The sequence below is a fragment of the Triticum aestivum genome, chromosome 6B (genome assembly GCF_018294505.1).
Source record: "Triticum aestivum cultivar Chinese Spring chromosome 6B, IWGSC CS RefSeq v2.1, whole genome shotgun sequence".
Lineage (NCBI taxonomy): Eukaryota > Viridiplantae > Streptophyta > Magnoliopsida > Poales > Poaceae > Triticum > Triticum aestivum.
The window spans coordinates 165,365,654-165,509,832 of NC_057810.1; the positions used below are offsets into that span (position 1 = coordinate 165,365,654).

At 45.7% G+C, this 144,179-nt stretch overlaps 3 protein-coding genes, 3 long non-coding RNA genes, 1 other non-coding gene and 3 pseudogenes across 10 annotated transcripts; 7 read left to right on the plus strand and 3 right to left on the minus strand.

Moving 5' to 3' along the window:
* The first annotated feature begins 37,360 nt into the window (after nucleotides 1-37,360).
* Nucleotides 37,361-43,164, plus strand: LOC123136371 (uncharacterized). 2 transcript variants are annotated; one of them, XM_044555736.1, is made up of 3 exons: nucleotides 37,361-37,680; nucleotides 38,815-38,946; nucleotides 41,524-43,164. In XM_044555736.1, the coding sequence occupies exon 3, from the start codon at nucleotides 41,658-41,660 to the stop codon at nucleotides 42,837-42,839; it is 1,182 nt and encodes a 393-aa protein (XP_044411671.1). In that variant the 5' UTR covers nucleotides 37,361-37,680; nucleotides 38,815-38,946; nucleotides 41,524-41,657; the 3' UTR covers nucleotides 42,840-43,164. The 2 variants fall into 2 exon arrangements, with proteins under 2 accessions (XP_044411671.1, XP_044411670.1); XM_044555735.1 differs by lacking the exon at nucleotides 38,815-38,946 and having other exon boundaries at nucleotides 37,370-37,680.
* On the plus strand, nucleotides 38,970-39,190 carry LOC123140477 (small nucleolar RNA U3). Its single transcript, XR_006470031.1, has one exon. It is a non-coding gene; the product is annotated as a small nucleolar RNA U3 (small nucleolar RNA).
* Nucleotides 43,165-47,250: 4,086 nt separating the features above from the next.
* On the plus strand, nucleotides 47,251-49,456 carry LOC123133853 (tyrosine-sulfated glycopeptide receptor 1-like; annotated as a pseudogene).
* Nucleotides 49,457-59,302: 9,846 nt separating this feature from the next.
* LOC123139033 (receptor-like protein 2) lies at nucleotides 59,303-61,487 on the plus strand (annotated as a pseudogene).
* A 3,306-nt stretch (nucleotides 61,488-64,793) lies between these two features.
* Nucleotides 64,794-66,929, plus strand: LOC123139034 (receptor-like protein 2; annotated as a pseudogene).
* Nucleotides 66,930-70,687: 3,758 nt separating this feature from the next.
* LOC123136372 (receptor-like protein 2) lies at nucleotides 70,688-73,034 on the plus strand. The gene has a single exon (XM_044555737.1). The coding sequence runs from the start codon at nucleotides 70,804-70,806 to the stop codon at nucleotides 73,021-73,023; it is 2,220 nt and encodes a 739-aa protein (XP_044411672.1). The 5' UTR covers nucleotides 70,688-70,803; the 3' UTR covers nucleotides 73,024-73,034.
* A 2,531-nt stretch (nucleotides 73,035-75,565) lies between these two features.
* On the minus strand, nucleotides 75,566-77,103 carry LOC123136373 (uncharacterized). The gene has a single exon (XM_044555738.1). It carries the CDS (start codon nucleotides 76,544-76,546, stop codon nucleotides 75,644-75,646), a length of 903 nt encoding a protein of 300 aa, XP_044411673.1. The 5' UTR covers nucleotides 76,547-77,103; the 3' UTR covers nucleotides 75,566-75,643.
* A 12,930-nt stretch (nucleotides 77,104-90,033) lies between these two features.
* LOC123136375 (uncharacterized) lies at nucleotides 90,034-93,565 on the plus strand. The gene is made up of 4 exons (XR_006466859.1): nucleotides 90,034-90,256; nucleotides 90,359-90,550; nucleotides 90,637-90,765; nucleotides 91,038-93,565. It is a non-coding gene; the product is annotated as an uncharacterized lncRNA (long non-coding RNA).
* Nucleotides 90,532-94,479, minus strand: LOC123136376 (uncharacterized). Of its 3 annotated transcripts, none has more exons than XR_006466863.1 (5): nucleotides 94,441-94,479; nucleotides 93,617-93,728; nucleotides 92,451-93,243; nucleotides 91,245-92,379; nucleotides 90,532-90,598 (listed from the first exon to the last, which is right to left on the minus strand). It is a non-coding gene; the product is annotated as an uncharacterized lncRNA (long non-coding RNA). The 3 variants fall into 3 exon arrangements; XR_006466862.1 differs by having other exon boundaries at nucleotides 90,533-90,598; nucleotides 92,451-93,207; XR_006466860.1 differs by lacking the exon at nucleotides 94,441-94,479 and having other exon boundaries at nucleotides 90,534-90,598; nucleotides 92,451-93,207; nucleotides 93,617-94,179.
* A 611-nt stretch (nucleotides 94,480-95,090) lies between these two features.
* Nucleotides 95,091-97,023, minus strand: LOC123136374 (uncharacterized). The gene is made up of 6 exons (XR_006466858.1): nucleotides 96,789-97,023; nucleotides 96,631-96,704; nucleotides 96,506-96,550; nucleotides 96,116-96,415; nucleotides 95,728-95,958; nucleotides 95,091-95,151 (listed from the first exon to the last, which is right to left on the minus strand). It is a non-coding gene; the product is annotated as an uncharacterized lncRNA (long non-coding RNA).
* Between the last annotated feature and the right edge of the window lie 47,156 nt (nucleotides 97,024-144,179).

The following is a 144,179-nucleotide window of genomic DNA, read 5'->3' on the forward strand; positions in this document are numbered from 1 at the left end:
TTCTCGATCTATGCCAACCCAACAAACACCTTCGGATACACCCGTAGAGCATCTTTATTATCACCCAGTTACGTTGTGATGTTCGATAGCACACAAGGTGTTGCTCCGGTATTCAGGAGTTGCATAATCTCATAGTGAGAGGAACATGTATAAGTCACGAAGAGAGTAGTAGCAATAAAACTTAACGATCATTATGCTAAGCTAACAGATGGGTCTTGTCCATCACATCATTCTCTAATGATGTGATCCCATTTATCAAATGACAACTGATGTCTACTACACAACCTTCTTCTTGTAGACGTTGGACCTGCAAGTGCACATGTTTGTAGGACAGTAGCAAATTTCCCTCAAGTGGATGACCTAAGGTTTATCAATCCGCAGGAGGCGTAGGATGAAGATGGTCTCTCTCAAGCAACCCTGCAACCAAATAACAAAGAGTCTCTTGTGTCCCCAATAGAGCCAATACAATGGTAAATTGTATAGGTGCACTAGTTCGGCGAAGAGATGGTGATACAAGTGCAATATGGATGGTAGATAAAGGTATTTGTAATATGAAATTATAAAAACAGCAAGGTAACTAATGATAAACGTGAGCATAAACGATATTGCAATGCTAGGAAACAAGGCCTAAGGTTCATACTTTCACTAGTGCAAGTTCTCTCAACAATAATAACATAGATAGATCATATAACAATCCCTCAACATGAAACAAATAGTCACTCCAAAGCCACTAATAGCGGAGAACAAACGAAGAGATTATGGTAGGGTACGAAACCACCTCAAAGTTATTCTTTCGGATCAATCTATTCAAGAGTTCGTACTAGAATGACACCTTAAGACAGAAATCAACCAAAACCCTAATGTCACCTAGATACTCCATTGTCACCTCAAGTATCCGTGGGCATGATTATACGATATGCATCACACAATCTCAGATTCATCTATTCAACCAACACAAAGTACTTCAAAGAGTGCCCCAAAGTTTCTACCGAAGAGTCAAGAACGTGTGCCAACCCCTATGCATAGGTTCATGGGCGGAACCCGCAAGTTGGTCACCGAAACATACATCAAGTGGCACATGATATCCCATTGTCACCACAGATAAGCACGGCAAGACATACATCAAGTGTTCTCATAAAAGACTCAATCTGATAAGATAACTTCAAAGGTAAAACTCAATTCATCACAAGAGAGTAGAGGGGGAGAAACATCATAAGATCCAACTACAATAGTAAAGCTTGGGATACATCAAGATCGTGCCATAGAGGGAACACAAGAGAGAGAGATCAAACACATAGCTACTGGTACATACCCTCAGCCTCGAGGGTGAACTACTCCCTCCTTGTCATGGATAGCGCCGGGATGATGAAGATGGCCATCGGTGAAGGATCCCCCCTCCGGCAGGGTGCCGGGAAGGGCTCCCGAGTGGTTTTTGGTGGCTATAGAGGCTTGCGGCGGCGGAACTCCCGATCTATCTTGATATTCGATGTTTTTAGGGTACGTAGGCTTATATAGGCGAAAGAAGTTGGTCGGGAGGTGCTCGAGGGGCCCACGAGACAGGGGGCGTGCCCAGTAGGGGGGCACCCTCCTATCTCGTGGCCTCCTCGAGGCTCTTCTGACGTGAACTCCAAGTCTCCTGGATCATAATCTTCCCAAAAATCACGCTGCCGAAGCTTTCGTTCCGTTTGGACTCCGTTTGATATTCCTTTTCTTCGAAATACTGAAACAGGCAATAAAACAGCAATATGGGTTGGGCCTTCGGTTAATAGGTTAGTCCCAAAAGTAATATAAAAGTGTATAATAAAGCCCATAATCATTCAAAACATGTAATATAATAGCATGGAACAATCAAAAATTATAGATACGTTGGAGACGTATCAAGCATCCCCAAGCTTAATTCCTGCTCGTCCTCGAGTAGGTAAATGATAAAAACAGAATTTTTGATGTGGAATGCTACCTAGCATAATTCTCAATGTAATTTTATTTTATTGTGGCATGAATGTTCAGATCCAAATGATTCAAAATAAAGTTCATATTGATAAAAGAAATAGTAATACTTCAAGCATACTAATCAAAGTAATCATGTCTTCTCAAAATAACATGGCAAAAGAAAGTTCATTCCTACAAAATCATATAGTTAGGCTATGCTTCATTTTCATCACACAAAGATGTTCCCAGTTTCTATACCCCCGATGACAAGCCAAGCAATTGTTTCATACTTAAATAATCTCAAACTTTTTCAACCTTCACGCAATACATGAGCGTGAGCCATGGATATAGCACTATGGGTGGAATAGAATATAATGATGGGGGTTGTGTGGAGAAGACAAAAAAAGGAGAAAGTCTCACATTGACGAGGATAATCAATGGGCTATGGAGATGCCCATCAATTGATGTCAACATGAGGAGTAGGGATTTCCATGCAACGGATGCACTAGAGCTATGAATGAATGCTCAACAAAAGGAAACTAGTGGGTGTGCATCCAACTTGCTTGCTCACGAAGACCTAGGGCAGTTGAGGAAGCCCATTGTAGGAATATACAAGCCAAGTTCTATAATGAAAAATTCCCACTAGTATGAAAAAGACAACCTATGAGACTCACTATATGGAAAACATGGTGCTACTTTGAAGCACAATATATGAGACTCACTACATGAAGAGCAAGGTGCTACTTTGAAGCACAAGTGTGGAAAAAGAGATAGTAACATTGCCCTTTTTATTTATTTTTATTTTTCTTTCTTTTTCTTTTTTTTTCTTTGGCCTTTTTTTTGCCTTCCTTTTTTTCTTCTTTTTTTGGGCAATGCTCTAATAATGATGATCATCACACTTTCATTGATTACAACATATGAATTACAACTCGAAACTAGAACAAGATATGACTCTATATGAATGCCTCCAGTGGTGTACCGGGATGGTGCAATGAATCAAGAGTGACATGTATGAAAAATTATGCATGGTGGCTTTTCCACAAATACGATGTCAACTACATGATCATGCAAGGCAATATGACAAAAGTAAAGTATGTCATGATGATGATAAACGGAACGGTGGAAAGTTGCATGGCAATATATCTTGGAATGACTATGGAAATGCCATAAATAGGTAGGTATGGTGGCTATTTTCAGGAAGATATAGGGAGGTTTATGTGTGATAGAGCGTATCATATCACGGGGTTTGGTTGCACTGGCGAAGTTTGCACCAACTCTCAAGGTGAGAAAGGGCAATGCACGGTACCGAAGAGGCTAGCAATAATGGAAAGGTAAAAGTGCGTATAATTCATGGACTCAACATTAGTCATAAGAACTCATATACTTATTGCAAAAATTTAGAAGTCATCAAAAACCAAGCACTACGCGCATGCTCCTAGGGGGATAGATTGGTAGGAAAAGACCATCGCTCGTCCCCGACCGCCACTCATAAGGATGCACAAGCCAGGTACACTTCATGTTTCAAATTTGTTACACAACTTTAACCATACGTGCATGCTACGAGACTTGATAACTTCAACACAAGCATTCTTTAAATTCATAATCACCCAACTAGCATGACTTTAATATCACTACCTCCATTTCTCAAAACAATTATCAAGTATCAAATCGATCATAGCATCCAATTGACTTCCTATGATAGTTTTCATTCAAATTACCATGTTGTTTAAGACTCTCAAAATAATATAAGTGAAGCATGAGAGTTCATTAATTTCTACAAAATAAAACACCGTCGTGCTCTAAAAGATATAGGTGAAGCACTAGAGCAAACGACAAACTACTCCAAAAAGATATAAGTGAAGATCAATGAGTAGCTAAATAATTATGCAACTATGTGAAGACTCTCTCTCATTTAAGAATTTCAGATCTTGGTATTGTATTCAAGCAGCAAGCAAAACAAAATAAAATGACATTGCAAGTATAGCACAACTCATGTGAAGAAGCAAAAACTTAGGCTCAACCGATACTAACCGATAGTTGTTGAAGAAGAAAGGTGGGATGCCTACTTCGGCATCCCCAAGCTTAGATGCTTGATACTTCTTGAAATGTTATCTTGGGGTGCCTTGGGCATCCCCAAGCTTGAGCTTTTGTGTCTCCTTAATTCCTTTTATATCACGGTTTCTCTTTTTATCAAAAGCTTCATTCACAACAAACTCAACAAGAATTCGTGAGATAGGTTAGTATAAACCAATGCAAAACCTTATCATTTTATACTGTAGCAAATCACAAAAATTATTATTCAACATTGCATACTAAATGTCTCTGCATATTTAATACTCCTATCCTCAAATAGAATCATTAAACAAGCAAACATATGCAAACATAACAGCAATCTGCCAAAACAGTACAGTGTGTAAAGAATGCAAGAGTATCAATACTTCCCTAACTCGAAAAATTATAAGAAAAATACTATGTTGTAGAATATTTATCGGAGATCAATATGCAAAATGATTCAACATTATACCATTTTCTGACTTTTCTAGGGAATTTTTGCAACAACGGTAAACTTTCTGTTTTCAAACAGCAACATGTATACTAGCAAAATAAGCATGGCAAAGGCTATCCTTGACATTTTTATTGAAACTAAAGATTCAAAACATTAATATAAAAAACAGCAAGAAAATACTAACAAAAGAAAATGATGCTCCAAGCAAAACACATATCATTTGGCGAATAAAAATATAGTTCCAAGTAAAGTTACCGATGAACGAAGACGAAAGAGGGGATGCCTTCCGGGGCATCCCCAAGCTTAGTTGCTTGGTTGTCCTTGAATATTACCTTGGGTTGCCTTGGACATCCCCAAGCTTAGGCTCTTACCAGTCCTTATTCCATAGTCCATCGAATCTTTACCCAAAACTTGAAAACTTCAACCACACAAAACTCAAAACAAAACTCGTAAGCTCCATTAGTATATGAAAATAAATCACCACTTAGGTACTGTAATGAACTCATTCTAAATTCATATTGGTGTAAAACCTACTGTATTCCAACTTCTCTATGGTTCATACCCTCCGATACTACTCGTAGATTCATCAAAATAAGCAAACAACACAATGAAAACAGAATCTGTCAAAAACAGAACAGTCTGTAGTAATCTGTATCAAACGTATACTTCTGGAAGCCCAAAAATTATTAAATAAATTGGTGGACCTGAGGAATTTGTCTATTAATCATATGAAAAAATAATCAACCTAAAATCACTCTCCAGTAAAAAAATGGCAGCTATTCTCGTGAGCGCAAAAGTTTCTGTTTTTACAGCAAGATCAAAAAGACTTCACCCAAGTCTTCCCAAAGGCTCTACTTGGCACTTTATTGAAACAAAAGCTATAAAACATGATTACTACAGTAGAATAATCATGTGAACACACAAAAACAGTAAGGATAAATATTGGGTTGTCTCCCAACAAGCGTTTTTCTTTAATGCCTTTCTAGCTAGGCATGATGATGACAATGATGCTCACATAAAAGATAAGAATTGAAACATAAAGAGAGCATCATGAAGAATATGACTAGCACATTTAAGTCTAACCCACTTCCTATGCATAGGGATTTTGTGACCAAACAACTTATGGGAACAATAATCAACTAGCATAGGAAGGTAAAACAAGCATAACTTTAAGATTTTGAGCACATAGAGAGGAAACTTGGTATTATTGCAATTCCTACAAGCATATGTTCCTCCCTCATAATAATTTTCAATAGCCTCATGAATGAATTAAACAATATAACCAGCACATAAAGCATTCTTTTCATGATCTACAAGCATATAAATTTTATTACTCTCCACATAAGCAAATTTCTTCTCATGAATAGTAGTGGGAGCAAACTCAACAAAATAATTATCATGTGAGGCATAATCCAATTGAAAACTAAAATCATGATGACAAGTTTCATGGTTATAATTATTCCTAATAGAAAACAAGTCATCACAATAATCATTATATATAGCAACTTTGTTCTCATAATCAATTGGAACCTCTTCCAAAATAGTGGAATCATCACTAAATAAAGTTGACACTCTTCCAAATCCACTTTCATGTTCATCACAATAAGATTCAACATCCTCCAAAATAGTGGGATCACTACTTCCTAAAGTTGACACTCTTCCAAACCCACTTTCATCAATATAATCATCATAAATAGGAGGCATGCTTTCATCATAATAAATTTTCTCATCAAAACTTGGGGGACAAAAAATATCATATTCATCAAACATAGCTTCCCCAAGCTTGTGGCTTTGCATATCATTAGCATCATGGATATTCAAGGAATTCATACTAACAACATTGCAATCATGCTCATCATTCCAAGATTTCATGTAAAACATTTTATAGACTTCTTCTTCTAGCACTTGAGCACAATTTTCCTTACCATCATTCTCACGAAAGATATTAAAAAGATGAAGCGTATGAGACAAACTCAATTCCATTTTTTGGGTAGTTTTCTTTTATAAACTAAACTAGTGATAAAATAAGAAACAAAAAGATTCGATTGCAAGATCTAAAGATATACCTTCAAGCACTCACCTCCCCGGCAACGGCGCCAGAAAAGAGCTTAGTTGATGGGGTGTGAGTGTCGTTTACCTTGCCTCCCCGGCAACGGCGCCAGAAAAGAGCTTGATGTCTACTACACAACCTTCTTCTTGTAGACGTTGTTGGGCCTACAAGTGCACAGGTTTGTAGGACAGTAGCAAATTTCCCTCAAGTGGATGACCTAAGGTTTATCAATCCGTAGGAGGCGTAGGATGAAGATGGTCTCTCTCAAGCAACCCTGCAACCAAATAACAAAGAGTCTCTTGTGTCCCCAACACACCCAATACAATGGTAAATTGTATAGGTGCACTAGTTTGGCGAAGAGATGGTGATACAAGTGCAATATGGATGGTAGATAAACGTATTCGTAATCTGAAATTATAAAAACAGCAAGGTAACTAATGATAAAAGTGAGCGTAAACGATATTGCAATGCTAGGAAACAAGGCCTAAGGTTCATACTTTCACTAGTGCAAGTTCTCTCAACAATAATAACATAGATAGATCATATAACAATCCCTCAACATGCAACAAAGAGTCACTCCAAAGACACTAATAGCGTAGAACAAACGAAGAGATTATGGTAGGGTACAAAACCACCTCAAAGTTATTCTTTCGGATCAATCTATTCAAGAGTTCATACTAGAACAACACCTTAAGACACAAATCAACCAAAACCCTAATGTCACCTAGATACTCCATTGTCACCTCAAGTATCCGTGGGCATGATTATACGATATGCATCACACAATCTCAGATTCATCTATTCAACCAACACAAAGTACTTCAAAGAGTGCCCCAAAGTTTCTACCGGAGAGTCAAGAACGTGTGCCAACCCATATGCATAGGTTCATGGGCGGAACCCGCAAGTTGGTCACCAAAACATACATCAAGTGGCACATGATATCCCATTGTCACCACAGATAAGCACGGCAAGACATACATCAAGTGTTCTCATAAAAGTCTCAATCCGATAAGATAACTTCAAAGGGAAAACTCAATTCATCACAAGAGAGTAGAGGGGGAGAAACATCATAAGATCCAACTACAATAGCAAAGCTTGGGATACATCAAGATCGTGCCATAGAGGGAATACGAGAGAGAACACGAGAGAGAGAGAGAGAGAGAGAGAGAGAGAGAGAGAGATCAAACACATAGCTACTGGTACATACCCTCAGCCTCGAGGGTGAACTACTCCCTCCTTGTCATGGATAGCACCGGGATGATGAAGATGGCCACTAGTGAAGGATCCCCCCTCCGGCAGGGTGCCGGGAAGGGCTCCCGAGAGGTTTTTGGTGGCTACAGAGGCTTGCGGCAGCGGAACTCCCGATCTATCTTGATATTCGATGTTTTTAGGGTACGTAGGCTTATATAGGCGAAAGAAGTCGGTCAGGAGGTGCTCGAGGGGCCCACGGGATAGGGGGGCGCACCTAGTAGGGGGGCGCGCCCTCCTATCTCGTGGCCTCCTCGAGGCTCTTCTGACGTGAACTCGAAGTCTCCTGGATCATAATCTTCCCAAAAATCACGTTGCCAAAGGTTTCGTTCCGTTTGGTCTCCGTTTGATATTCCTTTTCTTCGAAATACTGAAACTGGCAATAAAACAGCAATATGGGCTGGGCCTCCGGTTAATAGGTTAGTCCCAAAAGTAATATAAAAGTGTATAATAAAGCCCATAATCATTCAAAACAGGTAATATAATAGCATGGAACAATCAAAAATTATAGATACATTGGAGACGTATCAACAACACATGTCTATGGTCAGGAAACATAACCATCTTTGATTAACGAGCTAGTCAAGTAGAGGCATATTAGGGACACTATGTTTTGTCTATGTATTCACACGTGTACTAAGTTTTGAGTTAATACAATTCTAGCATGAATAATAAACATTTATCATGATATAAGGAAATATAAATAACAACTTTATTATTGCCTCTACGGCATATTTCCTTAATTGTATTGCTTTATCTCGATGGCGTTTCGAAGATTTGCTACTTGAGCGTCACCTCCTTGAAGATGACGAAGGGGAAGAAGACTTGTAGTTGGCCACCATATCTCGTACTTGATCCATGTGTTCGTCCAACTTGGTGTCGAAGTAGTCCCTTTTGCTTGCTTTGTTTTGGCGAATGTCGATGGTGAGTCGCTCAATGCCTTGCATTGCTCGTTGTAGTTCGAAGATGGACGTTTTGGTGATATAGTTGTTCGCGTCGTCATTGTCGTGGAAGACCGGAAATGAAATGCCTTGCCTGTCCATCACAAGACTCAAGCAAATGTGAGTGGAAGAAAGGAAGGAACTAGACCAATGTACTTTATCCAATGTTGAAGATGGATCAATGATCACTCAATAATGTAACAAGGAAATAGCACAATTGGTACCGTATCTTGTCAATTCTCACACCTACACAAGTAAAGCTTTTGGTGGAGCTCGGTGAGGATAGTGGCACAAAAATTTGATGTAAAATGTTAGCAAGAGTCAATAATGTTCGAAAAGATTCACAAATTCGCAAGTGAAACAAGTAGACCAATAGCAATGGGTGGCACACAGATAGATAAATGGGGTCGTGCAACCAAGGAATGAGCACAAAATGTGTGGAATCCACGGAAAATGCTCATGTTGCACAACTCTAGAGAGACGCTAGCATGATTGCTCAATAGGCGAATACGGCACTTGTGCACAACCTATAAGATGCAAAATGTATCGACTTTCTATCCCAAGTATGCTATATATGTATGATGTTCTAGTTTTTGCATACGATGATCCAAGATGATCAATATGGTAGTATGGTATGCAATGTGGCGATGCTATGGTTGTTGCTTACAAGCTTCTTTGCTCTCTTTTTTCGTAAAAGCTTATTCTCTTTTTCTTTCTTTTGTGTGGCCACTTATGCGAAATGCACAAACCAATATAGCTATTGTGTATATGCGGGAACAATCTTGTGACACAAGGGATGGTACTATGATACCAATATGATATGGTATGTATGCAATGGAAGGTGTAGATCGATGATCACTAATGTGCACAAGTAACGTTGTCGGCAATACTCAATGGCTAGTCTCGATAGGCAAGTGACGCAAAATGGGCTAAGGGGTTAACAATGTAATGCCAAGGGGAATATACAAGCACTACAAAAAAAGACACATCCATGACATTTTGGGTCGAACGAATTTTTTTCCTGTCATACATATGACACTTCTATGACGATAATTGTGACAAAACCCGGTATCATCATAGATGTGGTGGGCTCCTACTTCTATGACAAAAAATCATGACAGAAAATGGGCTTTTCGTCCTGGGCGGGCCAGAGGTGTAGCTGCATGACATTCTTTGGGCCGTCCATGACGGAAAAAACCGTGGTAGAAGCGAGGGCGAGGAAAATTTCGGGGAGTTGCCGGTTACGGTGGGAGGTCGGGGGCCGAGCGATGCGCGTTTCTCTCGTACACATACGCGCGTGTGTGCGAGGGGTTGGCTCTAACTGAACCCAAGCGAGGCGTTGAGCTCTAACTGAACCCGAGCGATTGCACTGTAGGCTACGCGTTACTGAACCCGAGCGATCGATCGAGGGCTGTTAACTGAACCCGATCGAGCAATTTCTTTGCTACTGCTGCTAACTGAAGCCGATTGATTGGATGAACAGTGAGCGTTGCGGGGGGTTTGGATGAACAGTGAGCGGTGGTGTTGCCTCTGGATGAACAGGACCCCGTGGTGTGGTGGGGGGCTGGATGAACAGTAGATGATGGAGGGGTGCCCGTGGAGGGGTGGTTGAACAGGACCCCGTGGTGTGGAGGGCTGGATTAATAGTAGACGGTGGAGGGGTGCCCGTGGAGGGGTGGTTGAACAGTAGCCGGTGGAGTAGCGCGCGGTGGAGGCTGGATGAACAGGAGCCCATGGATGAGCAGTCGCAGGTGGAGGCTGGAGGAGGTCGACGGTGGATGAACAGTAGCCCGTGGAGGCTGGAGGAGGTCGATGGTGGAGATGAACAGTATCCCATGGAGTCCTGTTTTGCGGTACGCCACACCCTTCCCGATGAACAGGACCCCCATTTCGACCGTAGGAGGTCCGTTTCCTCTGTTTTGCGGTACACCACACCCCTCCCGATCAACAGGACCCTCGTTTCGACCGTAGGAGGTCCGTTTCCTCCGTTTTGCGGTACGCCACACCCCTCCCGGTCAACAGGACCCCCATTTCGACCGTAGGAGGTCCGTTTCCTCCATTTTGCGGCACACCACACCCCTCCCGATCAACAGGACCCCGTTCTGAACGTGGCCGATCGAACACAAGGTCATTTCCTCCGTTCTGCGGTATGCCAGGCCTCATTTCCATCGCCTGTTCCGTCCAAGACGGTTGGCTCCCACGCGTTCCGTTGCCTCCCGATGAACACGACGCATTCCGTTGCCTCCCCATGAACATGACGCATTCCGTTGCCTCCCCATGAACACGACGCATTCCTTTGCCTCCCCATGAACACAACGCATTCCGTTGCCTCCCCATGAACACGAGCCCTCGCCGTACGTATGCGCGACTAAGCATTCGAGACCCCGCCCGTATGTACACATACGTGGCCATATTTTCTTTCTTGCACCCTGGCCGCTGTACGTACGTGTACATGCTACATGCGCACCTCTACTACGACACGTGCGCGCCTCTACTACGACACGATGATAACGCTATGTACGCGACCAGGATGATAACGCTATGTACGCTTCGACCAGGTGGGTCCCGACTATCAGGCACTTCCTTGCCTGCGAAGATGTAGCTAGTGGGTCCCAGCAGTCAGGGGGGCGAATCGTTTTTTTCTTGCCCGGATGCACTTCCTTGCGTGCGAAGGTGTAGCTGCTGGGTCCCAGCAGTCAGGGGGGCGAATCGTTTTTTTTGCCCGGACACACTTCCTTGCGTCCGAAGGTGTAGCTGCTGGGTCCCAGCAGTCAGGGGGCGAATCCGTTTTTTTTTGCCCGGACGCACTTCCTTGCGTGCAAAGGTGTAGCTGGTGGGTCCCAGCAGTCGGGGGGCGAATTATTTTTTTTTCGGACGCACTTCCTTGTGTGCGAAGATGTAGCTCGTGGGTCCCAGCAGTCAGGGGACGAATCATTTTTTTCACGAAATACGGTGGCCCATCCGGTGGGTCCACGCTATCAGGTGGAGGAATAATTATTTTGCGCGTAATAAGGAGGCACTTCCTTGCGGTTGCCGTGGACCCAGCTGTCAGCCTCTCCACTTACAGTCCACGTCCGATGGAAGTCGTTCCTTGACCACGTTGACCACGCCGTGCCGAGAGCACCACGGTGGTGGACGACGGCGAGGCCTAGGAAGGGGACGACGCGGAGCCAGGGAAGACGCGGCAGTGGATGCACACGCGGAGAGGAGTATGAGGGTTCACTGGTTTGGCTGCGCTGCCGTCGCCGCAGAATAACAGGGGGTGTGGGTGAGTGGAGGGATGTCCTGGCCAGCGGTGGGAGTAGTAGGGGGCGGTGAGGCCTCCGCCGCAGCACAGCCGGCCACGGGAGGCAGGAGCAGGCGGCACGACCGGTGCTGCTTTGGGCGGCTAGAGCAAGAAGACCAGAGGTTGAAGAAGCACGACGGCCGTTGGATGGACATCGTATGGTCACTGCAGCTAGAATCATTTATATTGACTAAGTTGACAAAGCCCTTGGTACGTCAACTTAGTAGGCCCACAGGTCAGCTTCCGAAACGGCGTGCCCTAGATGTCAGGGGAGGAATCATTTTTTGGGCGGGTGAAGCTAGTATATCCGAGATTGAAGAAGAAGCACGGCATCCATTGGATGGACATCCAACGGCCACTGCTGCTAGAACCGTGTGTTGACTATAAGTTGACAAAGCCTTGCATACGCGTCAACTCTGTTTTTTTAGGGGACGCGTCAACTTAGTAAGGCCAGAAGTGTGTGGCAGAGAACTTATAGCCCATTTGAGATTAAAAAGAATGTGTAGCCCATTTTTGAATTCTAATGGAATTTACTACAGCCCATTTATAGTTTGTTAAAAGTACAGCCCATTTCAACCAACCGTTCAAAACAAAATTCAATAAAATTTCCCACATTTTGATGGGATCCGAATATTTTTATCCCGAAATTTCTAGTCAGATTAAATACAATTTCAATATAAATTTATATTACGTAAAAATCCAAAGAAACATTGCGCTCTCAACAATTAATGAAATTAAAATTTTCAATATTCCAAAAATAATATTTTATAAAGTAATCACTGTTTGGTGCATTTTTTATAGTAACTGGCCAGTTTTTATAATTACATCCCATTTATTATTTCTTAAAGCCCATTTTCTTCTTAAGCCTAATGCATCCCTCCTAGGAAAGATTTGCAGCCCAGCGGGGCGGAGAATAACAGCTTGACCTTGCGTGGGTATTCCTCAAAAAAAAAGTATAGCTGGGCTAGCCATTTTCAGCTTGAAAAAAATTAATATCTGGGATGGATATCTGGCCTGGGCTAGACGGGCCACAGCCCGCCCAGTTAATACCTGCAGCGATGTTTTCGTTGTTGTTCAGAGGAGAAAAAATAATATCTGGGATAAACATCTAAAAACTCTGTAGTGCTCACACCTCAAAAACATAAATACTGCTCGAGCTGCTTGGTCCCAGCTGTCGGCCGCTTCTTGTGCAATTCTCTCGTTTATTAACTACTCCCTCCTTTCCGGTTTATAATGTTCAATTCAAAAATCTCACTAATCAAGGTAGATGGGAAGTGGTGGAATATTTTTTGTAGTTTTGCAAAAGCACCTAATTAATGCTCTTGTTATCCTCGAAAAATTATGTTTATCAATGCATTAATTGCAATGCATGCATGCATAAAGTACATGCATTGGTCAATTTTCTCTTAATACTTGCATGCAATGATTTAATGCACCTTCGAATCTGAACATGTGATGGAAAACAACCAAATTGAGCCTTATAAAATGGAAAAACTAAAATTTTGAGATAAGCCCTGTAAACCGGAAAGGAGGGAGTACATAGGTTGACAATGGTGTGGGACCGTGATGTTAGGAAACCAGGAGGAAGCAAAATAAATTATAGTCATATATATATATATATATATATATATATATATATATATATAATAAGGAGGCACTTGCGTACGTGAGGCTATGGACCTGGTGGGTTCCCATTGTCATCCTATCCAAGTAAAGTCATCTCCTCGCCCACGCGTGCTTTCTGCCTGAAACAGTCAGCGCCGGCCGCCCCGCTTCCCGGTGCAGGCGATTGCTCCGCCTTCAAACGACACAAGTGCCGTCCGTCCGTCCATCTGCCGCACACATTAATGATACACGGTTGCCGAGGCGGCTACTCCGGCGCCACACGTCCGTCCCTCCGCCCGCCCACCATTGCTATATAAACTGCTGCGCCGGCCATAGCCGCAATCATCCGCATTCGTTCCCTTTCTCCTATCCACACCACTACTGCCCACCATGGCTTCCTCGCGCTCCAGCACTCTTTGGGACGGGCGGACGACGAACCACAAGGAGATGGCAGCCATTGCTTCCGACCGGCTGGCCGACAGGCAGCCAGAGGACGACGACGTCCCAATGGAGAACATGGTAGTCGACGATCCGGCGCCAACCCCTTCCTCCGGGCCATCCTCGCTGGTGCATTGCACCATGACCATCGGCGAGGTCCGTTCCCAATATATGGACAGGGTGAGGCAGATGCGTGAGGAGCAGTTCCGGGAGGCGCAGGCCGACACCGCCTACAACCACCATCTCCTCCAGGAGCACCTCCAGGGGGGAGCAGATCGCCGCGGAGCGGGAGGCGCTGCTCGACTCGTACCGCTCCTCCTGCAAGGGCCGCCTCGAGCGCTGGCGGTACCGCATGCGGGTGGCAGAGGCTGTGGCCGCCTACAAAGAGGCTAGCAAAGAGGGCGATGAAGCGGGCGAGGCGCTGTTTGGCAAGACCGAGGACGAGCCAGAGGACAATGCCGGCTCTGATGAGTCCCGGCTCCGCTGGCATCGACGAGCCCTGCTCCGCCGAGGCCCCTCGGCGCCAATAACGAGGCAGAGGACACTGTTGGCTCTGCCGAGGCCCCGCCCCGCCAACAATGAGGCAGAGGACATCACCAACTCAGCCGAGGCCCCACCCTGCCGGCAACGTGGGGGAGGATTTCCACCGCTCCGCTGAGGCGCTGCCCTCCGGCAATGAGACAGAGGACATCGCCGGCTCCGCCGAGGCCCCACCCCGCTGCCAACGAGGCCGCGCCACACAGAAAACGATGAAGAGAAGAACACGGTAGGTCGCCGCCGCTCGGGTCCAAGTAAGGCCACCGCCGCTACCCTCCGGTTGAAGCCAAGCTAGGCGGGTAGACCATTGACGGCCGGTTAGCTTCTTGGCGGCGACGTGGAGTCGGAGAGCTGCGCTGGAGAAGAATGTTGCTTCTACTTAACTGCTGGTGCAGTTGGCTGACTAACACGTGGACCCAACAGGCCACATGTCAGTTACGCAACTGCACTTGTAGTTAAGTCACTGAAGCTTCTGTTACAGGTGGGTAGCTTCGGTTAATTAATTATACCTCCAGCACACCCCTTTTTAGTTTTTTTTAGAAAAGGAGGATGACCCCCGGCCTCTGCATCTGGGGATGCATGCGGCCACAAACACCCCTTTTTAGTTGAAGAATGTATGAAATGTAATTAAATCCAGCATGTTTATATGAAATCTGACCGTGTATGAATGAATTTATTTCGATTAGTTCGAATTCCTGTATCACTGGCATTGGATGAACATGCAAAACAATACGTACTAGCATTATTCCCAGGGTGATCACCTCGTTTGCAGCAGTTTCACATGTATTCCCTCTGGTCCTTTCTATACAAGTTTTGTCTACAGTCAAAGTATCTCTACTTTGACCAATCTTATACAAAAAAGTATGCACTTTCACAATGTGCGAAGTAAAAAGTAACAAAAGGAGTACAAAGAGTTTGAGCAGCTTTTTAGCGTTTCTGTACATTGCAATCAAACACACAGGGCTGGTAATTCATAGAGAACATTCAAAACAATCGATGATTATGCATCTCAGCGACTCACATGTTAGAGGCAATATTTACTTCACAACTAAAGAATAAAGAAAAAATTGATCGACGCTGCTGACAGCAAGGGCGTTCCATTCGAAAATATCGAACACATGTCTTTAAATCAATGAGAAAATTTTGACAAGGTTGTCCCATTCCAAAATATCAAATGCCTACGATTGTGGAATGGGCAGGGTTTGCCATCAGTTTGGACATTGACATGGCACCTCGTGCTAAATAAACCAACTGTTCTTTTTGTGCAGTTCCACCAAAATCAACCAAATTCACGTGTAGCTTGTATGATTTCGCCCTTATATGTTGCAACGCCTTGAACTTATCGGCACCTCCTTTCTTGTGGTGGAAATGAATGATTCGATGTATTCATGAACATTTTGTGCAGTTCCCATTGAAATCAAGATGATCACCCCTGTTTGCACAAATACAAAAAAGTGATTAGTATAAAGCAAAATGTACTATGAATTGACAGTTTAAATAGGCACCTACATGGTCCATGTAGAGCACACTTTTAGAAAAATGGAACTCACCAGAAAGAATCCTAGAACAACATTGTACTCGTGCATCACAGCAAAAAAATGGAGATTTGTCAGTCCTTCTGAGCTGAAGTTAGTTTGGTCTTGTGGGGAGTAATGTAACCATCCTTCAACTGCTCCTTCTGATGAGAATCCTAGAACAACATTGTACTCGCGCATCACAGCAAAAAATGGAGATTTGTCAGTCCTTCTAAGCTGAAGTTAGTTTGGTCTTGTGGGGAGTAATGTAACCATCCTTCAACTGCTCCTTCTGATGAGAAGATAGACAGGGCTTCTTCATCCTGGCATAATCGGAACTAGTCACTTCATGTACTCCATATTCTTCTTCAGAGGAAGATGATCCTATTGTGCAAAGACAAGAGGACAACTAAATGCTAGCATCCCTATTTGCTCGAAAAAAAGGAAAGGAAATATTTAAAACAGCACAGATGAAGCACTTCTCAAGGACAATACCACTTTTTCATGACAGTATCTAAACAGTAGCACAACACCAATAGAGATGACAAAGCTCAATCATATGGATGAATTAGTGGGCGAGTACCAACCTTTGTCAGGAGGCTTATTGTGTAGAGCATACAGATCAAGCACTTCTCCGGAACCATCTGTTGCTATCTACTATGGTGGCCATGCTTACTATATACTCCTCGATTAGTTTAATGTTTCCAACATCTTTTTCTGCAGTTCCACTAAAATATATGGTATCTTCAAAGAAGATCCATGTTTGCACAAGTAGAGATAATTACATATGGCAACAAATCAGTGGCAAAACAACTGCTCGTTCCAGCCATAGCAATAAATTAAGATGCAAAACTATATCATTACTTGTGTCATCATAGTTCCAGTGCTTCATTACAGCACCGGGAGTTGATTTTTGTTTTTCTTCCGCTTATTCTTCCCCTTCATCACTTGGTTCAATACAGACAAGCTTCGCCTTCAATGTAAGATTTCGCATGTCAATTAGGGAGCACAAGTATAGTACTAAACTTAATTTTCTGATGAAAGTGGCAAAATACAGGCCAGCAGTTGTGAAATATCCTTATCTTACCTCAATGGGATATTACGGTGCACATACAGATTGGAAGTCTTGTCTCCATTTGTGTAGTTCACTAAAATCAAGCAACATTATCGTACAAGTAGCACAACATATGAAAGCACACTGCAGAATCATGTGAAAGAAGGCTAGTATTGACCTCTCATGATGCGGAATTCAAACAACTCGCAAGAAGAAGATCTGAACCAAATTCGCCTTAACAGATAGGAAGTAAGATCTCCTCTTGTGCAATTCCATTAAGATCAAGCAATCAAGCAACGTTGTCAGTGTGACATTTTGGTTGAACTGCACAAAACACTCTTAAAACAAAAGTGTTTTGTGCAGTGCAACAAAAGGTCATAATGGCAACGAGGTGAAGTAGATAACCCTGTTTACACAGAGGTGCAAAGGAAACAATTAATGGTCAATAACGGTGGATGACACAGAAGCCAACAAAAAGAAGCATCTACCTTGTCTAAATGGGAAAGAAAGCAAGACAGTAGCATTTATCAAACGGTGGCATTGATTAATATTAACATAGAGATTATATTAACAATAAAATCCGTTAAACATGTAATTTACTTTTAACTGTAGCATTGCATCAATTTTCCAACGGCATTATTAGAGGGTGTTTGTTTACAGGGACATTTTGGTGTAGGGACTAAAAAAACTCCGTGTCAGTCACATCTAAACCAAACAGGAGGGACTTTTCGGGACTAAAAGTGGGCATTTGGTACTAAAGAAAGAAGACCCCGAGGGAGTCTTTTTGGGACTTTTTCCAACAGTTGCCCCTACCACGCATCGCACCTTGTTTCTATTAGTTCATTACTAGGGGTAACATGGTCTTTTATCATGTCATTTAATAACCTCTAGTCCATGTTTAGTCCCTGGAACCAAGCAGGTAGGGACTAGGGAGTTTTTAACCAAATAGGGCCTTAGATTAACAACAGCTAATGAGTTGCACGGGACAGTGGACACACTAGCACCATGTGCATCTACCGATGTACTGTGGTCATGCACAGTCTGTTGCAACAAAGAACAAACAACCAAGGAGCATATTTGTGTTGGTCCCAGTTTTGTTATCTTTAGACACCTTTCCCTATGTGAGCGCATCAAATCTAGTCCTGCTCAAACTCTACAGCCTTGTCCCTTCCTTTCCTTTTTGAACTAGTACTTTCGCCCCTTCCTTTCCTCTTTGAACCACGTCCTAGATTTATGCGATAAAACTTTCCCCACTACTTTCCCCCATTCCTTTCCTCTTTGAACCACGTCCTAGATTCATGCTATACAACTTTCCCCCTTCATTTCCTCTTTGAACCACGTCCTAGATTCATGCTATATACAACTTTTCGCACTACTTTCCCCCACTCCTTTCCTCTTTGAACCACGTCCTAGATTCATGGTATACATGCAGCTAGAGCAATGCATGTGGAGTAAGTAAAATATACCTTAAGGTTCTTGGGGCGTGGTTCGGTGGGCGACGGGGCGGCGGCGAAGAAGAAGGGGTCGGAGGCCCTCCCGCACCGCCGCTGGGTGGAAAGTGAACAGCAGCGCCGGTAGTGGATTCCCTCCCTCGCCGACGGTGACAGCGTTAAGCCTCCTTCCCTTCCCGGTGGATGGATCCTGCCGGCTCTTTGAGCAGCAGTGAGGGGAGAGAGAGGCCAACGGCTCTTTGAGCAGCAGTGAGGGGAGAGAGAGGCCAACGGCTCTTTGAGCAGCAGTGAGGGGAAAGAGAGGCCAACGATGTCTTGTTTAGATCTGGAGAGGGTGAGAGAGTGTGAAGAGAGCAACTACAAGCGCTGAGGCTCCAGCGTGTATATATATACTGGAGAGAGAGTGTGAAGCGTGCATATTTTGACCAGTCAAAGAATCCTCCTGGCAAAAATTATGTTCAAGTGTAGTTATCAAACCCGAGACCTCAAGTTTGATGAGCGAATAGGCTAACCAGCTACACAACCCTCCCGTTATGTTCAACGAGAGGAAAATAACCTTTTATACATTCCTGCATTCGTGTGACAGGCATGCCATGTTTTATTTTTGTGTGTGGGGGGGAGTCATTAGGATTTCAATCATAATCGTGTCATGTGGCTTTGGTGGTAAGACTATCCACAGTGGTGCAGAAATAATGCAGCCTTAGTCACCTTACCTCTCTCCATGTAGTACGTTGGGTCCCACCAGTCAGAGGGTGAAACAAACAAATTAATAAGAAAAATTAAAAGCGCCAACGGTGTATCTTACTACCTCACACATCTCGCTACTGCTCGGGAACACTGTCCAATTGATCCCTCTGTTCGCTCACGTACTATTTTAAGTGAATCCTTATTATAACATGCACACAAAATTTGGGCACTTGTATTCGACTTAAGTCAGTGTGCCACCGTATCTTGTATACTCACTACTCCCTTTGTCTAGGTGTAATAAGTCACGTTAGAAGGTGCAACGGGACCAAGGTGCGTGCGTGTGCGTGTGTGTGTTTAACAGTATGTGTGTGTTAGAGAGTGCGACAGATCGACCTACTCCTACAAAGATATGGTGTGTAGTGTATGATTTTAGCCGTGAGACTCGGTGCATCCTCTCGTTTCCGGGCGTGTTCGGTAGGGACATGCGGACAGCTGCCACGCCCGCTCCTGACCAGCCTGGCCCACCCAAAGCCCCTCCATCACCCGTGCGCGCTTCCTGCTCGAAATGGTCAGCACCACACCACAGAATCGGTGTCGCATTCATGCCCGGGCAGAGCGGACGCGACCTCTCACTGGCGCAAGAGTGATGGTTGCTTCGTCCGTCCAACTTACTGTTGGGTCTATGTGATTTGACGGCTCATTGGTCTTTATTACTGAGGTGGTAGGACTGCTGGATGTCCCACGCTTTCGGCGAAAGGAGGTAGTAGATTACAATTTTCTCCATTCTTACAGCGGAGGAGTGCAAGAACAGTGAAAACATGCAGGCTCAGTGATTACATGGCCCACCTCACACTATCACCGTGCGACACCTAACTCTTTGCATAGTACTCCCTCCATTCCTAAATATTACTAGATGAGTCCCCGCGCGTTGCCGCGGAACATCGGTATATCTCTCTGCGCAAAATTATCGATTTCATAGAACTAAAAAATATCTATAACCGCATGACAAATGTGGTAGCCAAACTAAATAAACTCCCATCATCATTTAGATCATCCCACGTAAGGAAAAAAGATCAGCCACCTCCTACTGCATAATGGGATTATATTTTTCTTTTTGACATGCTACTGGGACTTAAAAGCTCACTTACATGCATGCTACCGATGCATGCTTGCGTGCAGACATGTTGATGTGATTTAAAACCCACTCACATGCATGTGCCACGGTATTTCTGCATGCTTGCATGTGGATTAGTGCAGAGCCTCTCAACGTCTAGATCAGATGGCTATTATGACTGATTTACTTCATCTAATGGCAACGTCAATTTTGATGATGTGGCTCAAGGAGAGGATAGAGAATTCCTAGTAGTGGGGGCTAGCTATTACTAGTAGATAAGTCTTTGTAGATATTCCACTAGGTGAACTACATACGGAATAAAATGAATGAATCTACACTTAAAATGCATCTATATACATCTGCATGTGGTTAATGGTGAAATCTCTACAAAGACTTATATTTAGGAACGGGGGAAGTACTAGTATAGTACTAGTATGTACTGTAATTTATCATCGAGATAAATTTGTACAATGCTATGAAGCTTCCAGCTCCTGTTACATGTATCTTGCGTCCAAGGTTGCCCGTTGCAACATTTCATCAAATACAAAGGAGACTAACATGCATGCTATTGCATCTCAATGATTGACAGATCATAGCAAATATGTACTCCCTCCGTTCCAAAATAAGTGTCTCAACTTTGTGCAAACTTTACTACAAAGTTGTACTACTACTAAAGTTGACACTTATTTTGGAACAGAGGCAGCTAAAGAAAAAAACGATCCATGCAGTCCCTAGCCCTTGAACCGTGAACCCTGACCAGGCTTCAATTTGCTAGCAATGTTCGAGCTTCCTAATAAATGAAGTTTGCAACCTTTTGACCATCGGTTCATTTTGTGCAATTTCACCAAAATTGAGATGAGCATCCCTGTGGCAAAGAAATTGAAGAAGCGTGATTAGAATAAGATTACTAGGACTAGTTGATGAGACATAAACTCATCAAAAATACAGTACGTAAAAGCCAGTAGAGGTATCAGGTATGTGCGGGGCAAAGAAGTAGAGAAATATCCACAGGGAGTGATGTGGGCAGCTGGAGCAGTGGTGCAAGCCGGCTGTAAAGGGAGTTGTACCTGAGGGACGTAGCTCAACCTTGAGGAGGGCGGCGGGAGGCGGCAACTGCCCACGTCGCGGCAGTGAGAAAGGGACAAAGGCAACCTCACCGGCTTTGTGAGAGAGAACGGCGGGGACCCCTGATCGGGACGTGTCGACAATGGGTTTTCGTTGTCGGCGACGGCCACCGCATCTACACTAAGCATCCACCCCTTCCCCAAGCGGACGTGATCCGCCGGGATGTTAGAGATGTGGCCACAGTTGCTTTGTGCGAGAGAGTGTGAAGAGAGCAACCCCAACAAGCAACCGTGTAGGCTGGCCCGTCCTGACTATGTATATAGTGGAGCGGTTTCCTTTTCTCTCCATATGAACCTATCATATTGCGTACGTGCCACTAAAGAAAAAAAATTATTTATAAATAACGCGGCACCTACTACTCGTTCTCCTATAACCTTGCGCTTGGCATCTCCAAAATATTAACCTTGTGATTGGCTCTCCGCCTCTTCGGGAAGTCAAGCAATAATGGTAGTGCAGTATATATCATTCTGGCTATATGAGACCGAATGAATTGCTGCACGTCCACCACGTGGGCGAGGGTCGAGGGGTGAGGAAGAGTGCTACTACATACGGAGCAAAATGAGTGAATGTACACTCTAAAATATGTCTATATACATCAGTGTTTGGAGTATGTACTAGTAGTTCATATTGAAATCTACTAAAGGACATATATATTCCAAACAATATGATATAATCTCTATAACCAAGGTAGTACTACCTCTGTCCTGGTTTATTAGTCCCTTATGTAGTTTGTGCTAAATTTTGACCAAAGATTTAACTGACAAAATGTTAGTGCATGTTAACAAAAATTGTAACGCTGGGTTCATGTTCGAACATAGTTTTCAAATATATAATTTTTTGTGACATGCATGAGCATTTTGTTAGTTAAATTTATGGTCAAAATTTGGCATAGATTACAATGAGGACAATAAACCAGGACGAAGGTAGTAGGGACGAGGAGTAAATGGAGGGAGTAGTAAATTTTTCTCCTCGTCCTGCGAGCCACCGCGCGCATGGGCGAGGGAGGAGCAAGCTTCACCTCATCCTGCGAGCCACCGCACCCGTGGGCGGGGGAGACAGCGTACTAAGCTTCTCCTCGTTCTGCGAGTTGACGGGACACATCAAAAGTACTCCAGTGTACAGAGCCTTGCCACTAAGGTAGGCCCCACATGGTTTGCCTCTTTTTTTAATTTCACATAACGCGTCAAGTCGCAATTTGTTTATTCATCCGTGGTAGACGATCCTCCCTCCACCAAGTGGACAACCAGTACACGTGCCAAATTACCACGTGGGCGGCCTTTTCGTACAAAAATGAGCTCCACCGTGTACCCGTGCGGGTGTGGTTGGGAAAGAGACGGGATTACGTGCGTCGTGCATGCACTTCTTCTCTTCGTGCACGTCCCCCACCTACATGGGTGTGTGTGAGAGATACAAACCGTGTTGGTGAGTGTTTTTTGTTTTGTGGTGGGGGTGGTGGTGGGGTGGGGGTTGATTTCGTGAATTATTTGTGGGAATATGTGTCGATGACATCTCAAACAAAATTTTGCATGCAATGTGTGTGAAATGGAGGCCTATCCATATCATACATAGAGGGTCGGGCAATCTACGAGAAGAGAGGGAGGGGTCATAGCTATCGATAGAGTCGAAGAGAGGAACAAGTGGGTGGGTGCGAGATCGATGAAGAGAGCCATCGAAATTGTGTGTGTGTGTGTGTGTGCAAGTCAAAGATATAGGGCGACTGGCCTACCGGAACGTTAGAGGGCACATGTCAAGTTTGTGTGTGGCAGGGAGACATGACTAGAGCGCTTGATGTATCGGTGTGTGGGGGGGGGGGGTGGGGGGAGGGGTAGGCAGAGGCCTAACTATAGAGGTAGAACGACTCGTATATGTGTTGAGAAGGAGAGACCCAGCTATGTCTTGAGGGAGATCGGTCGACATCCATACATAACTGAAGGACGGGAAATATGATGGGACAGAGAGAGAGAGGAGAGAGAGAGGGAGGGAGAGGGAGGGAGAGGGGTAGAGTGCTGGATGGGTGATGGATTTGCTTCTCGGAGATGTTGGGAGAGGCCTACTAGACAAACTGAGGGTGGAACTGCAATGTTATCAATAAGAGTGGGGATGTGTTTCTGTGTGTGCCTGTGCGTGATAGATCTGTCGGGATGCATCCATGGATGATGAAGGGGAACCATGTGTTTGGTAAGCAAACCTAACTAGATCGGTAGATCAATTGTTGTTTGTCAGAGGAAGGGAGAGACACAACTAATGAGGTAGATCGATCGATGTGTGGGTAAAAACGCATTATAAGGACCTAGCTGGCTATATGTATAGTGAGAGATCGGTCGGTGTACGTCCATTTGTTAGAGGCAAATAACGCCCAGCGAGACGGATAGACAGAGAGAATGAAGCTACTAGCTAGATAGGGGGAGGAGTGTGCGGTTGTGAGATTGATGAAAAGAGGGGCGAGAGTTTACACGTGTGTCTGACCATATGAGAGACACGAGGCAAGGACACATAAAAGAGGAGATTGGAGTTGTGTGTGTATGTTGTAGGCAGGCATCGCTGGAGAGGTTTATCAATCGGTGTGTGTCGGAAAGGAGTTGTGGAGACTCTGGGAGAACGACCAAAAGAAAAAATGAATGTGCCCGGTGGATAGAATGCCGAGGGAGGGGGGGCGAGGAGGGCTTGTGCATGCACGAGAGAAGTTAGTGGTAGCTACAAAGGTTAGAGGATTGTGTGGGTGTAAGAGACTAACAAAGATCATAATTTGATATGAAAGCAGATTCATATATTTGAATAGGAGATCATAGTGTTTTAAACATTGCATGCATGAATATAGCGGTGATACACGTGTTGTGCACATGTTATACCATAATGTGATAATGCATGGCGTTTGCAACTCACAGCTAAATGCCGAACAATCTAAACCATACTATACATCAAACAATCTCACATTTTATTTGAATTTGTGATAATGTGCGGCGTTTGCAGCTTACAACTAAATATCGAGCAATCTAAACAATACTATATATCGAACATTCTCACATTTTATTTGAATTTGTGGTAATGTGTGGTGTTTGCAACTCACATCTAAGTACTTGTGGCGTAGGGGGCGGGGCACCATACATAATGTGATAAACACATTATACATATGAGACATGGTTTAGATTATGAAGATCTACCTAGAGCTAGAAATGTAATGTGATTTGAAATCAAAATAAAGTGGATTCAAAAAATCTAGTTCGAGTTCATATAGTACACATAGTTCATATGTAACTCGAGACTAATCATGTGGTGTGCTGTGAAGATAATACACAAACGATGGTTTAACTTGACAATAATGATGATTGTAGATCTTATTAAAACAGACAAACGAATTCAAATGCTTTGACTTCACAACAATCATTACTGTAGATCTTATTCAAATTTAGTTCATATTGAAGCGGTAGTATATACGTTTGGAATGCACTAAAATGTTCATTTGAGTAGTAGGTTGCATGCATTATACACGTAGCGAAATATTTTAATTGAACATAACATGAATTCAAAGTTTTGAATGACATTTGTAGTGCGCATTGATTTGGTACAGTACACGTTAGGCTTGTCCAGAAATTTCAACCCGCGCCTTGTTAGCCCGAAATATTTAAGATATATCTTTGTCTTGTTGTGCTCCGACAACTCCCTCCATCTCAACCCGCGCCTTGCTATTTCGAAATTACAACGCGCGCGAGAACTCCCACCTCCTATGAAATCCCGACACGCGAAATGCCCGTGGTACCCCTGAACCGAAAGAACCGCCTCAAATCGGTGGGGGGTACTTTCGTAACTTACCCCACATTTCGGACAAGCGCGTCTCTAAGCCATGGTTCCCCACTGTCATCCCATCCGCCCACCCATTCGTACACCAAGGCCGTGAAAACCCGTGACGAAACCCCACACCCTGCTCCGTCCGCCACCTAGCCGGAGCCTCTTCCCCGACGACGTCGTCCACAGCAACACCTCGACGTCCCTCATCCACCGTACTGGATGAGGATCCGTCGTCGATCTCATCGTCCCGCCGGTTCAGCCACCCCATCCTCCAGCTCCAAGGAGCTGCCCTGACGTTCCCCTCATCTTTCGCGCCACCTCCATTCCCACACCGCTGTCTTCACCTGCACGACCGGAAGGGCATCATCATCACCGTTTCCTCGGATGAAGCTGGGGCCTAATCGGCGCCACCAAAGAGGTTGTACACTAATCGCCGCATTTTCTTCTTGATTTGATCTCACGGTGCTGCCGGCACTCGGTCTCGGGCCGACACGACACGGCTCCATCCACGACGGCGTCGCCGGTCACTTCCTCCACGGCGTCGCTCCCTCGGTGGCGACGTCCACATCAGTAGGAGTTGTTGCTGCTTTAGCTCTCGCTCTGCTCTTGCTCTCGATCCCCTGCCTGGTCTGCTCTTGCTATTGCTCTTGCTCACGCTGCTGCTCTCGCTCTTGCTCTTGCTTGCGATGCTGCTCCAATTTGGCTACACTTCAGTCGACTGAATCGACTTTTGGGTCAGTCGATTTTCAAGGGGTGGGCTCGCCGGGGTGAAGGAAGAACCAGCCGCAGTGGGGAGGGGGCTCGCCGGAGAGGTACCCCACTATCTATCTTAGGGTTCAGGATGGGGGCGGTGGTCGCCGGCGGTGGCGGGGTGTTGGCGGGGTGGTGGCGTGGGGATTGCCGGAGAAAAAGCTCAGCACGGGGGGCCTAGAGGGATGGCCGCAGCGGGGGCGGACTGGCGGTGGGGAGTGTTTTTGCGGCGGGCGGGGCGGCGCACTGCCGGCCGCGGGCGGTGGGGGGCTGCTGTTTGGCCGGTGGTGGCTGGCGGCTCAGGGGGGTGGAGGTTGAAGATGAACCGCAGGCCCTTGATTTCGTATCCAACGGCTGCAAAATTGACTGACCAGAGATGAAAAAGTCAGTCGACCGACATGTAGCCTCACCTTGCTAGTGCGTTCAGTTTCGACAACAAAATTCAGTTTCGACAGCAAAATTCAGTTTCGATAGTTAAGTTCAATTTTGACAGTTAACTTCAGTTTTGACAGTTAAGCTCAGAGATGAGCGGCTGATGCATTTTACATCTAGCACTTTGTGGTTTGTATTTTACGTCATGTATTGGAGATGCTATTAGAATTCCACTCAGGTTAACGTTGTTCATTGTCTCTCTTGTCCTGCTTCAGCCTCGGCGTCGTACAACTCACCGGAACTGCTCCAACAACAAAACCCTCCATCACAGTGGAGCAGTACCTCGGGCCCCATCTCCAGACGCCTAAGATCTTCTTCCCCTCCTCCGACAGCAAAGTCAGCCGGAGCATCCTCACCGGTCAACCCAATCACACTGAGATCGACATGGCTTCGCCAAAGAGGTTGTACACTTGTTGCATCTTTTTTACTCTACATGTTAATATATTGTCCACTGAGCACACGGATTTGTTCCTTTAGTGTCTCCTTGAAAGAAAAAACATAGGAATTTTAATTTTCACTTGTCCTCCTTTTCAAATTCCTATTCATGAAGCACAAGACTAAGAGATAGTAGCATAATAGCATTATAACCGTACATTTTCTTGTGGTTTGACTTATCTCACCATGCTTCTTTGCATCATGTGATCTTCTAATTGTTGTGAATCAAACACCCAGATTGGCAGAAATCCTGTGTTTTTAAATTCTCTGTTTTGCATGTGCATTCCTATCCTATTCCTATCTATTTCCTATCCCTGCATTGTTGGAATCCTCCAATTCAAACGAGCCCTTACAGAATTACTTCTCTTACAGATAGTTGTCAAAGAAAACCTTGCGTGGTTTGTCCCGCTCCTGCTGCGCCGTCGTCCACCCCAGCTCAGCTGCTCCAACGACAGAAGGGTCCAGCACAGCAGGGATCCGGCCTCCAGACTGTCTTTCGCCACCTCAGATCTTCTTCCCTGCCGCTGGCAGCCATGAAAACTGCATTACCATCGTCACTGAGCAGATGACCTCGAGGACTACACGGGTCCGCAAGAGAGGTCGCACTCTTTCGTGTCTGCTTATGTTATGCATCGCTTAATATTACATGCTACTTTATCGTCCTGTTCACCGATTAGACTCTGAGTTAGCTCCAAACTAATGGTCAAATTTGAGTTTTTAAATGGTTGTGGGGTACATATCGGGGCCGCTATCAATAGTATCTATCTACTATCTGGTTAATCTCCGGTGTCTACTATGAGTTTCATGTTGGGTGGGAAACAAACAGTAAAGAAGCCATTATCTGTATTTATTAACTGAAGCCATTATCTGCCTGCTATTATTGGTTTTGGGTCTATCCACAGGTTGCTACCATCACTCTGGATTTTTGCATGCACTCCTTACATAATCTCACTATGTTTTATTCCTATGCATGACAGTTATTGTAAACAATGGAGCTGAACATGTAGAGCAAAAGAGACGAGCCTTGCGTGGCAATATAATTTCATGCAGACGTCGCTCCATGGTAAGCGCGAAGGCAGCCCCCCTCCACGCATTTCGGATTGTAATCAAGAGGAAGATATCTGTTCTAAGGGGGATTCAGAAGGAGAAGATAACTCCTATTTACCCCCTGAGGTCTTCGCTCTAACTTGGCATGCTGGTGTTGGTTATATCATGCATATGGTGTCTTGCATTGCTTACTTTATACATCAAATATGTCATCTGCTTAGTTTAGACATCCTTTGTGCGAATGCCATCTGTTTAGTTTATTCATCGTTTATGTGAATTATGCAACGCCACCTTGTTTAGCCAGGCATCATATATGTGAATTTTGCAATGCCATCCTGCTTAGCCAGTCATCTTATATGTAAATTATATCAGGCCATCCTTTTTTTCATTACATATTACATTTGTCAACAATGTTAGTACATTCAGCTGCTCTTCGTGTGCATGAGCCATTTGACACGGTGATGGCAAATTCTGGAGTGAAAACAAGGTCTTCTGAGCAGACTATGCTATCTGACAAAGCGCATATCTTGCTGGTTACGGATAGCTCATCAGAGGAGGATTCAGATACAGATGACCAGTCCTATTCCCCCCCCCCCAAGGTGTATGCTCTAACTTGGCAGGATTATGTTGCTCATATCGTGCGTATGGTGTCTCGCATTGCTATGCCATTTGATTAGTTTAGACATGCTTTATGTGAATGCCGCCTGTTCAATGCCTAATTACCATATATGTGAATTATGCATTGCCATCTTGTTGCAAGACATTATATATGTGAATTATACAATGCTATCTTGTTGCAAAGGCATTATATATGTGAATTATGCAATGCCATGCTGTTTAGCCAATCATCATGTATGTGAATTATATCATGCTATCATTTTTTTGTATTACATGTTCCATTTGTCGACAACGTCTGTATATTCAACTACTCTTCCTGTCCATCAGCCATTTGAAGCGGTGATGGAAGTATCTGGAGTGAAAACAAGGTATTCAGAGCAGACAATGCTACCTACTGAAGTAGATATCTTGCTGGCTATAGAGAGCTCCTCAGAGGAGGATTCAGAGACTGATGACGAGTCCTATTTCCCCCCTGAGGTCTATGCTCAAACTTGGCAGGGTTATATTACCCATGTCATGCATGTTGTCTTGCATTGCTTAGTTTTTACATCATATATAGATTGCCATCTGCTTACTTGCTTACTATATAAATCATATATTTGAATTATATCATGTCATCATGTTTACATAGTACATACACATCATCTATCTGAATTATGGCATGGCAACCCATTTAATAAAGACATCATATAGTTATATCATCTCATCCTGTTTAGTGTTTAGAGTCATCATATTTAGAATTATGGCATTCTATCCATGAATGTATGTGAATTATGGCATGCCAACCTATTCTATCCATCTTTTTTAGTTAGCCATCATAATGTGAAATTGTGTCATGCTATCCTGTTTAGTTAGCCATCATATATGTGAAATTGTGTCATGCTATCCTGTTTGGTTAGACAACATAAATATGAATTATTTCATGCCCTCTTTTATTCCCCACTATCCGTTGCACCTGTCTATCATACAATGTATATACTTTCAATTACTTTTCTTGTTTATCAGCCATTTGAATTGGAGAGCGTGATGGCAGTATCTAAGGGAGTAACAACACAGTCTTCAGAAAGATAGTGCTACCAGTTGATGCAGATAGAACCACGATTGTACTTGCCCAAGGACCAGATCCACCACACATAACCCAGACTCTCGCAGATTGTACCCCTACCCAGTTGGACAGAGAACTAGCTACACCCCTTCTAACCCCAACCCCGGCAGATAGTAACCCAGTTCCAGTTGACACAGCACCATCTCCACCACAGCGCGCCCAAACACGAGCGGTTAGTAAGGGAACTGCAGTGCCCAAAGCACGAGGACCACCACTCCGAATCCCAACTCAACGCTTAAAGGAGAAGAAGATTTGTTCTCAGGTCAGGTTCTGTAGCTATGGTTCATACTCCTTTGCTCTTGCATTACTGTATTTACTCATACCAACTATTTTCAAATTTGAAGGATGGAATTGAAACTCCAATGGCGCAACAGGTATGTTTTAAACCTGTTTCTTTAACTGGTTTGCTGTTGTAACCTGCTCTATGTTGATTTCAGTTTCAATTGAATAAACAGTTATGTTCTCATGTCATGCATATTACAAGTGTTGTTATTGCTCTATAGTTACCCACACTTATATTCTATCTATTCTGCTTTGTCTTGAACAAATATTATTTGAACTGTGTCTCTATCTTGATTTGGCAACAAAAACTAGAATGATATAGACCATAAAGTGACCATGGTACATAGATATATGTTTGTTTCATGCTGTTATCCTGTCCACTTTACTACTGAACTCATTTACCAAAATGAGTTTCATATACAACATGGTAAACATGTGATGTGTCTGCTTGTTTCTCTTTTAGAAGGCGGACAAAATATTGGAGAACAGTACCGCGTTATCCAATGGTAAAGGAAGTAATGCAGATAAGGTTCAAGATAGTGAGACATCCATGTTGGTCTCCAAGAAAGCTGATAAAAACTATCTTGACGATAGTGAGGGAACCCAAAAGTCCGGTCTTGATGTAGTGTTCGAGTTACTAGCCACTACTACTGGCACAAGCTCTTTGAACTCGCTGTCTAAATCAGTTCGTCTTCTTGAAACTCAACTTCAAGTTGAAAGACATTATCAGATGTGCTGCGACAAGAAGCTGAAGGACTGAGGAAGTCCCTGCAGAATTCAGATGCATATTTTCTGGTGCAACAGCAAGCGCTGGAGGATTTAAGCACCAAACAAGAGAAAGTTAATAAGCTTGCTAAGCATCTTGCCAGCATTATGGGTACCCAGGATATTGTTTCTTGAGATCTTCTGAAGTGGTTTCAGTTCTAGATTTGTTTTGCTGCGGCGTTTATTTGCGCTGGTCGCCAACTTTGACAACTAGTGTATATGATATGCTGCTCTGTTCCCTATATTTGCACTGGTGGCGAACTTTGATGCCCAGTAGATGTAATATGTGTAACAGCCGTGATAGCCTAGCATAAGTTGCTTGCTTATTTATTTCCTTGTTGTCTTGTTTATTTGTTTGCTTGTAGTCAGTGCAGTTCTTTTTAAAACTAGGCCACAATAACCATGGGCTAATATTTACTGTAGTGACACTAGGTCTCCTACGGGCCGTAGAAACAGTGGGCCTTCTACGGGCCGCAGAAACAGTAGGCCTTCTACGGGGCGTAGAAACAATGGGCCTTCTACGGGCCGTAGAAACAATGGGCCTTCTACGGGCCATATCATCAATGGGCCTTATACGGGCCGTATGACCATAACGGGCCATCGTTAATAGGCCGTATTTGATGACGCTATGAAAACGGCCCAATGTATTAACGGACCACAAACGGGGCGATGTAACCACAGGCTGAATTTGGCCCACAAGCAGAAAATGACAGTAACGGGCCGTAAGTAAACGAATGCTGGAAATGAGCCCAAGAATAAATGAGCTCCGAGAAGGCCGAAAGATAACATTTGCTGGAAACAGCCCAACTGAATAACGGGCCCTTAATGGGTATAAAGTGATATACTGTTCATTACGGGCCAGTTTCACCACGGGCCGTTAATGGGTGTAAAGTGATACACTGTTCATTGCGGGCCAGTTTCACCACGGGCCGTTAATAGGCCAAGAGTTACATAGGGCCTCATATGGGCCGAAAGACGTCATGGGCCATACATAGGCCAGAAGTAAAAACGGGCTGGAATCATATTGGATGGCCCAGATGACGCTACTGGGCCTAATTCGGATAGGGCGTAACGGGCCTTAGGTTAGCGGGCTGTAAATGGGCTATATGCGAACAGGCTGTTAACAGGCTTTCCATGGGCCGGCCCGCCACCTTTTGACCAAGTCAAACGGGCCGGCCTTTTCATAGGAATGGGCCTCTGTTGGGTCGTGCCACGTGTCGACGTATCATAGGCGCCTTCTGTCCAATGAGTGGATGACATCTGTCCCAACGGTGAGCCGACACGTGTTTCCTCCAGCCAATGATGATTTTACACGTGGAAAATCCCCATTGGTTGGGGCTGTTAACGGGTTATCGGATCCAAAACCTGACCCGATAGCTTAACGACGTTCCGTTACGGTGGATGCCACGTGTCGGTCACCCTTGACGAAAGCACTTCTGTGACGCGCGATTTATCGTCATGGAAGTGGACACTTCCGTGATGATAATTTTGGTAATGTCATGGAACACTTCTACACAAACACATGTATGACTATCTTGATTCTGTCATAAATTTGTCATGGATGTACATGCATGAAAAAAAACGCGACCTACTGTGACAAACGCGTATCATCACGGAAGTGTATTTTTTTGTAGTGAAGGATGGGATACCACGGTACCAAGATGATATAGAGATTACCTTTCTTGCTTACGGTTAGGGTGTCAAATTGGTGAAGGTGGTCGATGTCGAATCCTTGTCGAAGTTGAGTGGCGGTGTTGTCGATGTCGAACTTTCCTAGTTAGCCGAAACACCCTAGGAAACGGAAAGACCGCAAACTCAAAATCTCAAAGGAAAATGTCAAATGGTGGTAGCGGAATGCATTGGTGGTTGATGGTTGATGACGAAGCAACCGTCCCTAAGTAGCCAAAACACCTTAGGAGACTCAAGTCACAACTCAAGAAACCACAAATTCTAAATGGATCAAAATGGGTTAGGTTGCGGAAAGCTATGATGATTTTGCGGATGATATGGTGGATGGCCTAGGCCAAGATGCCAAAATGCCAACATTTTTATGGAGTTAAATGATGTTGTAACCTATCTAGATGGATGGGGGATGTCAATAGCTACTCAACAAGCTAAAGAACATCAAAATCGGACTTTGGGAGTGAAAGTTATGGCCGAAATGGTTTTTGTTGGTGGGCTGATTCTGGGTGGTGCGGGTGCCCGGGGGTCGGAGATGCGGGCACCCTGGGTGGTCAACAGGGTTGGGCGGAACTTGCCCGGGGGTCCGGGTGATCGGGGGTCACAGATTTGGGCGGAAATTTGTGGGAAAATGGAGGAAATTGGTGGATTGTGTGGTGGAAAAGGTGGAGATGGATGAGGGGAAGGCTAGATCCACTTGAAACCAAGCAAATCCATGGATCGGACCCAACAAAACATCATCAAACCAACAAAATCACAAAAAAATTGGGGCTATTTTTGGTGGGGAATTTTCAAAATTGGGGAAGAACACAACAAAATTAGGCTAGAGAACAGGAAAAGGTTCCCCAATTTCATGAGAAACCATGGTTCATGATACCAAGATGTTGTAGGGTGGAACCCTAGATGAAGATCTTTCACGAATTGGAGGGAAATCCCCAAGAACAAGAAGAACACAAAGGGGGAAAACAAGAGGAACACTCAAATTTACTTGATCCAATCACATATGTGCTAGATCCAATCACACAAAGAGATATAGAAAGGTCCAAATCCAACACAAGAAGATACAAGAGGTAACTAGTTCATCCCAATCCTATAAGGAAAGAGGTCTTGATGATCCTATGATAGGGATCCTTCTCCAAGAGGAGGGCTTGATCTCCAAGAGGAGCTTCTCCAAGAGGAGGTCTAGATCTCCAAAAGGAGGAAGATGAGCAAAGCTCTCTCTTTGTCTATCAAATACTTTGCTATCCTCTAGAACAAGCTAGGTGAGGGGTACCTATAGTCTAGGGACGAGGTGGGGGAAAACGGGGGTACAAGGGACATTTGACCGTAAGTGCACGCAGGCACATTTCGGGATATCCGGGCACCCGGGGATGCCTGGGAGGAGGAGGCCGGGCACCTGGGGCTAAGGGGCCAGGCACCTGGGGTGCACCCAAGGGGGTCCGGGAACCCCGGGGTGTGAACGCCTGGGCACCCAGGGAGGTCAGAGGTGTCGTGCTCCACTTGGCCGACCGGTTCAGGCATCGGGAGTGGATGGTGCGGGCACCCGGGGTGTCTAGAGAGCCTCCGGTTTCTCTCGTCTTAGGGTCCCTTCTTCTCCTTGGGGATCCATGTGTACTTGGAGATCCCTTGTTGCTTCTTCATGGTCTTCTCCTCGATACCTAGTCACGCACAAAGTCTCCGCTTGAGGTAGAAGCCATTTCTCATATGAAATCAAAGGGAGCTCGAAGAGGAAAGAGGTAACCTCGGCTTCAATAGTACGTGCATGGATTGTTGTCATCAGTCCACCTAGCGTTCGTGGTGGTGATGGAATGCCCATGGGGATGACCGTAGGATGGTCCGCATCACATACCTAGTTCAATCTCGTTACCGGCAAGTCTCTTTACTCGTTCCGTAATACAAGATCCCGTGACTAACTCATTAGGCAGATTGCTTCCAAGCTCTTTACGATATTATATTACCGAGAGGGCCCAGAGATATCTCTCCATCACACGGAGCGACAAATCCCAGTCTCGATCTGCGCAAACCCAACAAACACCTTCAGAGATACGTGTAGAGCAACTTTATGATCACCCAGTTACAAAGTGACATTTGGACACACACTAAGAATTCCTCCGGTGTTAGAAAGTTACACGATCTCATGATCTAAGGAACAAATACTTGACATGATGAAAGTTGTAGCAAATAACTAAACGGTCTGATGCTAAGCTTACAGTTAGCTCTTGTCCATCACATCATTCTCCTGATTATGTGATCCCGTTATCAAATGACAACTCATGTCTATGGTTAGGAAACCTTAACCATCTTTGATCAACGTGCTAGTCTAGTAGAGGCATACTAGGGACACGGTGTAGTTTATGTATTCACACATGTATTCAAGTTTCTGATCAATACAATTCTAGCATGAACAATAAACATTAATCATGAACGAGAAATATGATAATAACTATTTTATTATTGCCTCCAGGGCATATTTCCAACAGGTTCATCATTGTCGTGGAGCATCATCAAGGTAGAAGACAGGGTGGTGAGGCAGGTGGCGCGGTAGGAGCAACGCAATGCGGGGCGCCGCTTGACCTTCTCCAAGTCTCGCGCGGCACCGGCCTCGATCCGCGTTGTCCCCGACCTCGTGGAGGTCTGGGCACTCGATGGATCGCTCACCACCATGAAGACGGCTGTGGTGCCACCGCCGCCGCCTGGCGATCGGCTAGGAGTGGTCGCTCAGCGAAATCTCCGCCGGCGCCGGCAAGGGCAAGGCTGCCAGGGCAGCCCGACCTGGGCCAGCATTGGCCGAGGCGGCCCTCCGCATGGCGAGTGGCACCCAGGGACCAGACATGGCTACCATACCCCCACGCCATTCCGCCGCTGGAGGGACCACTCCGAGACGACGACATGGGGACCGATGGAGGTGCGGCCAACCAAGAAGGCCACGCGAGGTCACTGTCTGTTACATGCTAGTGTGCATTTTTAGTTGAACAACTGTTTTATGCAAATTATGTTCGAACTTAAGTGAACTCCATCTTATTTGCATGAATATCATTCAATTTTTTCAGATCCGCTTTAAGATGTATGCGGGCATGGTTGGATGACCGGCTCCGATATCACTATCCGCGGACGCATCCGAAGCTTTTCATAAAGGCCAGTGATACGCGCCGGTGCGCCGGCCTAAATTTCGGCCGGTCGCACCGCTCCCGTACGATTCGTTTAAGTTACAGCTGCTGGATTTGCACGTAGGCTTTCTCTATGCTAACTGCTTTGTTAGAGTTATAAAAAAACTGCTTCATTACGGAAACAAAGGAAAAGCCATGACGCCAATCGCGTGTAGCTAGTAGCCTTAAGGCAGCAAGCTTGCCGGGCGTCCTGTGCGCTTGCCTTAACGCCTGTCGCTGCCCTCGTCGCGCCCACGTAGCACCCGTCCTCAGCGGTTCCAATAGTATGACATCGCCCCTCGTAGTAAAATTGTGCCGCCTGACGTCTCTGCTGTTGCAGCACCTAGCCGTCGCCGCCGTAACACGTCCATCGAAGCACCACCGTACCGCCGGTCACAGCTCTCAGCGTCACCGCTCACACCTCGGTTTGAAGCTTTTTCTCCCGCCGTTGAAGCTTTTATGCACCCCGCCGTTGAAGCTTTTCCCTACACCGGTGAAGCTTTTATCCATGCCCGTTGAAGCGTTTTTTCATCGACGCTCGCTGCACGGGGTTGCACGAACGACGGCCACTAGTCAACGCCATGTAGCAAAAAACCTCATCGGTCGTAGCCAACAACAACGACGGTTGCAGCAATAACCGTCGCCACCGCCCAAGGTCGCATCTTTGTCATGAATGGATGTAGCAAATTTCCTCGTCTGTTGCAGCAAAAAACGATGCCGGTTGTAGCAAAAAAGTTTATCGCTTCCACCAAAAAAAGCTTACCGCTGCCGTCCGCCGTCACCATTGTAGCGTTGATCGGACGCTTCCGTAGTTGCCGGTTGCAGCAAAAACAATTACGTGGTTGTAGCAAAAACAAAATAAACGTCACGCCGGGCGCCGTGTACGGTGGTAACGAACCTTGTAGCCGGTGGTACCAAAAAAACATCATGATTTGCAGCAAAAGAACGGTTTTCGCCTGTCATCAAGGTTGCATCATCTTCATGAATTATGTCGCAAAAAAAGATTGTCGCCGGTAGTAGCAAATCAAAACGCTGGAAGTAGCAAAACAAAACACTGGTTGCAGCAAATAAAAAATCAGCGACAAAATCATGTGGTTGGTTCCAATAAAAAAATTATCGGTTGTAACATCCCTCGCCGCCGGATGTAACATCGCCTCGGCTTTCAAAATGAATGGTTCCAACAATGTCTCCATTGTCACACGCCATGGTTGGTCGCTCGCCATGGCTGGTCGCGCGTCACCGATGGTCACCAACGTTGCACACGGCCTCTTGCAGCTCTCCCAGCCGTGACTTCTCCGTCATGTCGTCTTCTTCGCCCCCGCCGTGGCTCGCCCTACCAGCAAGGGCACGTCATCGCGGTGCGCTGCGTATGGCGGTGAAGATGGGAGAAAAGGAGCAGTTGCAGAGTTGTAGGGAAGAAGAGAAAGCGTATGTGGAAAACCCGATTTGAGGAGTACTCCCGTGATGCACCTGAAAAAACGATTTAAAGAGCGCTTCTGTTTCTTCAAAAAAAAGAAGAACGCTCCCGTAACGCATGATTGAAAACGATCGTAAGGCTCGGGTGCGACCGGCCGAGCGTTCGGCCGGCGCCCCGGCCCCAAGCGTTTCCCTTTTATAAAACATACACTACATTGTATTTATCCGTGGACGGCTTAGAGATGCCCTAAACAAGGTGTGATATCCAGTTGCTTGCTCTTTTTTCTTCCAGGGAAAAGCAGTGTGTTAATTACCTATTGCAAAACTTTATTTGAAAAGGAGAAAAGTTAAAATACATGATACTCCTATACTCCTATTTAAGTCAGCTCTCCTTCTCGTTCACCTTTTTGTTTAGGGATCCTCCTCGTTTACCCCTCCCCGATTCTATCACTCCCGGTTCAATTCCGTCCCCCGAAATCCCTAGGCCCCCTCGGCCCCTACCTCCGCCCCATCACCTTAGCGCCGCGAGCGCGCCAGGCGGACACGGCGAACAAGGCGGCGCCGCAGCGGGGTGCTCGCAGCCAGCGTGCGACCTTTCTGTAGCGAGTACAGGCGGCCGGTGTACAAGCGGCGGCCAGAAGGCGGGAGCGAAGTCGCGGCTCCACAGCATCTACCCTTGCAGCCAACGCGATCTCGGCCGCGCGACCGACGAACACTTCCGCGGGAGGACTAGGTACTCTCGATGCACATCATGCTTCCTGTAGCGACTGAATGCGTTAGCAAAATTTGATAGGTTATGGATGGGTAATATTTTTTTTTCTGTGGTAGCAAAATCTGATGGATTCTAGATTTTTTTTTGTCCCCTGCGTTCTGCTCATGGGCAAAATCAGATTGATTGTTCACGGGTGTTTGTGTTGTCGAGAGATGTTGGCTAATTCTGTTGTCAGAATCTGATTGTGATTGTGCTTGAAAGAAGTCCACATACCCCCCCTGAACTCTCAGATTTCGAGCACATCACCCCCCAACTGTGAAACCGGGTTCTTAATCCCCTGGACTGTCCAATACCACACAAATCACCCCCTGATGGCGTTTTGGGTGGTTTGAGACGCTGGTTTTGCACATGTGGCAGATGCTTTGCCAGGTATGATTGACCAAGGCGTCTGTTTCGCGTGGGAATCGGCAGTGAGGGTTACTAAGTCTGAATATTTTTCTGAAATGAGTACTAATGTATTTGTTTGTCTGAATTTTGTCCAGAAGTGAACATATGCAGAGCAACAGTTTTGTTTATGAGGGAACACGTGCAAAGCTAAAATTTTGTCTAAAAGGGAACACTTGCAAAGCAACAGGTGTACATGGATTTTGTCTGAATTGCATAAACCTGAATATATGTCTGAAACTGGCAGCAATCTCACTGTAAAAATACAAAAACACATAAACCTGAATATATATCTGAAACCTAAATATATGTCTGAATTGCATAAATTTGACCATATCATTTGGCACTTTCATTCATCATCCATCAGAATAAAGTTCTTTTTTTTTGCGGGGGCCATCAGAATAAAGTTCAACATGACCAAAAGCACAAAATGCAGTAGTTTTGCACTGTCATTCATCATCCACTAGAGGTGGGTTTAACATGACCAAAACACATAATTTAAGATGATGTTTTACATCAACAAAAGCTCAAGCTTGTCACTGATGCTACACATCACCACTGCTCATAAGTAAGCATAAGCACACTATCCCATCCTTCCTGTTAGAAGCCACTCGAACCTCCCATCACCATAAGCTGGAACTTGTGATGAAGATGTGCTTGGCTGAGAATTTGAAGTCCTTGGTGCCCTAAATGGCCTTGGTGCCCTTGTAGCTGCAGGAGCCCTTGTTGGTGCTGGTACCCTTGTAGCTGCTGGAGCCCTTGTTGGTGCCCTTGGAGCTGCTTGTGGCCTTGGAGCTGCTTGTGAACTTGTTGTTGGCTGAGAGCATGGACCTGCTTGCTGAGGTGTGTTCTTGCCTTTTTTCCTGGTTGTTTTACTTGAACAGGATCTGTTCTATAGGCTCGTACCGCTGCATCCTTTACCAATAAGGAGGCAAGCACTTCAGTCTGGTTGATGACCTCTGACCTCTGGGCCAGAGCGTGATTAACGGCCAGGATTCCTCTGATGGAGGCAATCCGACGGCTGTAGAGGATCGTTCCTGCCTGGCTCACACCTATGCAGGGTGGCCCAGAGGTTGTCTGACAGACTACCAAATCTTTAAGAGGGCAGGCCTGGCGCAGTGGTGAAGTCCTCCCCACTTGTGCCAAGAGGTCCTGGGTTCGAACCAGCCTCTCTGCATTGCACTTTGCAGGGGTAAGACTAGGTTCCTATAATCCCTCCCCAGACCCCACCTTGTGTGGGAGCTTCTATGCACTGGGTCTGTCCTTTGTTTTTGCTGGTTGATCCTACAAAACATCAACAGTGCAATGACAAGACCGTCGAGGCCATCCGACAATGTCTCCGACACATTTATCATTATAAAAAATGGAATGTGCCCTAGCTTTATGACAAGACCGTCGAGGCCATCCGACAACGTCTCCGACACATTTATCATTATAAAAAATGGAATGGGTCCTAGCTTTTTGACAAAACCGTCGAGGCCATCCGACAATGTGTCCGACACATTTATCATTATAAAAAACGGAGTGGGTCCTAGATAGAAAATTACCTGAGCCATGCCTGCGGCTTGTGTTTTTTTCCTGCTTCTCTTTGCTGCCTTTACATAGCTGCTGTCCTGAGGGTTTTCTGAATGCTTCCTCTTGTTGTGTTGTGTACTACCACATACTGAACATCTCATCTTGACTCCTTTCCTAGCATCTTCCTCCCCTAGCATCTTCTTTCTCCTTCCTCCCCTAGCATCTTCTTTCTCCTTTTCTCCTTGAATTCTTTGGCATATTTTCTATACTCAATGATTTCTTCATCTTCAGCTGAACTGTTGCTCTCTGCAGGAGGCACAACATAGTCACTGTCACTGTCAGATTCACCTGAAAACTGCATCTCCTCAGTTGCAACCCCTTTTCCTTTGTCAGAAACTGAACTTGCTGCCCTGAACACTGGCATTTTGGCCCTACATTGTACATGCTCTGTATTTCTTTGCTCTGCCTGCACCTCCTCTGCATGCCCTTCATCTACATGAACTTGCTCTGCATAACAATGCTCTGCCTGAAACTGCTCTGCAAATTCAAACTCCCAATCAATGCCTTCATGACTTTCATCAGCAGGAATGATAGCATATATATCAATAACACCAGCATCAGTTACATGTTTAGCCATCATCTCCACCGATTTTTGATCATCCAGTACAAGCAAAGCATTTGCCAAGTCACCATCTGGATATTTCCAATGCAGTTTAGTATTTTGTAGGGCTAAATCAGAACATGTAACAAAATCTGCAAGGTTCTTCTTCAGCCCAGATACTGACAGCTCTGGAAATTCAATTGTGGACAACCCAGTTTTTCCTCCAACATATACCCAATCATTTCCATCATGCTCAAAGTCATCTCTGTAGTGAAATCTGACAGAAAGGTAGTCAAGGGGATCCATGGCTGTACCCTAAACAAAATAAGAGACAATTAACAAGCCTAAGTCAGTAACAAGCATAGGTCAATTACTAACAAATCTAATGTACTGAACTTTTCTGAACTTCTCTAAAAAAACTGTCTTTTTCTTCAGATCAACAAAACCCTAGATCACCTCATCATATAAAAGCATATGCACAGCGATCTGAACTACAGAAGGCCCTAAAATGAGGCCATCTAATAACTACTTCCACCAAAAAAATTGAACTAAACCCTAGTCCCCAAATCAAATCCCGTGAAAACCCCAAACTGACTGCCCTAATGTGGGCAAAAAAGCAAGATTTTCAGCACAAAGTTTGAGCGCACAGACCTGATCGTCGCCGCCGGTCGAGCTATTCAGAACATGCCGCTGATCATCGCCCGCGTCGCCGTGGTCGCCCCAGTCGCCGCCGTTTCGTCAGAGACAGAGGAGAGGGGAGCGGGAGGTGAAAAGGCAACGCGAGCGCTCGAGGCAAGGCGAGGGGGTGCAGTAGACCGCGTCCAGAAACTATTAACGACGTGGCCGCCACGTGTGCAAAACCGGCATCTCAAACCACCCAAAACGCCATCAGGGGGTGATTTGTGTGGTATTGGACAGTCCAGGGGATTAAGAACCCGGTTTCACAGTTGGGGGGGTGATGTGCTCGAAATCTGAGAGTTCAGGGGGGTATGTGGACTTCTTTCGATTGTGCTTCCGCTCACAAACCTTCAACTTTGCAGTCATAGCTATGAACTTGCCCTTCTGCAACATCGGATAGGGTATGACAAACTTGTCAATTTTCGGATCATCCGAAGTCTGTCAAAGTGCCTTGACTTAATGGTTGCACCGTACATGGCAAAAATAGAAGAAACACAAACCAGGGGCGACATTTTCATAAATAGTTCTAAAGTAATGTTATTGAGCAAGTTTGAGCTGTGACTGGTGGCATCTTTATAATATTTCTACTTATCAGAACTAAGCTGACAAGTCTTGTTCGTTCGCAGGGGGAATCAGGATGACAACTGTTGGAGCAAGCACAGCCACCAACCAAGTTGAGCAAGCTGTCTGTGTGCACAGTAGCAGTGGGCGAGACACTCAACAAACCTGTGTCCTGTCCTAGGAGTCGCTGAATGCTGATATGCTGGAGCTGATCGCTGAACGGGTACTCTCTAGCGACCTGCTGCACTACGTCTGGTTCCGCGCGGTGTGCAAGAAGTGGCGTGCCGCTACTCCTTGCCCGCTCGGCCGTGGCGTGGTAGACCCGCGCTTTCATCCACGGCAATGGATGATGTTTCCAGAGGGCAATGGGCTTCACCCCGGCCACACTGCATTGGGCGGCTACATCCGCTTCCTCAACATCGACACCGGCATCTTCGTCCGTGTGCAAGTGCCATGCTTCGAGGACCACTCCGTGCTCGACTACCCTGACGGCCTCCTTCTCCTGCAGCGCAAGAAGGACGCTGCTATCTGCCTCCTCCACCCCTTCACCGGTGATGTTGCCGAGTTTCCTCCTCTTGCCTCCCTCTGCTTGTACATGAGCAAGTTCGGGAGCTTTCTGCATGGCCCTTATGATCTTCGACTACGGATGGTCCATGCGGCTGTCTACGTCAATGTGGTTGGCAGTGTTACCATCATGCTCGCGCTCAGCCACGCCGAGCGCATGGCATACGCATCCACCGGTGACAAGCACTGGACTCACACAAGCTGGACGATGAGTGGCATGAGGACAGCATTGCCATTCCGTGGCAGCCTCTACATGGTGAGGAGCTCGAAAAACAAACCCTCACACATCGTGCGTGTCGACCCACCAGATAGCTCCAGTTCCTCATCGTGGCCGTCTACACCGCCACAAATGATCGTGACATGTTCAGCTATGACTAAGCCTTACCTGGTGGAGTGCAATTCTGAACTTCTTCTGGTTGGCTACACCCAGAGAAAGTCCCGGCTTTTGGTTATCCGTCTCTCTGACCTCCTGCTTGGAGTTGCTGCCATGCCATTGACAAGCATTGGTGACCACACCCTCTTCATTGGCACTTGGAGCATGTCCGTCAACTCCAGGAACCTACCATCCGTTCAGGGGAACTCCATCACCTTCCTCAGCCCACCTAACAATGGCCAACTGCGGCAATATGATCTGGGCAGAGGTACCTGGTCGCCGCTGTGTGATGGAAACTTCCTCAGCGCCAGCGGCCTCATACCAAGGCCATACAGTCTTGTCCACCACATTGTCAGTTGTTGCCAGCCTCTTTACTGGATCAGTGGACACATCTGGACCCGCCACCATCATTCTGATCCTTGTTGCCAGCGTCTTCTGGAGTGATCAGTTGATGGCTATTCATCTTTCCAAGATCTAAGTTAAGTTTGAATGTCTCTGCTTTGCAGGTGATCACACAACTTTATGTGGTTTAGGATGTACTCCCTCTGTAAAATAGTACTCTATTGTATAAGGCTTTTTAGATCACTAAAGTAGTGATCTAAAAAGTCCTATATTAGTTTACAGAGGTAGTGTTTGGCTGTGTGTTTGCCTCTACACTGTGTGTGTGTGTCTGTGTCTACTTTTGTTCAGACATTTGAGTCTAATTCGGATGAATTTGGAAATATGCTGGGTTGTGCTTTTATCATGCTGGGAAACACTGATTGACATACACTGCTGGGTTGTGCCTTTATCGTTTGGAAATATGCACTGTGATGTGACTTCCACTTGTGGTACTTGCTGAATATCAACTCTTGAATCTTGATGACGCTGAACTGCATATTTGTCACGGCAGGTGCTCAAAATTGCCTATGTAGAGTTGTGTTTACTGCTATGATAAACTCAGGTCCAACTTACTGCTATGATAAACTCTAACAGTACGCAAAACCTGATAGATACATCCGACTGAAAAAGAGAGAAAAATCTAGATAATGCTCCAAAGTGAACAGAAGTTCGGATCATCCTTGTCTTCCGCTTCATGATGCACCTTGCAACAAAATAAATTGATTTCAGGCGAGTACAAACAAATTTATAGCAGATTTATATGACAGAGCATCTAGGTTCATTAAGCTATAAAATGGCAATTCTTGCCCTATAATTTTTGACCTGGTGATGAAATCACTGGCAGTTTTGAAAATCTTCGGTTTCCCCCCATCCCAACCCGCACCTCGAACGCTCCGAATCCAGCCACCAAACCAACCACCACCCTGCGCCAACGCGGTCTTGAGCCTCCACGCCGTCTCACCACGGCACCGCGAAGTGAGGACAGCGCGGCGAAGAATCAGACCCGGGACTAGGGCATCAGCACCATTGGCACGCGGGAGGGCCCTACCTCCACCGTCAGCGACGGTAGCCGTCCGGACGCAATAGCAGGAGCACACCAGGCCCACAGGCCCGGCCGAGCCCTCGTGGGCCCGTAAAGCTCCCGCCTTCGCGCTGTTGCCGGCACGCCGTTGGCGCCAACGCCCCATGTCCGAGCCGCTCCTCCTCCTCACCGCACCGCAGACAACGAGACCACGCCGGGGGCCCGACCCGCTAGGGCCCAGATGGGGCCCGTCGGGCCCAGATCTGGGCCGGGGGCGCGTCGACGGCCACCCAGCACCACCACGCCGCCCCGTAGCCAAGGAGCGGCGCCGCCACCACGCCTGCCGCCGGCCGCCGCCGCAGGGCCGCCGGACCGCAGCCAAGCCGGGCTGCACCGCCGCCGCCTCCCTGCCCTGGGAAGGGGGCACGCGCGCGCGGGGACGGGAAGGCCCGCCGCCGCCGACACCACCCGAGCCAGCGCCGGGGGCGCCCGCCGACGGCGGCGGGGGAAACGGGGGAGGAGGGGACCCGCGGGTGAGGAGCGCGAGCTCCGCCCCGGCCACCTCCCGGGGAGGTGGCGCGAGGCGGCCTGGACGGAGGAAGGGGAGGGCGGAAGGGGGGCGGAGGCGGGGCGCGAGGACAACGGCCGGCGGCGGCGGGAGGGGAGTGGGGGAAACCCTAGCGCCCGCTTGAAGTCTGCATCGGCGGATATGCCAACCCAAAAGTCAGCGAAAAATCCGAAAATAGATGCCAATTTGAACCCGAGGGTCTTCATACTGCCTGTTTATCCAGCTCCATCACATCAATATTGCCAACCCCTCACTTTCCCTAAATTGCTGGATCTAAGCAACAATGAGTTCATAGGTGGGTTCCCTTTGGAGATCGGTCAGCTGAAAGCCCTCCTTCCATTCAATTGCAGCTTCAGTGACTTAACAAGACCGATCCCAGAATCAATATGCAATCTCACAAACCTGCAAGTAATGAACAAGATAAAATTTTAGGTTTACGGCAAGTAATGAACAAGATAAAGTTTTAGGTTTACGGCAAGTAATGAACAAGATAAAATGTATGGTTAAGTAGCAGTTGTACCACTAACCATAAGTTTGTCATAGTGTACGAAGTAGCACGTCCAAAAATCCATCACAAAACCTTGTCAGAGTTAGTTAAAACGAGACACTGCAGCTGGTACAACAGTGGAGCACATACTGAGGAGTGCATCACAATCTTTTTTTTTTGAGGGCAAAGCAAATGCTTTATAACTTAACGGTGCTCTGGTAAATCACCCAGAACACAATCAGCCACATGGGCTGGTACATCCGACTCCCATTCTACAAGTCTATTTGGTTCGCATGAGCGACCCAAGGTAGCCAGCTCGTGAGCGACAGAGTTGGCATTGCGCCTACAGACGGAGATTACAAATTTTGAAAACCACATCTTCAGATGAAACTTAGTGTCCTCAATAACTGCGGAATAAGCCGAGGAGTCCACCTTATGCACATCCAGCGCTTCCTGTAATAGCTGAGAGTCAGTCTCGAAAATCACCCGAGTCACGCCCATGTCCGCCGCCATAGCAACAGCTTGTGTCATAGCAAACGCCTCGGCAGCAAACGGATCAGCTATGTGGTCCTGTCGGCCTGCTCGAGCACACACCAGCTCCCCCTGGTGCGTTCTTGCCACCACGCCCCAACCTGCAGATTCTGTTCCAGGCACAAAGGAGCCGTCAAAGTTGAATTTCAGCATCTCCTCATCTGGTGGTCTCCAGCGGGCATCGTTGACATCTTTGGGAGCTTTGTTATAAACCTGCAGATACTCGAGCACATTGGCCCGCGTACGTCTCGCAAGTTCGATGGAGTCAACTGGTTTGTCTCCCTCCCTAAGCTTGTTACGGTTACTCCACCAAAGCCACCAGAAGGTCAGCACCTGCAGCCTCTTGTTTAGCTCCAGCCCCCACAGATAGTCCATCATGGCGTGCACAGATGTTATAGCTTCCAGCTCCCTTCTTTCCTTCTCCATAGCCAGCTCTCTCCATACAACCTTAACTAATTTGCACTCGATGAAGAGGTGGGCACCATCCTCCGCTCCCCTACTACAGAATCTTTTGAGTACCCACAAAACGAACTTGTGACTACGCGCCCTATTCTTTTCCCAGCAAGTTTTTTTGCACGACGTACCTTAGGAGCGCACGTCAACAGCTCAACTACCCTGCTTCCCTAGCACCATTCTGCTGGCGCATGTAGTGCCCTCCGAACCCCAAGCCGCCGCTGCGCCAGGGGTAGTCCTCTTTTTTCTCTCATGGGCCGGTCTACTTGACTAAAACTGGGAGGAAATATTCTCAAATTAATGATAGTGAGATCAATAGCAGGAAAAACACAACATGTATCTTTCATTTGCATAACCCTGTTAGTAAGAATAAATATCACGAAACCGGAACTTATGGATTGACATATCAAGTTGCCACACTTAAAGAAAATCACAGAATCACAACTTTTGGGACAAGGTTTGTTTCACAGCGATCAAAGAATGTCTCGGACAGTTCCCAACAGCAAAATTGACCTCTCCACACTGATCAATGACAGAAACAACGAGGAAGAAATCCCACATGAAAACATAGCTAAGGGCACAAGCATTCAATGACAGGATCCAAGCTGGCATGAAATTGCAGTTTTACTTTTTCCTGTTCCTGCAAGTCTAGAATCCCACGAGGCCACGAATCAAAGAGGTCCTTACTTGTGCTCATTGGCCCTATAAAGGTTCTGTGGACGCAGTACATAACTGTTGGCTATCAATTGTGGCTTGGCTTGTACTTCCAGGAATCGTTTCCCATTGCTAAAGAAGATAAGTATTTCGTAGAAAAAATAAAGTGTACACGGCATGAATAGCTTAATTATGGATTAAAATTAATAAAATGAGACTGATTCTTGTTAAATTACATCTGTAGAAAGAAATAAATCTTGACTACGGGTGAGAATGAGATGAGCTTGCTTTTTATTCAGTCTAAGAAAAAAAAAGAACAAGAGACACCACTTCTTTATTATGCACAATTAGATAACATGGCACATAAGTTCAGTTTCCTGCTGATTCAGTTGCACCTAGTGGGTGTATTTTTATTAAGAAAGGGGAAGTCGTTTTCAATAAGTTGTAAAACAAGTATCAGACCTGCTGAAGTGTAAAAAATGCATGCATTGTTCAGCAACGACCCCTTCACATCAAACTGGTATCAACACGACAATTCCTGCTTGGAAGTCAGGCTTACCAATAAACTACATTAGGTAAGCCAAGCAATCCTTGACCCAATTTTTATTTTTATCACTAACGACCGGAGACTGGATCAAACAAAATGAAGACCAGAGCAGGTTGTTCCTTTCCTATCTTGCTCTTTCCTCATCAGATAATTTAGCACTTCATCCTTGGGAGACCAAAGCTCTGGTTTCCAAGCTAGGTTCTCGAGAAAACTATGAAGTCACTCGATCACTCGCACAGGAGCCAATTTCCCATACCTTTCTTTGGTTTGGCTCTTGTGCTACTGGTCTTCTTGGCTTCTCCCACCAGATCCTGCACAGAGCAGGAGAAGAGCTCCCTTCTCCAGCTTCTTGCTGGGCTCTCGCACGATGGTGATCTCACGGCATCATGGCGGAGCAACACGGACTGCTGCAGGTGGGAAGGGATCAACTGCAGCCCGAATAGGATGGTCACTGATGTTGTGCTAGCTTCTCGAGGTCTCGAGGGGTCCATTTCGCCGTTTCTAGGCAACCTCACCAGCTTGTTGCGACTCGACCTGTCCCACAACTTGCTGTCTGGTGGCTTACCGCTAGAACTGTTGCAGTCTAGCAGCATCCTTGTCCTTGACGTAAGTTTTAACCGCCTGACAGGAGGCCTCAGTGAGCTGCCATCTTCCACCCCTGCGCGGCCTCTGCAGGTACTGAACATCTCGAGCAACTTGTTTACAGGAAGATTTCCATCCACTATATGGGAGGTGATGAAGAGCCTAGTTGCGCTCAATGCCAGCACCAACAGCTTTACCGGGCAGATGCCAACTATGTCTTGTGTTAGTGCACCATCTTTTGCAGTGCTTGAACTCAGTTTTAACAAATTCAGTGGAAACATTCCTCCAGGACTCAGTAATTGCTCCATGCTGAAATTGCTCAGCGTTGGCAACAACCACCTCAGTGGGACACTTCCAGATGAACTCTTCAAGGTTACCACATTAGAGCACCTCTCGTTACCTTTCAATTGGTTAGAAGGAGAGCTCAAAGGCATCATCAAGCTAACAAATCTGGTCACCCTTGATCTTGGGAAGAATGAGTTCAGAGGCAATATACCAGAAACTATAGGTGAGCTGAAGAAGTTGGAGGAGCTCCTCTTGGACCACAACAGCATGTCAGGGGAGCTTCCATCAGCGCTGAGCAACTGCACAAACCTCGTAACGCTTGACCTCAAGGTAAACCATTTTAACGGAGAATTTACCAAGATCAACTTTTTAAGCCTGCCCAATCTAAAAATATTAGATATTTTTTCCAACGACTTCACCGGCACAATTACAGAAAGTATATACTCCTGCAGCAAGCTAACAGCATTACGGCTATCTTTCAATCATTTCCATGGTCAATTGTCAGAAAAGATAGGCAATCTGAAGTCTCTCTCGTTTCTATCACTTGTTAACCTCTCCCTTACGAATATCACAAGAACACTTCAGATCCTTGGGAGTTCCAGGAGCCTCACCACCATTTTTATTGGGTTCAATTTCATTCATGAGACCATGCCAGAGGATGATAATATTGGTGGTTTTGAGAATCTTCAGGCTCTTTCTATGAATTATTGTTCATTGTCTGGAACATTACCTGGTTGGTTATCAAAGCTCACCAGGTTGAAGATGCTATTTTTGCAAAGCAATCAACTTACTGGACCAATACCTGACTGGATCAGCAGCCTAAACTTGCTCTTCTATCTAGATATATCAAACAACAGCTTTACGGGGGAAATTCCAACTGCCTTAATGGAGATGCCAATGCTAAAATCAGACAAGACTGCACCAAAGATCTTCTCTGAGCTGCCTCTTTATTTTTTTCACTCCATTTGTCGAATACCTCAAACCTGGTGCTTTTCCAAAAGTGCTCAATCTAGGCATCAATAATTTCACGGGCGTGATCACAGAGGAGATTGGTCAGTTACAAGGACTCCTTTTACTCAATTTGAGTTCCAACAAATTATCTGGAGAGATCCCACAACAGATCGGCACCTTGACAAACCTGCAGCTGCTCGACTTGTCCAGCAACCATTTCACTAGTACAATTCCGGCCACACTAAACAATCTGCACTTCCTTTCCAAATTCAACATTTCTAATAATGACCTCGAAGGCTCTATTCCAACTGCGGGCCAGCTTAGCACATTTCCAGATTCTAGCTTTGGTGGAAACCCAAAATTGTGTGGTCCGATGATTGTAAACCATTGCGGTTCAGCAGAAGCAGGGCCAGAGTCCATCATCTCCAGAGAACAAATTGGAAGTAAGGTCATCTTTGCGATCGCCTTTGGTGCTTTCTTTGGAGTAGGAGTCCTATATGATCAGATGGTCTTAGCCAGATATTTTGGCTAAAAACCTTGTAATTGTTATCCACCACCCAAACCATGACGTGATCTCCGGTGGTCATCAGTGGCTCCAGCTCCAGCCCTAGCAAGATTGACGTCCCTGCTCAACCTGCTATCTTGAGTTCACTGTGTACTCCATGTAACAGGAAAAATGATTAGTTAGTGAGCAACGTCAACAGTGTGTAAGCATATTAATTTTGTAGAATGTTTTAACTATTTGGTCAGTATTTAATTATACACATATGCATAGGCTGATGAATGTTTCTCTTGGAAGTTGGTCAGAGTACAACACATGACAAGCAAGATTGCCAAGCAGACATAAGCAATCTGCAGTCTAGCACACTCACATGGCACTGAGATTTCAGAGCAACGTGACGGATTTAACCGATTAAGCCAGACCGGCGCGTTAACAGATTGATCAAGGGCAAAACAGTAAGGAACCTAAAGCTCGATGCAGTTGCCATAAAACTCCAGCCCAGGATCGCAATTCTCTGCAGCAAACAACACACGCTAAGAGAAAGAAATGAGAAATGTCAACGAAATTAGTACTACAATGTCACATGAATTAAGCAGCTGCTCCGTGATTTCTACAATACCTCAGGTAACGGACTCACGGGTCATCGGGCCTGCATAGGATCTTCGATCCCCTGCCTGAATAGTTTCCCCCGGCCCACGGAGGGGCCGGGGAGCACCGGTCCGACAAGCCGCCGCACGCCGCGGTGAGGCCTTGAGCTGCTGAATCCCTTTGTGTGGCGTGCTTCGATCTCATCTTCCATTCTTCCTCCACCTGCCAAATCACCCAAGCATAAAGCCATGCACAGGTGATGTAAGTAAATAATGTGGCGGCATTTGGACGTTCTTTTGCAGAAAAACTGGATGCAAAAAGGGCTGTTCCGCATTTCGACAAACACTTTCTGGGCAAAGACCAGCTGCCCTCTCCCACGCCACGGCAGGCGCAGACCCCTGCTACTCCCGCAACCCCTCCACCGCGGCCTGCCGTGCGCGCACAAAAGAACGTGCTCACAGCGATCAAGCAGTTCCCCAAGGTCAAGTCCCCCAGGACCACGACACGACCATGGCGCCCCAGGCACTACCATCGTCACGCTAGTGACCAAGTGCCCCAAGGAGCTTGGCCGCCACTGTCCTGTTTATGCATTGGGGGTGTTTGTCAGAATGCCTCTTCTCTAGATGGAAAAGCAGGATGGACTACTCTGCCGATTAGGTTGGCTGGAGCCTGGAGTTCCGTTACATGGCACGGCTACGAGCCTGAAGTTTGAGAAGCATGCCACCACACCAATTACCTGGAAGCAATGCGCCCCCAAAAGCACTGCAAGCTGATACAGCTTGAGACTTAAGTGTAGCTGGAGGATTCTGCTGCACCCTGCCCTGCACATTGAGGTGGACGTACGAAGACATCCATCTTGTTGCCGTAGGTGATCAAGATGAGAATTGTTGTTACATTGCACGCTTCAGTTATTGAACTGGTAGATTTTTGGATGCGTTTCAAGAAGATTTGACATACTTTAGTTGCATTCTGAAATTGTTACTCATCCATTCCTAGAGTTCCGATATTCCTAGGAGTATTACCCAAAAAAGCTTTCGCCCCGCTTTATATTATAAAGCAACTGCCCAAGCCAACAATCCACAAAGGTTCATACACGCACACACACATCAAGTTCACACAAACACGGGGTCCAGAAGAGTTAATGCTGAGGGCACAGCTCAACAAGCCCTAGAACAGAAATAAACGACATCATCTAGTCGGGCTCGGGGGGGGGGGGGGGGGGGGACGGAAGCGGTGGCGCCAGGCGGAAGGCGAGCGATCGGAGGTCGGCGAGGAGGGTGTTGATGACGTCCCGATCTTGAGGGCGGCTAAGCGGCCGCCAAAGCTGCAAGTACCCACACATTTTAAAAATGGCGTCAGTAGCACGTCTGAGAGTGACCTTTTGGATGACAAGCTTATTGCGGATAGTCCACAGCGTCCAGGCGAGGACCCCCACGCAGAGCCAACGGATATGTCGGTAGCGAGGGGGGAGGCATGGATCTCCGCGAGAAGGTCGGGGAAATTGGAATTGCACCACTGTCCACCAACCGTCTCGCGGAAACTGGACCAAAGAAACTGGGTCGTGGAGCACGCGAAGAAGATGTGGTTAGCGTCCTCCACCGTGCCGCACAGGGGGCAAAGCCCATCTCCGGGTCCGTTACGCTTGAGGACTTCGACTCCGGAGGGGAGGCGGCCACGAATCCATTGCCAAAGAAGATCCTAATCTTCAGTGGCAGGCGGATATCCCAGATCAAACTAAAGGGCTCGGGGGCGGGCGAGGGCGCGATGGCCGCTTACAGGGATTTAGTAGAGAAGCGTCCGGAAGATTCTAGACGCCAAGAGATGGCGTCCGGGGTGTCGTTGACGCTCATCGGCAGAAGGGCGATGTCCTCGAGGAGGGCATCCCAAGCGGCCACTTCGGGCGGGCCAAAAGGGCGGCGAAACGCGAGGCGCCCTAAGTCAATAAGGGCCGTCTCAACAGAGACCCGAGAGTCAACAACAATGGCGAAGAGCGCGGGAAAGAGGGCGGCCAGAGGGGTGTCGCCAATCCACCGATCAAACCAGAACAGGGTCATGGACCCAGTACCAACCGAGATGGAAGTGCCAATGCGGAGCACAGGGAGCAGCTGAATGACGGCCTGCCAAAACTGGGAGCCGCCCGAACGCTGACAGAAAGCCAGAGGCTGTCCACAGAGGTACTTGTTCCGGATGATGGTGAGCCAAAGACCTCCGTCACCATTAGCAATACGCCATAGCCACCGGGTCAGGAGGGCGATGTTCATGCGCCGGGAGGACAAAATCCCTAGACCCCCTGGTCCTTGGGTTTACATATGTCCGGCCAACTGACCATATGGTACTTCTGGTTGTCATCCTCGCCAGCCCAGTAGAACCTGGATTGGTACGTGGCAATTTCCTTGTGCAGCGTTTCATGGAGGCTATAGAAGCTCATGAGGAACCAAAGAAGGCTGGCGAGTGAGGAGTTGATGAGAATCACACGCGCAGCCTTCGATAACCAGCGCCCTTTCCAAGGCTCGACGCGATGTTGCATACGGGTCACCGTGGGGCGGAGGCCCGCCACGGTGAGGCGCGAATCACTAATGGGGATCCCCAGATAGGTCGTGGGGAAAGAACCCAGCCGATAGTTAAGTCGGTCAGCGATAGCCTGAGCTTCCACCGGAGGGTAACCAAGAACCATCACTTCGCTCTTATCGAAGTTGATCGTTAGACCCGACATCTGCTGGAAGCACAGGAGGAGGAACTTCAGGTTAGCCACATCCTGAGTAGAACCTTCAACCATTATAATGGTGTCATACGCGTATTGAAGGAGGGAGACCCCTCCCCCTCCGACTAAGTGGGGGACAATGCTGTGAATATGGCCGGCACCCTTGGCTTTGTCCAGGATGGCGGCCAGAGCATCGACCACCATGTTGAACAGGAACGGCGAGAACGGGTCACCCTGACGAACCCCACAGAGAGTGGGGAAGTATGGCCCAATCTCGCCGTTGATGTTCACCGCGGTCCGCCCACAGGAGACTAATTGCATCACGCGAGTCACCCAGCGGTCGTCAAAGCCCTTATGGAGCAGCACTTCCCGAAGGAAAGGCCAGTGGACAGTATCATAAGCTTTCTAAAAGTCCAGCTTCAGGAAGACAGCGCGATGATGTTTCACCCGAACTTCGTGAAGGACTTCATGGAAGACCAACACGCCATCTAAAATAAACCGGCCTTGGATGAAGGCCGATTGGTTCGGGTGAGTGATCGAGTTAGCAAGCAGGGTCACCCTATTGGCGTACCCTTTGGCCAGGATTCGGAATATCACGTTAATCACGGTGATGGGGCGGAACTGGCGAATATCAGAGGCGCCCGGAACCTTTGGGATGAGGGTAATGATCCCATAATGAGGCGACCAAGGTCCATAGAGCCCGAATAGAACTCCTCGAATAGGGCCATGACCTCAGGTTTGACGGTCTGCCAGAACGTAATGGGCAAGCCATCCGGACCTGGGGCCGAGGAGGGGTTCATTCCTTTAATGGCCGCAAGGACCTCTTCTTCGGCGAAGGGGGCAACTAGGGCCGCGTTGGCCTCGTCGGAAACCAACTGCACCCCCGTCCAAGTGTCGGGGGCGAGACTAGCCCCACCCCGAGGGGTGGGGGTAGGGGTAAATAGGGCTTTGTAGAAGCCGTCTACATGGGCCCGAATGGCCGCGGGGCGGACAAGGGGGGCGGCATCCTCCCACAAGCAGTGGATGGAATTTCTCCGGCGTCGGCCATTCGCAACCGCCTGGAAATAGGCATTGTTCGCATCGCCGCGGAGCACCCATCTTTGGGTACCACGCAACCTCCAGTATGCCTCCTCATCTGTGTAGATGGATGAGAGTTGATCCTCAAGATCATATCTCAGCATCCACTCATTTGGGGAAAGCCCGGAGGAGTCGGCCCGGGCGTCCAGAGCTTGAATAGGCTGCAGGAGAGATCTTTTACGCTCGCGGAGGTCATGGCCAAGATTAACACCCCAGCCCTTCATGAATTGGCGGGCAAGCTTGGCGTAGAAGTGCCACGAGTCAACGGCGGACATGGAGCGATGTGGAGAAGCCCGAGCAAGAATCCAACGAGCAGAGACCGCCTCCCGAAAGTCGGCCTGGTTTAGCCAAAAGGACTCAAACCTAAACTGCGGCGGGTAGGGGGGGCGCTCGTCCGCGGAGGATAGGAGGAGAGGGACGTGGTCAGACCCAATCCGGGTAACCGCCCGAAGCGAGGTCAGGGGGCATCTCAATTCCCACTCCGAGGAAACTAGGACACGATCCAAGACGGATCGCGTCGGGTCGGCCTGGCGGTTAGTCCAGGTGAATCTCGCCCCCGTCCGCTCGATCTCGTGGAGGCCGAGCTCCGCGATCCAGTCATTGAACAACTGCATCCGGGGAAGGTTAATCCTATTATTATTATTCTCCTCCGGAGAACGGATGAGGTTAAAATCTCCGCCCACAACTACTGGGAGGAGGAAGGTGGATATCTTTTGGTGGAGCTCTGCAAGGAAGGTCAGGGAACGGCGGTGATCCGCCAGACCATAGACAATCACGACCTCCCACTTGAAATTCAGGGCCCGCTCAAAGATCTCCATGCTAACGAAGAATTCGCCCCGGTCCATGTCGCCCACCTCGAAGGTGGCATCCTTAACCCCTAAAAGGATGCCACCGGAGTGGCCCGTGGTCCCACTAGAAGGGAGCCAATGCCAGGCAAAAAGGTGAGAGCTGAGGCAGTCAAGCTCATGAAGGGAGAACTCAATACGCATGGTTTCCTGGATAGCAATGATGTCAATGTGTTCGTCACGCATGTATTCGATGAGTTGGCGACGCCGACCATCATGACCGAAGCCGCGGATGTTCCAAAAAAGGGCCCGCATCTAAGCCCCCATCGGGGGGTTGCTTGACCCCAGGACACGAGATGCGCTTTGTGCGCGGAGAGCAGCAGTGCGGGACCGAGTGCGCCCACAGATAGCCCCATCGACCATCGGAGGGGCCTGAACCGCGGTACGGGCAGTCTGCTCCTCAGGGGTCCTACGCAGGCGAGCCCGAGTCTCAGCCAGCTTGCCATCAAGGATCTCGCGAGCCCTAATGGCCGCGATCTGCTCTAAGGGGGGACCCACTTCCCCCTGAAAACGATGGCCGAGTCAGTGGCCACCTTGGCAAGGTGGCCAAGAGGAACAACCTCAAGCGCGGAAAAGGAACAGCAGGAAGAACTAGGGGGGGGTCGGAATCCACACCTGACTCGAGGTTCTAGGCAGCCGCCTGGATCTCAGCACGTTCGGCGATGGACGGAACCGAGGCATCGGCCGGGCGAGCCGCATCAAGGTGGGCGCTGCGGCGAGACGCAATCACCAACGTCAAGGAGGAGCGGGGCCGCCTGGTGTACGCCACCGTCTGGGGAGGGATCGCGGAGATCGGAGTGGTGACGACCACGGCCACCGCCGAAGCCGGGAAGGCCGGGGAAGTGGGGTGGGCGTCGGGGGCCACCAGCGAGGGGAGCGGGGCGACGAGCTCCAGGGTGTCGCCAGACGCAACCCCCGCGGGAGGGAGCACCGGAGAGGTCTCTCCGAGGGGGGTACCACCGTCACCACCCGTGAGGACCGGGGAGGTCGGGGTCGGGGGGACGGTGGTTCCGGGCCCGATGGAGAGGGGCGGCGAGCGGAGTCAGCGGACGGAGAGTGGGGCGACGAGGGGGGCACGACGAGCAGACTAACACTCGAGGTGTCACTGGCCGACACCGAGGGAGGGGGAGAGGGCGGCACTGGGGGTGCGGCCAGCTGAAGGGCCACCGCGAGGTCAGCGGCGGACACACGGGTGCGGCCCTGCCCAGAGCCGCCACGGCCCGAGGGGGGGTTGGCGGGCTCACGAGACGAGGAGCGGGAGCGCTCAGAGATGTCGTCATCCTCCTCGTTGTCGTCGAAGCGGGAGTGGCGGGGGCGCCGGTGGTGGGAGCCATCGGCATCCGCGGGCCCACCCCCCTGGAGGCTATCGGCAAAGAGGCGGGGGCGGCTGATGTGGTTCGGCGGCTCGGGGCAGATGGTGAGGTCGTATCCGTCGTCGTTGAAGAAGACCCGAAGCGTGGTGTGGAGCTTGGAGGCGTCCAGGCATTTCACCTTGACCCGGACCTCCTCCTCCTTGCGCAGAGAGAGCTCGTCGACCACCGCCACCTTGCCCAGGATCTTGGACATACTGCGAATGACCCGCTCAGACCGTGCCACGTCTGGGAGGCCGGCGATGAGGATCCAAGCAGTGTCCAGGACTGCCACGGCCTTGGGATCCCACCTCGGCTCGGAGATGTTCACCACAATCCCGTTGAGGGCCAAGGTGATGTTGTAGCTGCGGGTGCAGAAGCCCATGCTCATGGCGTCGGGGAAGATCACCGAGAAGGCGTTGGGCGTGGTGGAGGTCACCTGCCAATCCCACTTGCATCGGCAGAGGTGGTTGAGCTCGGCCTCGATCAGCTCCGGAGTGGCGACGCCCTCCCCCACGACCGTCACAAGGGCCAGGAGTGAGGGGGAGGGAGGCGGTAGCTCCGGTACCTCAATGTGGAAGAAGCCCATGTCCTCGATGTTGTGGCCGTACATCATGATCTCCTCCATAACCGGGCGCTCCGCACAGAGGACCGCGGGGTTCCCAGCTGCCTTGCAGAGGTAGCAGGTCGGAGGGTTGGGGCAAGCCACCTGGAAGTGACCGGGCAGGCCGCAGTTGAAGCACGACGGACCCTCGGGGGCGGTGACGGCACCCGAGGCCGGGGTCACCACGGCGGCGGAGGAGGCGGCAGGTGGTGGGCGAGGCGGCCCCTTCTTCTTCTTCTTCTTAGCGCCCGGGCGCCCGCGGTTCCCGTTGCCACCGTTAGATGGCGGAAAAGCGGCTAGGGCGCGCGGGGGCTGGTATCGCCGGTTCTCAGGGGCGGTGGACTCGGAGGTGGGAGGTGCCTGACGCGGAGGGGAGGGCCGGCGGTAGCCACGGCCATCACGGGCCGGCGAGCGCCGGGTCGGCGACCGGCCTCGGGCAGGGGAACGCCGGGCAGGCGAGTTGCCCCGGTCCCGAGAGTCCTCCCGAGGCGGATCCCGGCGGGCCGGCGAGTGGGAACGGCGCCCATCCCGCGCCGGGGAGCGGCGGTATTGGCGGAGAGGGGACCGGCGGGGATCGCGGGAGTCGCGAGCCAGGCGGGAGGTGAGCTGGCTCCGGAGGTCAGCCTCCCGCCGGAGACCGTCGGGGGAGGAGCGCGGGGTGTCCCGGCGGTCGTCCGCGTGCCGCTTTGGGCCGGATTCGGCATCGCCCCACTCCCGGGGCATGGCCGGCGGGGGAGGGGGGCGAGGTGGCGCGGTGGCCGGAGGGGACGAGGGAGGCGGCCTGCGAGGCAGCGGGATGGGGAACGAGGGGCGAGGCACGGGAGGCTCGGGGAAACCCTACAGGGGGCCAAATCGAGCACCGGGTTGGGCCAGACCGCTCCAGGTGGCGCTGCTGGGCCACACCATGCGCAGTTGGGCTGGAAGGCCGGCCCACGCTGCGGTCGGCGGCCCGCCTCCCACCCGGGGGCCCAGCGGCCGACAGCCCGGGGGAAGGCCCAACAGGTTGGGCCCCAGGGAGGCCCAGAAGCAGCGCAGCCCGAAACGACCGGCCCGGGGTAACCAACCGGGGCGCGAGGGTTTCCCCAGGCGCCGCCGCGGAGGTCGCCGCCGGGGCAGGACGGGGGCGGCGCGGCCAAGGCACGCCACGCCGGCCGGAGACAGGGAGGGAGCAGCACCGAAGGAGGAAATGAACGGTCGAAAGGGGGCTTTCCGGACAAGGATGCCCGAGAGCGCGAGCGCCGCCGCCGGCGACGGGCGGGCCGGAGCAGAGGCGGGCGCCGCTAGCGCGGGGGACCGCCAGGAGGCGAGCGCAGCGCCGCGGTCAGCGCGGCCGGCAACGCCCCAGCCGCCAGCAAGGCGCCGCCGGGGGGGGGGAGGGGCGAGACCCCAAGGCTCCCCCTTTCGTCCCTGGAGACGGCAGTGCGCCCGACGGCCGCCGGCTGCGCCGATCGGTCCCGCGGGAGGCCGAACTCCCACCCCTGGGAGTCGGGCCGCCGGCCGGGACGGATGGAGGCGACCGGACCGGGGCTCCTGGCGGGATGCGGTCGCGGCAGGCGATGGGGCGGCCCGCAGCAACATCGGCAGCCTCGGCGAGGTCCGCCCAGGACGCGCACGGAGGGTCAGCCGGAGGAGACGGCGGGGGATCGGGCGAGGGGGGCACCGGCGGGCCGGCCGCGGGCGAGGCCAGGGGCGATGGTGGCAGCGGTGGCGCCGCCGAGGCGACCAGGGCGTCGCCAGAGCCAACGCACGCGAGAGCCATCCTGTGCACAAGGTCCCCTCACGAGCTTCCTTTTCAACCGCCCCTAGGAGTATTTAGGTTGCATATGATATTCCATCTATCAATCCGTCCACCCTCATCCATCAGTCTTCCTGTTCGTCGCGCAGTGATCAGTGGAGGCACTTGAGCACGAGCTGGCCATGCCACACACCTTTGACCTTCCTCCATCGCGTCTTGGCCCAGCTCACCAAACCCATCGCGTTCGGGGCGAAGTGAAAACATTTGAAAGATACGCCTACAACAACTGGAAAGCAATTGAAGAGGGAAAGCATCAAAACAATATCAACCAACACAAGAAAGCAATTCAAACCCATATGATTTTTGCTTACGCTCATTATTTGATTCGTAGGATTGTAATACAAAGAAAGAAATTATTAAAGATTCTTGGTGCATCTACTAGATGCTATTGTTTTGTTTAAGAAAATGGACGTAGCTGTCATCAGATAAGTTGTAAAAAGTTCGGACCAACTCTAGTCAAACCCAATCTAACCCCAACTCTATACCTGATGTGTGATAGCTTCAGCACTGCCTTTTCTGTATACACGTGTTGCACTTATTGACCATGCAATGACCACTTACAGCTGAGAGCTATTTTTAACTTAACTGCACCTATTCCATTGACATGATAATCTAAAGTGCGAGAAAATGCATACAATGTTCACCAAGCACCTCTTGACGTTCCTCCACGTGCTCTTCTCCAAATCATGTATGTGCATCGACCCTCACATCAATGACGGAATATGAATTGTAGAATGGTAGAAGAAAAGGTCAGATTAAGCATGAACACACCAATTCATGCTTCGGAGTCAGACTCATGAACAAATTATAGTGGACATGCAATAGTAGCTAATCCTTCACCCGAATTCTTTTTTCACCACGATGACCAAAACGGATCAAACGAAATGGAGACCAGAGCAGGGTATGCTCCTTCATCAGAAACTAGTACTTCATCCTGGCAGATCAAAGCTTAAGTCTTTGGTTTCCAAGCTAATTTCTTAAGAACCATGCAGCTATTCAGTCACTCACACAAGATACCGTTCTTTGGTTTGACTGTTGTGCTACTAGTCTCCTTGGCTTCTCCCACCAGCTCCTGCACGGAGCAGGAGAAGAGCTCCCTTATCAAGTTCCTTTCTGGGCTCTGGAAAGATGGCGGCCTCAAGGTGTCATGGCAGAGCGACACAGACTGCTGCAGCTGGGAGGGGATTACCTGCAGCCTCGATAGATTGGTCACTGATGTTCCGCTGGCTTCTCAAGGTCTTGAGGGGTCCATCTCGCCGTTCCTTGGCAACCCCACCAGCCTATCGTGCAACTCGCTGTCTGGTGGCTCCACTGGAATTGGTGTCATCCAGCAGCATCATTGTCCTTGACGTCAGTTTCAACCGCTTGACAGGAGGCCTGCACGAACTGCCATCTTCAACCCCTGCCCGGCCTCTGCAGGCACTGAATATCTCGAGTAACTTACTTACCGGGCCATTTCCATCCACCATATGGAAGACAATGGATAATCTGATAGCACTCAACGCCGCGATACCAACTTATTTCTGCAATGGTTCGCCATCCTTAGTTGTGCTTGAGCTCAGTTTCAACAAACTCAGTGGCAGCATTCCCCCAGGGCTTGGTGATTACTCCATACTGACAGTGCTCAGAGGTGGCTACAACAATCTCAGTGGAACACTCCCAGATGAACTCTCCAATGCGACCTCATTGGAATGCCTCTCTTTTCCTAACAATTATTTACAGGGTGTTCTTGATAGTGCACACATATTCAGCCTCAGAAATCTCTGAACCCTTGATCTTGGAGGGAACTACTTTAATGGCAGGATTTCAGATTCCATAGGTCAGCTCAAGAGATTGGAGAAGTTCCAACTGGGCCACAACAACCTGTCAGGGGAGCTGCCACCGACACTGAGCAACTGCAAAAATCTCATAAGAATTGACCTTAGGAGCAACTACTTCAGCGGAGAACTTACCAAGGTCAATTTCTCCAACCTATCCAGTCTAAAAACTTCAGATCTTTGGTTAAACAACTTCACTGGTGTAGTTCCAGAAAGCATCTACTCATGCAGCAATTTGACCGCGCTGCGGCTAGCAGCAAACAATTTCCATGGAGAGCTCTCACCGAGAATAAGCAACCTGAAGTATCTCTCCTTCTTGTCACTTGGCAAAAACAATTTCACAAACATCAGAAATGCATTTCAGATCCTTAAGAGCAGCAAGAAACTCAGCACCCTGCTTATTGGGAGCAACTTCAGAGGAGAGCTCATGCTACAGGATGACAGAATTGATGGCTTTGAGAATCTTCAGGTTTTGGACATGGATGGTTGCCAATTATCTGGAAAAATACCTCTATGGATATCAAGGGTCACAAATTTGGAGATGTTAATTTTAAGAAGCAATCAACTCAGCGGACCAATACCAGGCTGGATCAACTCCCTAAACCATCTCTCCTTTATGGATGTGTCGAACAACACCTTATAGGAGAAATCACATTAACCTTGATGGAGATGCCAATGCTAAAATCAACTGAGAACTCAAGTCATTTGGGCCCAAGGGTCTTTGAGCTGCCTCTTTATATTGATCCATCACTTCAATACCTTGCAGATACATCTTTCCCACTAGTGTTGAATCTAAGCAACAACAACTTCACAGGTGTGATTCCCCCACAGATTGGTCAGTTGTTGAAAGTTCTTGTTGCACTTGATTTCAGCTTCAACGAGCTATCAGGACAGATCCCAGAATCAGTACACAATCTCACAAACCTGCAAGTCCTAGACTTGTCCAACAACAATCTCACAGGTGCAATCCCAGCTGCATTGAACAGCTTGCACTTCCTTGCAGCGTTTAATGTTTCTGGCAATGACTTAGAAGGCCCTTCCATCTGGAGGACAGTTCAACACATTTGAGAGCTCTAGCTTTTATGGGAATACAAAGCTATGCGGGTCTATGCTCATTCAGAAATGTGGTTCAGCAGAAGCACCTCCAGCCATTATTCTGTCAACAAAACAAACTGATTACAAGGTGGCTTTCGTGACCGCCTTTAGTGCGTTCTTTGGTGTAGGGGTGTTGTATGATCAGAAGTCGTATCGAGGTATTTTGGCTAGTACTACTCCAATTTACGCATCTGTTTATGTCAACTTTGATCAGATTAGGCTGCTATCTAGGCTTAGCAGCATGTCCAGTGATGAATAAGCTTATGCTCTATGTATGAGTCATGAACTCATAATTAGGTCTACGAGATATTCTAGGATCAAGGGTTATTATTTCTTGGAGATGTAAAAGTATGTAATATTGTGGGACGGTTTAAACTGAAGAAATATTATTAATACAATGAGAAGTTGACATTCTTGACTCTGCTGTAACTCTTTTCAGAGCATAAAAATCATTGTAACTTTAATTCATTATTTCCTTTGCTTGCTGAGCATTGAGCAATACATAACACTGGCGTCATGCTACTTTTTTAGGTATAAGACAAGTACTAGTGCACCATAATCTGTGAAAACGTGCGAAGCAGAGAACGTCCAACTTTGTAGCTGAGCACATTTTGTGAGGAGTGTGCATCCCAAGGTTTTGTGTGCCAACGACGCTAATCTGTAGCCAAAACTACTTCACGCACGACAGTTTACAATCCGATTGTCATACTGCAAGTGATCCAACGACATCTGTAGCTACGCGGCACGCGCCCCATTCTCAATTCGGACGATTCTTTTCACAGAAAGTTAATTTGCGCCACGTACCTTGGGAGCGCGTGTCCTCGTACCTGCTTCCCTAGCCTCCGTCCGCCAGCGCTTCCAATCCGATTGAGTTCTGGTCAAGTGCGTCCTACTCAGAAGGAACAGTGAGTGCCAGCCACTTCGAGTTCTCTCCAGATCATAACAGATATATTATAACCCACATGTAAAGTAATATTCTCATGTTCTTTGTCTTACAGACTGAACCACTCTACTCTGATCAACGGCAGATGAACAAGTAGGAAAAAAGAGAGCCCCTATAATGTAACGGCGCAAAGGGCACAGGGCATCAGTATCAGCCGCCCACCAGGTCCATTAATCTATCTGGAGGAGGACAAACTCGAACTTTGGTTCACCAGCGCAAAGTGATGTAACCTCTATCATGATCGATGATGGACACTCCAACAACAGGAAATCAAATGAACTGCAGCTACACATACTCAAGAGCATAAAACAGCATCAACCTAAAAGAAATGGAAAGCAGTCCTTGCTCACACAAACAACTTTCAACCAATTAATCCAAGGCGAAGGTCAGACAAGAGCACAGATGAAGCGAAGGGAATGATTGGTTCAACAGATTGGGACAATCTCAGTTTGTTTATCCACAGCAATAAATCTGTAAAAGAAGAACATCGATCGAACATACAGGAATTTTTCTACGTACATTATTTTAATTCAAAGGATTGTAAATGCAGAATACAATTTCATACAAAATTCTGTCACGATATGTGTTATAGAGAAATGTCCATTTTGAACGTTTTGAAAAGATTGCTATAGTTTTACTATGGTGCAAAAAGAAAACAACCTTTTGCGAAAACACCTTTTGGCTACCAGTTGCGTGACATGTATTGCAGGAGTCGTTTTCACATTGCTGTATAGGAGCAGAATATCAAGAAAAAAAATATAGTGCACATGATGGATACCTTAACTACTGATTACAACTAATAAAATGGACACTGATTCTTGTTAAGTCGACAAAGGATGAAACAATTATTATGGACTAGAATGAAATGCGGCTGCTTCTCACTTAATCATTGAAAAAGAAAAGAACAACATATCACTTGTTTATTGTACACAATAAATATTAGATGCCACAGAATTTCAACCTCCTGCTGATTCAGTTACACTGGGTGGGTGTTATTATTTTGTGTAAGAAAAGAATGTAGCTATCATCAGATAAGTTGTAAAAATGTTCAGCCTTGCTTTAAGTCAAACCCAACTAACCCCTGTTATATACATGATGTCGCTGTTGTGGGTAGGTGTGCATAGCTTCAACATTATCATTTTTATGTATGTATTGCAGATAATACTTACTTACGAAGCCTTTTATCCCAAACAAGTTGGGGTAGGCTAGATATGAAACCCTTTCACGAGGACTTCCCAGGAGGTCACCCATCCTAGTACTACTCTCGCCCAAATGGGTTTCATACCCAAAAGACTGGCTAGTTTTTACGTTGGCTCGCCAAGCCTATCACAACCCTTAGATATGAAACCCTTTCACGAGGACTTCCTAGGAGGTCACCCATCCTAGTACTATTCTCGCTCAAATGGGTTTCATACCTATGGGACTGGCTAGTTTTTACGTTGGCTCGCCAAGCCTATCACAACCCTCCTCCTTTACCCGGGCTTGGGACCGGCTATGCCTAGAAGACATAGGCGGAGTTTATGTATTGCAGATAATACTAGGCAATAATGACACAGCACTGACTACACAGAATTAGGAAAGCTAGGGCAAGATTCTGGGGAAATCATGCAACCAAGCTAGCTTGCATGGCATGCATCCTGCCAATACGAGCCAAGGGTGCCAGATGCCAAGAAGAACAACTAGGTTTGAGCAGCATTAACAACCTAAGCAAGGCCATATGACGATAGCTACAACACACCATTCCATCAATCAACAGCACTTAGGTAATGGCAGTGGATCTAGGAGACCAGGGTAGTGGCAATGCTCTCCCTTGACTCTTTGGCAAACAGCACACTTCATGTAGAAAAGTTTCAATCTCCTGGCCTGGCGCCAATAAAATAGCTTTTTTACCCTTTGGTAAGTAGCCACAATGCCTGAATGGCCTCCTATGGGAGAGTTGTGATCCACATCTTCTCTAAATCATGTACGTGTGTCAACCCTGACATCAATGATGGAGTTTAATTGCAAAGCTGATAGGATAAGAGGTCAGACTAAGATTAACAAACCAGTTTATGCTTGGAAGTCAGACTCGTGAATAAATTAGTGGATATGCAATAGCAGCTAATCCAGATTTTCTTGTCATCACGATGACCAGAAGGGATGAAATGAGACAGGGACCAGAGCAGGTTGTTCCTTTCCTCTCTTGCTCTTTCTTCAAGAGAAACTAGTACTTCAGCCTGGCAGACCAAAGCTTATGCTTGTGGTTTACAGGCTAATTTCTAGTCGCTCACGTAGGTAGTGATTTCACATACCTTTCTTTGGGCTGACTATTGTGCTACTAGTCTCCTTGGCAATAGCAGTCAATCCTTGACCCATTTCTTTTCCTTTTTTTGAGCGCTTGTGGTTTACAGGCTAATTTCTAGTCGCTCACGTAGGTAGTGATTTCACATACCTTTCTTTGGGCTGACTATTGTGCTACTAGTCTCCTTGGCAATAGCAGTCAATCCTTGACCCATTTCTTTTCCTTTTTTTGAGTGCGACCTGAAAGAGGATCAAACAAAACGGAGACATGAGCTGGCTGTTCCATTCCTCTCGTGATCTTCACCAGCCCATTGGTTGCTTTGCTAGCTTCTTCAGAAAGCCATGCGGTCACACGATTGCCCAAACAAGGGCAGATTTCCCTTGCCTTGTCTTGGATTGGCTCTCGTGCTGCTGATATCCTTGGCCCCTCTGACCAGCTCCTGCACGGAGCAGGAGAAGAGCTCCCTTCTCCAGCTCCTTGAAGGGTTCTCGCAGGACGGTGGCCTCGCGGAATCGTGGGGGAGCGATACCAATTGCTGCACTTGGGAAGGGATCACCTGCAGCCTGAATAGGACGGTCACTGATGTTTCGCTGGCTTCCCAAGGCTTCGAGGGGTCTATCTCGCCGTTCCTTGGAAATCTCACAGGCTTGTTGCACCTCAACCTGTCGTGCAACTCACTGTCAGGTGGCTTGCCGCTGGAATTGGTGTCATCCAGCAGCAGCATTGTCCTTGACGTCAGTTTCAACCGCCTGACAGGAGCCCCGAGCGAGCTGCCATCTTCAACCCCTGCACGGCCTCTGCAGGTACTGAACATCTCAAGCAACTTGTTTACAGGGAGGTTTCCATCCACAACATGGGGGGTGATGAAGAGCCTGGTTGTACTCAATGCCAGCACCAATAGTTTTACTGGGCAGCTACCAACTACACTCTGTCTCAGCGCACCATCCTTTTCTGTGCTTGAACTCAGTATTAACGAATTCAGTGGAAATATTCCTCCTGGACTTGGTAATTGCTCCATGCTGAAATTGCTCAGCGCTGGCTATAACAACCTCAGTGGGACTCTTCCAGATGAGGTCTTCAAAGTTACCTCGTTAGAGCACCTCTCTTTACCTAATAATCGGTTAGAAGGAGCACTCAATGGCATCACCAAGCTCACAAATCTGGTCACCCCTTGATCTTGGGGGCAACGAGATAAGCGGCAATATTCCAGATTCCATAGGCAAGCTGAAGAGTTTGGAGGAGCTGCATTTGGAACAAAACTACATGTCAGGGGAGCTTCCATCAGCTCTGAGCAACTGCACACATCTCATAACAATTATCTTAAAAGGCAACCAATTTCACGGAGAACTTACCAAGGTCAACTTCTCAAACTTTCCGATCTAAAAAAGTTAGATCTCCTGCACAATAACTTCATCGGCAACATTCCAGAAAGCTTATACTCGTGCAGCAAGCTGACTGCACTACGGCTCTCCAGAAACCATTTCCATGGCCAACTGTCAGAAAAATTAGGCAATCTGAAGTCTCTCTCGTTTCTATCACTTACTAACCTCTCCCTTACGAATATCACAAGAACACTTCAGATCCTTGGGAGTTCCAGGAGCCTGACCACCCTTCTTATTGGGTCCAACTTCCTGCATGAGACCATGCCAGAGGATGACGGCATTGATGGTTTTGAGAATCTTCAGGTTCTTTCTATGAGTGATTGTTCATTGTCTGGAACAATACCTGATTGGTTATCCAAGCTGACAAATTTGAGGGTGCTATTTTTGCAAAGCAATCAACTAACTGGACCAATACCTGAATGGATCAGCAGTCTGAACTTGCTCTTGTATCTAGACATATCAAACAACAGCTTTACAGGTGAAATTTCAACTGCCTTGATGGAGATGCCAATCCTAAAATCAGACAAGACTGCACCAAAGGTCTTCTTTGAACTGCCTGTGTATCTTTTCAGTCCATTTATCCAATACCTCAAACCTGGTGCTTTTCCAAAAGTGCTTAATCTAGCCATCAATAATTTCACTGGTGCGATCCCGGAGGAGATCGGTCAGTTAAGAGCACTCGTCGCACTCAATTTAAGCTCCAACAAATTATCAGGAGAGATCCCTCAAGCGATCTGCAACCTCAGGAACCTGCAGGTGCTCGACTTGTCTGTTAATCATCTTACTGGTGTAATTCCAGCTGCACTGAACAATCTGAACTTCCTTTCTGAGTTCGACATTGCTAACAATGACCTAGAAGGCCCTATTCCAACCGGAGGGCAGCTTAGCACGTTTCCAGATTCTAGCTTTGATGGAAACCCAAAATTGTGTGGTCTTGTGATTGTAAACCCTTGCGGTTCAGCGGTAGCAGATCCAGAGTTCACCAACTCCAGAGAACAGATCAGCACTAAGGCCATGTTTGCGATTGCCTTTGGTGCTTTCTTTGGAGTAGGAGTCCTATATGATCAGATGGTCTTAGCCAGATATTTTGGCTAGAACCTTGTAAATTATATCAGCGTCGAAACCATGATGTTAAGTGGTTCTCAGTTCGGCAAGACCATGTCAGTGGCTCTAGACCCAGCAAGATCAACATCTGTGATAAACCTGCTATCTTGAGTTAGTGACGTTCACTTTGTACTCCATGTAACAGGAAAAATGATTACTGAGTGATCACAGTGTGTAAGCATTCGCAAAAGAAAAAGACAGTGTGTACACATATTATTTTTTGTATAATGTGTAACTATTTGGTTAGCATTTACTTTGATAGTTGTTTCTCTTGGTAGTTGACCAGAGGAGGACACAGAGTAAGCAAAATCGCCAAAGCACACATAAGCAATCTGCAGTCTAGCACACTCAAATCTGTAACTATTTGCAGTCTAGCAATCTGCAGGGGAGGAACCTAAAGCTCGATGCGATTGCCACCTACTCCCTCCGTCCCATAATATAAGAGCATTTTTGACACTACACTTATGAGACAGAGGGAGTAGCTCCAACCCAGGATCGCAATTATCCACAGAAAACAACACGGGCGCCGAGAGAAAATTCAGAAATGTAACAAAGCTAGCACTACAATGTGGCAGGAATTAAGCAGCTGCTCCGTGGTTTCTACAATATACCTCGGCAAAGGGCTCACGGCGCGTTCGGCCTTCGTCGAATCTCCGGTCCCCTGCCTGCCTGGCCTCCTCCGACCAACGGGGGCGGGAGATGAGCCGCCGCACGCCGCCGTAAAGGGTCGCCGCGTGCGCGGATTCGAACTTAAAACGAGACTGGCTGCTACAACAACAATTGAACATCAATCAGGCGCCCCAATATTTTCTTTCTCGGAACCATTTTTCCAGATACATACCTCGTGAGCGCGCGACACTGGACTTGTTTCCCTAGTCCCTACCCTCCTGTGTCCGTCCTCCAGCGCGCTTACCGAACTCGGAGCAGCCGGCCCGCCGGGGAGCTCCGGGAAAAGGGAGGGCAGGCTTAGTTCGATTTCTGCGGCCACCAGAAGTGGGACTGTGGGAGCACCGGTGCGGCGGTCCTCGGGACGCCGGCGCACTGAGTTGGGCGAAGGACTCGACGTTGGGCCGTATGGGGGGCAGTATTTGGGTTGGCTTACAGATAACAGTTTGGGCTGGCTTCATCTTGGGCTTCGAATTGGGTGGGCTTAGGGATGTTACACTTCCTAAAAAATGATAAAATTGTACATGCTCCTTTTTTTTGTGGTAAAGGAACTTTCATTGCTCAAATAGGATGGTTACAATCCGCAGCTACAATGCTAGCAATATCCTCTAGGGTATTGCCAAGCCAGCATAAAGTACGATGTTGTAGGAGTGTGACTAACAACATGTGTATGGCAACTAATCTAGTTATCTTAGCTAAGCTTATTAAAGGACGCGGAGTTTCTGCTCCCAGGCTCATCTGCACCCCCTCTCAGAAAAAAATTCAAAACAAATGCTAAAACAATTCAAAAAATTCTAATTTTTTTTGGCTGGTAGATAATTTGATGCGTGAGGTTCGCACCAAATTTTAACTCATTTAAACATCTGAGCAGCTCTCGGCAAAAAAGACAAAATGGGGGTATGTAAAAATGTTTACTATTCACGCACTGTTCTGACCCGATTTGTCTTTTTTGCCGAGAGCTGCCAAAATGTCCAAATGTGTTGAAATTTAGAGCGGACCTCACGCATCAAATTATCTACCACCAAAAAATTTGGATTTTTTTGAATTTTTCTAGTATTTATTTTGATTTTTTTTAGCGGGAGCAGATGAGCCTGGGCACCGAGTTGGATTTCCGTTGTACATATTCCTTTTGTTGTCCACAAATGATCAATTCTGGTTTCTAAAAAAATGATCAGTTTCTGAGAAGTTTTTTTCCTACCCAGAAAAAAAAATGCTTACAAGCTTTGCGGATAGTGCTAGTGTTTTGAGTATACACATATTAATTATTTTATTTTAATTTTAAACTAATGAAGTGGGTTCCAAGATATGACACAAGTGGGCATTTACACGCAATGATATACACCCCTATAAATATTAAGTGTAGAATGATATACACCCCAAGTGTATATAGCCTTGTAGTTAGCCGAGCCGAGCTAGAGAGAAGTTGGTATGAACTTTTGCTCGTCAAACTAAGCAAGGTGCACTGTTGTATGAACTTCTGCAAGTTGACCTAGACTAATTCAATTGTACATATCTTAACCTAGAGACCACATATGTGCATGTAGAAGTAAAAATAATAATTTAGAATTTTAGTTGATGTCTTGTGTTTCCAGCCAGTTGTTTAGCTGACAGATTGACGACTCTACTAACAAAAAATGGCAACTCTCGCAATAGATATTGGCAAAGCATGACATTCTCAAGTGAGCTACTCAACTGAGCTCAATCCAAATCCAAATGTTAACAATAAACAGTACTGGAGCACGTAAACACTATGATTATCAGAAAACTTGATTCTGAAATACAACACTGTAGGTAATGTGTTTCCCTTTTAACTTACGTACTACCTAGAAAAAGAACACATGTCCACCAAAATTACACTTTTTTCCAATAACCTTTTAGAAGTTATACTGATAGGTGTTCCGGTCGGTAAGTAATATTAAATACAATAAATTCAGCAGCGGTCAATTGAAGTTGAGAGAATAAGCTAAATATTTTTAACTTTACTTTTTTATACTAAAATCGCCTTTAACCACTCTTATTCCACGTGCAAAGGGTTCATCTCTCTAGTCGAAATCTGCTTCCCCCATCTGAAGTTCATCTTCACCCATTTGGTCATTTTCGGTTATGTCTGATGATATCATAATCTTCAAAGAAAACAACATGCCATGTCACCGGAGATTTGGAACTAGATGTCTGACACATAGATTAACTATTATATTTGTCTAAATGGGTTGGCCCACAGGTTAAAGGTCACACATGTATTTAACCATGCATTAACCTTTTTGGGTCCATAAACCAAGAACAGGTACACCTCTTTGTCTAACCCACAAGATTTGCTTTTCTTTAGGTGATGTATGAGGGAGACCATGTTTCCGGAAAATGCTTTGCCTTTGTTTTGCGGGGACCCTACCTCTTTTTTTTATAGGGAGCGGGAACCCTGCCTCTTTGTCTAACCCACAATATTTAAACCTCAGTCTTTGCTGCTTAATTGCTAAAGGCTTACTCTTATTTGTTGGAACCACTATACTTTGCAACCGTGTCAAAGACAATATGATGTGTTCACAGACACATGCCCGTCAGTTGACGGTTTGAGAGGTTTGGTTGTAGATGCTCTAAGCGTTCACAGACACATGTCCATCAACTTACGATCTTCTCCTTCCAAGTGGGGAACTGTGACTCTGTGAGGTGGACATTTTGTACAAAGCAATAAGAATTTGAGGTGGGTTTTTTGTACAAAGCAATAAGAATTCGAGACCTCCGCAAAGTCGTAAAGTGGTACGCATGCAGTTGCAATCTTCAAAGTCTGTTGTCATGCTTCTGTACGTCATAATAATCAGAATAATTTGTAAGAGAAGATTGCATCTGAGTAGCAGCAAACCATAATAGCATCGACGCTCGATTTAATACGAAATGTTATTAGCCACCTGTACAATGAGCGTTGACATATATGCACTCCAATTGAAATACAATGACACTCTACTTGACACGAAATATTATAGCCACTCAACTGCCAGTGAGACACCCGTAGTCAACACTCGACTTAACACGGCATCAGAAATTAATATTCAACAAAAAATAATATTATTAGCAACTCAGAAAAAAAATTAGGTGGCATCAAGATGACATCACCAAAAATTTTCAAACAGAAAATATTCAACAAAACTGACAGAATCCGAATGGACAGCTCTTGTTTTTTTAATTTAGGAAATGGTAGTTTAGCATGCTTTCAGAATGGACAGTTTCAGGAAACTGTCAAACAAAAATATTCAGAATGGGCAGTTCCACCACAACACCATGCAGCCACTGTTTTTCATACAGCAGGTACACCAAGAAATTTCACATGCCTTCACTTGGCTTGGCTCTAGTGCTGCTGGTCTCTTTGGTCCCTCCGACCAGCTCCTGCACCGAGCAGGAGAAGAGCTCCCTTCTCCAGCTCCTCGCCGGGCTCTCACAGGATGGCGGCCTCACGAAGTCGTGGCGGCACGACACCGACTGCTGCACATGGGAAGGGATCACCTGCAACGAAGATAGGAAGGTCACTGATGTTTCGTTGGCCTCTCGAGGCCTCGAGGGGCCCATCTCGCCGTTCCTTGGCAACCTCACCGGACTTTTGCGCCTCAACCTTTCCCAGAATTTGCTGTCTGGTGGCTTGCCACTGGAACTAATGTCATCCAGCAGCATCCTTGTTCTTGACATCAGCTTCAACCGCCTCACAGGAGGCCTGAGCGAGCTGCCATCTTCAACCCCTGCACGGCCTCTGCAGGTACTCAACATCTCAAGCAACTTGCTTACAGGCATATTACCATCGACAACATGGGAGGTGATGAAGAGCCTGGTCGTTCTTAATGCCAGTTCCAACAGATTTACTGGTCAGATACCAACTACACCATGTGTTGGCGCGCCATCTTTTGCTGTGCTTGAGCTCAGCTTCAACCAACTCAGTGGGAACATCCCTCCAGGACTCAGTAATTGCTCGGTGCTGAAATTGCTAGGTGCTGGCTACAACAAACTCAGTGGTACACTTCCAGATGAACTCTTCAAGGTCACCTCGTTAGAGCACCTCTCTTTACCTAACAATTGGTTACAAGGAGCTCTCGATGGCATCAGCAAACTCACAAATCTGGTCACCGTTGATCTTGGCGGGAATGAGCTCAGCGGTAATATTCCAGAGTCTATAGGTGGTCTGAAGAGATTGGAGGAGCTGCATTTGGAACACAACAGCATGTCAGGGGAGCTGCCAGCAGCTCTAAGCAACTGCACAAATCTTGTAACAATTAACCTCAAGGCAAACCAATTTAGCGGAGAACTTACCAAGGTCAACTTCGTAAGCCTGTCCAATCTAAAAAAACTAGATATCCTTTCCAATAACTTCACCGGCACAGTTCCAGAAAGCATATACTCCTGCAGCAAGCTGACTGCACTACGGCTATCTTACAATCCTTTCCATGGTCAATTGTCAGAAAAAATAGGCAATCTGAAGTCCCTCTTATTCCTATCACTTGCTAATAACTCTCTTACAAATATCACAAGAACACTTCAGATGCTTAGCAGTTCCAGGAGCCTCACCACCCTTTATATTGGATGCAACTTCCTCCATGAGACCATGCCAGAGGATGTCAGCATTGATGGTTTCCAGAATCTCCAGGTTCTTTATATAAATCATTGTTCATTGTCTGGAAAAATACCTGATTGGTTATCAAAGCTACCGAATTTGGAGATGCTATTTTTGCAAGGCAATCAACTAACTGGACCGATACCTGAATGGATCAGCAGCCTAAATTTTCTCTTCTCTCTAGATATATCAAACAACAGCCTTACAGGGGAAATTCCAAGTGCTTTAATGGAGATGCCAATGCTAGAATCAGATAATACTGCACCAAAGGTCTTCTTTGAGCTGCCTGTTTGGAACAAGAACCAGTTTCTGCAATACCTCACGCCCAGTGCTTTTCCTAAAGAGCTTAATCTAGCCATGAATAATTTCTCTGGTATGATTCCGGAGGAGATCGGTCAGTTACAAGGACTATTTTCACTTAACTTGAGCTCCAACAGATTATCTGGAGAGATACCAGAACAGATCTGCAATGTCACGAACCTGCAGATGCTCGACTTGTCTGGTAATCATCTCACTGGTAAGATTCCAGCTGCATTGAACAATCTGCACTTCCTTTCCAGATTCAACATTTCTAATAATGACCTAGAAGGCCCTATTCCAAACATGGGCCAGTTCAGCACGTTTCCGGATTCTAGCTTTAGTGGAAACCCAAAACTGTGTGGCCCTATGGTTGCAAACCATTGTGGTTCGGCAGAAGCAAGTCCAGTTTCCATTGACCCCATAAAACAGATTGGTAGTGAGGCCATCATCTTTATGACCGCCTTCGGTGTTTTCTTTGGAGTAGGAGTCCTATATGATCAGAAAGTCTTAGCTAGATATTTTGGCTGAAACCATGTAACCATTATCACCATTCACAAATGGTTAATATTTGTAAACATTGAGTATATAATATAAGGACATTTGACTCTGCAGTCCAGAAAAGAAAATCTACAGGGAAAGCACACAAGAGGCACTCCAATGATAACTTATCACAAAATGCCATTTTTCGTCTCCTTTGTAGCCTCTCCTGCCTAAAGCTGATTAGGTAAAGGACATTTCTTTCCATTCTCTCCTAGCTAAAGCTGATTTAGTAAGAATACTTTTCTTTAGTGATAACCAGAAATAAATCTTGATTTTCAGAAGTACTCTAGCACTTATATTAGAGTCAGATGTTTAAATTGCCATGTGTAAAGAGCAAACCAGAAGCCTTGCCAATCAGACCAACTTTGTGTCCCTGCTGTTGTCAAGTACACCCCTGGTGCAGGCTGACTTCATTTCTTCCTACATAAGTAGGGTGTCTCGCCCAAAAGCATCCTCTTGCAGTGCTAAAATAAATAAGTTAGATACAGACACCGTGGAACCACTAATTTCAGAACAATCATGTACTGTTTCATGTCAGAAATATTTTTACTGATTCTCCCATGAGCTAACAGCATGGTGCATAAGAAAGCAAAAAAAAAGGGCAACCTGGTGCATGTAGCTCCCGCTTGCGCAGGGTCCAGGGAAGGGTCCGACCACTTTGGGTCTATAGTACGCAGCCTTTCCCTACATTTCTGTAAGAGGCTGTTTCCAGGACTTGAACCCATGACCTCATGGTCACAAGGCATAGTATAGCAGGGGAAGGTATAAAAGGGTGCATCGGGAGATCAGACCATCCTTGAATTACATAGGAAGGCATTTATTTTTTGCGAGAAACATAGGAAGGTGCTTATTCTAGTAGAAAGCCAATGGCGTTAAACTGGTTTGTCATTGTCAATGTTAATCACTTCCTAGTATTATCAGCTAAATATGTCAGCTATCTATGCACTTAATACTATAAGGACATAAAATTATAACCCCAAGCGTGCAAGATCTGTTTTGCACAAACACGATCCACCTAAATAGTAAGTACTAACCACTGCAGTATGTTGTTTTGATGTATGATTGCAGTTATAGAATAGAATCATTTTTTTAGTCAGATTAGTCCAGTATAAAATTGTTGAGCCCCAAGGCCAGAAACAAATATAGGCATCACCATCTCAAAACTACACATGCACAAACCTCACTGTTTTTCGAACAGTGACCATTCTAGACAGCTTGTTGGCCTGAGGTAGAGGCCAAAGCTTTGCTTCGCAACACTGCCTTCCCAACCACAACCAAACTATTTTAGGCATAAAGGTTGTAAGCTTTAAAATGAAATGGTTTGCACTTGCTCTAAGATACACTTCATGTAACTTACTGTAAATGAGTAAAATAAAATAAAATGATTTGGAAAAAAACTGCAACCTGAAATTTTTGCATATGTAAGAACCAAAATGGCATATCAACAATATCAATCAGCTTGGAATACAAAACAAATATCCCAGGCAAGACTAGCAAAGCATGTCACATATGTGTCCATAAGTTGTGGGATTTCAAGCAGGTCAAGCAAGGTACTGTGGTTGGGTAGTAATGCCTGGTTGAAGTTACCCTCTTCCTAAATTTGCTGAGCAGACTGGACAAACTTACATTTGGTATCTCCTCTACCTACGATAAGCTGGAAAAAACAGTATTGTCAAACAATCCATATCCTACTTCCAACATGGCCTGAATCATATATGAGGAGCTGGTGGAAAATTCACCTTCCACTTGCATAATTCCATTTCGCAGTGTTAGTGTGAGAGACATTGATTCAACAGACTTGGTGGCTGGCGGACCGGGCTCCTAGCAGCAGCAGCAGCAGCGCTGCCTCGTCGACCCCAGGTTGAGGTGCTCTGCCACGGGTCAGAGCTTGATGATGGCCGGCGGCGTCAGGGGGATCTGGCCGCTGGGCGACGTGAGACGCACCTGCGGATTAGCCGCGGGGGGGGGGGGGGGGGGGGGGGGGGGGGGCGCTGGGCGACGTTAGACGCATCTGCGGGTGAGCCGGCGGCCGCAGCGACGGGGAGAGACGCCGGTTGTACGGCGACTCGGCGGCGAGGTCGAGCGGGGTCGGGGAACGCGGCTCGCCGCCCTGCGGCGAGATATGCTAGCGCGCCCGATCGGCGCCGCCGGAGATGCAGCCATGCGTTTCGTCGAACACTTTGTGGGCAAAGACCCGTACCACCGCGGCAGACGCCTGCTACTCCAACGCGGCAACCGCTCACGGCGATGAAGCAGTTAGACGCTGAGCTCATCCACGCGGCGCCCTGCAGGAGGCGACTACGCGCTGTCCTGCTCACGCCCTGAAGGTGTTTGCGAGAATGTCTCTGTTTGCACTTTGCAGAGTAGTATGCCGTGTCTGTCGGACACTTATTTGCAGAATGCAGAACATAGCATTTCATTCCATCGCAGATAAGATCAGTGCCAAGCTCGAGAATAATTGGCGGTAATTGTATTAATCATGCCCACCTAGCTAGATTGGCATACATGCATGCATGCGAGCATGGTCCACCTAGCTACATGCTGAAAACAGCTTCAATCTCCTTGCTGATCAGCATACTAATCTTCGTGCTACATACTGAAAACAACTTCAATCTCCTTGCTGATCAATGAGCATCGGAGCGACTAATCTAGCCAACACTTTAGCGACCTTGTGCTTATAGAGGAAGGTTGGCATGGGCAGCTCGCTCGGGTCCGGCGACATGATGAAGATCGGCATGGGCAGCTCGCTCGGGTCTGGCGACACCATGAATGTCGGGCCAGCGAACAATGATGCCTCCGGCTCCCAGTCCACCTCCATCTTAGCCAGAGGCTTCGGCTTCTTCTTGGGCAGGTCGATCAACGGAGCAAGGCCAGCGAAGGGTAATGCCTCCACCACGGTCGGCGGCATCGCCTTCTTCTCGGACCGGTCAACCGACGCCGCAGGACCAGCGAAGAGTGACGCCTCCGAGTCTGTCACCATCTCAGTCGTAGGCTCTGCCTTCTTCTCCGACCGGTCGATCGACGGAGCAGGGCCATCGAAGGATGTCACCACCGAGTATGCCACCATCTCAGTCACAGGCTTTGTCTTCTTCTCGAACCGGTCGACCGACGGCGCGGGGCCAGCGTGGAGTGATGCCTCCGAGGCTGCCACCATCTCAGCCGGAGGCCTCGGCTTCTTGTCGCACCGGTCGACGGATGGCGCACGGCTCGCCGGCCTCTTCCAGTTCTCCCTCGGCATCTCCCCGCGGCCGAGGCGCTCGACGCCGCCGTTCACAGTCTCGGTACGGCGGAGCGTCTTGTCAGTGGCCCAGCTGGAGCTCCGTGAAGCGCGTCCAGGAAGGTCGGCCTTGTCTCTGATCCAGCTTCGGCTCATCGAGGCACGTCCAGGCTGCTGCTTCTTGCTGTCCAGCTCCACACGAGCCGTGTACACCGCCGGAGGAGGCATCAGGAGGTGGCAGCGCGCCGGGGTAGGCAGCAGCGGTGGCAGAGTCGCGGCGACATGGCTAGCCATCTCTGCAAACAACGAACACAACAAAGAACAGAGAGACCAAGTGATTGCACAAGCGAAACAAGTAATAGAACAATTGCGATGCTAAAATTCAAATGTTGATCGGAGAAGAAAGAGGAAACTCGCCGGATTGTTTGCTCGCCGTCGCCGAGAGAAGCTCGCCGGGTTGCTAGGTCGCCAGGAGAACGCCGCGCGTGATCTACCAAGGAGGCGGCTTGCTCGTCGAATCGAAGGAAAAGTGCGATCTATTCCCGCGGCCCGGCTGATATAGATCGACCCCCGATGCCCCGCCGCGTAGAAACCACGCAATCCGAGTTCGACTCGTAACCGCCGCCGCCGCCGCCGCCGCTGCCGCCGCCGCCCGTGGTCCAACCGCCGGAGCCACCAGCGACACGCCGTATCCGATCTCTCCTCCTCTTCGTCGGTGGCCTGGGCATCTCCCGCGGTGGCGCGCCTGCGCCTGCGCCTCCATTCCGCCGCCGCGTGCCATCCTGGCTCGGCATCGCGGCCGTTGTGGCCGCCGAACTCTGTTACCCGCATGAGTCGCAGCTGTAAGAACCACGGTGAGGAGTCGCAGCAGCGACGAGGTGCTGGCCGGGGTTCTTGCTTTCCTCCTGCGCTGATTGCTGCTCTTACAAGGCCGCTGCCACGCTGCTCCATGGATGGTCAGTTGTTGCGCTTGTCAAATGTTTGATGAAATGCTTAAGCAGAAGCAGCAGAGGATGCCCGGTGATTAATAGGTACACTCCTTTCAATCAATTTGAGCAGAAGCAACTTCATTAGTGTGTTACGAATATGATTTTCAGCTAATAGAGCGAAGAGCGGATGCACATTCACGAGTTCACCATGTGTAATCAGTAATTAATTAGTACCATAGCAGGACTACACTGACAAATAAGTTGACACCTTAAGCCACCTACGATTCTCAAAACTGAACAATCCAAATTGCAGTTCTCAGATATTGTTTGGTGTGCATTTTTTAATTCCATGATGGATGCACATGTAAGTTGGTGGGTTCGATGTATTAATCCACTGAAATTGTCCGAAACAAAAAAAAAGTCAATACAATGCTCATACAATTTGCTTATTTTCTGAAAATAAAATCCATTTGAAAAAATAGAAAATTCATGAGTTTATCATGTAAGTAGCTTTGAGATTTCAGTTATACATAATTCTATTTTAATTTGTACCCCATGTATTTACACAATTCATGACTTGTATTATCATGGTTATAATGCTTTAACCTTTGTGGTGCCTTCCTAGGTGCCGCTGTCGACCATGGAGAATTCGAGATCACTACCGATCTCATCAGGGTTGAATAGTGCAACTACATCGGGGATTACTGTGACAACACCTTCTCCTTGAAGGTTCAAGAGGTTTTTGCGGTTTTTGATTCTTCAACTACATCCAATTATCAGAGGTCTCCTGTTGGTTTCGCGACTTCCCTTCCGTGATGACGGAGTCGAATCCGACAGGTCTCGGGTAGGAGGTTCCGAGATGGTAGCCTTAGGACGATGGTAACAAGGCACAAGAAGGACACGATGTTTACCCTGATGCAGGCCCTCTCGAAGATGTAAAACCCTACGACCTACTTTGTTTGTATTGATTGTGGATGGGGTACAGAATACAGGTTGATCCGCCTCGAGATCGTGTATAAATGTGTTAGTTTTTCTCTAGGGGCTACACCCCTTGGTTTATATAGACACCGTTGTACCTAGCATGGGCGGAGTTGGGCCCCAGGCAGCCCAGGCCACTGCCTGGGGTGTGGGAAAATTTCTATGCCCATATATACAAAAAAATTGGCCTGGGGCGCAGCCACTTCAAAGCCCAGGCCAATGGCCCAGCCGCGCAGGCCAGGGCCTTTCTACCCGACTGAGTTAGCACGAACAGAACCGAAGCAGGGGAATTCGTCCGCTGCCCCTCCCCCAACTTCAGGAATCCTAGGCGTCGCCGCCGCGTGGCCACGTCCCTTCCCGCCGCCGCCGCCCGCCACCACTACCCCTGCCGGACGTCGTGCTGCGCGCCTGCGCCCCCCCCAGTCCAGTCCCCGTTTGGCCTTCTCCACCTCTACTGTCTACCGGCGCAGGGGCAGTTAGCACCTATGCAGCCGCTACCCCTGCCGGCCGTCATGGGCTGCTGCCCTGTTCGGCGAGGTGACGACCCCGCGAACTACCAGCGAGGTGGCCCTTCCTCAGCGACCGCAACACATTGCAGACAACAACAAGAGCAAAGGTAGTTCTTCCAAACCCCAATTTCTGTTTGTAGATGCTTCTGTAGTTCTGTTTGATGATGGTTTAGTCAATTTCTAGATGACACCCTTGTTGCTTGATGCCACTATTTGTTACTCCCTCCGTTCCGAATTACTTGTCGCACGTATGGATGTATCTAGATGTATTTTAGTTCTAGATACATCCATTTGAACGACGAGTAATTTGGAACGGAGGGAGTAGATACTTAGATGGCAAAACAAAATTTGACATTTAGGAACAAAATGGGTGATGATTGGATGAATCATAGAATGGTATGTTACATTGAGCGAGATGTATTTGTTAGTATCAAAGAATCAAAGATCATCGAGCGATTTCAAGGTTATCGCACACGCAAAGGCATTTTGCCTCGCCCTATACGTAAGTTTTCAGATTTTGCATCTGTTATTAACTCGTTTTACATGCTCTATTATGCACTAATTAGCATTCAAAATTTATCATTGAAGGTGTAGCTTCTTCTACTATTGAAGATGTAGTCATGGAGGCTTAGATCAACCAATCCTTTGATTTGGTATCAATCTTTTGTATCATCTATATATGCTACATATTGTATTTTGATTTGCCTTGCTTTATTAGTTGGCCCATCATGGAACAAATGTTATCATTGAATATCATGTTTGGTTTCTTGTTAGTTATGCAACATAGATTGATTTTTGTATGCCTTGAAACAACAGTTTTTTGTGTTTAGTTTTTAGCCCTTAGTTTCTCGCATGGGGCGTCAGCCAATCCTGGCTCCGCACTGGTACCTAGGGTTACACATAGGTTGGTTACATCTGAAGATAAAAACGTCGAAGATTGCATTCACGCCTTGGAGTATGCACTACTGCAGGATGATGGTAACGCGACACTACGATCAGAGACCTTTTGATGAAACTGTGTGCCATGCAATAATCGCAAACGGTGGTGTAAAAAAATCATCAAAAAGGTGCAAAACATTTGTGAAGACGGATGCATCAAACACGGTTCAGATTTTTGTTGCGTGTGCAATGCAGGGTATATGGTTCAGTTCAATTAACTGTTTGCGATGAGGAGGAACAAAAGAAACATGCTGCCAGATGAAGGCGTGTGCGACGTAGAGCATACAGTTCACTCGGATGAACTGTTTGCGATGAGGCGGAACAACATAAACGGGCAACCAGATGAAGGTGTGTGCGATATACGGCATACGGTTCACTCAAATGAACTGTTTGGATTAGGAAAGAGAACATCAATGATTCAACTTAACAAGATATGTGTGATACGCGACAAACAACCTGGAGGTTAATTTGAGGACAAGTACATAGAGGTTAATTTGTGTATTCAAAAAACAAAAAATATCAAAAAGTAATGAGTAGACCTTCTTCAAGCCAATCAACATGTGTTCAGAAAACAAAAAAGTCAAAAACTACAAAACAAAGACCTCGATATTAACAAAGGTTTATAATAAATCTTTGCAGTTACCCATCCAACTAGTTAATATCGAGTTCACTTCCCATCCGGTCACCCATCTCATGACTACTCCAGCCTCAACACAGTGAACTTGGGAGTTCTGTTAGATGAGCTATCGGTAGAGAAGATGGTCCTTGCTGCTGTAGATCCCTCTTTGCAGCCTTTATTGCGCAACACAATGGAAATGGTTCAACTGAACAAGATGTGTGTGATATGCAGTAAACAAGTCCGTGATCAAAAATGTGTGTGAAGACCAATAATAACACAGACGATTGTTGCTAATAAGCCGTGTGATTTGCTCTGTCTACAGAAGAATAACGTGTGTGTGTGTGTCTATATATATATATATATATAACTGAAATAAACATCCAATTACATAAGTGACTATACAGATCATTCACACACACCTCAATAAACAATTGCATGCATTCTAAAGTAGGAGAAATTTCGTTTCAAAAAAAGGAGAAACGATCGTCTAGTCATCTATTTCTTGTGACGCTCCCGCCACTGCTCTGTGGCTTGATCCCTCGCCTGGGGCATGAAGAAGAAACTTCCTCATGTCAACGATCCGCCTATACATCTCGTAGCTTGTGTACGCATCCTTGGCCGCGTACTTTACGTGTTGTTCATCCAGTCTCTCATGCCAAACATTGTGCTAGACTTTCTTGTCCTTCTTGCTCTCATCCTTCATCTTCATGTAGTAGGGGTCGATGATGGCCAAGGTGAGGTCAACCAGGGAGTTCTGTTTGTTGTTGTCGCTGCCCCAGACCTTGTAGTGGTCCTGGATGTTGACAAGATTCCGGCGTTTCAAGCCCGAAATCTTGAGCGCTTTTAGATCGTTGGTGGTGTCTACCGTAGCGAAATTGTAGTCGGAGCTATTGATAAACCTGGAGAAACGCTCGCAAGGCCTTGTGGCCAGGTGGTAGTGGTAGACGAGGAGGTCATGTTGCACGCACAACTGGGCGACGACAACCTTATGATCGTGCCCGGCACGACCGATGGTGTACTCGAGGTCGAAGCCGACCACTTGGTACTTGTCATCGGCAAGGAACTGCTCCATAGTTTGGATGAAGCTTGATGACTACTACACAACCTTCTTCTTGTAGACGTTGTTGGGCCTTCAAGTGTAGAGGTTTGTAGGACAGTAGCAAATTTCCCTCAAGTGGATGACCTAAGGTTTATCAATCCGTGGGAGGCGTAGGATGAAGATGGTCTCTCTCAAACAACCCTACAACCAAATAACAAAAAGTCTCTTGTGTCCCCAATACACCCAATACAATGATAAATTGTATAGGTGCACTAGTTCGGCAAAGAGATGGTGATACAAGTGCAATATGGATGCTAGATATAGGTTTTTGTAATCTGAAGTTATAAAAACAGCAAGGTAACTAATGATAAAAGTGAGAACAAACGGTATTGCAATGCTAGGAAACAAGGCCTAGGGTTCATACTTTCACTAGTGCCAATTCTCTCAACAATAATAGCATAATTGGATCATATAACTATCCCTCAACATGCAACAAAGAGTCACTCCAAAGTCACTAATAGCGGAGGACAAAGAAGAGATTATTGTAGGGTACGAAACCACCTCAAAGTTATTCTTTCTGATCGATCTATTCAAGAGTCCGTAGTAAAATAACACGAAGCTATTCTTTCCGTTCAATCTATCATAGAGTTCGTATTAGAATAACACCTTAAGACACAAATCAACCAAAACCCTAATGTCACCTAGATACTCCAATGTCACCTCAAGTATCCGTGGGTATGATTATACGATATGCATCACATAATCTTTGATTCATCTATTCAAACCAACACAAATTACTTCAAAGAGTGCCCCAAAGTTTCTACCAGAGAGTCAAGACGAAAATGTGTGCCAACCCCTATGCATAAGTTCACAAGGTCACTGAACCTGCAAGTTGATCACCAAAACATACATCAAGTAGATCACGTGAATATCCCATTGTCACCACAGATAAGCACATGCAAGAAATACATCAAGTGTTCTCAAATCCTTAAAGACTCAATCCGATAAGATAACTTCAAAGGAAAAACTCAATCCATTACAAGAGAGTAGAAGGGAGAAACATCATAAGATCCAACTATAATAGCAAAGCTCGCGATACATCAAGATCGTGTCGAATCAAGAACATGAGAGAGAGAGAGAGAGATTAAACACATAGCTACTGGTACATACCCTCAGCCCCGAGGGTGAACTACTCCCTCCTCGTCATGGAGAGCGCCGGAATGATGAAGAAGGCCACCGGTGAGGGATCCCCCCTCTGGCAGGGTGCCAGAACATGGTCCCGATTGGTTTTTGGTGGCTACAGAGGCTTGCGGCGGCGGAACTCCCGATCTATTGTGCTCCTCGATGTTTTCAGGGTACGTGAGTATATATAGGTGAAGGAAGTCGGTCAGGGGAGCCACGAGGGTGGGGGCATGCCCAGGGGGTAGGGCATGCCTCCCTGCCTCGTGGCTTCCTTGTTGCTTCCCTGACGTCTACTCCAAGTCTCCTGGATTGCTTCCGTTCCAAAAATAACTCTCCCGAAGGTTTCATTCCGTTTGGACTCTGTTTGATATTCCTTTTCAGCGAATAACTGAAATAGGCAAAAAAACAGCAATATGGGCTGGGCCTTTGGTTAATAGGTTAGTCCCCAAAAAAATATAAAAGTGTATAATAAAGCCCATAAACATCCAAAACAGATAATATAATAGCATGGAACAATCAAAAATTATAGATATGTTGGAGACGTATCAGAGCTCTCCACTGACACCGGATAGTTCATGTACACCATCGAGAGGGCCTTCCCCCTCACGTGGGTGTCCACTTTGTATGCGTGGTGAACTACCCGCCATTGTTGTCGTTGGCCCCTGGGAGCGCCATTGGAGCCACGGGGATCGCCATTGGAACCGCTTATTGTGTCGTGTGATGCGAGAGATGAAGATATATGGCCGCGGGAATAAATGGGGGCCGGGAGGCCTGGATTCTCGGCACGTCCGCATGGCGGTTTTTTGCTGCAGGTAACTGCATTGTCGCGCCGCGCCCGGCGCAACCGCATGCACACGAACATGCGTGATCGTGCGCCGGCCCCAAACACTTGCAGCGCGCGTGAAGGAACGAGGGCAGAGCACCCGGAGGGACGCGAGAGCAGAGCGCGCGCGGCGGGACGCGAGCAAAGCGTGCCACGGCTGCCTCAACCGCAAGCAACCACACACATAGAGTAGTTGAACACGCAGGAAATGGTCGCCTACAAGCCGGCCAACACTTGCGTCGCTCCGTAGAGAGCGGCGTGTGCTACTACCTCCACCTTGGTCTATAGTCCCCTTTATATTCTGTGCCATACTTTGTCCGAAAATTCAACCAACAAAATGTTAATGCATGTTATAAAATTATATAATTGGAAGCAATGTTGAAATACGAATCCAACTATATAATCTTTGGCGACATGCATTCATATTTTATTTGTTAAATCCTACTTATAAACCAGGACGGGGGTTTAGTAGGTAATTTAATCGCAAACGTTTTTTTATTAACTGTATATGTACGTGATACGTCCATTTTGCATCATGTTTTCCTACTGTTATTTATGTTGTTTTATTAACAATGCTTTTTGGAGTAATTCTAATGCCTTTTCTCTCATAATATGCAAGGTATGCACCAAGGGAGAGAATTCCGGCAGCTGGAAAACTGGACCTGAAAAAGCTACGTCAAGCTACCTATTTTGCACAACTCCAAATGAGCTGAAACTCCCCGAAGATTTTTTTTATGGATTATTTAAGGAATATTGGAGCAAATAAGTACCAGAGGAGGGCCACCAGGTGGGCACAACCCACCTGGGCGCGCCAGGAGGCCCAGACGCGCCCTGGTGGGTGCTGCCCTCCTCGACCCACCTCCGGTGCCCATCTTCTGGTATATAAGTCATTTTTACCTAGGAAAAATAAGGGGAGGACATTTGGGACGAAGCGTCACCGCCTCGAGGTGGAACTTGGGCAGGAGCACTTTTGCCCTCCGGCGGAGCGATTCCGCCGGGGGAACTTCCCTCCCGGAGGGGGAAATCATCGTCATCATCATCATCATCACCAACAACTCTCCCATCTTGGGAAGGGCTATCTTCATCAACATCTTCACAGCACCAACTCCTCTCAAACCATAGTTCATCTCTTGTGTTCAATCTTTGTATCAAAACTATAGATTGGTGCTTGTGGGTGACTAGTAGTGTTGATTACATCTTGTAGTTGATTACTATATGGTTTATTTGGTGGAAGATTAATGTTCAGATCCATTATGCTATTCAATACCCCTCTGATGTTGAGCATGTTTATCATTTGTGAGTAGTTACTTTCGTTCTTGAGGTCACGGGAGAAATCATGTTGCAAGTAATCATGTGAACTTGATATGTGTTTGATATTTTGATGGTATGTATGTTGCCATTCTCTTAGTGGTGTCATGTGAATGTCGACTACATGTCACTTCACCATATTTGAGCCTAGGGGAATGCATTGTGGAGTAGTTATTAGATGGTGGGTTGCGAGAGTGACAGAAGCTTAAACCCCAGTTAGGCGCTATTTCGTAAGGGACCGATTGGATCCAAAAGTTTAATGCTATGGTTAGAATTTATTCTTAATACTTTTCTCGTAGTTGCGGATGCTTGCGAGAGGGTTAATCATAAGTAGGAGGTTTGTTCAAGTAAGAACAACACCTAAGCAACGGTCCACCCACATATCAAATTATCAAAGTACCGAACACGAATTAAGCCAACATGATGAAAGTGACTCGATGAATTCCCGTGCACTTTGCTTATCATAAGAAACCATTTTGGCATGTCCTTTGCCTCAAAAGGATTGGGCTACCTTGCTGCACTTGTGTTACTACTATTGTTACTTGCTCGTTACAAATTATCTTGCTACAAAACTGCTCCGCTACTTACAATTTTAGCACTTGCAGACATTACCTTGCTGAAATCCACTTGTCATTTCCTTCTGATCCTCGTTGGGTTCGACACTCTTACTTATCAAAAAGGGCTACAATTGACCCCCATACACTTGTGGGTCATCAAGGCAATTTTCTGGCGCCGTTGCCGGGGAGTGAAGCACTCTTGGTAAGTGGAAATTGATAAGGAAACATTATTACTACGTGCTGAAATTTATTGTCACTTGCTACTATGGGAAACAATCCTTTGAGGGGTTTGTTCGGGGTATCTTCACCTCGAGCGGAACCACAGTTAGTCACCCCTCAACATACTGCACCTACTGAAAATATTGAATATGAAATTCCTTCGAGTATGTTAGAACAACTGCTAGCTAATCCTTATGTAGGAGATGGAACCGAACATCCTGATATGCACTTGATATATGTGGATGAAATTTGTGGATTATAGCTTGCAGGTTTGCCTGGAGATGAAGCTAAGAAGAAGGTTTTCCATTTATCTTTTAATGGAAAAGCATTGACATGGTATATTCTATGTGATGATATTGGATCTTGGAACTGGAACCGTTTGAAATTGGAATTTCATCATAAAATTTATCCTATGCATCTAGTTCATCGTGATCAAAATTAGATATATAATTTTTGTCCTCGTGAAGGAGAAAGTATCGCTCTAGCTTGGGGGAGGCTTAAGTCAATGTTATATTCATGCCCAATCATGATCTCTCGAGAGAAATTATTATTCAGAATTTTTATGCTCGGCTTTCTTGTAATGATCAATCCATGCTCGATACTTCTTGTATTGGTTCTTTTATGAAGACGACTATTGAATTCCAGTGGGATCTTTATAAAGAATTAAACGCAACTCTGAAGATTGGGAACTCGACGAAGGTAAAGAGTCAGGTATTGGACCTAAGTTTGTTTGTGTTAAATCTTTTATGAATACCGGTGCTTTTCTGAAGTTTAGCACTAAATATGGACTTGACTCTGAGATAGTAGCCTCCTTTTGTGAATCTTTTGCTACTCATGTTGATCTCCTAAGGATAAGTGGTTTAAATATCACCCACCAATTAAATAAGAAGTTAAAGAACCGGTAAAAGCTAAAGAAGAAACTTTCATTTACAATGTTGATCCAGTTGTTACCACTGCTTATATTGAAAAACCACCTTTTCCTGTTAGGATGAAGGAACATGCTAAAGTTTCAACTGTGGTTAACAAAAGTTATGTTAGAACACCCAAACCATCTGAACAAATCAAAGTTGAACCTAGTGTTGCTATGATTAAAGATCTCTTAGTTGATAATATTGATGGGCATGTTATTTACTTCTGTGATGAAGCTTCTAGAATTGCTAAACCTGAAGGAAAAGATAAACATAGACCAGTAATTGGCATGCCTGTTATCTCAGTTAAGATAGGAGATCATTATTATCATGGGTTATGTGACCTAGGTGCTAGTGTGAATGCTATTCCTTTCTCATTATATGAAAAAATTAAAGATGAAATAGCACCTGCTGAAATAGAAGATATAGATGTTACTATTAAACTTGCTAATAGAGATAGTATATCACCAATTGGGATTCTTAGAGATGTTGAAGTCTTGTGTGGGAAAATAAAATAACCTACTGATTTTCTTGTTCTTAGCACCCCACAAGATGACTTTTGTCCCATTATTTTTGGTAGACCTTTCTTGAACACCGTCAATGCTAAAATAGATTGTGAGAAACAAACTATCAGTGTTAGCTTTCGTGATGAATCTCATGAGTTTAATTTTTCCAAGTTTAGTAAACAACCTCATAAGAAAGATTTGCCTAGTAAGGATGAAATTATTGGTCTTGCTTCTATTGTTGTGCCTCCTACTGATCCTTTGGAACAATATTTGCTAGACCATGAAAATGATTTGCATATGCGTGAAAGAAATGAAATAGATAGAATCTTTTTTGAACAACAACCTCTCCTTAAACACAATTTTCCTGTTGAAACTCTAGGAGGTCCTCCTCCACCTAAAGGTGATCCTGTGTTTGAACTTAAACAATTGCAAGACACTTTGAAATATGCTTATCTTGATGAAAAGAAGATATATCCTGTTATTATTAGTGCTAACCTTTCAGAACATGAAGAAGAAAGATTATTAAAAGTCCTAAGGAAGAATAGGGCTGCTATTGGATATACTCTTGATGATCTTTAGGGCATTAGTCCGACTCTATGTCTGTACAAGATTAATATGGAACCTGATGCTAAACCCGTTGTTGATCACCAATGTCAGTTAAATCCAAAAATGAAATAAGTGGTAAGAACGGAAGTATTAAAACTTCTGGAAGCAGGTATAATCTATCCTATAGCTGATAGTAGATGGGTAAGTCCTGTTCATTGTGTCCATAAGAATGGAGGTATTACTGTTGTTCCTAATGATAAGAATGAGCTTATTCCACAAAGAATCGTCATAGGGCTACAGAATGATATTTGATTATAGAAAATTAAGTAAAGCTACTAGGAAAGATCATTATCCTCTGCCTTTTATTGATCAAATGTTAGAAAGACTATCTAAGCGCACACATTTTTGTTTCTTTGATGGATACTTTGGCTTTTCACAAATACCTGTTTTACAATCCGATCAAGAAAAGACCACTTTTACTTGTCCTTTTGGAACATTTGCTTATAGACGTATGCCTTTCGGTTTATGTAATGCACCTGCTACCTTTTAAAGATGTATGACTGCTATCTTCTTTGATTTTTGTGAAAAGATTGTTGAGGTTTTCATGGATGACTTTTCTGTTTATGGGAAGTCTTTTGATGATTGTTTAAGCAATCTTGATCGATTTTTGTAGAGATGTGAACAAATAAATATTGTCTTGAATTGGGAGAAGTGCCACTTTATGGCTAATGAAGGTATTGTCTTGTGCCACAAAATTTCTGAAAGAGGCATTGAGGTGGACAAATCCAAGGTTGATGCAATTGAGAAAATGCTATGTCCTAAAGATATCAAAGGTATTCATAGTTTCCTTGGTCATGCTGGTTTCTATAGGAGGTTTATCAAAGACTTTTCTAAAATCTCTAGGTCTCTTACTAATCTTTTGCAAAAGGATATTCTCTTTGTGTTTGATGATGATTGCATGGAAGCCTTTGAAACACTAAAAAAAGCCTTAATCACTGCACCTGTTGTTCAACCACCTGATTGGAACTTGCCTTTTGAGATTACTAGATGACCCGTTGCGCCCATGGCGCAAAGGCCGAGCGCACGCCATGTATTTTAAGAGTGTGCATTAAAATATGTAGATACAAATTGAAACATATATAAGAGACTCTTTTCAGTTGGCATACATCTGAACTTATTTGAGCAAATATTCTTGATAAGGCATCTTTATACTAAGAATTTTTAAAAGTAGATCTTGCATAGTTGCAATGAGTAGAGAACATGCAATAGACAAAGGAGGATTTTTAATAAGTATTGCTGCTGCCAAAGCACAGTTCATGATACTGCATGCAGCAAGCAAGTGATACTGATAAACAATTATGCAGAGGCCCTTGAACGTGCACTTGAAGGCAAAAACATATATTGGTTCAGAAGCGCACCACACAACAGTCTAAGAAGCAAATGAGCAAAAATTAAACGCACAGGATGGTCTTAGGTGATTACATAAGATTCAAAAACATGATAAACATAGAAGTCTTGGTAGGCATGCATACTAATGCTAAGTTATATAATAAGGGGCTCTTGCAACTTGATTATATTGAGTAGACGATTAGGCACAGTCCTTTGGAAGTGCATTTAAAGGTGAAATTATATGCTTGACCTTCCTCCATGTGCGCCTCCCCATCAGCATTAAGAATAGTGAGCGGTTTGGTAAATGATAGATAGAATCGATGTGAACCAATAGTTTTACTTGGATGCAAAATGGAACATTTTGAATTCATGTTCAAATGAGAAACACCCAGAAAATCAGAAAATCCTTATCCACAGCCCTGGGTGCATTACACAGAGCAAATTTGTGTCTAAACAGTAGAGAAATCTCACAAGCTACCATAAAAAATGGTTGCCGCCAATGTTGAAGACTGCTCTGCTGGAGAGAGAGAGAGAGACTATTCGAGGAGCTCATCTTAGAATTGTTTCTGATTCTCGAACATCGACCCAGGCTGGATAGGGCGCTAACCACCAACTCTATGTGTTCGATATATATAGAGAGATATTTTAATAGATAGAGGAGGCTTGATCGATTCTCTGGTCATTACTGAACTCACGTATAAGCAGGCTTGTGGATCAACAATGAAAGCTAGTTAATTTTGTAGGTGAGCAAGATCGTATAATCTGCCAAAAAATGTACGTCGAATACGCACACAAAAAGATACACACGGCGACAAAAGGTCAAGCGGTGTGCCGCAGTTGTGCCAGTGTCATGCTTGCTGCGCACACCAACCAAACTTCCACGCTCCGCTACAGATGTGTGCCGCACCGGCAGTCCGGCACCACCGGGCCCTACTGCACGCCGAGCGATCGTGCGACATCGCCGTGCTACGACCATCACCCACTTGCATGCTCCCGTCGGCCGCCGTGCCGCAACCTCCATCGCATCAAGCATTCAACAAATCGGGTGTAACGAAGGAGGATACACGACGGCCCGGGTCAGGGGGGCATGTAGGGAAGAGCCCACGCGGTTGACGCCTCCTTGGACTACTCTGCATTTTCACGACCACGATCAAAGGAAAATGGTAAGCAAATCTCAGTATTTGTATTCCCACTGTCTCTCAGAAAGAACGGCCATGGATTACAGACACGTGATCACTTAATGTGTCGGCAACAACAAGCAACCAGGAAGGCATGCATCCATGACAAATCAATAAAAAAGGAACCGCCTGCCTTGTGGCCCCCATAGCGCTTCAGCCACGCGTGTACCTCCGCTGTCGGCTGCCGGCCGCATGCCGCATGTGAGGAGTCGCTCCAAGAAACGGCTCGTGAGTGTGGGGCTCGGTTCCCTCTCCTCCAGTTCTCCACCACGCGCGGTCCAGTCACCTGCCGCCGCCCCGACTCCACCGGAGCCCCAACTGCTGCCACCGGATACATCTGGTCGGAGTACCAGTAGGTCCGCCGGAAACACCGAGGTCAGCCAGCCACATCCCCCTCACTTTCTCTCTCCCTCGCGCCGCGAGTTTGCATCCCGAGTTGATTAATGGCTTGCTTCGAATCTGCTCGTCGTCACGCAGTCCCGGTGCCTCTGGCCATGGAGCAAGGGAGTCTGGTAAAGGAGCTATTTTACCAAGGCAACGGGCCTCCGGGGCTCGGAGAGGCCAGGATCCTCCTTCGATCTAAGCAAACACATTCCACCTTCCAGATCAAGGTGATTGTGTTGATTCTGCTTCCTTTTCCAAGCCATGGAGTCATGCCCGAGGAAAGAGGTGGGCAACTTAGGAGAAGCTAGTTGAAGAAATTTTGGCTCTTGCTCCCTGAATAACAGAATCTGTTATCACTTTTTTTCCATTAGTCAGCAGAACAGGAACGTGTACCTGTACTTCTACTGAAACTTAACGACACTGCTCCTCAAAGAAAGACGGTTATTATACTACTGCACAACTCTTACAAATGCAAGGAATGGTTGTGTCCACTGCTTCAGGTACAATTACCTCTCTTTTGAACCATGCCAGATAGTGCCCCTAAGCAGCAGGCATCAATATTTAGCATTAGTTATTGTCTTTGAGTCGCTTAAACATTGGTTGGCATATGCATTCGGGGTTATATTTATCATGGTGAAAGCATCGGCCACAAGACTAACTTACATATATGTAATCTACTTAACTTCTGATTTCATCAAATGTTCAACAATTGTAGTAGTATTCATACATTTCATTTGACCTGACCATCTCTGCATCCATGGTTTAAACACAGGCACTGAACTCATCTTGGAGGAGTGGGAAAACTATACCTTTCATTTTTACACGGTACCATACATTACTTCCACTTGTTAAAATTATTATTTTTATCATCCTTAAATTGTGCTGTTCAATTTGTCCATCAAATATAGTTTTTAATAAATGGATAGTTATGTACTCAAAGAATATGAGACCAAAAATATGTAAGATGTTCCTTTAGTACCTCTCCCCTTCTGCAAGTTCAGCTGATCAATATTGCTAGTGTCGGTTCAGCTGAATGTTTGGACAGGGAAATCATGTCTAAAGGGAGTAAGAAAGTCAGCACTGCTGCATGACGTTTATAATTGAATAGTCAAACATTTTGAGTAGTAGCATAAAAGCCAGAAAAGATGACAAAAGGGAAATAGAGGAGGTAGAGATCTCAATTGTAGTTCTGTAGATCGGTATACAAGAAAACACACACTTACCATTAATCTGGATAAGTGAGTTAGCGTGATAGTACGTTTTCAAACTCTCTGAAAGTAGATGGCTGCCAAGCTTTTGTTTGCTGGAGAAGTGCCATGATACAGATGTATATATCTAGCATTGTCACCTCCATAAACAGTGAAACTTCAAAAGAAACAATTGTCACAGTCAGCTATCTTCAATCATAATGATAGTCTCATTCATTGCTAGGTTTGTAACCTTCTTGAAAATTATGGTCCAACTAATCTGGAGAAAATCAATTGGCATAGGAGGAGACAATGTATACCCATAAAATTCATGTTAATAGGTTTACATTGAATTATTGGTTGAGACAAACCAACAAATTAGTATGGATGTTACAATTTGAATTCCAAGAATTATCAGATACAAATCTGTGACTCCATTATCAAACTGAGTTAACATCTTTATCACCATGGATGAAAGAGCAATATAACAAGGTACAAAGACATAATAGTTGTAGGAAAGAGAAAGGATGGAGGGGAGAGGGCCGTGTGTGTGATATCCACCTCGTGTGGATCTGGCCGCTCGTCAGCGAGCCTCGCTGGTGAGCAGCAGGAGATCGACGTGAGACACCTCACCTCGAACTGACTCTTGCTCGACTGCACCTTGAATCTCACCAGTGCGTGGCGTGGCCATTGTGCATCACATAGCAGTTTGTAAAATTGGGAACATGGCAATATGAGGAAAATAGAGAAACAATACACATCATGGCGATGCTGAACTTCAACAGCCATGCACAACGCAGCAGATCCTAAGCGCCCTTCTCCTTGCCGGCGCCAAACAATAGCTGGCGGTGAGGCGCTGCCGGCCGGCGTCACCTCTCCTACTGTGCCGCGGATCCGTGTCGTTAAAGACGAAGAATTGTCAAGTCGCTGCAGAGATGCAAATTAAAATTCCAATACATATCTGTTAGTATGCAAAATGTTTAAAACTAAGGTTGTACCTTGCAATGCACCACAACAACCAACGTTTTAGCATGCCATTTATTCCAAGAGCAGGATCGTAACATACTTTCAGAAAAGTGAAGTCCAGATCATACACTCATGAATAAATGCTTTGGTTTTCAACTGCCACAATGATATCCCCCCTACTGCAAGCCCCTGCCTATAGCTCTAAACTGAACCAACAAGTTAGCATGTCATTTATTTACAAAGTAATGCTTAGCAACCTAATTCCCCAAAGGCAGGAGTCTAGATAGTTTCAGAATGTGCAGTTTAGATTATTTTTTCTAGTATCAATTCTGAACATGACACAACAGTTTAGCTCCTTTTATTTAAGCTCACACCATGTGATGATTTTTTTTGCAGTTGCAATCGCAGTAGGTTTACTTGCACAATGCTAGTAGCTTATTCTTTCTGTATTCTGAAATAAAACAAAAAAATAGACCTTAGAAACATCCAAGTAGCACCAAAAGAATAAAACAGGGGAGGTTAGAAAATGCTCAAGCATCAGGATGGATGAGTAATTATAAAATAGAAACAAAAGGGCCTTCTTCCATTATTTTTTGTTCCCTGTCACTTATATACATCATAGCAACACACATGCATTTTAACTATAGAAAAACATAATTCCTAACTGAGGAACAAAGTTATATTAGAGCACCACATTTTATAAGCACTATACATCTATACTTACCTTACTTGGGTATGACCTAAGTAGGCTTGACATTCACCATGATTCATACACACAATGTACTACATCTGAGATAGAATGGTACCCACAAATTAAACAATAATCTACATAAATCAAAATTAAAATGTCTATTACTTTGCCTCTTCTACGCAATGGTACATACAGTTGGAGAAACATGAAAATGCAAATGAATAAATTCTCCATATTTTTGGTGATCCATTAATATTTGGAGGTATAAATAAGGAATAGAAAAATTAAGAAACAGTGACTTAATTAGTCTTTGACCAATATTTGAAGGTATAAATAAGTAGTCAAATTGGTATCCAATTGCCGGCTTGAGTTTCACATTTGAAGACCACTTCTTTCCATGGATTATAGGCATTAGATACTGGTTGATTTCAAAGTTTCAATTTACATGAATTGGAAGGAAAACAGATAGAGCAGAAAAGGAATTTATCAGGTAGTGGAGGAGCTCACCCATAGTTTAGACCCGTCGATCTAGCCGTGTGGACGCTGGATGTAGACAGAGAGCATGCATGCTCTTCTTCCTTCTCCCACCACACCACATCAGAGGAGGGGTTGGAGCAGGCTGTGGCATAGGTACAAGTTCAAAAGCGAAAAGGGAATGAAACCGTGACGCAATATAGTCACTACTCCAACACCAATAATCCTAAAGGTGGTTGTACTATACACTATAACCAACAGCTATGCATAAAATTTAATAAAAGCATTTGAGAAAAATAATAAGATTAAAATGACATTACAATTTGCTCAATAGTCCAATGCTTTGATTATAAAATTACTCCAAATAGATGACTGAACAATATGGAAAATTAATAAAGGTATGATGCTGGTGATTTATTTCATATTAAAAGAAGATAAGTAATGGAGATTGTATTATTAGTAAATAAATAACAAAATGATGTACTTTTATGTAGAATTAAAAGATGGAGGGCAAAATAAATACATATGGCTATCCTATTCCACAATGAATAAGAATAAACAATCAGCCAAACTAAATCAGTCTATTTGAAGGTTTGTACTCCCTCCGTCGGTGCATTAGGCAACTAAGGAGCTGCATCGCGACCTAGGCACACACAGATGCCCAATGCACAGGAAGGAGAGAGTAACCTATGTCCTGATTAGTGACAGGCCATCAAAGCAAAAGTATATTCAAGATTTTCAATGATATAAATGTAGTTGAAATAAAGCTCTAGATTCAGTATGTTATGCTTAGTTCTTTCTAGAGCCAGAACATAATAAGAAGAATATTCACTATTTAGATAAAACAAGAAAATCACCTCAAACCACATTTTCTGCTAGTGGGCTTATCAATTGAGCTCACTTGTGATGTCATCTCTTTTAGCCGGATGGATGAAGTGGCGCCAAGCTTCTGGCATTCTCTGTGACAAGAGAGTGCCACAAAAGCTAAAAGGCAAGTTCTACAGGACGGCGGTTCGACCCGCAATGTTGTATGGCGCGGAGTGTTGGCCGACTAAAAGGCGACATGTTCAACAGTTAGGTGTGGCGGAGATGCGTATGTTGAGATGGATGTGTGGCCACACGAGGAAGGATCGAGTCTGGAATGATGTTATACGAGATAGAGTTGGGGTAGCACCAATTGAGGAGAAGCTTGTCCAACATCGTTTGAGATGGTTTGGGCATATTCAGCGCAGGCCTCCAGAAGCTCCAGTGCATAGCGGACGGCTAAAGCGTGCGGAGAATGTCAAGAGAGGGCGGGGTCGACCGATTTTGACATGGGAGGAGTCCGTTAAGAGAGACCTGAAGGATTGGAGTATCGACAAAGAGCTAGCTATGGACCGGGGTGCGTGGAAGCTTGCTATCCATGTGCCAGATCCATGAGTTGGTTGCGAGATCTTATGGGTTTCACCTCTAGCCTACCCCAACTTGTTTGGGACTAAAGGCTTTGTTGTTGTTGTTTTGTTGTTGTTGTGATGTCATCTCTTCCTGAACTGCCATTGACATGTGCTGCATGGCAAAGGCACATAACCCTGTCATCAACACCATCGGTATTCTTAATAGTCAGGAAAGGTGCAACACAAAATATGGCTACAAATTTCTTTTCTCTGTAATCATAACAAGAACTGAACATATTACAAAAAGAACTACATCATCTCCCATCAATAGAAAAAATCTCATTGTCTTTGACAGAAATATATTTAATTTAATAACTATTTCAGGAAAGCTCATGCACACGCGTAGCATAATAACAAAACAACAGTCCCCTTAAAATTAGGTAAGAGGCGGCATCTAAGATAGCCTTGGCGAACAACAGGGGATGGATAGTCTATAATTTGAAGGGAACTATTGTTATAAACTAAAAAAATGATTCTAAACTGCAATAGTAGTGTAGCACAAATATACTGCTTTATGTATTCCGGTTGATCAGTTCATATCAACTTGACTTTCCAATGCTTGAACAATTGAATGAATTTTGCAATTGAAACTAAACACAAACTAACACCATCAAAACAGAGGCAATTGACGTGGTGCCACGCAATGTCTTATTGACCTTGGCCACCACACCAGCCTAAATTGTAAATAGATGCGCAAGCCAATCTCCGTACCTATAAGTATTCGGTGTAGGATAGTGCAAATAAGGGATATTAGCCTACAGAAATATGGGGTCATGGCAAGGTTGATCCCTTTCTTTTTCTATCATGTTCGTCTTCCTGAGTCCAAAGAGCATCCGACCCTTGCTTCAAAGATAAGGAGCCTCGCAAGGGTGACCAAAGCCAATATAGCAATCAAATGAGCCGATATCTCCTTGTAAGCATTGTGTTTATGTTGGTTATATCCTGCATTTGACATGAAACAGATGGTGTCATATTGAGTTGATCCACCAGCAAATAAAATCAAGGCATAAAGAAGTTGACTCCAGCTTGGGCATATGCTCACAACAATCAATAGATAGTACAAGCGGGGGGGGGGGGGGTGTAATTGGATTAGTATGACCTTGGATGCACCAAAATCCTTCATGGCCAGCACCATTGAGCTAGCATCTTCTCTCCTTGTCACCTCTATCGGATAATATCATCAAAAACAAAACACCACTGATTCCAACATTCCCGAAAATCCTCAAGACTCATGGAGTTTCTCCTGGCAATCAAAACCAGAGAATTCACCCTTTGCTAGGGGGGGGGGGAGTATTATACCTGAAACTCGCAGGTAACAGTAAGTAGGCCGATGAGGGAACTAACCAACAAGATAAATGCACTACCCATTTAATTCGATCATATCTTCTTGTGCTTTCCTCTGAAAGGCAACACAATTTTGTCAAAGAGATGGCCTGAAGCAACATCTTGTTTTGTTCATATCAGAAAGTCTGTATAAAGTATTACATACCTTTAGCAAGAGGGCTTCGGCAACAGTTATGTATGTTCTGATGACCTGGGATAGAATCAACCATAACATCAAAATCAAACTGTAGGAACAAACGTGGGGTGGGGGGTGGGGGAGAGAGAATTCACCTTTGTTCCCCATGACCCAACTCTTCGTCAAAATTCTTCCTCTTCTTTTTTGTCTCAGATCTTCACACATCATACTTAGAAAAACGATAAACCAACGATTGAAATCAGATCATCAAAAAACTAAGGTTAAAGAAGAAGGTGAGATGCAGATGGGCAACCTAGATTGAGGACGACAACTAGGGCCGACGAGCAGCGTCCGACACATGACGCGAGCACCGTCTCGGCCTCCGGCTTCGCTTCTCCTTCCCCCAGTGCCGTCCTCCTGTGCTCCTTCTCCCTCCCCGCCGTCCTCCTCTGCTCCTCAGCAGCGACCTGTGACCGGCCCAGAACCACAGCCCACAGCGGTGGCTGATGGAGGATGGGGAGGCATCGGGAAGAACTACACAAGCGGCGATGACGACCATACGCTGGGGCTCCGAGGTCAGGGGAGGATGAGGTGGCGCAGTGGCGACGGAGAGAATTGGGGAACGGGAAGTGGAGCTCGAGAAGGGAGCGATTGGTGGGTCAAAGACGCGAGCGATTGGTGGCTAGGGTTTCATCATGAGAACCCCACGCTCGCTGTAGAGCCTTTCTTTTTTCACGCAGGCCACGTGCGAGACGCACCACCACGCTGGGCCCGTGGGTAAAGAAGGCCTACCCGTCATTCACTGGAGCATGAAACAATAACGTGCGAGAAAACAGATGACTAGATTATTAACAGCGCGGTAAAACGCTACAGTAGTGGTGGATCGAGCGAACGACGTTCACCGCGCGACGCGAATGCTCCAGAATGGCGGGTACTCTAGCAGCTTTTATATGTTAGATGTGTGATGCTAGTGATTATGCTGTTAGTGTTGTTCTAGGACAAAGAGTTGATACGAAACTAAATGTTATTCATTATGCTAGTAAAACTCTAGACAGTGCTCAACGAAACTATGCTACTACTAAAAAAGAATTCTTAGCAGTGGTGTTTGCTTGTGATAAATTCAGATCTTACATTGCTGATTCTAAAGTAATTGTTCACACCGATCATGCTGCTATAAAATATCTTATGAAGAAGAAAGATGCTAAACCTAGACTCATTAGGTGGGTTCTTCCGCTACAAGAATTTGATTTGCATATTACTGATAGGAAAGGAGCAGAGAACCCCGTAGCTGATAACTTGTCTAGACTTGAAAATATTCTTGATGACCCACAACCTATTAATGATAGCTTCCCTGATGAACAACTAGCTGCAATAAATGTTTCTCATAGAACACCTTGGTATGCTGACTATGCTAATTATGTTGTTGCTAAATACATACCACCTAGCTTCACATACCAACAAAAGAAAAAATTCTTCCATGATTTAAGACATTACTTTTGGGATGACCCACACCTTTATAAAGGAGTAGATGGTATTATTAGACATTGTGTACCTGAGCATGAATAGGATCAAATCCTATGAAAATGTCACTCCAAAGCTTATGGAGGACATCACGCGGGAGACAAAACCACTCATAAGGTATTGCAATCTGGTTTTTATTGGCCTATTCTCTTCAAAGATGCCCGTAAGTTTGTCTCATCATGTGACGAATGCCAAAGAATAAGTAATATCAGGAAGCGTCAAAAAATGCCTATGAATTACTCACTTGCTGTCGAACCATTTGATGTTTGGGGATTTGACTTTATGGGACCTTTTCCTTCCTCTAATGGGTATACACATATTTTGGTTGTTGTTGATTATGTTACTAAGTGGGTAGAAGCTATTCCAACCAGTACTGCTGATCACAACACCTCTATTAAAATGCTTAAGGAAGTTATTTTCCCAAGGTTTGGAGTCCCTAGATATTTAATGACTGATGGTAGTTCACACTTCATTCATGGTGCTTTCCGTAAGATGCTTGCTAAGTATGATGTTAATCATAGAATTGTGTCACCTTATCATCCTCAGTCTAGTGGTCAGTTTGAACTTAGCAATAGAGAAATAAAACTAATCTTTCAAAAGACTGTTAATAGGTCCCAGAAGAATTTGTCTAAGAAATTAGATGATGCACTTTGGGCTTATAGAACATCTTACAAAAATCCTATGGGTATGTCTCCATATAAAATAGTTTATGGAAAAGCTTGTCATTTCCCTCTTGAGTTAGAACACAAAGCATTTTGGGCAATAAAAGAACTTAATTATGATTTCAAACTTGCTGGAGAAAAGAGGTTATTTGATATTAGCTCATTAGATGAATGGAGAACCCAGGCTTATGAAAATGCTAAGTTATTCAAAGAAAAATTTAAAAGATGGCATGACAAAAGAATCCAAAAGCATGAGTTCAAAGTAGGTGAATATGTTCTTTTGTACAACTCTCGTTTCAGATTCTTTGCAGGAAAACTCCTCTCCAAATGGGAAGGACCCTATGTCATCGAAGAGGTCTATCGATCCAGAGCTGTCAAAATAAATAATGCCGAAGGGACTAACCCGAAGGTTGTCAATGGGCAATGGATAAAGCACTATATCTCAGGTACACCCATTAATGTTGAAAGCAATGTTATCCAAACTTTGACACCAGAAGAACACATAAAAGAGTCCTTCCGGAACTCTCCAGAATCATGAAAATAAGGAGGTACGTGATATAGTAAGTAAATGACATCCGAAAAATTTGCAAAAGTATTTTTTGTTAGTTTTGGAATATTTAGAAAATTAGGAAAATAAGAAACTTCCAGGAAAGTGACCCTGGTGAGCACGATACACCAGGGCGCGCCAGGCTTGCCTGGCGTGCCTAGGTGGGTTGTGCCCACCTCGGGTACTTTCCGGTCTCTATTTTTCTTCTGTTCTGCTTGTTCCCCAAGATAAAAAATCTATATATACCTCGCGAACCTGTTAACCTCCGTATCGCGGAGAAATATCCAGTTTTCTTTTCTTGTTGTTTTCTATCAGATCCAATCCGCCATGGCCACTTCAAGCTCCTCCAAGGACAAGTCCTTTGACAACGTCATCAACCCATATCCGCGGGAGGTGATGCAGCACCCTCAAGCTATCCAGATGCGCAATGGGGTGCTGCACATCCGCGATGTGCAAGGGCCCAGGGGGACTGTATCCGTGGAGGCCAGGCTTGGAGCCATGGAGCAGGACATCTTCAAGTGCAAGGGAATGGTGGAGCGTGGACTCAATGCTGATCACCTCATGATCGCGGACTATACCCATGATCTCAAGGTGGACGGCAAGCCCATAAAGGACATCATGTTCTCCCTCAACGAGCAAATCAACTTCCTTCATAGCCATATCGACGACCTTCAGAGCCAAATCTTTGAATATGAGGCCAGGTTTAAAGGTATGAGTTTGGCTGCCAGTTGCAGGATCCGGGAGACTCACTCCTTATATATGATGGTGAGCCTCTGCCATGGAAACCCGAGGACAAGAAACCTTCTACTTCATCACCATTGTGTTCTTCATCACCACCAAAATAAAACTAAGTATTGGGTATGGGCACTCCCCTTTGCTTTCGCCAAGCTTACGGGAGGTGCCCCGGTATCGTGTCAATCTCCACTATCTTTTGCCTTTACTTTCTTAGTTCGATCAATGGTTATCTTTTGCTATTAGATGAATAAAAGTTTAGTTCGGTCCTTTCTTTTTATGAGTTTGCTTAGTGATCAATCTTTGTAATCGTGTGCGAGATATAATAAAGTTTAGTTTGAGTTTTGCCTTTTTTACTTTCTTGCTGCAATAAAAAGAAAGGAAATAAAAAGAAAAAGATCATATGCTAATCTTATGGTAAGTGATGACATTACACAAGGAAAGGTATAAGTAGAAAATTTTATTGTAGATTGAAAAACATAGCATTGGTCAATGATGCAACACATGAAATAATTAATAAGCGAAGAGAAGATTCACATATAAATACACTATCATGGAAATATTTTCTGATTGTGAGCACCCATCAAAATATTATATGCCAAAATTGTTGATGTTGGACAAGGAAGACAACTTAATGATTTATGTTTGTTCATATTCACATAGAAGTCATATTGTCATAGATCCTTCAACATGTGGTGCTTGCCCCTATCTTTGCTAGCCAAAAACTCCGCAGTAAGTAGATATACTAGTTGTGCATCCAAAACCCTTAAACCCTGTCTTGCTTGAGAGTCCACTATACCTACCTATGGATTGAGTAAGATCCTTCAAGTAAGTTGTCATCGCTGCAAAAAGGGCAATAAAAATTGATTATAAAAATGTGAGATCATTTAGTGTAAGCGAAAATTGAGCGTTGTACGAACTTGTGATGGTGAAGAATAAAAGCGACAGACTACATAATAAAGGTTGCCATCACAAGGGGCAATATAACGTGACATTATTTTGCACTAAGGGGTTGAGCATACAAACCAAAAGCGCATGGCAACCTCTGCTTCCCTCTGCGAAGGGCCTATCTTTTACTTTCTTGTATTACTTTTATGCAAGGGTCAAAGTTTTTCTCTCTATTCCTTTTATTTTTCTCCTTTGGCAAGCATCATGTGGTGAGGAAAGATCTAGGCACATATGTCCAGTTGAATATGGGTGTCATAAGTTATTATTGTTGACATCACCCTTGAGGTGAGTGTGTTGGGAGGCAAAACTATAAGCCCCTATCTTTCTTTGTGTCCGGTTGAAACATTTTGCTCATGTGTACGCGGTGAGTGTTAGCAATCATAGAAGACTAAATGATAGTTGAGTACGTGGACTTGACTAAAGGCTCCGATATGTGACCCTTCCTAAAAATATGATGAATTGTAGTTGCAAAGTTCATTGAGAACATAGTTTGTTGGTTTCCAATAGAGTTTATGCTTTATACTTCATTGTTGTGATGAGTTGTCACTTGCTCATGAGAAGTCTATGATAAAAGTTCTATAATAAAAGTTTTATATTGAAGTTTGTTTCTGTTATAATAAGTTACATGATGCTTCTATGTCCGTATTTTTGTTTTTATTGACACCTCTCTCTCTCTAAGCATGTGGACATGTTTTTCGATTTTGGTTTTCGCTTGAGGACAGGCGAGGTCTAAGCTTGGGGGAGTTGATACGTCCATTTTGCATCATGGTTTCCTACTGTTATTTATGTTGTTTTATTATATAATAATGCCTTTTTGGAGTAATTCTAATGCCTTTTCTCTCATAATATGCAAGGTATGCACCAAGGGAGAGAGTTCTGGTAGCTGGGAATCTGGACGTGAGAGAGCTACGTCAAGCTACCTATTCTGCACAACTCAAAATGAGCTGAAACTCGCAGAGGATTTTTATGGATTATTTAAGGAATATTGAAGCAATAAAGTACCAGAGGAGGGCCACCAGGTTGGCACAACCCACCTGGGCATGCCAGGAGGCCCAGGCGCGCCCTGGTGGGTGCCGCCCTCCTCGGCCCACCTCCGGCACCCATCTTCTGGTATATAAGTCATTTTGACCTAGAAAGAATAAGGGGAGGACATTAGGGACGAAGCGCCGCCGCCTCGAGGCGGAACTTGGACAGGAGCACTTTTGCCCGCCGGCGGAGCGATTCCGCCGGGAGAACTTCCCTCCCGGAGGGGGAAATCATCGTCATCATCATCACCAACAACTCTCCCATCTTGGGGAGGGCTATCTTCATCCACATCTTCACAGCACCAACTCCTATCAAACCCTAGTTCATCTCTTGTGTTCAATCTTTGTATCAAAACTATAGATTGGTGCTTGTGGGTGACTAGTAGTGTTGATCACATCTTGTAGTTGATTACTATATGGTTTATTTGGTGGAAGATTATATGTTCAGATCCATTATGCTATTCAATACCCATCTGATCTTGAGCATGTTTATCATTTGTGAGTCGTTACTTCCGTTCTTGAGGTCACGGGAGAAATCATGTTGCAAGTAATCATGTGAACTTGATATGTGTTTGATATTTTGATGGTATGTATGTTGCCATTCTCTTAGTGGTGTCATGTGAACATCAACTACATGACACTTCACCATACTTGGGCCTAAGGGAATACATTGTGGATTAGTTATTAGATGGTGGGTTGCGAGAGTGACAGAAGCTTAAACCCCAGTTTATGCACTATTCCGTAAGGGACCGATTGGATCCAAAAGTTTAATGCTATGGTTGGAATTTATTCTTAATACTTTTCTCATAGTTGCGGATGCGTGCGAGAGGGTTAATCATAAGTAGGAGGTTTGTTCAAGTAAGAAAAGCACCTAAGCACCGGTCCACTCACATATCAAATTATCAAAGTACCGAGCACGAATTAAGCCAACATGATGAAAGCGACTCGATGAATTCCTGTGTACCCTCAAGAACACTTTGCTTATCATAAGAAACTGTTTTGGCCTATCCTTTGCCTCAAAAGGATTGGTCTACATTGCTGCATTTTTGTTACTACTACTGTTACTTGCTCATTACAAATTATCTTGCTACAAAACTACTCTACTACTTACAATTTTAGCACTTGCAGACATTACCTTGCCAAAAACCACTTGTCATTTCCTTCTGCTCCTCGTTGGGTTCGACACTCTTACTTTTTGAAATGGGCTACAATTGACCCCATACACTTGTGGGTCATCAGTACGTGGCCTTTTGTCCTCCTCTCGCACGTCTTGTCACGCCGCTGCCGTAGTAGGCTTACAGTGCAAGCTTGCGCAGCGCGCGGGGGCGTTCTTTTGGCTAAACGGTGGTGCCATTGAATTGTGGGTGAGACCATTCCCGTGCAACCTCGCAAGTTCCCATGCAAGCTTCCCACCCGACTCCGTGAAATCCCCCAAAATCCCAATGCTTACCGGCCTGCTATATAAACCCTCACGACCGGCGAGTCCTGCGTCGCATTTTTCCCTCCCTCCATGTAGCTTATCTCGTCTGCTTCTCCCACAATTGCCAATGGCACCGGTCCATCGTGGTCGCTCAGCCACTCCGTCGTCATCAGACAACAGCTCCAACTGGGAGGCTACACCACGGCGGCGGGGGAGTCCCTGACGTAGTGTAGTGCGCGTGGCGTCCCTGTTGGGTGTGCGTGGAACATCCACCACACACTCCGCCGCCGCTGCCCGTCGGCAGCTGTTGCCGGCAGCCATTGCCGCCACACCATTGTCGAAAGCCAGGGCCATCGCCGCTCCGCCGCTGCGGCCCGAAGGCGGGAGGTGGCCATCATGGCCGCCACCCCACTGCCGTCCACCATAGCCATCACCCGCTCCACCAGCGCGACCCGAAGGCGGGAGGTGGTGGTCGTGGCCGCTACCCCATCATCGGCCGCCGTGGCCGTCAGCCCACTGCCGACCGCCGGGATCATCACCCGCTCCGCCACCGCCGCCCAAAGGAGGGAGGCGGAGGTGGAGGCTCACATGTGCGACATTGACCTTGCGTGCTACGTCGAGTTCTTGTGGGAGGAGGAGGAGCGCCTTGTCGAGCATGCAAAGAGACTTACCATCGCCGTGGCCGCGGCACACGCGGATGAAGAGGCAAGGAATCGGGAGATCTACAAGGAGAACCACCGCTTCGAGAGGGGTCTTCTGGAGCGGCATAGGGCATTCAAGGTGGGCGTCACTGAAGGTGCAGTAGTAGCAGGCACCATATTGCACCTGTCTGGCTTGTCGGTAGGCTCCTCCTCCTCTTCCTCTTACTGAGGGTGCTCAGCAGAGGAGAGGCTGCCGGAAGTAGTACAAAGCCCCTCCGTAGTAGTAGTATTTAGGGGCTATTTTGTTCAGTTCATCTGGCTATAGATGTGGTGGAACTGTATAACGTACTTAAAATTAGCTAGTATACATAAAGTAGAAATATCTATTTCTGTACGTGGTTGGCAACAATTGGGGAAAAGTTTGGTCGGTTCAGCTGTCGAGTTGAACTGTTTGTATAAAGAACGAATGCTTAATCTATGAATGAAATCTATGCTTAATTACTGAATTTTAGTTGCAAAAAATGAGATATTGCTAATGATTTTTAGCTGCATATTTTGACAAATCGCAGTGTTACAAGGTTGACAAATGGCAATGTCACTAGATCAACAAATGTCAATCTTTCCAGTTTGACAAATGGCAATATACCTAATATGGTAGATGCAAATCTTACCAAATTGTTTGTAAGTGGTTGCACATGGGTCATCCAAAACAACCGTTTGCGTTGAAGAGATGCACAAATCTTGCTCTCACTTTGCATACGGGTGTTCTAACTAAAACGTTTGTGACCAAGAGCTGCACAAATCCTGCCCGGCCCATTTTCCCTTGACTTCCTGGGGAAGTTGTTGGTTTGCATACGGGTGTTCTAAGTAAAATGTTTGCGATGAGTGTTTTATATTTGAAAACCATTGATGTTTTCTCAAAAGAAAATTGTTTGATAAGTCTGTACATTAAGAGAGAAAAACGCAAGTTCGCTCAAACCATATATTTCATTTAGTCACACTAAAAATTTATATTCATATGATCGAGATACAGTATTAAACCCGAGAAAAAAACTATTTCCGGCGGTGGCGGAGGCGGCGTCTTGCGCCATCCTTGTCGTTGTCGTCCTCTGGGACGCCGCTGTTGAAGTCTTCAAGGCAACACAAAATGTTCTTCACTTGTAAATCAAACAACATGTCGTCACGCGATCGACGGGCAGGGCGCGGGAGGATGGCAGCTGGCGGTGCTGAGAGGTAGCGGTCGACGGCGGTGACCCATGCCACTGAGGGGGGTGCACGCACGGGCACGGGCACGGCGGGTGCAGCCAAATGCACGGGGACCGGCGCAACGGTGGGTGGAGTGGTGCGCACGGGCACGGGTGCGGGCGCTGGCATGTACACGAGCTCGCGCGGGTCCGCGGAGACCTAGCTGATGCCCGCGGCTTCCGGCTCTATGATAGTGCTCGGCGACCAGCTCATCAATGCTACGGGGATGGTCGTTAGCGCGGGTGCGGGGATGGGAGCTGGGATGGGAGCGGCGGCAGCAAACGCCGCGGCCATCTCGTTCTGGGCCATGTCTATGAGGCCCCATTTCTCCTTATTTTCTATCTCCTCTGGCTTAGAGTCGACTTCACCAAACTTGAAGACTAGTGGCAGATGATCTTTCTGCGCCATGGCATTGGTGGAGGTCTGTGGGAGGGAGGGGAATGGGAGGCGAACAGTAAGCACTACAAAAAAGACACATCCGTGACATTTTGGGCCAAACGAATTTTTTTCTATCATGCTTATGACACTTCTATGATGATAATTGTGACAAAACCCGGTATCATCATAGATGTGGTGGGCTCCTACTTCTATGACAAAAAATCATGACAGAAAATGGGCTTTTCGTCCTGGGCGGACCGGAGATGCAGCTGCATGACATTCTTTGGGCCGTGCATGACAGAAAAAACCGTGGTAGAAGTGAGGGCAAGGAAAATATTGGGGAGTTCCCGGTTATGGTGGGTGGTCGGGGGCCAAGCTATGCACGTTTCTCTCGTACACGTACGCATGTGGGTGCGAGGTGTTGGGCTCTAACTAAATCCAAGTGAGGCATCGCCTAACTGAACCCGGGCGATTGCACTGCAGGCGACACATTACTGAACCCGAGCGATCGATCGATGGCTGTTAACTGAACCCAATCGAGCGATTCCTTCGCTACTGCTGCTAACTAAAGTCGATCGATGCTGCCTCTGGATGAACAATGAGCCTTGTTGGGGGGGGGGGGTTTGAAGAACAGTTCCCGGTGGGGGGTTGGACGAACAGGACCCCGTGGTGTTGCCACTAGATGAACAGGACCCCGATCGAGCCGGTTGGGGGTGGATGAACAGGACCTCATGGAGGGCTGGATGAACAGGACCCCGTAGAGGGCTGGTTGAACAGTAGCTGGTGGAGGGCTAGATGAACAAGTAGCCCGCAGAGGGGTGGTTGAATAGGACCCTGTGGAGAGGGCTGGTTGAACAGTATCCGGTGGAGGAGCGCGCGGTGGAGGGTGGATGAACAGAAGCCTGTGGATGAACAGTCGCAGGTGGAGGCTGGAGGAGGTCGACGGTGGATGAACAGTAGCCCGTGGAGGCTAGAGGAGGTCAACGGTGGAGATGAACAGTATCCCATGGAGTCCCGTTTTGCGGTACGTCACACCCCTCTAGATGAATAGGACCCCTGTTTCGACCGTAGTGCTCCAACACAAGTACGTTTCCTCCGTTTTGCGGTATGCCACACCCCTACCGATCAACAGGACCCCATTTCGACCATTGGAGGTCCAACAGAAGTCTATTTCCTCCATTTTGCGGTACGCCAGACCCCTCCCGATGAACAGGATCCCATTTCGACCATGGCTGGTCAAACACAAGGCTGTTTCCTCCGTTCTGCGGTACGCCAGGCCTCGTTTCCATCGGTTGTTCCGTCCAAGCCGGTTGGCTCCCGCTGAACACGATGACACATTCTATTCTGACCCAGCCGGTTTGTTCCCGATGAATAGGATGCTGTTTCCCCGTTCCAACCCAGCCGGTTCGCTGCTCGATGAATAGGACGCTGTTGCTGCCATCCGTTGCTTCTCCATGTACACAAGCCCCGGCCGTCCGTATATATATGCACGAGTACGCACTTGAGACCCCGCCCGTATGTATGTACGTGGCCATACTTGGCCGCTATACGTACGTGTACATGCTACGTGTGTGCCTATATTACGACATGTGCGCGCCTCTACTACGACACGTGCCCTTCCTTACACGGCCACGGTTCATCACTGCAGCCTGTAGATAGACCGTTCGCATGTACGTACACGTTCGCGACCAGAATGACAATGCTACTTACGCTTCGACCACGTGGCTCCTGACTGTCAGGCACTTCCTTGCGTGTGAAGATGTAGCTGGTGGGTCCCAGCAGTCAGGGGTCAATCCATTTTTTTCCTGTAATATGGATGCACTTCCTTGCATGTGAAGATTTAGCTGGTAGGTCCCAGCAGTCACGGGGGAAACATTTTTTTCCTGAAATACGGTGGGTCCCTGCTATTTGGTGGAGGAATCATTATTTTCCGCGTAATAAGGAGGCACTTCCTTGCTACGACCATGGACTCAGCTGTCAGCCTCTCCATGTACAGTACTCTTCCGATGGAAGGTGGTCGTTGACCACATTGAGCACGCCGCACCGAGAGCACCAAGGCGGTGGACGATGGCGAGGCCTAGGAAGGGGACGAAGCGGAGCCGGGGAAGACGCAGCAGTGGATGCTCACGCGGAGAGGAGTACGAGGGTTCACTGGTTCGACTGCGGTGTGAGGCTGCCTCGCCGCAGAATAATAGGGGGTGTGGGTGAGTGGAGGGATGGCCTGGCCAGCGGTGGGAGTAGTAGGGGGTGGTGAGGCCTCCATGGCAGCACAGCCGGCCACGGGAGGCCGGAGCAGGCGGTGTCGGTGTCAAAACAGGCGGATCTCGGGTAGGGGGTCCCAAACTGTGCGTCTAAGGCTAATGGTAACAAGAGGCGGGGGACATGATGTTTACCCAGGTTCGGGCCCTCTCTATGGAGGTAATACCCTACTTCCTGCTTGATTGATCTTGATGAATATGAGTATTACAAGAGTTGATCTACCACGAGATCGTAATGGCTAAACCCTAGAAGTCTAGCCTGTGAAGTTATGATTGTTGTCCTACGGACTAAACCTTCCGGCTTATATAGACACCAAAGGGGTCTAGGATTACACAAAGTCGGTTACAGAGAAAGGAATCTACATATCCGAATCACCAAGCTTGCCTTCCATGCAAAGGAGAGTCCCATCTAGACACGAGATGAAGTCTTCTATCTTGTATCTTCACAGTCCAACAGTCCGACCAAAGTATATAGTCCGACTGTCCGAGGACCCCTTAGTCCAGGACTCCCTCGGTAGCCCCTGAACCAGGCTTCAATGACGACGAGTCCGGTGCATGGATTGTCTTTAGCATTGCAAGGCGGGTTCCTTCTCTTAATACTCCAACATAGTCTTCCGAACACGAGAAACGTGTCCGGCTCTGCAAAACAAGTACCACATGCAACTGTAGAGAGTATAATATTTCACGAGTTAATCCATTGACGACTTTTTGTAGCGTGACATCATGCCACTGTCCGGTCATTATTTGAACCGTTTTTAGCCTACCGCTCTGTATTTCGAGGTGCGGTTTTACTGGCACGTCTTGTCGAAGCAGAGATCATGTCCCCTTATCACGGGATTCTCATCAATACGGGCGTGGGTAACCCAACCGTGTCATCGGCACGATGCTTGGGAAATAGGTAGATTTTGAGGCGAGGGGGGAGGCGCATGACTTTTGCTATCTTTATAAGGGGATAAGGATTCATCCTCATTCACCCACGCCCTCTCCTTCCTCTACCCATTCATTCTTGAGCTCCAGCGCCCAAGCTCTCGCCTTCTCCGCCCAAAAAAGCACTCCAATCATGTCCGGATCTGGAGTTGGAGGCAAGTGGATGGCCTCCTCCGTCAAGAAGGAGGACATCAAGAAGCTCGGGGAGCCGGGTACTTGGCCAAAGATATCGCTCATCGGCTTCCGGCCAAGGGACAGATGAAAGTGCAACTATCCCTAGGTGGTTTTGGTAATTCCTAACAACATATAGCTCATTGAGCTAATACTATTCCAAGATAAATATTTCAGGAAAGCTCAATGAATGGCATGGCATGGTTGAGAAAAGTGGACCCCTCAAAATGCTTAGGATAAAAGGATTGGCTCAAGCTTCAAGCTCAAGACTCTACATTTTATAGTTTAGTGATCCAAGATCACATTGAGTCTATAGGAAAAGCGAATACTATCAAGGAGGGATGAGGTGTTGCTTAATGAGATTCTTGCTTCATAGTGCTTAGTGATATGCTCCAAAACCCTCAACTGCTTTCCCACATCCACATATGACCTAAACCTAAAGTCCAACTCGGCCCCACTGATTCTTTCCATCCGGCGCTACCGAGTTCAGATGTCATAGCCACTGCCACAAACCCTAGGCAAATCGGTCTTACCGATAGGGATCTTGGTCTCACCGAGATGGGATTGTAATCTCTCTTTTTCCCTTCGTAACGTTTTGGTACCACCGAGATGCGCGATCGGTCCCACCAAGATTGCAATGTAAACTCTTTGTTTCCCTTCCGTAACATTTCGGTCCCACCGAAATGAGCGAACCGGTCCCACCGAGTTTACCTGACCAACTCTCTGGTTAGCTTATTACCAAAATCGGTCCCACTGAGTTTGTGTAATCGGTCTCACTGAGATTATGTTATGCCCTAACCCTAACCATATCGGTCCTACCGAGTTACATGTCGGTCCCACCGAAAACCCTAACGTTCACTAGGTTTACTGAATCGGTCAGACCGAATTTCTCAATTCGGTCCCATCGAGATTGGTAAATTGTGTGTAACGGTGAGATTTTGTGTGGAGGCTATATATACCCCTCCACCTCCTCTTCATTCGTGGAGATAGCCATCAGAACAAACCTACACTTCCAACTTACCATTTCTGAGAGAGAACCACCTATTCATGTGTTGAGACCAAGATATTCCATTCCTACCATATGAATCTTGATCTCTAGCCTTCCCCAAGTTGCTTTCCACTCAAATCTTCTTTCCACCAAATCCAAATCCTGCGAGAGAGAGTTGAGTGTTGGGGAGACTATCATTTGAAGCACAAGAGCAAGGAGTTCCTCATCAACACACCATTTGTTACTTCTTGGAGGGTGGTGTCTCCTAGATTGGCTAGGTGTCACTTGGGAGCCTCCGACAAGATTGTGGAGTTAAACCAAGGAGTTTGTAAGGGCAAGGAGATCGCCTACTTCGTGAAGATCTAACGCTAGTGAGGCAAGTCCCTCGTGGGCGACGGCCATGGTGGGATAGACAAGGTTGCTTCTTCGTGGACCCTTCTTGGGTGGAGCCCTCCGTGGACTCGCGCAGCCATTGCCCTTCATGGGTTGAAGTCTCCATCAACGTGGATGTAAGATAGCACCACCTATCGGAACCACGGCTCAAAACTCACCGTGTCTCCAAATTGCGTTTGAATTCTCCAAACCCTTCCCCTTTACATTCTTGCAAGTTGCATGCTTTATTTTCCGCTCCTCATATACTCTTTGCATGCTTGCTTGAATTGTGTTAAGATTGCTTGACTTGTGCTAAGTTTGCTAAAATCTTCCAAAGACTAAAATTGGGAAAAGGTTAAGTTTTTATTTGGTCAAGTAGTCTAATCACCCCCCCTCTAGACATACTTCAAGATCCTACAAGTGATATCAGAGGTTTGGTCTCCATTTGCTTTGATTTCCATAGCTTTTGGTGGTCATAGCCTTGGTTTCACAACCTAGGAGAGTATGGCGTGTAGCGAGGGAAAGTACCACCGTAGAGGTCATTACTTTGATGGTACTAATTTTTCTAGTTGGAAGCATAAGATGAAAATGCATATTCTTGGTCATAACCCCGCCGTTTGGGCTATGGTGTGTATTGGCTTGCAAGGTGAATTCTTTGATGGGAGAGAACCGAACCGTGAAGCTAGCGTGGATGAGTTGAGGATGCTGCAATACAATGCTCAAGCTTGTGATATCCTCTTCAACGATTTGTGCCCCGAAGAATTCAACAAAATCAGCCGTCTTGAGAATGCAAAGGAAATTTGGGACACTTTGATTGATATGCACGAAGGTACCGACTCCGTCAAGGAATCCAAATTGGATGTGCTTCAAAGTCAACTTGACAAGTTCAAGATGAAGGATGGTGAAGGCGTCGCTGAAATGTACTCTAGGCTTGCTCTCATCACAAATGAGATTGCCGTCTTAGGAAGTGAAGAGATGACTGACAAATTCATCATCAAGAAGATCCTAAGAGCCTTGGATGGAAAATATGACACCGTGTGCACATTGATCCAAATGATGCCCAATTACAAGAATCTCAAGCCAACCGAGGTCATTGGAAGAATTGTTGCTCATGAGATGTCACTCAAGGATAAGGATGAGCTGCACAACAAGTCAAGTGGTGCTTACAAAGCCTCATGTGAAGCTCCCACATCATCAAGTGAGAAACAAACCTTCAATGAAGAATTGAGCCTAATGGTGAAGAACTTCAACAAATTCTACAAGAGTAGAAGCAAGGAAAGAAGTTCCAAGTCAAGGTCCTACAATGACAAAATATCTTCCAGTCGAGAGCGAAATTGCTACAACTGTTGAAGACCCGGACACTATTCCAACGAGTGTACGGCTCCCTACAAAAGAAGAGAAGAATCACCTAAGAGGAGAAGTAGAAGAGAAGAATCACCGCCAAGAGAGAGAAGGAGTAGAGATGATCGTTATGAACGAAGAACATCCCGGAGAAGCAAGGATTTGGAAAGGAAGGACAAGTCATCAAGGAGCTACACAAAACGAAGACATCAAGCTCATGTTGGTGAATGGGTATCCGGTTCCGACTCTGAACATCACTCCGAGAGAAGCTATCACTCCGACTCTGAACATACTCAAGATGAAGGTGTTGCTGGTCTAGCACTTGTATCAACCAACTCCCATGACATATTTGATTCACCAAATGAAGGACTTGAAAGATGCTTCATGGCTAAAGGCGCAAAGGCAACACACCCCGAGTATGTTGATTTCAATAGTGATGAAGATGACTTACTTGGTGATGATGATTTACTTATTGACAACTCTAGTGATGAATACTATGATGAAACGTCAATTAATCATGCTAATCAAGATAAAACGAATGACGATGATAAGGAGAAAATTGAGCTCCTAACTAAAGAACTAAACACTCTTAAGTTAGCTCATGAAACTATCTTAGGGGATCATCGAGAACTTTTAAGGACTCATGAGAATTTATGCTTTAAAAAGCTCAACCTTGAGCAAGAGCATGAGTTCTTAAAGGCAATCAATGATGATCTTCGCAAGAAAAGTTCTTCTTACATTGCCAAGTGTTTACTCTTATCTACTTACATGCCTCAAGTCAAGTCTAGTAACAAAAACAAGAAGGATTTTTCCTCTAGTAGTAACAATAATCATGCTAAATCCAATGTTGTTACTTCTAGTAGTTCTCTTGATTCCACTAATGATTCTCTTAGCCAAGTTACACTTGAGCAAGAAAATAGTTTATTGAAGGGAATTATAGAGAAAGGTGTTTACAAGAGCCTTGCCGGGAGTAAGCAATTCGAGGAAATTATACACAAGCAAGGAAGGCACCGGAAGAACCAATGTGTTGGTTTTGAACGAAAGTTCAATGCCAATGGAGTTGACTGGGAAGAAGATCAATACCCCAAGACAAAGTTTGTTCCTCAACAAGAGAAGTATGATCCTACTTCCTTCAAAGGGACACAAGCTCAAGATGATCTTCCACCACAAGACCACAAGCAAAAAGGCAAGGATAAGCTTCAAGAGGAGATTGATGCATTTGAAGAAGCTCCCAAGGCCTTGGTCAAGTGGGTTCCCAAGACTACGTCAAGTTTTACTTCATCAAGTACGACTACAACTCCAAGGATTCCCATCAACATGGTGTGGATCCCGAAGAAGAAGAACTAGAGAGTTCTTGAGGGTGACTCTGCCAACATTCTTCACTCACATCATTTTGGCAAGGACAAGTGCAATCAAATTTCACATCTTGCACTAGTTCAAGGAGTCACAAATCCTCTTGTTGGTAAGACAAGGGACAAGGTAACCTAATGCTTTCATAGACATCATCTTGTGTGTGCATCACTCTATGTCTATGGATATCCTTGTTTGTTCCTTGTGGGACTAACCTGTGTAGGTATTAAAAGTGCAACTCACTCCAAAGGATTGCTCCAAATGATCTACATCAACATTGAGAATCCACATCTTCAACACCTACATGAAGTCATCATCGACAAAACCTAAGGTTAGTTCATCCCTCTAAGGGGGGATCTCACATCTAGGGGGAGCTTTACTCTAAGAATTGAGCTAAAGCAACTCTAATGGTGTGAAAAATCAATGCTTTATGTAAAAGTGGTAACCCCACTTGAGCTTAAACGATGAGTATGACCTATGATCAAATGTTCTCACTTGAATCCTAAGTCAATATACTCATATATAGATGACCTAGTCATCGCCAATTGCTTGATATATGCTAGATTGGTTGTGCATACTTTGCCACATATTTCATTTGTCATTTTATTGTGTGAGCATGTTGATTGCATAATTTACTCATTCGAGGACATCCACTTGTTGTTTTGCTTGTTTGGTTTCCTTTTTTCTTTTGCCAAGTGGATGGACAAGAATGCCTAAGAACCTTATCTAGCTATCTATGTTTTTCTAGTCTCAAACTCTATTCATGCTACATCACAAAATTTGATCAAGTCAGATTCGAACCACTCTGTGCGAGGAGCACTCAGAGTCCCCGATTCGTCATGGACTTAAACTTCCAAAACTTCTTTGTGTGTTTCGGTCTGACCGATTCTTCCACTTCGGTCATACCGAGATCACTAAGTCGATCTAGGTTTTCAATCTCGGTGCAACCGATTTGAACATTTCGGTCTCACTGAGTTGCAGTAATTGCTTGCAGTAATGCATCTCGGTGCCACAGAGTTGTTCCACTCGGTCACACCGACAGGGTCGGGCTATATATACCCATGATACATCTCCAACCTATCTATAATTTATGAAGCATTCATGTTATATTACTATCTGTTTTGAATGATTATGGGCTTTATTATACACTTTTATATTACTTTTGGGACTAACCTATTAACCGGAGGCCCAACCAATATTGCTGTTTTATTGCCTGTTTCAGTATTTCGAAGAAAAGGAATATCAAACGGAGTCCAAACGGAATGAAACCTTCGGCATCGTGATTTTTTGGAAGATTATCATCCTGGAGGCTTGGAGAGGAAGTCAGAAGATCCTCGAGGAGCCCACGAGATAGGAGGGCGACCCCCCCCCCCTGTAGGGTACGCCCCCTGTCTCGTGGACCCCTCGAGCACCCCCGAACGACTTCTTTCGCCTATATAGTCCCACGTACCCTAAAAACATCCACGTAGAATATAGATCGGGAGTTCCGCCGACGCAAGCCTCTATAGCCACCAAAAACCTCTCGGGAGCCCTGCCCAGCACCCTTCCGGAGGGGGGATCCATCACCGGTGGCCATCTTCATCATCCGGACGCTCTCCATGATGAGGAGGGAGTAGTTCACCCTCGGGGCTGAGGGTATGTACCAGTAGCTATGTGTTTGATCTCTCTCTCTCTCTCTCTCTCTCGTGTTCTCTCTCATGTTCCCTCTATGGCACGATCTTGATGTATCCCGAGCTTTGCTATTGTAGTTGGATCTTATGATGTTTCTCCCCCTCTACTCTCTTGTGATGAATTGAGTTTCCCCTTTGAAGTTATCTTATCAGATTGAGTCTTTTATGAGAACACTTGATGTATGTCTTGTCGTGCTTATCTGTGGTGACAATGGGATATCATGTGCCTCTTGATGTATGTTTTGGTGACCAACTTGCGGGTTCTACCCATGAACCTATGCATAGGGGTTGGCACACGTTCTTGACTCTCTGGTAGAAACTTTGGGGCACTCTTTGAAGTACTTTGTGTTGGTTGAATAGATGAATCTGAGATTGTGTGATGCATATCGTATATGCATGCCCACGGATACTTGAGGTGACAATGGAGTATCTAGGTGACATTAGGGTTTTGGTTGATTTGTGTCTTAAGGTGTTATTCTAGCACAAACTCTTGAATAGATTGATCCGAAAGAATAACTTTGAGGTGGTTTCGTATCCTACAATAATCTCTACGTTTGTTCTCCGCTATTAGTGGCTTTGGAGTGACGCTTTGTTGCATGTTGAGGGCTTGTTATATGATCTATCTATGTTATTATTGTTGAGAGAACTTGCACTAGTGAAAGTATGAACCCTAGGCCTTGTTTCCTATCATTGCAATACCGTTTACGCTCACTTTTATCGCTCGTTACCTTGCTGTTTTTATAATTTCAGATTAGAAAAACCTATATCTACTATCTATTTTGCACTTGTATCTTCATCTCTTCGCCGAACTAGTGCACCTATACAATTTACCATTGTATTGGATGTGTTAGGGACACAAGAGACTCTTTGTTATTTGGTTGCAGGGTTGTTTGAGAGAGACCATCTTCATCGTACGCCTCCTACGGATTGATAAACCTTAGGTCATCCACTTCAAGGAAATTTTCTACTGTCCTACAAACCTGTGCACTTGCAGGCCCAACAACGTCTACAAGAAGAAGGTTTTGTAGTAGACATCAAGCTCTTTTCTGGAGCCGTTGCCGGGGAGGTTAGCGCTTGAAGGTATATCTTTAGATCTTGCAATCGAATCATTTTGTTTCTTGTTTTATCACTAGTTTATTTTATAAAAGAAAACTACAAAAAGAGTGGAGTTAAGTTTGCCTCATATGCTTCGTCTTTTTAATATCTTTCGTGAGAATGATGGAAAGGAAAATTGTGCTCAAGTGCTAGAAGAAGAATGCATTAAAATGCTTGGTACTAAATCTTTGAATGATGAGCATGATTGCAATGTTGTTAGTATAAACTCCTTGAATATCCATAGTACTAATGATGATTGCTCTAGTCATGATGAAAATATATCTTATGAGCATGTTAACTTTTGTGGAGTGCATGTTTGCATGAACACACCAAATAGAGAAGATATATATTGCAAGAAGCATAAGTATTTAGAAACTAAGAGGCTGCAAGAAAGGCTAGATAAGAGTGCGGAGAATTTAAGATATCTTTCCCATTGTGAATTTTGCAAAAAGCAAGATCATTTACATCTCCAATGCAAATTGTTTCATGACCGGATCGTGTCCAAAAATTGTGATGATTTGATCTCCCCTTCTCATTACAATGAAGTTAGATAGCTTTTGGGTTGTGAAGAGTTGAAACGTTTAACTAAGCCTATTCTAGAATTTAATCTTAGGCATTTCCTTGTTATTGATCTAGAAAAGATTTATATGTTTTGTGCGGAGAATTGCATTGAAAATCCTTATATTGCCAATTACATAAAGAAAAGAAAGAAAATAGAAGATGATGAGAATACTAATGAAATGGAAGAGACTTCCCAATATCCTCCTATTATTTCTCATGATGAATCAGGTAACGAGGAGGAGCTTTCTATTCAACCAATCTCATCAATAAGGAGCTCAAAGAGGAAGGTTGAACCTACACATAATGTGAAGAAGAAAAAGAAAAGAAGGAGCAACAAAGGTAGAAAGGTATCCCAAATGACGTTGCTCCTACTACTCATTGTGATGATGATAATTGCTTTACTATTGGTGCTATCCATATTTTTAATGATAGTGATTATGCTTATGATATGAAAGAGCCCAAGCTTGGGGAAGCTATGTTTGATGAGGATGAAATATTTGAGAATATATTTGCTGAAATTGATGTTTGTCCCAAGCTTGGGGATGCTATGTTTAATGAAGATGATATTTTTAGCATCCCAAGTTTTGATATGCAAAGTTGTTATGATGATAGCATGCCTCCTACCTATGATGATTATATTGATGAAAGTGGGTTCAGAAGAGTGTCAACTTTAGGAAGTAGTGATCCCACTATTTTGGAGGATGTTGAATCTTATTGTGATGAATATGAAAGTGGATTTGGAAGAGTGTCAACTTTATTTAGTGATTCCACTATCTTGGGAGAGGTTTCAATCGATTATGATGAGAACGAAGTTGCTACTTATGATGATTATTGTGATGAAACTTATGCTATAAAAAGTAGTGATGATTATATTTACAAATCTTGTCATGATTATGATTACCCTTTCTCTGAACATTACTCTTTTAATATGGAAACAATTTTTAGTGTTCAAGTCTGTTATGATACTCCTACTATTCCGAATGAGAATAATTTTGCTTATGTGGAGAGTAATAAAATTTCTATGCTAGTAGATCATGAAAATAATGCTTTAGGTGCTGTTTATATTGTTGAATTCATTCATGATGCTACTGAAAATTATTATGAGGGAGGAACATATGCTTGTAGGAATTGCAATAATATCAAGTTTCCTCTCTATGTGTTAAATGTTTTGAAGCTATGCTTGTTTTATCTTCCTATGCTAGTTGATTATTGTTACCATAAGTTGTTTGCTCACAAAATACCTATGCATAGGAAGTGGGTTAGACTTAAATGTGCTAGTCATATTCTTCATGATGCTCCCTTTATGTTTCAATTCTTATCCTTCATGTGAGCATCATTGCCATCATCATGCCTAGCTAAAAAGGCATTAAAGAAAAGCTCTTGTTGGGAGACAACCCAATATTTATCCTTACTGTTTTTGTGTGTCCACATGATTATGCTACTGTAGTAATCATGTTTTATAGCTTTTGTTTCAATAAAGTGCCAAGTAGAACCTTTGGGAAGACTTGGGTGAAGTTTATGTGATCTTGCTGTAGAAAACAGAAACTTTAGCACTCAAGAGATTAGCTGCCATTTTTTATTGGAGAGTGATTTTAGGTTGATTCTTTTTTAAGATGATTAATAGACAAATTCCTCAGGTCCAGCAATTTATTTCAGAATTTTTTGAGTTCCAGAAGTACACGTTTGATACAGATTACTATAGACTGTTCTGTTTTTGACAGATTCTGTTTTCATTGTGTTGTTTGCTTATTTTGATGAATCTATGGCTAGTATTAAGTGGTATGAACCATATAGAAGTTATAATACAGTATATATTACACCAATATGAATAAAGAATGAGTTCATTATAGTACCTAAGTGGTGGTTTTATTTTCTTATACCAACGGAGCTTACAAGTTTTGTTTTGAGTTTTGTGTGGTTGAAGTTTTCAAGTTTTGGGTAAAGATTCGATGGACTATGGAATAAGGAGTGGAAAGAGCCTAAGCTTGGGGATGACCAAGGCACCCCAAGGTAATATTCAAGGACAACCAAGCAACTAAGCTTGGGGATGACCCGGAAGGCATCCCCTCTTTCGTCTTCGTTCATCGGTAACTTTACTTGGAGCTATATTTTTATTCGCCACATGATATGTGTTTTGCTTGGAGCGTCATTTTATTTTGTTAGTATTTGCTTTATGTTAGTTAGAATAATGTTTTTAATCTTTAGTTTCAATAAAAAAGTCAAGGATAGCCTTTGCCATGCTTATTTTGCTAGTATACATGTTGCTGTTTGAAAACAGAAAGTTTACCGCTGTTGCAAAAATTACCTAGAAAAGTAAGAGAATGGTATAATGTTGAATATTTTTACATATTAAGATATGATAAATTTATTACAGTGGGAAATTTAGTTCATAATTTTTGGAGTCAGGGAAGTATTGTTACTCTTGCATTCTTTACAGACTGTACTGTTTTTACAGATTGCTGTTATGGTTGCATTGTTTGCATATGTTTGCTTGTTTAATGATTCTATTTGAGGATAGGAGTATTAAATATGCAGAGATATTTAGTATTCAATGTTGAATAATAATGTTAGTGATTTGTTACAGTAGAAGATGATATGGTTTTGCATTGGTTTATACTAACCTATCTCACAAGTTCTTGTTGAGTTTGTTGTGAATGAAGCTTTTGATAAAAAGAGAAACCATGATATGAGAGGAATTAAGGAGACATAAACGCTCAAGCTTGGGGATGCCCAAGGCACCCCAAGATAATATTTCAAGAAGTCTCAAGCATCTAAGCTTGGGGATGCCCCGGTAGGCATCCCACCTTTCTTCTTCGACAACTATCGGTTGAGCCTAAGTTTTTGCTTCTTCACATGAGTTGTGCTATCCTTGCAATGTCATTTTGTTTTGTTTTGCTTGCTGCTTGAATACAATACCAAGATATGAAACCCTTTAATGAGAGAGAGTCTTTGCATAGTTGCATAATTATTTAGCTATTCATTGATCTTCACTTATATCTTTTTGGAGTAGCTTTTCATTTACTCGTGTGCTTCACTTATATCCTATGAGTAAATGGTTGAATAAGTTGAATGTCATAAATCTGAAATTATATATGTTTCATTTGCTTATCCCATGGGGAGTAATGACTTTACATCTAAGAAGTAGAGGTTGTAAATTTATTGACGGTTAGCAAGCATTGTATTAGTCATTTGAACAATTCATGAAACAATATTTAAGGGAGAGAGATTTCACATATAAATATATTATCATAGACACCTTTTATAATTGTGAGCACTCATTAAGTATGACATGCTAAAGAGTTGATGTTGGACAAGGAAGACAACGTAATGGGTTATGTTTTCTCACATCTCAGTTAAAGTATATTGTCATGGATCATTCAAACATGTTCAACTTGCCTTTCTCCCCTTGCTAGCCTAAATATCTGTACTAAGCGGGAATACTGCTGATACGTCTCCAATGTATCTATAATTTATGAAGCATTCATGCTATATTATTATCTGTTTTGAATGATTATGGGCTTTATTATACACTTTTATATTATTTTTGGGACTAACCTATTAACCGGAGGCCCAGCCCAGATTTGCTGTTTTATGCCTATTTTAGTGTTTCGAGGAAAAGGAATATCAGACGGAGTCAAAACGGAACGAAATCAACTTGAGAAGTTATTTTTGGAAGGAAAGCCACCCGATGGACTTGGAGTGCACGTCAGGAGATACGGGAGGTGCTCACGAGGGTGGGGCGCGCGCCCACCCCCCTGGGCGCGCCCCCTGCCTCGTGGGGCCCCCATAGCTCCACCGACGTACCTCCTGCACCCATATATACCTACGTATCGTAAAACTTCTAGAAAAGAACCTAGATCGGGAGTTCCACCGCCGCAAGCTCCAGAGCCACGAAAAACCAATCGGGACCCTGTTCCGGCACCCTGCCGGAGGGGGGATCCATCACCGGTGGCCATCTTCATCATCCCGGTGCTATCCATGACGAGGAGGGAGTAGTTCACCCTCGGGGCTAAGGGTATGTACCAGTAGCTATGTGTTTGATCTCTCTCTCTCGTGTTCTCTCTCGTGTTCCCTCTATGGCACGATCTTGATGTATCCCGAGCTTTGCTATTGTAGTTGGATCTTATGATGTTTCTCCCCCTCTACTCTCTTGTGATGAATTGAGTTTCCCCTTTGAAGTTATTTTATCGGATTGAGTCTTTTATGAGAACACTTGATGTATGTCTTGCGATCCACTTGATGTATGTTTTGGTGATCAACTTGCGGGTTTTGTGACATTGGGAACCTATGCATAGGGGTTGGCACACGTTCTTGACTCTCCGGTAGTAGCTTTGGGGCACTCTTTGAAGTACTTTTATGTTGGTTGGATGAATCTGAGATTGTGTGATGCATATCGTATAATCATGCCCACGGATACTTGAGGTGACAATGGAGTATCTAGGTGACATTAGGGTTTTGGTTGATTTGTGTCTTAAGGTGTTATTCTAGTATGAACTCTATGATGGATTGAGCGGAAAGAATAGCTTCATGTTATTTTACTACGAACTCTTGAATAGATAGATCCGAAAGAATAACTTTGAGGTGGTTTCGTACCCTACCATAATCTCTACGTTTGTTCTCCGCTATTAGTGGCTTTGGAGTGACTCTTTGTTGCATGTTGAGGGCTTGTTATATGATCTATCTATGTTATTATTGTTGAGAGAACTTGCACTAGTGAAAGTATGAACCCTAGGCCTTGTTTCCTATCATTGCAATACCGTTTACGCTCACTTTTATCGCTCGCTACCTTGCTGTTTTTAATATTTCAGATTACAAAAACCTTTATCTACTATCTATTTTGCACTTGTATCATCATCTCTTTGCTGAACTAGTGCACCTATACAATTTACCATTGTATTGGGTGTGTTGGGGACACAAGAGACTCTTTGTTATTTGGTTGCAGGGTTGCTTGTGAGAGACCATCTTCATCCTATGCCTCCTACGGATTGATAAACCTTAGGTCATCCACTTGAGGGAAATTTGCTACTGTCCTACAAACCTGTGCACTTGCAGGCCCAACAACGTGTACAAGAAGAAGGTTGTGTAGTAGACATCACTTGTGCATCCAATATCCTTAAACCCAGTTTTGCCATGAGTGTCCACCATACCTACCTATATGCGGTATTTACCTGCCGTTCCAAGTAAATTTGCATGTGCCAAACTCTAAACCTTCAAATTATAATCTGTTTTGTATGCCCGAATTGCTCATGTAGCAACTAGGGGCTGTCAGTGTCTTCCATGCTTGGTGGGTTATTCTCAAGAGGAGTGGACTCCGCTCCTCATTCACAAGAAAGTGGCGGTAACCGGGATGCCCAGTCCCATGATCAAAAAGATCAAAATCAAATCAAAATAATTAAACAAAATTCCCCCAGGATTGTTGTTAGTTGGAGACACTCGTTGTTTCGAGCAAGCCATGGATTGATGCTTGTTGGTGGTTGGGGGAGTATAAACTTTTACCATTCTGCGTTGGAACCGCCTATAATGTATGTAGTATGGAAGATATTGGGAACTCTTGGTTGTTATGTTGACAATGAGATCATACCTCTCAAAATTATTTATCTCTATTTTAAAATCGAGCTTTGGCACCTCTGCAAATTCCTGCTTCCCTCTGCGAAGGGCCTATCTTTTACTTTATGCAAGAGTCAAGGTGATCTTCACCTTACCCTTTTTCATTTTATCCTTTGGCAAGCACTTCGTGGTGGGGTGATCCTGATATATATATATATCCAATTGGATGTATGTTAGCATGAACTATTATTGTTGACATCACCCAAAGGTGAATACGTTTGGAGGCAACATTATAAGCCCCAATCTTTCTCTGTGTCTGATTAAAACTTCATAACCACAAGTATTGCGTGAGTGTTAGCAATTGTAGAAGACTATATGATAGTTGAGTATGTGAAATTTTCTAAATCAAAGCTCTGACATAGACTCTTCCTGAAAGTAAGATGAATTGCAATTGTTTGATGACTAAGAATGAAGTTTGCTAGTTTTCAAGAAAGTTTATGGTCTATGCTTTAACATGTGCATTGCTTGTTACTTGATTATGAAAAGTTTTATGAGATGAACTACTGTTATGACATATTATCATGCTAGAAAAGGTGATTGAAATTATCATTGATCAAACTTGTGCACCTCTAGCATTCACACTTCATAAATTCTTTCTTTTATCATTTACCTACTTGAGGACGAGTAGGAATTAATCTTGGGGATGCTGATACGTCTCCAACGTATCTATAATTTATGAAGCATTCATGCTATATTACTATCTGTTTTGAATGATTATGGGCTTTATTATACACTTTTATATTACTTTTGGGACTAACCTATTAACCGAAGGCCCAGCCCATATTGCTGTTTTATTGCGTGTTTCATTATTTCGAAGAAAAGGAATATCAAACGGAGTCCAAACGGAATGAAACATTCGGCATCGTGATTTTTTGGAAGATTATCATCCTGGAGGCTTGGAGAGGAAGTCAGAAGATCCTCGAGGAGCCCACGAGATAGGAGGGCGCGCCCCCCTGTAGGGCGCCCCCCTGTCTCGTGGACCCCTCAAGCACCCCCCGACCGACTTCTTTCGCCTATATAGTCCCACGTACCCTAAAAACATCCACAGAGAAGATAGATCGGGAGTTGCACCGCCACGAGCCTCTGTAGCCACCAAAAACCTCTCGGGAGTCCTTCCCGGCACCCTGCCGGAGGGGGGATCCATCACCGGTGGCCATCTTCATCATCCGGACGCTCTCCATGACGAGGAGGGAGTAGTTCACCCTCGGGGTTGAGGGTATGTACCAGCAGCTATGTGTTTGATCTCTCTCTCTCTCATGTTCCCTCTATGGCACGATCTTGATGCATCCCGAGCTTTGCTATTGTAGTTGGATCTTATAGTGTTTCTCCCCCTCTACTCTCTTGTGATGAATTGAGTTTCCCCTTTGAAGTTATCTTATCGGATTGAGTCTTTTATGAGAACACTTGATGTATGTCTTGCCGTGCTTATCTATGGTGACAATGGGATATCATGTGCCTCTTGATGTATGTTTTGGTGACCAACTTGCGGGTTCCGCCCATGAACCTATGCATAGGGGTTGGCACCCGTTCTTGACTCTCTGGTAGAAACTTTGGGGCACTCTTTGAAGTACTTTGTGTTGGTTGAATAGATGAATCTGAGATTGTGGTGATGCATATTGTATAATCATGCCCACGGATACTTGAGGTGACAATGGAGTATCTAGGTGAAATTAGGGTTTTGGTTGATTTGTGTCTTAAGGTGTTATTCTAGCACGAACTCTTGAATAGATTGATCTAAAAGAATAACTTTGAGGTGGTTTCGTACCCTACCATAATCTCTACGTTTGTTCTCCGCTATTAGTGGCTTTGGAGTGACTCTTTGTTGCATGTTGAGGGCTTGTTATATGACCTATCTATGTTATTATTGTTGAGAGAACTTGCACTAGTGAAAGTATGAACCCTAGGCCTTGTTTCCTATCATTGTAATACCGTTTACGCTCACTTTTATCGCTCGTTACCTTGCTGTTTTTATAATTTCAGATTAGAAAAACCTATATCTACTATCTATTTTGCACTTGTATCTTCATCTCTTTGCCGAACTAGTGCACCTATAAAATTTACCATTGTATTGGGTGTGTTAGGGACACAAGAGACTCTTTGTTATTTGGTTGCAGGGTTGTTTGAGAGAGACCATCTTCATCCTACGCCTCCTACGGATTGATAAACCATAGGTCATCCACTTGAGGGAAATTTGCTACTGTCCTACAAACCTGTGCACTTGCAGGCCCAACAATGTCTACAAGAAGAAGGTTGTGTACTAGACATCAACCCACGGGCAAAATTTTGGAAATTTTCTCCGAAAACTTTCGCCCGCGCTCAGCCCGCTCTGCCTCTAGGGTCTCCGGATTGTCCTCCTCGTTGCCAGTCGCCTCCCGCCACTGGTCTCCGCCGCCGTCAACGGGAATCAACACCGCTGTTGCCGCCGTAGCGAGTCCATTGCCGAGCTAGCGTATGGACTTGATCACTGTGCTATCCCTATCTGATTCCTAGCACATTGTGTTCACCATGAATCTTGCCACGATTGAGATTATCTCATCTAGTCAAAACAATCCGTAGATTAGGTTTGGATTGAAAATTTAGGGTTAGGTTTCCGCCGAAACCATCTCGGACCCACCGAGTTGTAGAAATCGGTTCCACCGATCTGGCCAAGGCCTTTGCACATGTAATTCTCGGTCTGACCGAGACTTGCAAATCATTGTGACCGAATTCAGAACTTTGTGAAACCCTAGCAGTCTCGGTGCCACCAAACTGTGACTCGGTTTGACCGAGTTCACTAGTTTAGGTTCCTAAAGCTGCTTCGGTATCACCGAGTTTACAAATCGGTTGATCCGAAATGCTTTCTGTGGAAAACTAAAACTAAGTTTTTGACTCATTCTTTTGCAAAAACCTCTGTATTCTTGTGATGCTCATCCCCTCTATCTCATCTATATCTATTCACAGGGTCAGCAGTCAGTGTTTGCAACATGTCTGATCAGAGTGACAGCCAGAACAGGGAAGAGGAGCAGGTTCCTATGAGTGAGGGCACTAGTCCCTCTAGTTCCTCAGATGATGGCAGCAGGAGCACCCCAAGCAACTTACCCAAAGCTGCCACCAGGAACAGGAAGAAGAAAACTTCAGACTCAGAGGATGAAGACTATGTGGCAGAAGAGGATGAAGCCACATCCAGGAAAGTGCTCAAGAAGGAATATGGCACTGCTGCAGCCACCAAGCCAGGACTGAACAGGAAAGTCCTTGCCAAGAGGACTCCTATGCTGAAAGTCAGAGCATCAACTCAGGAAACTGAGAGATTAGAACCCAAGGAGCCAGAAGTGATTGAAAAGAAAAGGAAGGAAATGGTCAAGAAGACCATGGCCAGGGTTGTTGGAAAGCCTTCCATGATGGAAGAGGAAGAAGAAGAGGCTGCTGCTCCAGCTCCCAAAGCTTAGAAGCTCATGGGTGATGCCATCAGATCAGGGGCTGCTTCATCAAAGCCCAAAGAAGCACCTAAGGCTGCTTCCAAGCCCAAGACTGCACCAAAGAGGAATACCAGGAACATCCCAGCTGCTGAGAAGGACAAGGCCCCAGTGCCTGAAGTTGTTGCTGAAGAGGAAGAAGATGAAGAGCATGTTCTAAGAAAGTTGAAGCCAAAAATTCCAGATCATAATGATGCTCATCCTGTTGCTAAGAACATGAAGCTAAGAAAGGATGCAGGACTCAAACAGTGGAGGTTGATTGATCCTTATGCAGTCAGGAGGAGAACTACTGTGGACTACAGGTTCCATACAAAGCAACATCAGGATTTCTATGAGACAGTGCTGCTGGATAAGAAACCAATAGTCTATGATATGAGATGGGTAGATTGGAAATACATCAAGGAAAATGAAGAACACTACCCTGGAGTGTTTGACAGTTTCAAGGGTTGTGGAGTGTATAAGTTTGTTGGGCAGAAGCTCACAAAGTGGAATGATGAGCTCATAATGCAATTCTGCTCCACAACACACTTCTATCCAGATGGCAGGATATTATGGATGTCTGAAGGTACAAGGTATCAGTCTACTATTGAAGAATGGGCAAATCTGATCAATGCACCAAAGGAGAAAGAGGATGACTTGGATGTCTATGCCAAGAAGAAGATGGATCACAACACTATGGCACACATGTACAAGGAGATCCCAGATGCTGCTGTTGAAACACACAAGTTTGGATCTGTACATTTCCTTCTATCAGGACTGCCAACCATCAACTGGATCCTCAGGCACACACTTTTTCCCAAGTCAGGTGATCATAACATGATCAGAGGCCATCCTATAAATCTTCTACACTTGTTTGATGTGCCTAAAAAATTCAAGGTCATGAGCCTCATTGTTGAAACTATCAAGAGGACAGCTGCAGACCAGAAGAGAAGTTGTGGGTATGCCCCACAAATCCCGGAGCTGATTAACTCCAAGATGGGCACTGGCACATACTTGTTGGACAAGGAACACATGCCTATCTATCCAGATTTTGAGGACAACCAAGTGGTTATGGATGAAGATGAACCATCTTCTGTGCAAGCACAAGCAAAGAAGGAGAAGGCAAGGACTGAGAAGACTGCCAAGATGCCAACAATTGATGAGGCATCTGAGTACTTCCTGAAGAGCAAGCAAGATCAGCTTGGCTACTTGATAGCATCCACTCTAAGGATTGAGAAAGGGTTGGCCACCCTGACTCAAAACCAGGAGATCCTAGAGAGGATCATGGAACAGAAGTTCTATGACTTGGATGTGAAGGTAACTGAGATCCAGTCTGTTGTTGAGCAACTCCAGGATGACATGCAGGAGAGGAAGGGCAAGACAACGACTGAGGCATTTGCTAGAGTGCCTAGAGCTCAGAGATCAGCTGCAGTGCCTGTGACAGACACAAGAGCAACTTCATCTACACCTGCTACAGCTCCAATGCCACCAGCTCCAGCATCTACTCCACCAGCTCCAACTTCATCAATTGATGCCTTCGTCCATGGAGTCATATCTACACCACCACATCAAGACCAGGCCTGAGAGACGACATAGTACTATGCATTTTCTAGGAACTTTTTGGTAACTTGTTGCCAAAGGGGGAGAAAATGTATAGATCATAGGCTTCGAGAGAGAGAGAGAGTTTGCTTTTGTTCTCTCTTGTTTTTTTTGTGGTTGGACTTTGTTTGCTTTCGCTTGTTTGAGATACTTTATTGCCTGTGTGATACTATGATAATCATGTGTTTGATCATATGCTACATAATGCTTGTTGGATGACATTATCCTTTTATCTCTATATGATCATTCACTTTCCTTGGTGATGAGTGCATGTATTTTGATTATTATCATTTTGAGCGCTCCACCAAGATGTATGTGACATGGGAGAGTAACTCATGAACCTAACTCTATGTGCATTTGCAGTCCAAAGCAAATCTTAAACTATGCACAAATTTAGAGGGAGCTCTCACATTTCACATACTTCTCAAAGCGACAATGTTTTTCGATCTTATTATCATTTTTCGAAGCTTTGATCTATATGTTGTCATCAATTACCAAAAAAGGGGAGATTGAAAGTGCAACTATCCCTAGGTGGTTTTGGTAATTCCTAACAACATATAGCTCATTGAGCTAATACTATTCCAAGATAAATATTTCAGGAAAGCTCAATGAATGGCATGGCATGGATGAGAAAAGTGGACCCCTCAAAATGCTTAGGATAAAAGGATTGGCTCAAGCTTCAAGCTCAAGACTCTACATTATATATTTTAGTGATCCAAGATCACATTGAGTCTATAGGAAAAGCCAATACTATCAAGGAGGGATGAGGTGTTGCTTAATGAGATTCTTGCTTCATAGTGCTTAGTGATATGCTCCAAAACCCTCAACTGCTTTCCCACATCCACATATGACCTAAACCTGAAGTCCAACTCGGCCCCACCGATTCTTTCCATCCGGCGCCACCGAGTTCAGATGTCATAGCCACTGCCACAAACCCTAGGCAAATCGGTCTTACCGATAGGGATCTCGGTCTCACCGAGATGGGATTGTAATCTATTTGTTTCCCTTCGTAACGTTTCGGTACCACCGAGATGAGCGATCGGTCCCACCGAGATTGCAATGTAAACTCTCTGTTTCCCTTTCGTAACATTTTGGTCCCATCAAAATGAGCGAACCGGTCCCATCGAGTTTACCTGACCAACTCTCTGGTTAGCTTATTACCAAAATCGGTCCCACCGAGTTTGTGTAATCGGTCTCACGGAGATTACGTTATGCCCTAACCCTAACCATATCGGTCCTACCGAGTTGCATGTCGGTCCCACCAAAAACCCTAACGGTCACTAGGTATACTGAATCGTCAGACCGAGTTTCTTAGTTCGGTCCCACCGAGATTGGTAAATTGTGTGTAACGGTTAGATTTTGTGTGGAGGCTATATATACCCCTCCCCCCCTCTTCATTCATGGAGAGAGCCATCAGAACAAACCTACACTTCCAACTTACCATTTCTGAGAGAGAACCACCTACTCATGTGTTGAGACCAAGATATTCCATTCCTACCATATGAATCTTGATCTCTAGCCTTCCCCAAGTTGCTTTCTACTCAAATCTTCTTTCCACCAAATCCAAATCCTGTGAGAGAGAGTTGAGTGTTGGGGAAACTATCATTTGAAGCACAAGAGCAAGGAGTTCATCATCAACACACCATTTGTTGCTTCTTGGAGAGTGGTGTCTCCTAGATTGGCTAGGTGTCACTTGGGAGCCTCCGACAAGATTGTGGAGTTGAACCAAGGAGCTTGTAAGGGCAAGGACATCGCCTACTTCGTGAAGATCTACCGCTAGTGAGGCAAGTCCTTCGTGGGCGACGGCGATGGTGGGATAGACAAGGTTGCTTCTTCGTGGACCCTTCTTGGGTGGAGCCCTCCATGGACTCGCGCAGCCGTTACCCTTCATGGGTTGAAGCGTCCATCAACGTGGATGTACGATAGCACCACCTATCGGAACCACGGCTCAAAAATCACTGTGTCTCCAAATTGCGTTGAATTCTCCAAACCCTTCCCCTTTACATTCTTGCAAGTTGCATGCTTTATTTTTCACTGCTCATATACTCTTTGGATGCTTGCTTGAATTGTGTTAAGATTGCTTGACTTGTGCTAAGTTTGCTAACATCTGCCAAAGACTAAAATTGTGAAAAGGTTAAGTTTTTATTTGGTCAAGTAGTCTAATCACCCCCCCTCTAGACATACTTCAAGATCCTACAACAGATCGTCCCCACCCCGGAGCCCCAGGAAAGGGTGGTGTTTCTCACCCACTTCGTCCGTGGACTGGGATCCCCCCTCAACCCGTTCATCCGCGGACTAATGTCGGCATTTATTGTCGTGTGCGAGGCCTTCCTCCGCATCCCACCTCACTTCGGCCTATGGCTGAAGACCTTCAATATGAAGCCAAAGGTGGTGAGCGGCCAACAAGCAGAGTGCAGAGGTGCCATGGTGGGCAAGATTCCCAATGTCAGCTGGCCTAAAGGCTCCTTTGTGGAGACAGTAAAACGGTGGCAATCGGGGTGGTTCTACATCACCGAGCCACGCGACACCAACTGGGCGGCAACCCTCGAATTCCGATCTGGAGTCTCCATGTGGCTCACCTCCTGGCAAGAGAAGGGCTTCTCTTGGGGCTTAGTGGAAGAACTGACTGGGCTCCAGACGTGTGTCCAGAACATGATAAGCAAGAAAATCAAGCTTGTCAATGTGGTCCAGGTTATGCTCTTCCGCCGGATTCTTCCGTGCCAGAGCCGGACTTGTAATTTGTGGGAGTTAGACCCGGCCAAGCACTAGACACTGCTGGAGCTCTTCGGCATGACGCACAAAGATGTATGGAAGGTGCTCTTTAAGGCCGGCGAGGTACCACCTCCCACGGCCAAAGATCATGGGCTTAGCGCAAAACGTCGGGCTAATCCGGTAAGTTCTTTCATGCTTGCAAGGTATATCCTTTACTGGCATATCCACGGGAGGAACCTACGCCTCCCTACCAATCTTTCAGGCCTGGGTAAAGATAGCGGAGCAGATTAGCTGTCCGGATCCGCTGCCCGAAGATCCAGATCCGGCGCCTTATGAGGTGCCGGAGAAGAAGGCCAAGAAGGCGGCCAATGGGACCAGAGATGGTCTCCTATGCAAGGGCGCTTTGGACGTGACGTCTGAAGATGCCAAGACACACTCCTCCACCGAAGATGAGGAGGAGGAGGAGGAGGAAGAAGAAATCCGTTCCCCCCTACTAGGGGGAGAAAGAAGAGGAAGGCCTCCACACATGGGAAGGCCGAGGCGTCCAAGAAGGGAAAAATCTCCCTTTCAGACTACTCCGTCGCAGCCACCGACAGCGGCGGGGACTGGGAGCCCAGGGTCAAGCCCCTGGCTAAATCGTAAGTATCTGGACACAGTAATATTTCCGGCCTTTTTACTTTATTGTTTTTAATGTGCTAGATCATGCACCTGCAGTCTGGCCCGGTCCAACATCGATCTATCCTCCTCTTCGGAGGGATTACTGGACCCGTCGGCGATGAACAGCGGGTCCCTTCCAACGGCCTCCTCCCCCAAGGCCGCGGACAACACTAGGGTGTTGTCTCGAAGGATCCCAGGCCAAGGGGAGACCGTTCTGGTGATGCCAGAGGATAAAACCTCGGTTGCCGAACATATGGGGGGAAAGACCCCTACGGACACTGATGATGGGGGCCGCATCCAATCTAGTCCCTAGCTGAATACAACTCCGGAGGCCCACGTGGATCCAGGCTCTGGCTGACCGCCTCTTATGAAAGAGGGGGGGGGGGGTGAGCCAGTTCCACCGGTGGCCTCTGTCTATCCAGAGGCACCTGATAGATTGCTGGAAGTGCTACGAGGCGCTTCCATTGTTGAAGAGCACCGTACTCTTATGAGTACGGTGATCGAGAAGATCCAGTTCACCAAAAGCGGACTGACCGAAGCCTGCACTAGCCTTCTAACAGGCTTTGATGTAAGTAATGTAAAGAAGAATATCACAGTGTAGACAGTAGCCCCTGATGCTCTGTTTGGTGTTCGAAAAGAAAAGCCGAATAGAGGATCAAATAATTTTCGCATGAGTCTAACATAAGATGTCTATGTGAATAAGCAGGTGTCACTGCTGGCTACTGCTGTTGATACTGCGGAAGTCTCTGAACTGAAGCAGAACCTGGAGCAGGCCGAGGGAGAGCTCTACCTCGTGAAGAAGCAGCTTGAAGAAAGCAAAGGTATGCAGTAACCTGCGTGAATATTTAGGAAGGATGAATGGTTCGTGCTGATTAAAACACTGTGAACTTTATTAGGGGCCAATACCGAGGTGGCAGCCCTCAAGAAGGCGTTAGCCGGGGCCGAGGACAAAGCGGCCACGGAACACGACGCGCGCGAGAAGCAGGAGGCCCGGGTCAGCAAGGTTCAGCAAGAGCTCCAGGACGCCATCAAGAAGTACGAGTCCTTGGAGTGTGATTCGAAGACTCAAGAGTCCGAACTTGCCAAGGCCCGAGCTGAAGCCCAGAGCACCCTCCAGGAAATCCAGGCGGCCGAATTGGCCATGAAGGACCTAATAATCCGGCTATGGCCTGCCGAGCCCATGCCCAGTAGCTACTTCAGACTCATGAAGCGGCTTGTTAGTGCCTGCCCGCGTCTTGAAGTCATAAAGCGGTCGGTTTGCATTGAAGGTGCGTGGATGGCCTTTGCCCGCGCTAAGATGCATTGGGCGAAGATGGACACCACGAAGCTAATGACCGAGGGGCCACCTAAGGGCAAGGAGCACTGCCGACCCAAACTATACTATGAAAGTGTCTTGGAGGGATCCCGCCTTGTGGCGGAGCAATGTGCCAAGGATATCATATTCCCGTGAGAACATTCATGTTATCCTATCCTGTAATATGAAACAAGGTTGTTATGCAATATAATGCTTGTTTTATTTAAAATTTTATCTCCTGTGCGGCCGTTTATGAAATCTGAGAGTTGGCCAGTCGTCGGCTTCTGCCCCCACGTATCTAGTACAGGGGTGTTCGGGATAAATCTAAACACTCTTTATCCAAGTTTTTGGTCCTTTAAGGAGGTGTTTAGCAAAACGAACAAGGCAATCGGACTATACGGCTTTATCACCCTCACTTAGCCATAGGAGTTAGATAATTTTAAATTTTGGCGTAGCCCCTAGTATTCGGAAGACCGAGCTTGGGGAGCTATACATGCCTAATCGGACAAAAACCGATTCCTCACGTAAAGCGGAAAATATCTCTAAGGATTTGAAACCTCTCGAACAGCGACTAGCTCTCGCCGCATCATGACAGTCAGTTTTCGGCTTTCTCTACTGAGGTGCTTGTCCGGAAGAACTCGGACACAATTGCAGTAGTTATCCCTTTACTACCCTAGCCGTTATAGCGGAACGTAAGGTAGTAAGCACATGAGCCGGGCAACCCAACTATTGACCAAAGACATTATTCGGAGCCGATGCATACAATGCTATAAGTTCGGGGTGCCAAACTGTACTATAAAAGTGATCAGACTTTCTTGCCGTGTTATGGGGTACACTGAAGCCCCTGGTGAATTAAGGCGTACCAGAATGTACGGGTGCAATTTATAATAAATAAATAGACAAGGAAAAAAATTAAGTAATAAGCTGACGCTGCAAATTATTTTCCATTGTAATTTGATTGATACGTCAAGGCGTATGTGCACAAGTAGTGTGATAAGAAAATAGGGCTATTTGACATGCCATGACCAAGAGAGAGCTGCGTCCGGGTATGTAAAACAGGTATAACGATCGTTAGCAGAGACCACATGGGGATTTCGTGGTACGTCAAAGCCCCTTGCCTTTCTTGGTGTATTCGTCCCGTGATGGGTCCGATGATCAGGTTACCGGAAGAGCCTCAAGAAGAGAAAAACCTTAAAGGAACAGAAAAAGTTAAGGTATGCGGATCCAGGGGCGGTTGAGCCGCATTGTGGACTGTGGTCTAGCTGTGCCTCCGTCCATGCCCATGGTATTTTAAGTGCGTAGTTATATACACGCGTCATGAATTTCACCGCTTGATTGGGACTAGGACAAATGCCGAATTGCTAGTTGAGCTCTGGACGAGCCGGACGGTCCTGCTGCAGAGTAGTTCGGACTCGCTTGACGGTGTCCTGGGGCTTTATTGCCGAATTGAGGTTCTGCCTAAGAAGGTCGCTCTGTACTTCTTCTTCAAGGGCCGCGGTGTGCTCCTCAGTACGGAGGGAGTGCTCCATATTTCCATTGACTGTTATGACACCGCGAGGTCCGGGCATCTTGAGCTTAAGGTATGCATAGTGCGGCACCGCATTGAATCGAGCAAATGCGGTTTGTCCGAGCAGTGCATGATAACCACTGTGGAAGGGGACGATGTCGAAGATTAACTCTTCGCTTCAGAAATTATCCGGGGATCCGAAGACCACTTCTAGTGTGATGGAGCCCATACAACAGGCCTCTACACTTGGTATGACACCTTTAAAGGTGGTTTTTGTGGGTTTGATCCTTAAGGGATCGATACCCATTTTGCACACTATATCCTGATAGAGTAGGTTCAGGATGCTGCCACCATCCATGAGAACTCGCGTAAGGTGGAATCCATCGATAATTGGCTCAAGGACCAGTGCGGCTGAGCCGCCATGACAGATACTGGTTGGATTGTCCTTGCAATCGAAAGTGATCGAGCAGGACGACCATGGGTTGTACTTTGGGGCGACTGGCTCCATCGCGTAGACATCCCTAAGTGCACGCTTGCGCTCCCTTTTGGGGATATGGGTGGCGTATATCATGTTCACCGTTTTGACTTTGGGGGGAAATTTCTTCTGTCCCCTTGTGTTCGGTGGTCGGGGTTCCTCGTCATCATCCTTGCTTTGCGACCCTTTCTCCTTATTCTCGGTGTTTAACTTGCCGGCCTATTTGAAAACCCAACATTCCTGGTTGGTATGATTGGCTGGTTTATCCGGAGTGCCATGGATTTGGCATGGTCGATCTAGTATGCGGTCCAGACTAGACGGGCCCGGATTATTTCTCTTGAAAGGCTTCTTACGCTGACGGGACTTAGAGCCGCTGAATCCGATGTTGACCGCCATGTCTTCGGTATTATCACCGTTTTTTGGACGCTTATGTCTATTGCGTCGGGGCTTGCCGTTGCTATTCATGGCTTCAGAAGTGCCAGCTTCGCCTGTATTGTTGCTACGGGCTAGCCATCTGTCTTCGCCCGCACAGAATCGGGTCATGAGTGCCGTAAGGGCTGACATGGACTTCGGCTTTTCCTGGCCAAGGTGTCTAGCCAGCCATTCATCGCGGATGCTGTGTTTAAAGGCCGCTAGGGCTTTGACATCCGGACAGTCGACGATTTAGTTCTTTTTAGTTAGAAACCGAGTCCAGAATTTCCTGGCTGACTCTTCGGGCTGTTGGATTATATGACTTAGGTCATCGGCATCCAGAGGTCGGACATATGTGCCTTGGAAGTTGTCGAGGAAGGCGCCGTCCAATTCCTCCCAGTTGCCAACGAAGTTTTTGGGCAGACTGTTTAACCAGTATCTAGCTGGTCCCTTGAGTTTGAGCGGGAGGTATTTGATGGCGTGAAGATCATCTCCGCGGGCCATATGAATGTGGAGAAGAAAATCATCGATCCACACCGCATGGTCTGCTGTGCCATCATATGATTCGATGTTTATGGGTTTAAACCCTTCTGGGAAATCATGTCCCATTACTTTGTTAGTGAAGCAAAGGGGGTGTGCGGCGCCTCTGTATCGGGATAGGTCGTGTCATAGCTCAGATGGAGCTCGTCTGCGGTTTTCAGCCCATACGTGGTTATGTTTCTCATGTTCAGCCAAATGGCCGTCGTCGCGCGTCGAGGCATGCCCCCGTGATCCGTAGATGGATCTTGTTTGACCTGCTCTCTTTTCCAAGTCACGCTGCAGGTCGTGTGTATATCCCCGAGCTGGTGTATTTGTGTCTGTTCGGCGAGGTAATGCGAGCTGGTGTTCGGCTCGAGGTGCTGCTTTATCCCAGCCACGTTAACGGGCCACAAATGGGCTGACTGTAACCACAGGCTGAATTTGGCCCTCAAGCAGAAAATTATAGTAACAAGCCGTAAGTAACCAAATGCTGGAAATGAGCCCAAGAATAAATGGGCCCTGAGAAGGCCGAAAGATAACATGGGCTGGAAATGGCCCAATGGAATAATGGGCCGTTAATGGGTATAAAGTGATACATTGTTCATTACGGGCCAGTTTCACCATGGGCCATTAATGGGCCAAGAGTTATAAAGGGCCTCATATGGGCTGAAAGACGTCATGGGCCATATAAGGGCCAGAAGTTAAAACAGACTGGAACCATATTGGACGACTCAAATGACGTTACCGGGCCTAATTTGGATAGGTCATAACGGGCCTTGGGTTAGCGGGCTGTAAATGGGCTATATGTGGACATGTCGTTAACAGACTTTTTGTGGGCCAGCCCGCCACCTTTTGACCAAGTCAAATGGGCCGGCCTTTTCACAGGAATGGCCCTCTGTTGGGCCATGCCACGTGTCGACGTAGCGTAGGCGCTTTCGATCTAATGAGTGGATGACATCTATCCCAATGGTGAGCCGGCACGTGTTTCCTCCAGCCAATGATGATTTTACACGTGGAAAATCCCCATTGGTCGGGGCTGTTAACAGGTTATCAGATCCAAAACCGGACCCGATAGCTTAACGGTGAGCCGTTACGGTAGATCCCACGTGTCGGTCACCCTTGACGAAAGCACTTCTATGACGCGTGATTTATCATCATGGAAGTGGACACTTCCGTGATGATAGTTTTGGTAATGTCATGGAACACTTCTATGACAACACAGGTATGACTATCTTGATTCTGTCATAAAATCATCATGGATGTACATGCCTAACAGAAAACGTGACCTACTATGACAAACACGTATCATCACGGAAGTGTATTTTTTTGTAGTGACGGCCGCCTGTATTAAGCAGCGTCTCAGGCGCCATTAATGGAGAGGAAGGTGGGCGGCCATGGAAGTCAAAGGGCTCGTTTCCAAGTGAGGCTGCACAGCGTACAGCTTGCATGCTTCCCGGTGAGCCTGTGCATTGGAGGGCAGCTTGCACGCCTCTCAGTGAGCCTGCGCACCGGACTGCGCTCGCACGCCTCTTGTTCAGTCAAGCAGCTGTCCGCACGGCACCTCCTATAGCCATTAAAACCAAGACATGTGGCGCCACGTGAATGGTTACATAACGCACACGATTTGAATTATATGAATGTTTGCGATGTTAGAGTGGCAGCTATTAGTTTTAAAATGCCTTTGTTGGTTGTTATTTGAGTGCTTCTTCTCTCAAAACGGACACGAAAAATACCACATCATGTCGGGTTCCATTCCATGATAGCATGCCAAGTTTCATGAATTTCAGACGAGTTTTGGATTTGCTAGAATTTAAAAACAAAGTATCTCAACATTTTGCCAACAATCAACAGTGCCCTGTTGTTTGAAATTCATTCATATTTCTTGCATGGGACCAAAGCATGCACCCAAGGACAAAGATTTATTTTCCAACCAATTTATATGCACTGGAGCATGTGCATGTAGTTCAAATTTGAATTATGCACATAAAATGCCTAGAAAACCCAGTTAATGTATAAAAATGTCCAAATGAACCCCGAAAATTTCCAAAATTTAACACAACACTCCTATTGTTCTCTGTTGACTCTAGAAATTTTTTGAACGCAATAATAGGCAGCGGATATCATTTCGTCCCCAAAGGTGGGACGTTCCCTACCGAAACCATCAGGCTTGTTGTGAGAAGCTCTGGTTTGTGAGAAACTTATACCCAAACCTGCCCCAAATGGGACAAAAAATTTACAGCGGCATGTTGATGCTGCTCCATGATAGCATGCCAAGTTTCATGAATTTCATATGAGTTTTGGATTTACAAGAATTTAAAAACTAGGAATCTCAATGTTTGCGGCCGAGTGACGGTGGCAGGTTGTTTGACATTCATTCCCATTTCTCGCATGGGACCTAATTAAGCATGCAACCAAGGACACATATTTGAATTTTCAACCAATTTATATGCATTAGAGCATGTGCATGTAGTTCAAATTTGAATTATGCACATAAATGCATCAAAAACTCAATTAATGCATAAAAATGTCGAAACGAACCCCGAAAAATTCCAAAAAATTGACACAACACTCCTGTTGTTCTCTGTTGACACACTAGAATTTTTTTGAAAGCAATAAGAGGCAGCGGATATCATTTCGTCCCGAAAGGTGGGATGTTCCCTACCGAAACCATCAGGCTTGTTGTGAGAAGCTCTAGTTTGTGAGAAGTTTATACCCAAACCTGCCCCCAATAGGACAAAAACTTTACCACGACATGTTGATGCTGCTCCATGATAGCATGCCAAGTTTCATGAATTTCAGACGAGTTTTGGATTTACTAGAATTTAAAAACTAGGAATCTCAATGTCTGCGGCCGAGTGACGGTGGGAGGGTGTTTGACATTCATTCCCATTTCCTGCATGGGACCTAAGCATGCAACCACGGACACACATTTGAATTTTCAACCAATTTATATGCATTAGAGCATGTGCATGTAGTTCAAATTTGAATTATGCACACAAATGCATCGAAAACTCAATTAATGCATAAAAATGTCCAAACGAACCCCGAGAAGTCCTAAAAATTGACACAACACTCCTGTTGTACTATGTTGACACTAGAAATTTTTTGAAAGCAATAAGAGGCAGCGGATATCATTTTGTCCTCAAAGGTGGGACGTTCCCTACCGAAACCATCAGGCTTGTTGTGAGAAGCTCTGGTTTGTGAAAAGCATATCCCAAACCTGCCCCAAATGGGACAAAAAATTTACCACGGCATGTTGATGCCGCTCCATGATAGCATGCCAAGTTTCATGAATTTTAGACGAGGTTTGGATTTACTAGAATTTAAAAACCAGGAATCTCAATGTTTGCAGCCGAGTGACGGTGGGAGGGTGTTTGACATTCATTCCCATTTCTTGCATGAGACCTAAGCATGCAACCAAGGACATAGATTTTAATTTTCAACTAATTTATATGCATTAGAGCATGTGCCTGTAGGTCAAATTTTAATTATGCACACGAATGCATAGAAAATTTAGTTAATGTATAAAAATGTCCAAGCAAACCCCGAAAAATCCCAAAAATTGACACAACACTCGTGTTGTTCTATATTGACACGAGAAACATTTTGAAAGTAAGAAGAGGCAACATATATTGTTTCGTCCCCCAAGGTGGCACGTACCCTACCGAAACCATCAGGCTTGTTGTGAGAGAAGCTCTGGTTTGTGAGAAGCTTATACACACACCTGCCCCAAATGGGACAATATTTTTACCACGACATGTCACTGCCATTCCATGATATCATGTCAAGTTTCATGAATTTCAGACGACTTTTTGATTTACTTGAATTTTAAAAGCATGTATCTAAATGTTAGCGGCCGAGCGACAGTGTCAAGGTGTTTGACATTCATTCTCATTTCTTGCATGTGACCTAAGCTTGCAACCAAGGACAAACATTTGCTTTTGCAACCCATTTTTATGGACTGGAGCATGTGCTTTAATTTTGAATTGTGCACCCGAAATGACTAGAAACCAATTTAATGTATAAAATTTCCAAACGAACCCTGAATAATTCCATTTTTACGACACACATACAATTGCATGTTCACTGCAGATAAAAGGTCTAGCAATTTAAACACCGTCCATTGCCACCGTGACCCCATTATGTAATTCAAATCAAGATGAAAAATCAATTAGATCCCACACAGTTTATTATCACCAACCGTGTGAGATGCAGTACAAAATATCCTGGAGCACTGCCGGTGTATAGTACACCTATGGCTTACAAGAGAAGGTGCGTCGGCTACAGTCCACAGCCGGCGTGTCAAGCACACTAGCTCGCTCCCCAAATATCATTTCACTATTCAATCATTGCCGGTGAAAGATGGGGATGTGTACCCGCATCGTGAGGGCAACTTAGGCGGCCCCACTCCGGCGTGAGCGCAACCGTAGCCACCATGCACGTGCTAACAAGGTGCTTGAGCGCGGCTGCAATCTACGACCGGGTGGCCAAGGCAGCCCAAATGGCCGTTGTTGCTTCTTAGGTGGTGGCGGCAACATCTGCCTCGGGGATAGCAACTGGCGAGAGTGGCACAACAGCTGTCCATTCCACAGTGGCGGCCTTAGCCCTGATGGATGCCGCCCACGACCATGGCAAGGCCGCCCACGCCCAGCTCGTGGTGGTCACCACACAAATCAAACGAAGCTTCTCCGACAACGGTCGACAACCCACGGCCGAAGAGTTGGCAATCGCAGAGAGCGTTCGAGCAGTTGTCCGTTCCTCCGCCACATACCTTGCAACGACGGAGCTCGTCCAAGCCCAGATCACAGCCGCCCATGCCCAGCTCGTAGCAGCCTTTTCCAAAGAGATGGCGGATGCGGATGGAGAGATGCTTGCCGAGTATGGTGCGATGGATGCCATGGAGCCCCTTCCCCAGGAGACCGTCGGGCGCGAGCTAGACATGGAGGAGGCGACGGAGATTGATGAGCACCAGCCGTAGTAGTACTCTTTGTTTTGTTTAATTAAGAGCGCCGGTCTTTAATTTGTTAGAGTAATGTTTAGGCCAGCTAGCTCTATTCAATTGATCAACTTGCTCGATTAAGAAGTGTGGGTGTGTTATAGTCTCCTTTGTGTACCCAAATTATGCAATGACATGGATGACCACTCTAACCAGGGAAATATGGAACCAAAAATTTTGACGTTCAAACTCCTCACACACGGGTTAAGCTATCTAAATCGTTTGTGATGTTCACATATCGCACACAATTCTGAATAACGGACCATGTCTGATGACACTGCGGGCCAGTTTTTTTTGCTGAACCGATTCAAAATTTTCGGCTTCAGTGGAAATATCTACCTTCCCGCCCCTCCCCCTTACCAAAAGCCACATTTCCCCTGTTTCTGCCTTCCTTTCCAAGTTGAAACCTTCACTGCTTGCTTGCAGCGCCGCCCCCCTTACCGACGACCCTCCTTCATGCTGCTCGGCCTCGTCTATCCAGGCAAGTAATCCACACTAGACCCCCATCCTCCTCCTCCTTCCACATCCCACATGCCCGACCGCCGGCGCGACACCTTCCACCCAAATCACCGACCCCTCCACCAAATAAGCGCCGCCCTAAGCCATGGTACACGCAGTATAGCCAGGAGCTCAAGGAGCATTTGTCAGCGGAGAAGCAAATCACGGCCGCACGCACGGATGAGGTTGCGATGGATACCATTCGTTCGGACCCCCAGATCTTGGAGGAGCACCTTGCCATTTACTAGCTATGCCGGTTAAGCATGTTCGGTTTACCCGTTGTGGGTGCTGCTCCTGCCTTTTCCTTAACAAATTCTAGTGAATTTTGCTATCTAATTTTACCATGCAATCTGTTGCTCCCGTGTATATGTTCTATATGTCGTGCAGTGTGGTGCTCACCTATTAACTGTTTGGTTAATTAGTTGTCGTCTTCAATTAGCTGTTTGGCTCAATTCTGCAAATGTGATGTTCAATTCTTCAGGCTGCAATTTTGTATTGTATTCCATGTGAGAAATAAAACGAATTTATCTTTACAAAATACATGAGAAACAAATACAATTGCTATATTTCCAAGTTGTCAAGCATGCTTGGTTTGGTTATACATTTTGCAATGTGGTGCTCAGTTAACGTTTGGTTCATTTGTGTTGTGGTGTTTAGTTAACTGTTTGGTTCAATTCTGCAATGTGATGTTCAATAGTTGTGGATGCATTCTGTTATTGCATACCATGTGAGAAGTAAATCGAATTTGGCTGTACTAATACATGATAAACAAATACAATTGCTATATTTCCAAGTTGTTATGCATGCTTTGTTTGGTTAACTATCTGATCTTTTATTAGGAGTATGTTATATTGTGCAATGTGGTGCTCAGTTACTGTTTGGTTCATTTGTTGTGGTGTTTAGTTAACTGCTTGGTTCAATTCTGCAATGTGATGTCCAATTCTCGTGGGTAGAATTTTGTATTTTTGTGCATGTGAGGAATAAATCGAATTTGGCTGCACTTAATACATGAGAAACATATACAAGTGCTACATTTCCTAGTTCTTAATCATGCTTGGTTTGGATAAATGGGTTTTCCATGTGGCTTGTATTAATCTGATGAATCTGCAATGTGCTTATTTTTCATCAACATATTTTACTGATAGCATGCGAACCCTTACTTAACCTGATGACTAACTACCTTATTTGTGTTGCAGGGAAACAGTAGGAAGCACTGAGGTTTACAATCGAGGTTAGCACGTGCATGGTCCGTTGTCTAATAGCACATTATTGTGCAATAGCAGGAACGATTCTAATATTTAGGTTTTTAACAATTTGGTCTTGCACATGTAGGTCATGCTGTTAGAGGTTTTGACCCACTATTTGACCCTTTTTGTATATGGGGAAATGAGTTGTCCATGAATATCCATCAAGTCAAGAAACTCAGAAAGGTTGTTAGGATAAAGAAATTAGCGACAGAAAACAACAAGATGTTTGTCTGCACAATGAAGAAAACATCAGTTCACTACAAGATGGTACTAACTATTATACCTTGCCTTTTTTATTCATTTGCCCCATTTCCAATATAGAGAAGATATTTATGCACATCCTTGTTTTCAGGCCTTTCCAAAGCAGTTCCCGAATTATTACCTCTCAAACCACCTCTATGGTCAGGAGGCGAGGAAGGTTTTCATACAACACCCACAGTTCAATATTGAAGTGTTCCTGAAGAGGACAAAGGATGGACAGTCAATCATCCATAGGCATTGGCCTAAAGTTGCAAAGACCTTCAACATCAATGAAGTCTCTATATTCGGCTTACGCATGAGCAATTTTCCCGAAACTGTCTATCCATCTATGATGCTAATTTCGAAAGGTTCTAGATGTTGCATGTGAAACTTGGTGCTGGGGCAGTTGTGTAATGGGGTAGCTGAGTGTTGAAGCTATATCATGTTGTACTCTGATGTATTTCATTTATGAAATCCTGCTTCCTTAATATGGGAATGAAATATAATTTGTGTTTAATATGAATGCCAGTTAGATTAATCAATGGATTATTAATAATAGGGAAATTAACCTGCTAATTGTTTTTGCTATTGCAAACGGTTATTGAGAAAATACCGTAGGCGATGACCTAAGGTAATGCACATAGTTTCTATGAATAAACCGTGTTGGATCTATGAACAATCACACACAACATTCTCTTCAAAACTATTTGTGTTAGGACACCTTGCGCAAACGTTTACCACATAAAATCTCTGTGTGATGGACATGCTTTGCCACACAGTTTTTTCTACGCACCGTGTGTGATGCATTCAATAACACAAACGATAAATTTGCTAATATTGTGTGTGATGGCAATGCTATCACAAATGATTTAACGGGGAAAATTGTGTGTGATGTAGCTGCGAACGGAAACATTTTCCTTGGAGCAACTGTGTGGGATGTATATATGAATGGAAACGTTTAGCGGGGACTGACTGTGTGGGATATACTTACGACCGGAAATGATTTCGCCTATATAATTGTATTTTTAGCACTACTATACGTATAACCGTATTTGCTGGCTTGCCGGTCGCACACGACCTCATTTTGCCGAGCGTGTGTACCTGGAGGGCATATCCTCGATGATTTCTGGGTCGTGTGGAAAGTACCCCCTATCACCCACACTCACTTGGCGATGATTCCAAATGCCGTTGCGGAAAGGGGTTAAAAACCGTTTGTATAGCACCTCCTTGTACGAGTGATGTGTCAAGTCTTCAGAACATTTCATCTTGCACATAGGTCAGTTACCTCTAAAGATAAACACGCCGAAGATTGCATTCATGCCTTGGAGTATGCTCCAAGTCTTTGGAAGATTTCATCTTGATTCCTCCATGAGGCCCGACGAATGTGGCCCACTGGTTGGTCATCTGGGGGTCCTCGACCCAGCCCATGTCTCGGAGACGACGTGGTTAACACCTCCTATCCAGGATGTTGGGCAATGTAGCATGCTATTTAAAATAAATTCCTATGATCACGCAAGATCTATCTAGGAGATGCATAGCAGTGAGAGGGGGAGAGTGTGTCCACGTACCCTCGTAGACCGAAAGCAGAAGCATTTAGTTAACACGGTTGATGTAGTCGAATGTCTTCACGATCCAATCGATCCAAGTACCGAACGTACGACACCTCTGTGTTCAGCACACGTTCAGCTCGAACTCTTGATCTAGTAGAGGGTCGAAGGAGAGTTCTGTCAGCACGACGGCATGGTGACAATGTCGATGATGTGATCCGCGCAGGGCTTCGCCTAAGCACTATGACGGTATGACCGGAGGAGTACTCTATGAAGGGGGGCACCACACACGGCGAAGAGAACAATTGATGTGTGTTACGTCTCCAATGTATCTATAAATTTTGATTGTTCCATGCTATTATATTACCTATTTTGGATGTTTAATGGGCTTTACTATACACTTTTATATCATTTTTGGGACTAACCTACTAACCGGAGGCCCAACCCAAATTGTTGTTTTATTGCCTATTTTAGTGTTTCACAGAAAAGGAATATCAAACGGAGTACAAACGGAATGAAACCTTCGGGAGAGTTATTTTTGGAACAAACACAATCTAGGAGACTTGGAGTGGACGTCAAGAAGCAGACGAGGAAGCCACGGGGCAGGAGGGCGCGCCCTAGGGGGGTGGGCGTGCCCCCCACCCTCGTGGGCCCCTCATGGCTCTCCTGACCAAGTTCCTTCGCCTATATATATACTCGTATACCCTGAAAACATCCAGGAGCACCACAAAAACCTATTTCCACCGCCGCAACCTTCTGTACCCGTGAGATCCCATCTTGGGGCCTTTTTCGGCGCTCCACTGGAGGGGGAATCGATCATGGAGGGCTTCTACATCAATGCCATAGCATCTCCGATGAAGTGTGAGTAGTTTACCAAAGACCTTCGGGTCCATAGTTATTAGCTAGATGGCTTCTTCTCTCTCTTTGATTATCAATACAAAGTTCTCCTCGATCTTCTTGGAGATCTATTCGATGTAATACTTTTTGTGGTGTGTTTGTCGAGATCCGATGAATTGTGGATTTACGATCAAGATTATCTATGAACAATACTTGAATCTCCTCTGAATTCTTTTATGTATGATTTTTTATCTTTGCAAGTCTCTTCGAATTAT

Excerpts from the sequence above, each read along its gene's own strand:
- LOC123136371 (XM_044555736.1), top strand. The coding sequence starts at position 41,658 with ATGCTGGAGCTGATCGCTGAACGGGTACTCTCTAGCGACCTGCTGCAC.
- LOC123136372 (XM_044555737.1), top strand. The coding sequence starts at position 70,804 with ATGCTTTCAGAATGGACAGTTTCAGGAAACTGTCAAACAAAAATATTC.
- LOC123136373 (XM_044555738.1), bottom strand. The coding sequence starts at position 76,546 with ATGGCTAGCCATGTCGCCGCGACTCTGCCACCGCTGCTGCCTACCCCG.